The sequence below is a fragment of the Salvelinus namaycush genome, chromosome 34 (genome assembly GCF_016432855.1).
Source record: "Salvelinus namaycush isolate Seneca chromosome 34, SaNama_1.0, whole genome shotgun sequence".
Taxonomy (NCBI): domain Eukaryota; kingdom Metazoa; phylum Chordata; class Actinopteri; order Salmoniformes; family Salmonidae; genus Salvelinus; species Salvelinus namaycush.
In genome coordinates this window covers 12428007-12552046 of record NC_052340.1, presented here as the reverse complement: position 1 = coordinate 12552046, position 124040 = coordinate 12428007, and the positions used below count along the sequence as shown (strand labels likewise).

At 44.7% G+C, this 124040-nt stretch overlaps 4 protein-coding genes across 8 annotated transcripts; 3 read left to right on the top strand and 1 right to left on the bottom strand.

Moving 5' to 3' along the window:
• The first annotated feature begins 20873 nt into the window (after positions 1–20873).
• On the top strand, positions 20874–43172 carry LOC120028694 (coiled-coil domain-containing protein 9-like). The gene is made up of 15 exons (XM_038973921.1): positions 20874–20953; positions 21505–21562; positions 23502–23606; positions 26074–26235; positions 27500–27979; positions 32078–32161; positions 32281–32448; positions 32658–32842; positions 33705–33769; positions 34864–34984; positions 35065–35209; positions 35339–35876; positions 36105–36797; positions 38178–38294; positions 41271–43172. Exons 2-15 carry the CDS (start codon positions 21560–21562, stop codon positions 41273–41275), a joined length of 2871 nt encoding a protein of 956 aa, XP_038829849.1. The 5' UTR covers positions 20874–20953; positions 21505–21559; the 3' UTR covers positions 41276–43172.
• An 11010-nt stretch (positions 43173–54182) lies between these two features.
• LOC120028561 (serine/threonine-protein kinase PAK 4-like) lies at positions 54183–80987 on the top strand. Of its 2 annotated transcripts, none has more exons than XM_038973754.1 (10): positions 54183–54312; positions 73753–73974; positions 74497–74720; positions 74842–75274; positions 75411–75860; positions 76153–76286; positions 77104–77230; positions 79608–79733; positions 79821–79955; positions 80051–80987. In XM_038973754.1, the coding sequence occupies exons 2-10, from the start codon at positions 73774–73776 to the stop codon at positions 80204–80206; spliced, it is 1986 nt and encodes a 661-aa protein (XP_038829682.1). In that variant the 5' UTR covers positions 54183–54312; positions 73753–73773; the 3' UTR covers positions 80207–80987. The 2 variants fall into 2 exon arrangements, with proteins under 2 accessions (XP_038829682.1, XP_038829681.1); XM_038973753.1 differs by lacking the exon at positions 54183–54312 and adding an exon at positions 69265–69549.
• A 3707-nt stretch (positions 80988–84694) lies between these two features.
• Positions 84695–92403, top strand: LOC120028843 (sushi domain-containing protein 6-like). Its single transcript, XM_038974088.1, has 5 exons — positions 84695–84902; positions 87091–87197; positions 87599–87802; positions 89708–89849; positions 91628–92403. Exons 2-5 carry the CDS (start codon positions 87104–87106, stop codon positions 91947–91949), a joined length of 762 nt encoding a protein of 253 aa, XP_038830016.1. The 5' UTR covers positions 84695–84902; positions 87091–87103; the 3' UTR covers positions 91950–92403.
• A 2291-nt stretch (positions 92404–94694) lies between these two features.
• LOC120028243 (hypoxia-inducible factor 1-alpha-like) lies at positions 94695–117881 on the bottom strand. 4 transcript variants are annotated; one of them, XM_038973414.1, is made up of 15 exons: positions 117734–117881; positions 112797–112984; positions 112458–112615; positions 111443–111527; positions 111231–111346; positions 108702–108889; positions 106811–106917; positions 104022–104169; positions 103674–103879; positions 103247–103386; positions 103033–103125; positions 102761–102891; positions 102347–102458; positions 95957–96080; positions 94695–95766 (listed from the first exon to the last, which is right to left on the bottom strand). In XM_038973414.1, exons 1-15 carry the CDS (start codon positions 117763–117765, stop codon positions 95705–95707), a joined length of 1890 nt encoding a protein of 629 aa, XP_038829342.1. In that variant the 5' UTR covers positions 117766–117881; the 3' UTR covers positions 94695–95704. The 4 variants fall into 4 exon arrangements, with proteins under 4 accessions (XP_038829342.1, XP_038829343.1, XP_038829340.1 ...); XM_038973415.1 differs by having other exon boundaries at positions 112458–112612; positions 117734–117765; XM_038973412.1 differs by lacking the exon at positions 117734–117881 and adding an exon at positions 114704–115096.
• Positions 117882–124040: the final 6159 nt, after the last annotated feature.

The window sequence follows — 124040 nt, the reverse complement described above, 5'->3', positions numbered from 1 at the left end:
TAGTTTCCTCTTCAGTCACCAAAACAGGGGATCTCTCCCTCCATCAGCATTAGGTGGTTGGACCTGTAGAATTGGTCTGTAGGTATGTATATAGAGGGAGTGGGAACACCCTAGACTGAGTGTATGTACAGTACCAGTGAAAAGTTTGAACACACCTACTCATTCAAGGGTTTTTCTTTATTTTTACTATTTTCTACATTGTGGAATAATAGTGAAGACATCAAAACTATGAAATAACAGATATGGAATCAAATCAAATTGTATTTGTCACATGTGCTGAATGCATTACTGTGAAATGCTTACAAGCCCTTAACCAACAATGCAGTTCAAGAAATAGTTAAGAAAATATTTACTAAATAAAGTATCATGTAGTAACCAAACGTTTTAAATCAAAATATATTTGAGATTCTTCAAAGCCACCCTTTGCCTTGATGACAGCTTTGCACACTGTTGACATTCTCTCAACCAGCTTCATGAGGTAGTCACCTGAAATGGATTTCAATTAACAGGTATGCCTTGTTAAATGTTAATTTGTGGAATTTCTTTCCTTCTTACTGTGTTTGAGCCAAGCAGTTGTGTTGTGACAAGTTAGGGTTGTTATACAGAAGATAGCCCTATTTGGTAAAATACCCAAGTCCATATTATGGCAAGAACAGCTCAAATAAGCAGAGAAACAACAGTCCATTACTTTAAGACATGAAGGTCTTAAAGTGATAAAGAAAAACCCTTAAATGAGTAGGTCTGTCAACTTGTTTGACTGGTACTGTACATCAGATAAATTAGTGGTGAGCTTTTGACATTGACATGTGACTGACTTCTCATTTACTGGTGCCCCGTATGGAGTCGAACTCACAACCTCAAGCGCCATGCTCTACCAACTGAGCCACATGGGACATCTCTAGGTATGCTGAACGTGGCACTGTTTTCTTGGCTGTGTAGACTACTATTCATTGCATTTAACGACCTTGCGAGAAATGACAACCTGTATGGTGAAACGTCAATGTAAATTATGCTTCTTCCCCAAAAAGTATTTTTGTCCTTGACCATAAAACTACATGCAGAGAAGTCTTTTCAAGTCAGAGGCACAAAACAGCATGAAATTCCACATAGTTTATCATGTTTGTTTGAGTATCTGTTTGTGATGTATTGAAGAGAGAACGGGGAGGGGAAAAGCACCTTGGTGGAAAATAAATGTATTGTTTTTTGCCTACAGTGGGGATTCATGAAAAGGAAAACATCCAGAGCCTTGAAATGAAACCATGGCTGATTAAGCCCCATAAGGAGTCACTGCTCTTTTCCAGGGATTAGGAAAATGCAGGATTAATTACTGACATCGCTTTAAGCACCTCCTTTTAATTAAAGCAAATCTCTTATCTCCTCTCCCTGACCCCATCCCCCACTCTCAAAAAAAGCTACCCCCTCCAGCACTGTGGTGTGGTCATTCATTTTGTAAAGACCCCCGACTGAGCAGCAAAGATCCAAGCGGTCATCCCAGACACCAATCACAATGGGGACCTCATTCTGCCACTGACACGGAGGGATTCAATTGGTTCATATGTGGCACAAAGTGCAGGTGAGGTCCTCTGGTCCAGATGTTGTCTGTTGACTCATTCCAACACGTCTTGACTGCGTGTTCAACGGGGGGGTCTTATTCATTATAAGTAGGTGTCATTCTTCTTGTTTTGGAAACAATGTGCAATCTAGGCCGTGTTTAGAACTATGAGAACAACAAAGCCTTCCAGAATAGAGAGGACATTGCCTACAGTACAACAATCTCCAAACATTCCCACATAATATCATTAGCAGCCAACATCAGAGCATTACACAAGTACATGTTTTTAAGCTTGCCTTACTGTGTAGTTACTCAAGATGTCTCTGTGTTCATGTTATCCATGTAGTGTTTCTGTTTGTCACGCCCCTCCAGTCCAGACCACCACACTGACCATCACACGCTAGCCACAGTTGAATCACAGTCCCCCATTCATCCACCACAAGGAATCAGGTGACTGACTACAAAGACTCATTGATGTGATAAGATCTTACCAGTATAATAGAGTAGCAGAAACAGGAGACCAGTAAAAGAACATAACCTGAGATTGTTCTTTAATCCAGGGCCATGAGGATAAAGTACTTGTGAACCAACAAAAGTAATTGTATTATATTAACATTGCGCTGCAAAGGTTCACTATATTTATCACAGACAATCATATCATTCTATTAGAATCTTTATTTTAAAGGTCAAACGCAGCCCTTTTTATCTCGATATCAAATCACTTCTGGGTAACAATTAAGTACCTTACTCTAATTATTTTCAATTAAAATGGTCAGAAAGAAACAAATCACATCTTAGCAAAGAGCAATTTCTCAAGGAAATGTTTTGCTAGGACTGTCTGGGAGTGTTCTGAGTCGGGAGGGGACAACTGAAAACTAGGTGTTATTGGCAAGCAGGTTTGGAACTATTTTTCTTATTGATCTATTAACTAATTAACCGTCTGGTGATGTCACCTGGCAGGCAAAATATCCATTACACCAAAACAGGCAGACATTTCGGGCGGTCTTTTTAAACAGCTCTTAAACTAGAAGGGCATTATCATAATTTTCACAATTTCTGAGTATTATTCCAACCTCATAGTGTGGAAATATACATAAAACACAGAAAAATCACATTTTTGACTGCACTGGGCCTTTAATAAAAATCATAACCTCTGATAATCTTACTCAAAAATACATGTCAGAACAAGTGAATAGATTTCAAATCTTTATTGTAAAAAAGGAAAAAATCTGTACAAAAAATTCATGTAGAAAGTTCATAATACAAAAAAAGAGTCAAAAATAGCACATTTTCACTGCATGAAACAGATTGAGATTACAAAAAAATGCGGAGCTACTTTACAGTACCTTCAGTAGCGCCGTCCCTCTGTGAGGGAGTGCATTGGAGAACGGAACCACAAGAAGTCACATAGTCGCCACAGGAAGTGGACCACGCCACAGCACACACCACAGGATGTCATGAGCCAGTCAGGAAATTAACTACACATGCTCAGAACGCTATGGGGACGCCCAGTCACTCACAGAAAAAAAGTGGTTGGGTATTCTCACAGGTTCTTTGCGTACAAGTATAATTCCACTGCAAAAAGGGGCTCTTAAAAAAAAAAAGCCCTGAACTGAAAACAAAGTAGACTGCAGTAATGTTAAGGCCATAAGTGATACAGTATGGCAACACACAGAAAATAGGATGATCACAGTTGTATCCATCAGAACGTCTATTTCAGGTTTACATGGCAAGTTGGGACTGTGTTAACCTCTTGGGTTCAAGGTTAAACTGCTGGCTACAGTGAAGGCTCAGTTTCTCCCACTGACATGCAAACGTTCTCAACCGATTTCCATCACTACATTGCTTGTTGTTGTGACCTCTTTCTAGACATTTAGACCAACTTTGTTCCCCATTGTAATGCTTTGGAATGATAGTGAGTAAGTTGGTTTACAGAAATGGTATGTGTTTCTTAAGGCCTGCTTTCCTGGACGCTTTGAAATAAAACTTTATGTACAAACTGGTTATGAAAAAAGCCATACTACGCCACTTTTAAATGGAATGCCTTGGCAAAGACAGATATCAATGCTCTAACACAGTTGACGGTTCACCCTTCGTGTAACTGGGGATGAACTGACTTGGGTCCAGTTAGTTCAGTCTATTGTCAGATATTTATCTGTCAGCTTTTTCAATCCTCATTTTATTGGTTCTTGGCTTTTAAATACATTTTGAAATCATCTTTTATTAGGAATGAAAAGTAAAAATAACTTAATTTTATCACACATTTTTTCAAAACAAAACGCTACAAAACGTGGCTACCGTCACGATAAATGAAGGTCTTCAGTTTCTTCTCCCAAACTACAATACATGTATCATACAATTAAGGGCAATTTGATCATCATTTGATCACCTTTAGTAATCATGAAAAGATACAGATCCAAATCATGTTTTAACCAGAAATACCATCTCAAATCCACTGGATTTAAATACACTAACTGCTTCCAACTGTCGGTCCAAAGACAAAAACAACTGCACACGTGGCAGATTTCAAACACAAACAGAGAACATACAATTTAAGTACTTTTAAAGCTCATTGACTCTCATCCAATAATAACAGGTCTTCAGACAGCGAAATAACCATGATGGCTTGTTACTGGCTCCTACTATCAACCTCCAAACCATGCCATCATCTCCCAAAACAAATATATACAAAAAATTTAACACTGGTAATAATAGTGGGATTGTCCGACAGTGCTACTGCTCAACTCAGAGCCTCCAATAGAGGTGATGGTCTGGTAACTGACGCATACAGTGTTCAGTTCCAGTGTGGGTGTGTGTGCGTAAGGAATGTGTGTGTGAGGGTGTCAACCACTGCTCTATCCAGGGTCCCACACACCAACCGCTGATTGTCCCGGTGATAGAGTAGGCCATTCTGGAGGGAGTGATAGAAAAGTCATTGAAATGTATTCAGGTTTGAACGGAAGAGTAGCAAACATATCAATTTATATACACCACTACACTTTAAAAAAACAAAGTGCGATCTAGAAACTAAAAGGGTTCTTCGGCTGTCCCTTAGGAGAACCTTTTGAAGAACCCTTCTTGGTTCCAGGTAGAACCCTCCGTGGAAAGGGTTCTACATGGAACCAAAAAGGGTTCAACCTTGAACCAAAAATGGTTCTCCTATGGGGACAACTGAAGAACCCTTTTGAAACCCTTTTTTTCTAAGAGTGTACTGGCATTTTTTACCAAGTCAAGTTGGTCTTGTCTGAAACTATAGGCCGAGCTCTTGGAGTGAGGAAATCCTAGTGCTAGACAGTAATGATTGTATAGCGCAAGTGTGTCTCTACAGCAGATCCCATATACTATATCGCTATAACTTATCACAGAAGTAAGCTTATTATTCAGGCCATAGTGTGACTTACAGGGGATTCTACACGGGCCCCTCAGTAGCCGCATCAAGCCACACTGTCAAGGGCAGTTGAATTGCTCATTCTAGCATAGCCTCAGTTGGAAGAAGTTGTACACACACATACAGGAGCCATAGCCTCTTCACAAAGTAAAGCCCTCGCGTCGCCACCACACCCAGCACTGTGCTTCACAGTTTACAAGGAAGGATAGGAACACACACACACAAGCCCACACGGTCTGGGAGACCCACCTGGGTCAGAATGCTACATCAATAGCTGTCCCAACGAGAGATTGAAAAAAAAAAAAAAATATATATATATATACACACAAGATGTACAAAAGAAACAAAAGAAAAGGGGTCCGTCCGTTCCAGCGGACTGAGTCCATTCTGAAGCAGTCTGTGATTCGTCCAGTAGGGAGCTCCGGCGCATCCAATCCCGATCCAGAGTCAGTTTATCTCAGTCGGTGCAGAGTGCTGAGGGTATCCGAGAGGAAACGGAGGACTCCTAGACACAGGCCTCTCCAGCCATGCCGTTGGGGGATGCCACCCTGAGAGAGAGAGAGACAGAGAGAGAGAAATAGGGAGAGAAGGAGAGAGAGGGAAAATTTGTGGTCAGCCCCAAAACAATTGTGTCTTTTACTGTTGCACTTTCAGTCTTGATGCTCGTTCAAATTAATGTTTGTTGACAGTCTGCAGCAGTAAATAAGGGACAGAGGTCACATTGTTGATGATTGCAGTGTAATACCACACGGACGTAAGTGACCTAATTCTGGACAACACTGAACTGACTTAGCTCTTAAGATCTATTTAGAATAGCTTGGGTCTTTACAAACATCCACAATTTCACCAAGAGATTCATTTAGAAATGCCATAGGATAGCATCCACTGTTCCCTGCGTTAAGAGAAATTCACAACATCCTATCATTATGATATAGGCTCTGTGCAACAACTACTACACAGTCTCGTACTTTCTAGATTCTATACTTTTTAACGGACTTTAATATCCCCTTACTGGAACAGGTGAGCTTTCACCGCAAGTGAGTCTGTGTGTGTGTGTGTGTGTGCGTGTGTATGCCGTGCAACTGGGTGGAGTTAGGAAGTCCCAGACAGACACTGGCTGCAAAACAGAGCCAGGAGAGGCGGCACATCGCCTGTCAACAGCTGCTTTGAGTCACTCACTAAAAATAACCCTGCTCCTTAGTGAGAGAGAGAGAAGTGAAAAAGAGAGTGAGAGAGAGAGTGAGAGAATGTGGGAAAGAGACAGAGAGAAGTAGTCAAAACCAGACACTGACAGACAGAGCGATGCTAGCAGAAAGCTTATAATACACAACGAAAGAGAGTGAGAGAGTTACCGCTCAGACTCAGAGAGAGAGGGAGGGAGAAAGAGAGGAGAGATTGAGAGGTGGGGAGAGAGAAAAATAGAGTAGGGGAGGATACAGGGTAAGAGAAGATAGAAAACCACTGACCATGCAGAGAAAGAGGGGCACAGTTGGGGAGGTCACAAGACAAGATACAGACAAATAACTCTGAACAAGAGTGTGTGTGTGTGTGTGTGTGTGTGTGTGTGTGTGTGTGTGTGTGTGTGTGTGTGTGTGTGTGTGTGTGTGTGTGTGTGTGTGTGTGTGTGTGTGTGTGTGTGTGTGTGTGTGTGTGTGTGTGTGTGTGTGCCCTTTTGTTGTTACTCGTGCTCAGGAAGCCCCTGTTCTTTTTGCTATCCTCACTGTAAACCACGTTTCTGAAAATCCCCTGTCCTTCCACTGATACCAGACAGTAGGGCAAGAGCCAGTTTAACAAGGGAACACAATACATCGCCAACCTGCTCCACAGACCAAGGGCTTTATTATACTGTAATAAACTTGACAGTTTATTATGTGTGTGTGGGTGTGCGAGCATTTGTGTCTATGTCTGCGAGTGCGCGTAGTAAATGTCGGCTCGGCAGTGGCATCCGTGTGAGTGATTGAGGGCTGGAGTAGGGTGACGTCAGCTGTGTTTGTCTGCAGAGGGGGAGGCAGGTTGCCGGGGGGGGGGGGGGGGGGATTAGCCTGTGTTTACCCCTGCGGCTGCCTCACTGACTGGCTCCTCACGCGATACAGCCCAGCAGAGCCCCCAGGGGGAGGGAGGGAGGTGAAGAGACAACGGCGGGAGGGAGGTAAAGAGACAACAGAGGGAGGGAGGGTGGTAAAGAGACAACGGAGGGAGGGAGGGAGGTAAAGAGACAACGGAGGAAGGGAGGGAGGTAAAGAGACAACGGAGGGAGGGAGGGAGGTAAAGAGACAACGGAGGGAGGGAGGTAAAGAGACAACGGAGGGAGGGAGGGAGGTAAAGAGACAACGGAGGAAGGAAGGGAGGGAGGTAAAGAGACAACGGAGGGAAGGAGGGAGGTAAAGAGACAACGGAGGGAGGGAGGTAAAGAGACAACGGAGGGAAGGAGAGAGGTAAAGAAACAACGGAGGGAAGGAGTGAGGTAAAGAGACAAAGGAGGGAGGGAGGTAAAGAGACAACAGAGGGAGGGGGAGGTAAAGAGACAACGGAGGGAGGGAGGGAGGTAAAGAGACAACGGAGGGAGGGGGAAGGGCATCAAGTTCCAACAACTGGAAACTCAACTAAAGTCACAACACTCCCAGCTCATGGATATCAGATTGATCCATTCACACCACTGGCACATGCACACATGCTCAATCATGCACACACGCGCACACACTCACATACACACACTCACATATACACACACACTCACACATACTCACACTGACTTACACATGCACATTTAAATTGATAACACCTCTACACATTTATCAGAACAGACCAAACAATACACCATCTCATAAACGGATCATTCGTCCTTACCATTCTCTGGAGGATCGTAGCGTTCAAATCGTCGCCGATTCTCTTGAGCTGGTTGGCCACTAATTCCACCACCTCGTCGTCCAACCACGGGTCCGCTACTCCAGGGGCTCTGTGCTGGGGAGAAGCCTGGGGAGAGCGCTCTCTCTGGGGCAGCAGGTCAGGGAGGGGATCCCTGGCTGTGGTGTCCTGGAGCTCTCTGTCTGGGTCTGGGGAGAAAAAACAACACGTGCCATTACTGCCTCAGGCAGACAGCTGGACCTCCATAGCCCACCACGACCATCTCTGAAACACAACATCAACTAGCCTATATCAACGGCAGCACAGACCAGGCGGAATCAGGTCAAGTTTCGGTAGGAGGCAGATTGTGGATAGCATGCCGGCACATAAAACATGTCTCCTGTATTTTTTTTATTTAACCTTTACTTAACTAGGCAAGTCAGTTAAGAACAAATTCTTATTTACAATGACAGCCTACTACAGTGGGTTAACTACCTTGTTCAGGGGCAGAACGACAGATTCTGCCCCTGTATTTTCCCCTTCAAAGTTAGAATGTAATCTCTTAATCTGCTTAATAAATCTAGAATACGTGTGTCTGTGTACTACAGTGTTTGTTGAAAGGGGGAACTCCTGTCTACTCTGTACAGCTTCAGAAGAGGATAAGAAAGCCTATTTGTTATTAGTTATTACCCTCTGATACTGCAAAGCAAACCGACGACACTGAAATGACTGTGCGCATCACTGTCACTGCCGACAGTGGTCGAGAAAATACGTTTTAAATTAAATCACGTCAACTTTATTTGTCATATGCACAGGCTACACGGGGTGTGCACAGTACAATGAAATGCTTTAGTGACCGTTTATAAACTGCTGCGCTGTGTCAAGATTCGTAGACACTTCAAATGAAGTGAAAGAAAAAAGCTCTGTGCATTCTATGGATGGTTTCCGTCCAATTTCCTCCCGAACCCCACTGTGTTTGTTCACAACCCTGACAGAACGCTCCACAGGAAGCACGGCTCCTGGCAACCGCGGGATTTGTGTCGCTGTCCTGAGTATTTTCTGATCCTTAAGATGCAGGTGACTAGACAGCGAGAGGAGAGAGAGAGAGAGAGAGAGAGAGAGGAGCGAGAGAGGAGAGAGAGAGAATGGAGAGGAACTCTGGCTTGTTGCCAGGGTAACTATAAACTGGAATCAAGCCATTGGCGGACGGATTCAGGGGCTAGGCTGGGATAGGGTGGACAGGCTGAGGGGCGGGGAAGGACCAGTCTGCCCGGGGACTGGGGAAGAGGCAGTGAGAGCCAGAGAGCGCAAAAGTAGGAAACACAAGGGAGGGGAGCGGTTAAAAGAGGGATTAGAAACAGAAATGGTCAAGTAGTACCAGCGGCGGTCCCTGCGGAAGGTAACAGGGGGAGAGAGAGGGTAGGCTATGCCTCTAACCAGGGAGGGCATTGACAGGATTGATGGTTGACTGGCTTGTTGAGCTGACATCCCGCTGAAGGAAGTCGAGCAGACTTCTCTCTATGGGAAGCCATGAGCAGGGGACAAGTCTCGACATGCCCCAGCCACAGTGTTTGACTTACAGCCAGAAAGAGAGAGAGCGCCAGAGAGAGATACTATTCCAAACTATTCCTTTCAGTTAGATAGCCACATGCTCAAAATGCTTCCCTCACCTCCTAAGAAACTCCATAGCCCCAAGACCAAAGCCGGCAGCCCTAAAATCCTCACATGCACACCAATACCCCACCACATCAGTACAACCCTGAGCTCTTCTCTGACAAGATTCAGAGAAATAGCCTAATCCACACTTACCATTGCAGTAAATGACAGTGACAATAACCCACATGCTGTAGCTTGTGTCCGTCAAAACACAGGCTAAACTTTTCACACCTGTCAATGACTGTGAAGCTCCTATTCGAGATGCAATACTCTGACTGCCTTCTTCCAGGCCCCTCCCCTCATTGGTTCCCATCTCAATTGTTTAGCGGTTTGTTTACTCTTTCCACAAGCATGGACACACCAGATCAAACTGAGTGAATAAAACAGTAGCAAATGTGTAACATTCGGTTGAGAGCTTTCTATCTGGGGTCCATGCCATTGCCAGGAGCCAACTTCTTAGTTAGCAAGTTCATACTAAAGGCAATCTAGGTAAAGCATCATCAGGTTTAGGCTATATAAGGGAGGATGCTTAAAGGGCACATTTTCTGCACTGCTTGTATTTACATCCTACACGTGATGACAACGGTTTTATGACTACTAGCCAACCCATTTCTACTTGGTGGAAAATTAGCAGATGAGGAACTTCACTTAGATGTACAAACATCAACGAGTCTTACAAGTATAATAACAATCACATTGAATTATATTGCTTCATAGTCAATGCATCTCTATTTCATCAACTTTCCTTTTCGATCGACTCACACATTCCATCATACAGTTGAGGGGGAACTTTCCCATCCAATGCCACTGCACTAGCATGTGAGCATGATGTCCTTTGATGCTAGTATTTCCTCATAGCAGTAAGCTATTCACAGCTACCACTTGTAATCCTATTCTAACATGACCATGGTTTCTGCCTCAGTGGCTTACCATTTAGGCCTATGCGTAAGAACTCTGTATTAGCAGCAACATAGACTATATGAAACATCACAGTATCCAGCAACTAGTAGTAATAACCTACCTGTGCTTGCTCTTCTGGGGGTGTCCAGTGGATGGGCACTGGGTGGTGGGGAGGCTTCTCTCTGGGGCTGGGGGGGTGGAGAGCCCTGCCTGGGCTGGGTGTCCATGTTGGAGGGCAGTTGGCAGGACTGGTGGTATGCAGCCTGGAGAGGGTTGTTGCTGCCACCAGGCCAGGTGTCTGGCCGCTGGACCTCCATGCGGCAGCTGTGTTGTCTGCCACGGCCATGGTGGTCCACTCCACTCTCCGTCTGGGGGCGGGCCATACCAGGTGTAGTCTGTTGATGTTTACAAATGCATAACAAAATTGTAATAGGCCATGACTGATCGCCCCTTTTACAAACTGTTGTCACCTGGTGGATATTGGGGAACTTTTTACTATGAGCAGTGTGTGTTTGTGTGTAAAGGTATGCAAACAATTAAGCTGTAAGATAAGCCAACTTTCCGACTTGAGGTAACTCTCTCTGGTTCTAAATCAATAGTCTGAAAATGTTGGCAACATTAACTTGCTTGACCATGCTGTAGGTCATGTAACTGTTTGTTACATGCAATATGCTTTGTGGACTTCACCGGACAGAGGTTGCTCTCCGGTTTTATAATTAAACAAAGGTGCAGTTGAAATTATTCTGCCACTGTGTCTTCTTATTGTCTCGGCCTTAGACCTATATATCACGGTAGCAAGGCATATGAACTACCATGTTATAGAGCAAACAACACAATTATCACAACACATAGGTTGTAATAAATTATGTTTTTTTTCCTGGCTTCACCACTGATTTTACCCATGCACCGCTACTGATGGAGGACAGCTCCTACTGGGAGAGCCAATATTGCCGACCGGTGGCTTCAAAGCCTCTCAATGGCCAATACAAAGCATCAGCAATCCAGGGTTTATATACATCATTGGGTAATACACCATGTCAGGAAGAACTATGTCCTAGGGGTCTCAGTGCTGTGGTCGTTCATAATGAAGAGTTAGAAATTCCTCAGAACCAAATATCAAGCAAAATTGTACATTAAATTGGGTTTAAAGGTACAAGCTTAAAATACCTTGTTCCACGGGAAATACAGGTTGTCTTAGCACATGTATGTTTTCAAACAGTGACTTTTCGACAGACAGTTTGACCTACCAACCCATATGTTATGTGGCCGCTAGATGGCAGCAACTACGCCCTCGTGTGTGCGATCATTATTTATAAACAAATCCACAGCCAAGACAGCGGCGAGTCGACACGCGCTCATTCACATCACTGAGCGCGCCAAACTCTGTCAGTAGTAAAATTGTATTTTTTTGTCAAACTCCTGTCATCCCATTAACTATTGCAAAGCTTGATATTATTTTTACGTTGTAACACACAGGTCGTATCATTCCTATCCGACTCAAAATACATAAAACGTTTCACACGGAAATGATGAAGTATGGAAAATAAACATTGACGGTGGATTGTGATTGCGCAGGATAAACCGTTCCACGCGATAGGGGTCTGCCTCTGTCCCAACTGTTGAAATACTGTCTGTGACTGTCATGTAATTGAAGATGAAAAAAAAACGCTTAACATGGAATAAAAACGTGAATTCCATATCTCGAAAATGAACGTGGAAATGCATCACTGGGCTGCTGTCATATGTTATCTTATCTGTTCCTCTCCACACAACCACCAAAGTTCCCACATCAAACTCATGACAGCCAAGTGTGTAAAACAAGAGACTACAAACGCTTTCGAAAGCAGCAACCAACAAGATGATGCCACTTGAATTTCACACAAACACACTTTCTACATTACAGGAAAACCCATCCATGCCGCTGACTCCTACCACGTGAATCCTTTATTTTCATAATACTAAATAGTTAACTTACATCATTGATTGCCTCGAAAACTATCTTCTGAAACTACTACAATACGATTACAATGTATCATGCTAGCTATAATAGCCTAATTTGACGTGTCAAGTTATTTTGACAGCTAGCTAAATCCACAGCCGAAAAACCCTCTGAGGTTTTAGATAGCACCTTTTTTATTGTAGCTAGCTATATCTAACAACTCGACCTTGAAAGCTAACGTTAGCAGCCTGTCAAACTCAGCTGTACAGTATAGCTGTAGCCAAGTCTACCAGCATCATCAAAATATTTGCTAACTTTTAAGACTTACTTGATTTATCTGATGATTCGTGACTGTAAATCTGTCTGTAGTTGAGGCACTGTCGATGGCTTGTTGACATCAGAATATGTGTCCAACAAGCTGTTTGACTCGCGGCTTGTCCTTGCGTTGATGTTGAAGAAAGTCCACTTGCAGTTTGTGACATTCCACGTTTCCCGCTGCGATTCTCAAAACAGTCAGCCAATTCAAACCGTATAGTCTTATTTTATTCCATGGAAAACGATGCTTATCAAACACGTTATCACCGAGCTATGGTCCAAATGTTGATAACTGGGGAGAGACTGTTTCATAGTGGTATTACTCTGCTTTCACTCCCGCGGTTGGCTGTTTCGCCACGCCCTCTCCTCCGTGCATTACAACAAGTCCTGACATGCACATCGACAAGATACATGCTGCTACTCAGTTTAAATACCCCGGACAAGACTTTCAAGGAAGAAACAAAACACCTTTTTGCCCAACCCTGCCCCCTTCCCGCCCCTTTTGCTTTCCTGTGAGTTTACCACGTCTGTTGCACCTTTTATGTTAACGGTCAACAAAGCCTGGTTGGATAGTAGCTGGTGCCTCGAGCCTATGGGTGCAAAAATCTGTAATATATTTAAGCCAGTCCTATGTATACATTGAATGGTCAACAGCATAGTAAATCATCAGCAGCAGCGTCATTATCAATGCATGCATTTGTCAGACCATATAAATCATGTTTGTCTCTTTTGGTGTGTTGTGAAGTTGAGATGGGGTATAAGGACAATTGACTGCCTATGACACGGGTTCAAAGTGCCTCTGCATTGCATATTATAACACGTAATATATGACGTCATTGGTTATAACCTTATTATAACCATGGGCTGTAGGATACAATAACACAGACACATACATGAACAATTGTAGAGTAGGCCTGTTGCACATTGCTTGAATGACACTCATAACCTGTCACATTGTTAGGGGTGGTCACCCATTGGCTTATTGCACCCCTTTTCTTTATCAATTGCATGCTTGTTATTCGAGATCAGATTTTTTTATGATCACACATAGGGGAAAAATATACTTGCAAAAAAATCATGTTTATTTCTCATTTAAACGTGTTGCCCTTTTGTGCAGGGGAAAAAAAACCTTTTAGGGTAAGATTTACCCCTAAAATGTATATTTTTCCATTTCTCATTTGGATAATTGCAATGATGCAATTGAAAATGGTATTTGTAATCCCTTACATTAATAAAGACACCAAAGGCAAAATGATGACTAGGCCTATGCAGCTAATACTTTTAATAAGTTTGAAATCAAATCCTTAAATGACCTTCCACGTAAACGAAAACATGTCCAAATTATGATATGGGATTAGGACATGTTTTGTGAAACACTGAAATCCAGTTATGACAAATTGCCTAATCCGGGGATATTCAACCTGCTTGCTGATATTGGATTAGAGATATTAAATAGTAGTCTTTATGTGCTTTTCAAATGACACCCCCCCCAAGGCCTTGCTTTTTTTTGTGTGGTTGTTTGCAAACATTTAGCAGATTTAGGATCTAGGGGTTTGTAGCCTAGGTTACATTGCAGGCTCAATTTTATAGCCTATGTCTCTATAGTCTATATATGCTTCATTTATATATGCTTCATTTAACACGTTTAATTATGATAATGTAGCCTATACACGCAGTCAAAAGAAACACAAACTGAGCATTGGAAATCCCCTTGTCTTGTCCTTTAACCTCAGATGTGAAACATGTGACTGTGCGACCATTGACCCCAACCATTCAGCTGCGGAGTGCTCGCGGTGCGGGTTTTGTTGCGGTGCCTAATCGGCTGGAAATGACAGATTGTCCTCGCTAAAAAAGGGGAATCCCCTCGCAGGTACATGTCCGGGCGAACATCCCATCATGGGCAAATTTGCTTGGCATCTTGTCAATTTACACGACTCGCGAGAGACCAGAACAAAAGGTCTATACAATATTCATGAATCTCGACCAACTCCCCCCACCTTGCCACACAGCTCGTTAAATTAATTTAGACATTATCTGTATGCATATCTATGAATGAATTACATACATATTTTATTTCATCTCTAGTAATTAAACGTCTTTGGTGTGCTATTTAGATAAGAAACAGCCAAATGGCCTAGCATTTAATTTCATGCTGAATGATTTATTAATTTTGTCACTCACTTGGTCAGTCAAAATCATTAATGTATTCACACATCAGTGAATCCTGCTCTAGGGCTCTATTGCTCTGATACAGAACACGAAGTGAACATTTCGACTGTGATGCACAGCGAATGCTTTTCGGGAACTGAGCCCTCATAATCAAATGTGACAACAAGCTGTCAACAACTTCATTGTTGGAATATATAATGCTGCTGCTGTATGCTGTGCGGTGCCACACTGACGATGCCGTTAATGGTGGATGATGAAGTTACGCCCTTGGTCATGTGATTGGTGTTCTATTCTTGGCTGCATCATGCGTTAAACGAGGGCACATCATTTGAGGGAGGCCATGCAACTCAAATAAGGGCATGATAGCGCCACAACAACATGCACTAATTTTTTTGCCCCGTCTGTTTACCTGCACATACACACTCCCTAATAGGTAATTTACTAATTTTGTGATAGTGACAAGCATGCAAATGAGATAATTTGCTTTGTACTGAGTTATCTCCCTGTTGTTTTCCCATGCCCTCTGTTCTGTGCATCATCATCAGGTCCCCCCTGTAGGAGGGTCATGTCTAGACATGATACAGTTTATGTCAAATTTACTTCAAAAGTTGTAATTTTTGGGACGCATGGCTTTTGACCTTCGTCTCTCCCGAGCCCGTACGGGAGTTGTAGCGATGAGACAAGATAGTAATTACTAGCGATTGGATACCACGAAAATTGGGGAGAAAAGGGGGTAAAAATTAAACAAAATAAAAAATAAAAAAAGTTGTAATTTTTTGCACTTGAGCTAACCCTAATCCTAACCCTTTTCCTAACCTTAAAACAAATTATCCTAACCTGCAACTTTAATTATCCTAACCTGCTGCACAAATTCTGCAACGAAATGTCAATTCTGACATAAACTGTATACCATCTAGTCAAAACTCTGTAGGAGGGCCAGAGGTTAAAGGTGTCTTTATGCGTCTTTGGGTCTCCGAAAAGCGCTATTTAAATCCAATGTAATATTGTGTATTGTGTGTGTGTGTGTGTGTGTATTTGTATCAGTCTGGTAGTAGTAACCAAAACAGAAGGCCACAGCACGTCTCCTAACACATTGTAAGACGAGCCAATGTTTGGGTTGCCACAATGACATCATCCATTATCCCCCCCAAACCCCCCCCCCCCCCCCCCCCCCCCCACCCACACACACACCCTCTCCTATTTTTTTCAACTCAGATGGGAGACTGCAGAACCCCCCCACCTCAATTTCACAAATTACTTTTCATTGTTGCTGCCTTAATTGGCTGCTAAACAGGCGTAGTTGGGCCCACTGAGGTGGCACTGGGCAAACAGCTGCCTCCACAAACAAGGTAATGGCAAGGTGCTGAGAGACAGACCTGAGACCTGAGCAAACCATCAGCAGGTAGCACCTTTACCATGGGGTACTGTAGCAACCATGGTATACACTATTGTGTAAGAGACAGGGCGTGATAAACAGGCTTTCCCGAGAGTTCTGTCTACAGTCATTGGTCTCCATAGAGTGGAGGCTAAGACTGTACATACTGTATATCTATAACAGAGTCTGACACTATACATGACAACCATATATAAACATTATATGGCTGTAGTTATTACTGTATACGACCCAGATAACTATTTATCTTAGTGTTCCATAAATCAAACAACGTGCAAAACACCAGTCTCAAAGTCAACAGTGAAGAGGCAACTCCGGGATGCTGGCCTTTTAGGCAGAGTTCCTCTGTCCAGTGTCTGTGTTCTTTTGCCCATCTTAATCTTTTCTTTTTATTGGCCAGTCTGAGATATGGCTTTTTCTTTGCAACTCTGCCTAGAAGGCCAGCATCCCGAAGTCGCCTCTTCACTGTTGATGTTGAGACTGGTGTTTTGCGGGTACTATTTAATGAAGCTGCCAGTTGAGGACTTGTGAGGCGTCTGTTTCTCAAACTAGACACTCTAATGTACTTGTCCTCTTGCTCAGTTGTGCACCGGGGCCTCCCACTCCTCTTTCTATTCTGGTTAGAGCCAGCTTGCGCTGTTTTGTGAATAGAGTAGTATATAGCGTTGTACGAGACCTTCAGTTTCTTGGCAATTTCTTGGATGGAATAGCCTTCATTTCTCAGAACAAGAATAGACTGACGAGTTTCAGAAGAAATGTATTTGTTTCTGGACATTTTGAGCCTGTAATCGAACCCACAAATGCTGATGCTCCAGATACTCAACTGGTCTAATCAGCACAACAGTTTTCAGCTGTGCTAACATAATTGCAAAAGGGCTTTCTAATGATCAATTAGCCTTTTAAAATGATAAACATTTGGATTAGCTAACACAACGTGCCATTGGAACACAGGAGGGATGGTTGCTGACAATGGGCCTCTGTACGCCTATGTAGATATTCCATAAAAAATCTGCCGTTTCCAGCTACAATAGTCATTTACAACATTACAATGTCTACACTGTATTTCTGATCAATTTGATGTTATTTTAATGGACTAAAATGTGCTTTTCTTTCAAAAACAAGAACATTTCTAAGTGACCCCAAACTTTGAATGGTAGTGTATATATATTGGAAACTCCATGGAAGGTTAGTTCCACTCCGGAACACACCTTCCATGTCGTTCATTATTTTCCAAAGAACTCATAGCCCCTCGTTGATTATCCCTTGCATGTTGTGTGTACAAAATGTATAGCCTATGTTTTGGTTTTACAGATGCATAAACCACCTTAACAAATGAAACATGTAGGCTAACAGAAAGATCGACAGGACCAATGACATCCTCTCTCATCCCAAATTAATGGTGCATATATATGTCAGTCTCTGCAGTAAATTCAGCAAAGTCTTATCATATTGGATAAGGTTGAAGAAACCTTGGCCCCCTTGACAGCAAACACCAAATTCAGTTAGGCCCTATCAGAAACAAAACAGCTAAATGGATTCTGAAATTCTGTGTGAATTCAGTATAGCTCATGATTATCAAATATGCAAATATGCAAATATATACTGTATATATTCATATATAGATATACATATTTTCTTTCTTTAAAATGTGATATACCACTGCAAAATTACCAGGTGCTCTTCTAGTGTTGCACCCCTCCTTTATACTGTATCTCTGAATCCATCTCATGCATGTCACAAAAAGCATTGACTGTGACTTTTTTATGACTGTTCATGAAGGCTAACCCAGACATGACTTTACGTTGAGGTCACAGGGCCTGTTGCATTGTAGAATAATTCATGAAATATGTGAAGAGATGCTCCTGTTTGAACAGGGCTTTAGTGATAAAGAGGTGTGATGCTTCAGGAACAACCATTACCTCATCATCATCACCCAGGACCCTGGACAGATGGCTCGTGGCTGAGGGGTGTCAGCTGTTCCCATCGTACCCTCATCTGACTGCTTTTAGTCCTACAATGCCTTGTTATCATAAGGCTGAACACAATGTGAAGGAATGTGCATTTTCAGCAATCCACATGAGATCCACACACTGCTTTCCCATGCGCTAGCGAGGCTGAAACCCAGGATTAGCAATAGAAACTAAATTAAAATGGCATCTTGGATACTCCTCATCAGCAGCCCAGCAATGCAAACCAGTGCACTTTTTCCTCCCTCTGTAGACTCATGGATTCCCATATGGGCTCTCAGGGGTCCGTTGTTTGCCTGTCAAAACAATTAGGTCATCACCAGGTCTCTGTTGGGTTGCTCTGTTTACAGATCTCAGAGAGGTGGTAGCCATTGCACAGCAGTAATAGGACACCTTTTCGCTCAGTGACAGGTCCAGGGTCTTGGACCGTGGGTGGACAAACAATAGTACGGTCTGTAACAGAATTCGACCACACGTCATTGTCTGTGTCAACAGATCGGTCAATACAAACCTGTAACTGATTCCTCTCCTCTTCACTCTCTTGAAGTGTTGACACAGTGATAACAGGATCAAGTTTCATGGTGGCCTTGTAAAATGATTGATACACAAATCTTGCATGCATTGTTTGTTTTGCTTAACAATGGGATTTTGTGTATGTGCCATGCAGGGCTCACAAAACTCAAATTCATAGTGGATTAAATGACCAACTCACTTTTGTTTTGCACTGACTTTGCTGATAGCTACTTTATTGAGGAAAAATGTACTTACTATGACTGAGATATGTGGTTGTCCCATCTAGCTGTTTTAAGATGAATGCACTTACTGTAAATAACTCTGGATAAGAGCATCTGCTAAATGACTCAAATGTAAATGCAATATAGGCCTACATCCTGGTGTTCAGTACATCAGTGCATGAGCCATGGAGAGTAAGATGGTGGATTTATTGTTATTTAGAGTTTTACCTCATCGGTTTCTTTGTAGGCTACACTTTCTTGTCAATTTCTTGTAGGCTACACTTTCTTGACACAACTCTAACTAACCTGTTGCACCTTTATCATAATTTCTGCCATAGAAAATACCAGAGGCGTCAGAGGTGCCCAAACAGATTTGTCCTGTAATACTACTAGCCACATAGCAATTTTATGAAGTTGGCTTTAGCTAGCCCAGATAGGTTCCCAATGTCACAACCTTCATAACTAGCTACCAAGAAGGCATTCCAGGCTATCAATCAAGTTAGAGTAGCTAGTTTGTCTATCTTAGCTGGCATGCCTGCTGACAAGGTTGATAGATTTTAGAAAAGCAAGCAATAACTAAATGTACTGAATAATACTCACATTCCTTTCAATCTTTTACACAGATTTTAGCAGAAATGCAGAGAAGCATATGTAGTTTCTTTAAAAAAAAGAACCCTTTAAAGAACCTTTTGGGTTCCATGTAGAACCCTTTCTACAGACGGTTCTACTTGGAGCTCAAAACGGTTCTACCTGGAAGGAACCAAAAAGGGTTCTAGCTGGAGCCGAACAAAAAAGGGTTCTCCTATGGGGACAGCCGAATAACCCTTTTGGAACCGTTGCAGGAGAAAGCTGTTTCGGGTGTTTGGAAAAGTCTCCAATTTATGGACTGGGCATAGCACCCCTCCGGACCAGCCACCAGCCATCTTCCTGTACTTTGTGCCCCCTCAAATTTTGTTTCAGGTGTTTGAAAAATACAACAGTCTCCAATTTATGGGCATAGCACCTTTCCGGACCAGCCTCCAGGCATCCTCACATACTTTGTGCCCCCTCAGATTTAAGGGGTGCATGACACCCCTGGAAAAAACTTCATAAAGAATCTGCTGAATGCACCACGTGATGATTGGTAATCTCGAATTATGCGTCCCTACAACAGAGCGTGCGTGTGAGAGAGCGATACCATATCTGTCACGGATTGTTTTCCTTTTATAAATCTCTTCTGCCCGGAAACAGCGTAGGGGCAGCAGTGGCAGGGAATGAGCGATTGGTTGGAACTGTGCGTGGCATGGAAGCCGTTGAGAGGATGTCAGTAACTAAATGAAGTGCTTGTGTCACTCGGTTTTAACATCATCCGTTTTCCATTTGTCTGCCTGCCTATTCAGGGGATAGTGACACATGCACCTATTTTTAAACTGTATAAGGAAGGACCAATTGTTTTAATTGTCCAAATTGTTTCAGTTGTTATAGACCTAAACATTATTGTTATTTTAAAATGTTATATTCCCATTTCACCACAATTACACTTTTTGTTTCCATAATTAATATTTGGCAACATGTGGCCAGAAGATCTCATATGTTCATAGAATCTATTTGAATGCATTGAAATGTGAAGGGGGTGTTATATTGCCCTGTCCCTGATCCAGTTAAGTATCTTAATTATAAGGCCACTGACTCTAATAACCCGAACCCTTATAATAACCATAATAACTGATAGATGTAGACTACCAGACTAGACAACGCAGGATTATTGATGTATTTCTTTTTTGGTAGACATTGTCGCCCCCTTGTGGATTTGGCAGATGTAGGCAAACTATATGCATTTTCACTCATGTAAATCATTATCAAACATAAACTGCTATCCGTTCATTTATTTCCAAGATATATAGGCTATTTATCTGTTAACATAGCCCACATTGTGGAGGCAGGTTTGAAATAGCACGCTATGCTTACTGTCTCTTTAAAAACTGTGAAGGTTCCAAATTTGGCAGGAAGTTGAATTTGCATTACAGGAAATTAGTATGGGGACACATTGTCGTGGAGCTGGATCTGATACATTGTATTGATCACACTGTCGGTAAACACAACTCGCTTTGATAAAGGTAATCTAGTTCGACTGTGTTGTGATACTTTGTATCTTTACGCCAACCTCATAAACAATGTTGCATATTTTTAATGCAGTTACTTCCAACAGGGGGCTTCAACTCCTTATTGATAGCGTAGACATGGCCCGGTGTGGTGTGCATAGCTCACATGTGTCTAAAGAAAACTATTAAAACCAAGGTTACTTACTTGTTTAATTTGTAAAGAGATGCTAATGTGTAAGGTATTTGCTATAACATGTGGTTTGCGTGTCATTTTAAGCTCCTTTCTAGGTTATGTACACTCACTAATACGCTTAAGAAGGCTTTCTCACAGAACGCAGCTTGGACTCATGAAGGATTTATGGATTCACGTAGGCTACAACACCTTCGCTTTATGCAATTATTGGCTACCAATAGTCTTTAAGTGGCCAATTCCATTCTGGTACTCCGTTCATGCGGTACACACGGCTGTTTCACAGTTGCACCCCCCTTCTATGCACCGCAGTGGTTATTGTGTAAACAACCCTTCAGACTGAATTTCTCACAGACCTTTTTTAAACCCACATCAGCTGGAAGAGGCAGGATTTCAGCCCACCACCTGCGCATCAGGACGGGCTAGAGGCCATGGTGAGCTTCTGAAATGCAATTATATATTATGTGTTGTAATTTTGCAGATTTACTAGTTTAGGATGATGTATTATTTTAGTCTTAATTCAAATATTGCATAATCATACATAATAGCTTCTCTGAGAATATGTGATAATGCAAACCATAATGGGAATCAAATGTGCTGATACTAGTATCAGTTGGTTAACTATGACATGCAATACTAAAGCAATTGTACAGTGGGAAACAACTGTTTTAGCACGGCTGTGCTGCGGCCATAGGTACGAGGCGGAGCCGAGTACCGTAGATCAGCACCAATCATAGTGCTTGTTTTGACCAACCCGTTGTAGAATCTTATTCTAAATGTACACTGCTCAAAAAAATAAAGGGAACACTTAAACAACACAATGTAACTCCAAGTCAATCACACTTCTGTGAAATCAAACTGTCCACTTAGGAAGCAACACTGATTGACAATAAATTTCACATGCTGTTGTGCAAATGGAATAGACAAAAGGTGGAAATTATAGGCAATTAGCAAGACACCCCCAATAAAGGAGTGATTCTGCAGGTGGTGACCACAGACCACTTCTCAGTTCCTATGCTTCCTGGCTGATGTTTTGGTCATTATTGAATGCTGGCGGTGCTCTCACTCTAGTGGTAGCATGAGACGGAGTCTACAACCCACACAAGTGGCTCAGGTAGTGCAGCTCATCCAGGATGGCACATCAATGCGAGCTGTGGCAAGAACGTTTGCTGTGTCTGTCAGCGTAGTGTCCAGAGCATGGAGGCGCTACCAGGAGACAGGCCAGTACATCAGGAGACGTGGAGGAGGCCGTAGGAGGGCAACAACCCAGCAGCAGGACCGCTACCTCCACCTTTGTGCAAGGAGGAGCACTGCCAGAGCCCTGCAAAATGACCTCCAGCAGGCCACAAATGTGCATGTGTCTGCTCAAACGGTCAGAAACAGACTCCATGAGGATGGTATGAGGGCCCGACGTCCACAGGTGGGGGTTGTGCTTACAGCCCAACACCGTGCAGGACGTTTGGCATTTGCCAGAGAACACCAAGATTGGCAAATTCGCCACTGGCGCCCTGTGCTCTTCACAGATGAAAGCAGGTTCACACTGAGCACATGAGCACATGTGACAGACGTGACAGAGTCTGGAGACGCCGTGGAGAACGTTCTGCTGCCTGCACATCCTCCAGCATGACCGGTTTGGCGGTGGGTCAGTCATGGTGTGAGGTGGCATTTCTTTGTGGGGCCGCACAGCCCTCCATGTGCTCACCAGAGGTAGCCTGACTGCCATTAGGTACCGAGATGAGATCCTCAGAGCCCTTGTGAGACCATATGCTGACACATGCACATTTGTGGCCTGCTGGAGGTCATTTTGCAGGGCCCTGGCAGTGCTCCTCCTTGCACAAAGGTGGAGGTAGCGGTCCTGCTGCTGGGTTGTTGCCCTCCCACGGCCTCCTCCACGTCTCCTGATGTACTGGCCTGTCTCCTGGTAGCGCCTCCATGCTCTGGACACTACGCTGACAGACACAGCAAACCTTCTTGCCACAGCTCGCATTGATGTGCCATCCTGGATGAGCTGCACTACCTGAGCCACTTGTGTGGGTTGTAGACTCCGTCTCATGCTACCACTAGAGTGAGAGCACCGCCAACATTCAATAATGACCAAAACATCAGCCAGGAAGCATAGGAACTGAGAAGTGGTCTGTGGTCACCACCTGCAGAATCACTCCTTTATTGGGGGTGTCTTGCTAATTGCCTATAATTTCCACCTTTTGTCTATTCCATTTGCACAACAGCATGTGAAATTTATTGTCAATCAGTGTTGCTTCCTAAGTGGACAGTTTGATTTCACAGAAGTGTGATTGACTTGGAGTTACATTGTGTTGTTTAAGTGTTCCCTTAATTTTTTTGAGCAGTGTATATACACCTTACATTTCTCAGTCTACAGTGGTGGATCTCAAGACAAAGGAGGAGAAGGATGCAGAGCTTGACAGACGGATCGAGGCTCTGCGCAAGAAGAATGAAGCTCTGGTCCGGAGGTACCAGGTGAGCTCCCACAGGATCAGAGATATAGTCCTGTTGTAGCAGCAGCATTATCTATGTGGCACAGTTGGTAGAGCATGGCACTTGCGATGTCAGGATTGTGGGTACGATTCCCATTGTGGCCACCCATTCGAAAATGTATGTACACACAATAACTTGCTTCAGATAGTGTCTGCTAAATAATATACCCTATTATATTATTAGCTTATATCAAACAGCTACAGTACCACTCAAAAGTTTGGACACACCTACTCATTCAAAGGTTTTTCTTAATTTTTTTTACTGTCTTCTACATTGTAGAATAATAGTGAAGACATTAAAACTATGAAGCAACACATATGGAATCATGTAGTAACCAAAAAAGTGTTAAACATAAACAATTCTTCAAAGTAGCCACACTTTGCCTTGATGACAGCTTTGCACACTCTTGGCATTCTCTCAACCAGCTTCATGAGGTGGTCACCTGGAATGTATTTCAATTAACAGGTGTGCCTTGTTAAAAGTTCATTTGTGTAATTTCTTTCCTTAATGCGTTTGAGCCAATCAGTTGTGTTGTGACAAGGTAGGGACAGTATACAGAAGATAGACCTGTTTGGTAAAAGACCAAGTCCATATTATGACAAGAAGAGCTCAAATAAGCAAAGAGAAATGATAGTCCATCATTACTTTAAGACATGAAGGTCAGTCAATCTGGAAAATTTCAAGAACTTTGAAAGATTCTTCAAGTGCAGTCGCAAAAATCATCAAGCGCTATGATGAAACTGGCTCTCATGAGGACTGCCACAGGAAAGAAAGACCCAGAGTTACCTCTGCTGTAGAGGATATGTTCATTAGAGTTACCAGCCTCAGAAATTGCAGCCCAAATAAATGCTTCACCGAGTTCAAGTAACAGACACAACTCAACATCAACTGTTCAGAGGAGATCGAATTGCTGCAAAGAAACCACTACTAAAGGACACCAATAAGAAGAAGAGATATGCCTCTGGCCAAGAAACATGAGCAATGAACATTAGATAGGTGGAAATCTGTCCTTTGGTCTGATGAGTCCAAATTTGAGATTTTTGGTTCCAACCGCTGTGTCTTTGTGAGACGCAGAGTAGGTAAACGGATGATCTCCGCATGTGTGGTTCCCACCGTGAAGCATGGAGGAGGATGTGTGATGGTGTAGGAGTGCTTTGCTGGTGACACTGTCTGTGATTTATTTAGAATTCAAGGCACACTTAACCAGCATGGCTACCACAGCATTCTGCAGTGATACACCATCCCATCTGGTTTGCGCTTAGTGGGTCTATCATTTGTTTTTCAACAGGACAATGACTCAACACCTCCATGCTGTGTAAGGGCTATTTGACCAAGAAGGAAAGTGATGGAGTGCTGCATCAGATGACTTGGCCTCCACAATCACCTGACCTCAACCCAATTGAGATGGTTTAGAATGAGTTGGACCACCGAGTGAAGGAAAAGCAGCCAACAAGTGCTCAGCATATGTGGGAACTCCTTCAAGACAGTTGGAATAGCATTCCAGGTGAAACTGAGAGAATGCCAAGAGTGTGCAAAGCTGTCATCAAGGCAAAGGGCAGTGGTGTAAAAATACTTTAAAGTACTACTTAAGTAGTTTTTTGGGGTATCTGTACTTTACTTTACTATTTATATTTTTGACAATGTTTACTTCACTACATTCCTAAAGAAAATATTGTACTTTTTACTCCATACATTTTCCCTGACAATCAAAGTGCTCATTACATTTTGAATGCTTAGCAGGACAAGAAAATTGTTAAATTGACGCACTTATCAAGAGAACACGTGGTCATCCCTACTGCCTCTGGCGGACTCACTAAACACAAATGCATCTTTTGTAAATAATGTCTCAGTGTTGGAGTCTGCCCCTGGCAGTCCATACATTTTAAAAACAAGAAAATGGTGCTGTCTGCTTTTATTAATATAAGGAATTTTAAATTACTTTTGATACTTAAGTATATTTAAAACCAAATGCTTTTAGACTTTTACTCAAGTAGTATTTTACTGGCTGACTTTCACTTGTACTTTCTATTAAGGTATCTATACCTTTGCTCAAGCATGACAATTGTGTACTTTTTTCCACCACTGGCAAAGGGTGGCTACTTTGAATAATATAAAATATATTTTGACTTTAGTTTTTTGGGTTACTTTATGATTCCATATGTGTTCTTTCATAGCTTTGTCGTCTTCACTATTATTCTGCAATGTAGAAAATAGTCAAAATAAAGAGAAACCCTTGAATGTGTCCAAACTTTTGACTGGTACTGTAAATTGCACAGCCACATCGCAAAATAGCTTTCTGACTGTCAGGATATTCATATTATGGTCATTTGTCACTTTTCTGTTGAATCTCCCTGTATTCATGCTTGATTTATCAGGTTAGGGAGAGACACTGATGCGCCTTTGTGAGTCTATCTAATCAGCCAACCTTTGTTTTGTTATCTTTCTGCAGGAAATAGAAGAGGACAAAAAGAAGGCGGAGCAAGAGGGGATTGCCGTGAAGACGCACCCACCCAGGAAGGGCCGCCCTCACGATGGCCCGCCAGAGGGAGACAGATGGAGGACAGAGAAAGAGAACTTCACTGTCACCGTAGACCTCTCCAAACCTGCAGGGGTGAGGCCAGAATGAGGGCTCTGTCTCAGCACATACTGTAGTACCAGGCTATATTAGACCAAGCTAACTAATGACCAAATCAGTCATGTTCATTAGGCACAAAAATGAGATATGGACTAGTTACTACCTGAACCTGTCCAATAAGAACACACATTTTCCATTTGAAAAATATTTATTCAGTTTGTGCCAACTGAACAAACATGATTTAAGAAGACCAAAACCATGACAATGTCCACTCTCAAACACTTTGCTTGGAGAGAACCCCCTGAGCTCTGAAAGATAGACTCTACCAGAACAAGTCTCATAGACTTTAACAGGTGCCCATCTATTTGCCCGCTCACATCCAATTTCCGGTCAGTCAAACTATTCATATTCCCCTGCTGTGGCAGCTGGATGAGATTAGTGATACCTAATGGTATCAGGATGTTGAAATGAGGTGGACTTGAGAGGGACATTTATCTTACAGCAGCTGGGTGAAATGATGCTAGCTGAGTGGTACACCTGACACAGACAGGAAAGTGATGACGTACACCATGAACAGAGAGATGGAAATGGAAAACCACTCATGGAAATTGTGTCTGGTTCCAACTTTATACCCCTGCTTCAGCTTGATGATTATACATCTACTGTATATTCAGATGGCTAAGTTATATAATTCCATTCTACATAGGTAGAGGTGAATGCAAATCCCTGGCTATGGTTGTCCCAAATGGCAGCCTATATTCTACATAATGCACTACTTTTGACCAGAGCCTATGGGGGAATAGGGTGCCATTTGGGTAGCACCCTGTATTTTTACCTGAAGGAGATGCTCTCAAGCCATTGCTGTTCTTGAATGTAATTCCAGTACATACCACCTCCTGTCAGACAGTATGTTTTTTAATCAGCCTCCTGTGGACTGGAGAGACAGGCTGGAGTGCATTTTAATCAAAGCCTGTTGAGGTTTTGGTCTCAGATGGCCCCTACAGCTGTGATCCACCCCACTCTTCACACTAAAGGTCACTCATTCAGACAAGAAGGGACTTGTTGAGGGTGCTGTGGTATTGCCCTAAATGGGTTATGATATGGATACGTTTTAGAGTTAAAAGTTCGCACACCTAAGTCTTCTGACACCTTATATTATATCTTTGACCTTTGTTTTCAGAGACATCTGTTGTGTGTCTGAGAATTTGGAGTGACAACATAGCACTGTATGTATGCAAGGGTTATTCCGGTCTTTTAGTGGGTCAAGCGGGTCTAATCAAAACATGTGTTCTCCCTGCAGGAGAAACGGGTGATCAATGACTGGAAACAAGGGCCACCTCGAGGCAGGCGGGACTCTGAAGAGGGAGACGGCCCCAGAGCCCAAGGTGAAAGCCCTCCGCGGAGGGCCGCGTCCGGGCGGCTCAGCAGGGGTGGACAGAGAGGGGGAGGACCACGGCAGGAGAGGAGAGAGCAACGCCCTGACAGACCCCTAGCAGACCCACGCCAGGCCCATGACAGAACACCACGAGAGGACAGGGGTCCACCACGAGAGGACAGGGGTCCACCACGAGAGGACAGGGGTCCACCACGAGAGGACAGGGGTCCACCACGAGAGGACAGGGGTCCACCACGAGAGGAGAGGGGGCATGTCATGGAGGGGCCAGGAGAGGGGCCCGGCCGCAGTGAACGTGCTCCACGCGGAGGACGGAGAGGAAGAGGAGGCCGAGGAGGACGAGAAAGAGAAGGAGGAGGACCACAGGGTGGTGACAGGAAGTCTAAGGTCTGTGAGCAAAATCATATCAGCTAATAATTAGCGAGGCAATGTTGCTATATATGTGCCAGGTTGAGGTTTACCAGGGGTATAGTCTCCATAATTTTTTATTTGTATTTTTTATTTCACCTTTATTTAACCAGGTAGGCTAGTTGAGAACAAGTTCTCATTTGCAACTGCGACCTGGCCAAGATAAAGCAAAGCAGTGTGACACAGACAACAACACACAGTTACACATGGAGTAAACAATAAACAAGCCAATAACACAATAAACAAGTCAATGACACAGTAGATAAAAGAAAGTCTATATACAGTGTGTACAAAAGGCATGAGGAGGTAGGCAATAAATAGGCCATAGGAGCGAATAATTACAATTAAGCAGATTAACACTGGAGTGATAAATGAGCAGATGATGATGTGCAAGTAGAGATACTGGTGTGCAAAAGAGCAGAAAAGTAAATAAAATGAAAACAGTATGGGGATGAGGTAGGGATATTGGGTGGGCTATTTACAGATGGACTATGTACAGCTGCAGCGATCGGTTAGCTGCTCAGATAGTTGATGTTTAAAGTTGGTGAGGGAAATAAAAGTCTCCAACTTCAGCGATTTTTGCAATTCGTTCCAGTCACTGGCAGCAGAGGAAAGGCGGCCAAATGGGGTGTTGGCTTTGGGGATGATCAGTGAGACATACCTGCTGGAACGTGTACTACGGTTGGGTGTTGTTATCGTGACCAGTGAACTGAGATAAGGCGGAGTTTTACCTAGCATAGACTTATAGATGACCTGGAGCCAGTGGGTCTGGCGACGAATATGTAGCGAGGGCCAGCCGACTAGAGCATACAGGTCGCAGTGGTGGGTGGTATAAGGTGATTTGGTAACAAAATGGATGGCACTGTGATAGACTGCATTCAGTTTGCTGAGTAGGGTATTGGAAGCTATTTTGTAGATGACATCGCCAAAGTCGAGGATCGGTAGGATAGTCAGTTTTACTAGGGTAAGTTTGGCGGCGTGAGTGAAGGAGGCTTTGTTGTGAAATAGAAAGCCGATTCTAGATTTGATTTTGGATTGGAGATGTTTAATATGAGTCTGGAAGGAGAGTTTACAGTCTAGCCAGACACCTAGGTATTTATAGTTGTCCACATATTCTAGGTCGGAACCGTCCAGGGTGGTGATGCTAGTCGGGCGGGCAGCGAACGGTTGAAAAGCATGCATTTGGTTTTACTAGCGTTTAAGAGCAGTTGGAGGCCACGGAAGGAGTGTTGTATGGCATTGAAGCTCGTTTGGAGGTTAGTAAGTACAGTGTCCAAGGAAGTGCCAGAAGTATACAGAATGGTGTCGTCTGCGTAGAGGTGGATCAGGGAATCGGCCGCAGCAAGAGCGACATCATTGATATTTACAGAGAAAAGAGTCGGCCCGAGAATTGAACCCTGTGGTTCCCCCATAGAGACTGCCAGAGGTCTGGACAACATGCCCTCCGATTTGACACACTGAACTCTGTCTGCAAAGTATTTGGTGAACCAGGCGAGGCAGTCATTAGAAAAACCAAGGCTATTGAGTCTGCCGATAAGAATACGGTGATTGACAGAGTCGAAAGCCTTGGCCAGGTCGATGAAGACGGCTGCACAGTACTGTCTTTTATCGATGGCGGTTATGATATCGTTTAGTACCTTGAGCGTGGCTGAGGTGCACCCGTGACCGGCTCGGAAGCCGGATTGCACAGCGGAGAAGGTACGGTGGGATTCGAAATGGTCAGTGATCTGTTTATAGACTTGGCTTTCGAAGACTTTAGATAGGCAGGGCAGGATGGATATAGGTCTGTAACAGTTTGGGTCTAGGGTGTCACCCCCTTTGAAAAGGGGGATGACCGCGGCAGCTTTCCAATCTTTAGGGATCTCGGACGATACGAAAGAGAGGTTGAACAGGCTGGTAATAGGGGTTGCAACAATGGCGGCGGATAGTTTTAGAAAGAGAGGGTCCAGATTGTCTAGCCCAGCTGATTTGTACGGGTCCAGGTTTTGCAGCTCTTTCAGAACATCTGTTGTCTGGATTTGGGTGAAGGAGAAGCTGGGGAGGCTTGGGCGAGTAGCTGCGGGGGGGGCGGAGCTGTTGGCCGGGGTTGGAGTAGCCAGGAGGAAGGCATGGCCAGCCGTTGAGAAATGCTTATTGAAATTTTCGATTATCATGGAATTATCAGTGGTGACCGTGTTACCTAGCCTCAGTGCAGTGGGCAGCTGGGAGGAGGTGCTCTTGTTCTCCATGGACTTTACAGTGTCCCAAAGCTTTTTGGAGTTAGAGCTACAGGATGTGAATTTCTGCTTGAAAAAGCTAGCCTTTGCTTTCCTGACTGACTGCGTGTATTGGTTCCTGACTTCCCTGAACAGTTGCATATCGCGGGGACTATTCAATGCTATTGCAGTCCGCCACAGGATGTTTTTGTGCTGGTCAGGGGCAGTCAGGTCTGGAGTGAACCAAGGGCTATATCTGTTCTTAGTTCTGCATTTTTTTGAACGGGGCATGCTTATCTAAGATGGTGAGGAAATTACTTTTAAAGAATGACCAGGCATCCTTGACTGACGGGATGAGGTCAATATCCTTCCAGGATACCCGGGCCAGGTTGATTAGAAAGGCCTGCTCGCAGAAATGTTTTAGGGAGCGTTTGACAGTGATGAGGGGGGGTCGTTTGACCGCGGACCCATAGCGGATACAGGCAATGAGGCAGTGATCGCTGAGATCCTGATTGAAAACAGCGGAGGTGTATTTGGAGGGCAAGTTGGTCAGGATAATGTCTATGAGGGTGCCCATGTTTACGGATTTAGGGTTGTATCTGGTGGGTTCCTTGATGATTTGTGTGAGATTGAGGGCATCTAGCTTAGATTGTAGGACTGCCGGGGTGTTAAGCATATCCCAGTTTAGGTCACCTAACAGAACGAACTCTGAAGCTAGATGGGGGGCGATCAATTCACAAATGGTGTCCAGGGCACAGCTGGGAGCGGAGGTGGGTCGATAGCAGACGGCAACAGTGAGATACTTATTTCTGGAGAGGTTCATTTTTAAAATTAGAAGTTCAAACTGTTTGGGTATAGACCTGGAAAGTATGACAGAACTTTGCAGGCTATCTCTGCAGTAGATTGCAACTCCTCCCCCTTTGGCAGTTTTATCTTGACGGAAAATGTTGTAGTTGGAAATCTCAGAATTGTTGGTGGCCTTCCTAAGCCAGGATTCAGACACGGCAAGGACATCAGGGTTGGCAGAGTGTCCTAAAGCAGTGAGTAAAACAAACTTAGGGAGGAGGCTTCTGATGTTGACATGCATGAAACGAAGGCTTTTTCGATCACAGAAGTCAACAAATGAGGGTGCCTGGGGACACGCAGGGCCTGGGTTTACCTCCACATCACCCGAGGAACAGAGGAGGAGTAGGATGAGGGTATGGCTAAAGGCTATCAAAACTGGTCGCCTAGAGCGTTGGGGACAAAGAATAAAAGGAGCAGATTTCTGGGCGTGGTAGAATAGATTCAGGGCATAATGTGCAGACAGGGGTATGGCGGGGTGCGGGTACAGCGGAGGTAAGCCCAGGCACTGAGTGATGCCAAGAGAGGTTGTATCTCTGGATAAGCTGGTTATAATGGGTGAGGTCACCGCATGTGTGGGAGGTGGGACAAAGGAGGTTTCAGAGGTATAATGAGTAGAACTAGGGGCTCCATTGTAAACTAAAACAATGATAACTAACCTAAACAGTATACAAGGCATATTGACATATGAGAGAGACATACATCGAGGCATAAAGTAATCACAGGTGTTGATTTGGAGAGCTAGCTAAGACAACAACGGGTGAGACAACAACAGCTAATCAGCTAAAACAACAACAGGTAAAATGGTGATGAATGGGCAGAGAGGGTCGGTTAACTACACATAACCATAATGATGGTTGTACTGTTTATCTTGGTGATGATGATGTTGGTTACTTTGCAATGACATGAGTAATGGGAAGATGAGTACATACTATAGTAATTGAAGAAAAAGACTGAACAAGATTTAGAATATATGGGTGTGAAATGGCATACTCCTCTATTCTCTTTATTCTTTCTAAAATATTGTGCCTCTCTGTAGGAGTGGGAGGAGAAAAGGAGGCAGAACATTGAGAAGATGAACGAGGAGATGGAGAAGATTGCAGAGTTTGAAAGAGGACAAAGGGTATGTACAGGAAGCCATTTTGTAAAAATCGGATTACAATCAGATTATTTGATGACAGTTTAGCGTTGAAGACCTGAAATAGATAATGTAAGGGTGCTGTCTTTGGAATCCTTCTGCAGCCTGTCGAGGGAGACAAGCCCATCCGTAACTTCCTGGATGACCCACGGCGCTCCGGCCCAGTCCCGGACATGGACCGCAAGGAAGGCAGCCGCCGACATGTCCGAAACTGGGGCGGAGTAGACTTTGACAATGTGAAGACGGGATCTGAGCTGGAGAAGGAGTGGACAGTGAGTGCTCTGTTCTGTTTTGTAGAAGACATGATCGGTCAAATGTTCTGTGTTTGTCTTCTTCTTTTTGTTGAAACGATTCCTTTATTCAAAATTAGAACAAAGTTTGATTTATCCGTCTATAATGTCTTTCCTTTTTCTCTGCATCGTGCTATTAATTTCCTTCTCTCTTACATCCTGCTACTTTACACTTTCTCTCTCTCCAACAGAGTCGGAGACCAGGAGGCCCTAAGGGCTCCATGGATATGACCATGTCTATGACGGGCCGGGAGCGTGCCGAGTACCTCCGCTGGAAGAAGGAGCGTGAGGAGATTGACGAGGAGCGTCTGGCCAGGCACAGGAACGCCACAGGCCAGTGGAGACGGGAATGGGACGCCCAGAAGACTGACGGCTTGTGAGTGACTGACTGGAGGAGGACCGCTAACACCACTGACACGCTCTGATCACGGAGACAGCCAGGGCTTTATTCACAAAAACACCACAACAGCAGGCATTCAGTGAACCAAACCAGACAGGGCATACTGAAGCCCAAGAATGACAACACCGCTCCTAAGTATCTCATTATTACCGGATGCCACACTTGATGTTTTAGATGTTGTGTTCAATTTACTGTACATCCTGAGATGCAGCCCAGAAAGGGAGAACCACAGGAGCAAGATGTCTGGATTAGCACATATCTAAATAATAGTGGATAAATGTGAATCACATTCAACACATCCTCTCTTTAGCTCTTTCTTTAGCCATGAGAGCATGAGGCCATGTGAGATTAGGAGGTCCGTACAGGTGCATGTTGGGGAGGCTGGTCAGAGGCTTGGCCGTGAGAAGGGGTTGCGTTTGAGTTTATTTTTTATTTTTACAGGGACAGTGCACATTCATCAACGTTTCAGTAAAAGTGCCAAGTCCCTCGGCAGGTTATTAAGAATACAGATAAACGATGAGCTGCGAGCACATGCAGAGCAGCATAGGACAAACTACACGTATCAGACAGATAGACAGCGCAATAGCACAAAAAGCAAGAAAACAAAATGCATAACAGCAACAGTGTTTCCACACCTCACAAGCTACAGACAGATAACATGGAAAGCGGCATTACCCAGCTAGGGAATATGTTCACAAGTCTGATTGTCCTTTAGGCATGTCTCTGTTTCTTGTGAAGGTGCGATAGGTGTGGGGGTGGTGGCAGGTAGGGATTGACAGGTCCAGTGGTGATGCAGTGTGACAGGGTGAGAAGGTCTGACCCTGTGGCGCTTTCACAGGTTTAAGGAGGACCCAGCTGTGGCTGCAGAGGCCATGCTGCCAGACCAGGGAGGCAGAAGGAGAGGCAAGTCACACCCCCGACCCCCAGACTCCGATGACAAGGCGTTGTTAGTTACCACTGTTCCACAATCACTGACGGACAAGGACGGCGGACTTTACTCAACCCTTTCTCCCTCTCTGTCCCAAACAAACACGTTCACCCATTCACGTATAAGTGCATGCACACAAACAACACTTCAAACCTTTCCCTTAGACACGTTGATGCTTTGTCGGAGCAACACTCTCATTTGAAGAACACTTTTATCCAGGCCCCATTAACATAGTGTATTATCTGTGTATATGGTAGATAGTGTTGTTGTGGTGGCCCTGTGTGTAGTGATGTGAGTGATGTCACTCTGTGTGTCCTCCACACAGCCAGGGGGCGTGGCTCCCGCACGCAGCCTCACGGCGGGGCCTCAGGTTAGCCAATGGCATGGGACTGAGTTGGTGTGTGGTCCGTGTGTCCCCCCCCGCATTCTGGTGTGTGTTAGGTTGTGTCCCGAACGGCATCCGATTCCCAAGTAGTGAACTACATAGGTAATAGAGGTGCTATTTGGGACTGAGCCCTATTCTAGACATCACGTCTGACTTCTAGACAACCATGGAATGCCGCCACTGGGGTTGATCAAGCACAACCTAGCCTGGAATACTAGTGTGTCTGTAGTCTGAATATATGCCTTGCCCCTCAGATGCTCTCCCGAGGATGGAACTAGCCTCCCTCATTGAATGCACTTGCTTTGGCTGTGTGTCCGTGTGTGTTTGTCTCACAGTTGTCGCTCTGTGGCGTCTCTGAGCTGCTATGTGTTGCAGTCTTTCTCCATCCCTTCCTCGAAACCCAGCAGCTCTTTACAACCCATCCAACAAAGTGACGAATAGACAAATGTGTGTCCCCCAAATGGCACCCTATTCCCTTATTAGTGCACTACTCTTAACTAGAGCCCTATGGGTCCTGGTCAAAAGTAGTTAACTATAAAGGGAATATGATGCCATTTCAGAGCAGCGCTGCTGTGTCTGTACTGGGGCTGCCATTAATTTGTTTTCAAGGTCTTGAAACCTAGTCTTCCACCCCAACCCCTCTAAACTGAACTCTCTTCCTCCCTCATCCTTTACTTCCCGCAGACGAGGTGAAGGCGCCTCCCAAGGCTCCCACGTTCGGAGACTTCCTGGGGCAGGGTAGAGGACCCAGGGAGGGGGGCCGTGGAGAGCGGGGGAGGGGACGAGGACAGAGACAGAGCTACAGGTATAGCTTCTCTTCTAAGGCTCTGACTGCATCTGTTGTTTTGGTTCCTCTCCATTCCAATGACTGGATCTCTTTGACAGCATGCACGATAACCGCTGGGAGGCGGAGAAGGAGGAGGACGGGGAGAAGGAGAAGGACGAGGAGAAAGAGAAGGAAGACAAACCCAAGAAGGAGGAGAAGACTCAGAAGGAGGAAGCGAAGCCCAAAGCTCCCTCATCAAAAAAGGTATGTCGTCTCCCACTACCCTACACTGGGGTCTGTGTTAAAGCACATGTATACCTGTGTTGTTTTTGAACATGATCTCTTTCCATGATCCACATTAAGAGGTGACTTGTCTGTTTCTTTCCCTCTTAGATGGAGGAGAAGAGTGGTGACGCAGAAGAGGATGAGGATGAGTGGGAGGATGCCAGCGACGAAGAGGACGATGATATGGACGGGGTTGATGACTCGGAGGGAGACGATGAGGGGGATGAGGAAGACGGACAGTCCCCGACGAAGGGTCCTCGCCCAGAAACTACAGCAGGGAAGTCCGCCGCCACCTCATCTCCTCCCTCCACTCCCCCCTCCGCAGCCAGTCCTAAAGAGCACCGCACCCCGAGGCCCAAGGTCTATATCCCCTCCCAACAGGAGGCTCAGGACTCCCCCGCTGGCCCCAAGCCCCTCAGCCCCTTCTCTCCCCTGGACGGCCACCAGCCGGTCACAGACTGGGGGGAGGAGATGGAGATGCAGTCCCCCCGGATCAGTATGGGGGAGAACCACCTGAAACCGCCTAGCACTGAGGGAAGCCCTGCCCAGGTTAAGGTCCAAGAAGACAACCGCAACTCCAGCCCCAGCCCAACCCCCAGTCCCAGCAAGCCAGCAGAGCCAGAGAAGGAGAGGGACACACGGACAGGTACAGATATTTATATACTGGTTTGACGGTTGTATTATATTGCAAGAGCATAACGTACATTTGGCATGCTGTTGAATGTGCTACCATTTTAATTCAGGATAAACCAGCAAAGTTGATCAGAAGAATATGTGTATTTTGATGCTCAGCATTCTGTCAGTTGTCTGTTCTGGGTTTTCTTTATCCACACTCATACCCCCCACCCCCCCTATTGTTCTCTATAACTCACAGTTGTGGTCACTGCTGCTCCACCGGAGGAGACTCTGATCCAGGAAAAAACTCCTGTATCATCATCATCATCATTAGAACTTGTCTCTACCCCCACTGACCTCCCAGAGAAAGAGGAGACCACCACCACTCCACCAGCCCAGGAGACACCTGCTACCCCCACTGACCTCCCAGAGAAAGAGGAGACCACCACCACTCCACCAGCCCAGGAGACACCTGCTACCCCCACAGACCTCCCAGAGAAAGAGGAGACCACCACCACTCCACCAGCCCAGGAGACACCTGCTACCCCCACAGACCTCCCAGAGAAAGAGGAGACCACCACCACTCCACCAGCCCAGGAGACACCTGCTACCCCCACAGACCTCCCAGAGAAAGAGGAGACCACCACCACTCCACCAGCCCAGGAGACACCTGCTACCCCCACTGACCTCCCAGAGAAAGAGGAGACCACCACCACTCCACCAGCCCAGGAGACACCTGCTACCCCCACTGACCTCCCAGAGAAAGAGGAGACCACCACCACTCCACCAGCCCAGGAGACACCTGCTACCCCCACAGACCTCCCAGAGAAAGAGGAGACCACCACCACTCCACCAGCCCAGGAGACACCTGCTACCCCCACAGACCTCCCAGAGAAAGAGGAGACCACCACCACTCCACCAGCCCAGGAGACACCTGCTACCCCCACAGAGGGTAGTTATCACACTGCAAACCAGCTGTTTTTATCTCAATATCAAATCATTTCTGGGTAACAATGAAGTACCTTACTAATTGTTTTCAATTAAAGTGGTCAAAAAGAAACAAAAATAGCTTCTTAGCAAAGAAGAAAGAATTTTCCTAGGACCGTCTGTGAGTGGTCTGAGTGGGGAGGGAAAAACTGAAAACTAGCTGTTATTAGTAGAAAGGTTTAGAACTTTCTTTCTTATTGGTCTATTAACTAATTGGCTTGATGTCACCAGGCAAGCCAGAACTCCATCCCACCTAAACAGGCAGAATTGCAGGTGGTCTTTTCAAACAGCTCTTACACTAAAAGGGCATTATCATAATTTTCACTATTTCACAATATTATTCCAGCCTCCAGAAATATATATAAAACACATGAATATCATGTTTTCGACTGCACTCTGCCTTTCTTGTTAAAATGGAGACTAGAAGATCCCATAGGGCTGAATTACACACAGAATATAAATGCAGGCAAAGCAGCATTGACTTTTTATACACTGCTCAAAAAAATAAAGGGAACACTTAAACAACATAATGTAACTCCAAGTCAATCACACTTCTGTGAAATCAAACTGTCCACTTAGGAAGCAACACTGATTGACAATAAATTTCACATGCTGTTGTGCAAATGGAATAGACAAAAGGTGGAAATTATAGGCAATTAGCAAGACACCCCCAATAAAGGAATGGTTCTGCACATTTGTGGCCTGCTGGAGGTCATTTTGCAGGGCTCTGGCAGTGCACCTCCTTGCACAAAGGCGGAGGTAGCGGTCCTGCTGCTGGGTTGTTGCCCTCCTACGGCCTCCTCCATGTCTCCTGATGTACTGGCCTGTCTCCTGGTAGCGCCTCCATGCTCTGGACACTACGCTGACAGACACAGCAAACCTTTTTGCCACAGCTCGCATTGATGTGCCATCCTGGATGAGCTGCACTACCTGAGCCACTTGTGTGGGTTGTAGACTCCGTCTCATGCTACCACTAGAGTGAAAGCACCGCCAGCATTCAAAAGTGACCAAAACATCAGCCAGGAAGCATAGGAACTGAGAAGTGGTCTGTGGTCACAACCTGCAGAACCATTCCTTTATTGGGGGTGTCTTGCTAATTGCCTATAATTTCCACCTTTTGTCTATTCCATTTGCACAACAGCATGTGAAATTTATTGTCAATCAGTGTTGCTTCCTAAGTGGACAGTTTGATTTCACAGAAGTGTGATTGACTTGGAGTTACATTATGTTGTTTAAGTGTTCCCTTTATTTTTTTGAGCAGTGTATTTATGACCACTTGAAGGCTGTGGTAAAAATCAAATAATGTGTCTGACTCGTTCTTCCTTCCCTGTACCATCTGACCCAGATGAGGAGGAGACCCCTGCCGCCACTCTTGCCCCTGTCCTGGAGAATGACCAGAGCCTGTCTGAGCTGGCCACTGCCCCAGAGATGGCCCCAGACACCTCGGAACAGTCATCTTCAGGTGCGGTTCATATCACTGACTTTGAGACGGTGGCTTTCTGTAAGAAGTCTCTGACTCCCGCCGAGCACTAACCACAAAACACAAACCAACGTACCTCCCTGCTTCCCTCTATCTTTCCCTCTTATTTATTTTTCTTTGTTCGCCACTCGCCTCTCTCTGTCCTCTCCATCTGTCTGTCGGAAGTTGGCTGACTGGCATGACCCCACAAACAACGTCTGTCACTCACTGCATCACTTGGCATTCTTTGGCCAATTGAAGCCCTCTCTTTTCTCCAAATCCTCTGTGAAACTCCTCCGCCTTGCTGTTTCCTCCTGGGGAACTGAATGTACTAACCTCCGTCCCCTTCACTATGGCTACCACACTTCACTGTGTGAACCCCTGTCTTTTTACCCCTTAAGCACTTTTCCTTTTGGTTCTCCTTCTCATTTCCTTGTTTTGTGGGTTAATGCATTTACTACGCATGCTGCCAACCCTGTCCCCAACCTCGAATGAGCAGAATCATATATATTTTCTGTTTTTCATGGGTTTGTTAATCGCATGACTGACATATGGATGAAGAGTGGCTTGAGAAGGATGATAATCAAATTTGCTCTTCCGTTAATTTCTCCTCGTCATGCTGTCTGCTTCTTAAATTGACCTCTGTTTGGCTTAGACTTCACTACGCCTGAAATGGAATGATGCAAATGATGCTAACCAGAACCAGACACTCATTGGATGGTAACAGAACATGTTTAAACAGTGCATTACTCAATTGAAACCACCAAACAAATGTGTGTTTGAAAAAAAAAAAATGTTGCGCTGTTTATGTATTTTGTCTCATGTCATCAAAATGCATAATTTAGCCTTTCCCAGAGTCTCCACTTTGACATTCCTAGGAAAGTGAATACCGCATCTCTTTAAAGCTATTCAATGACAAACATAACGATTCCTTTGTTTCTCACTTAAAGCTAGAGTACTTAGTTGCCACATCCATTGTTGGACGTATAAGTTAATGACGTATGCCCATTTGATTCTTGAAGAGTATAACTTAGAGATGCCGTTAGGCACACATTCTCGACCTTCACCTCTCCCAAGTCTGTACGGGAGCAGCGATGGGACAAGGCTGTAACTACCAATTTGGATATCACGAAATTGGGGAGAAAAATTGTGTAAAAAGTACACACACAAAAAAAAAATGCCTCATGAACTTAGTTCAACTGTCATACTCTGAGAGAACCCAAAATATAAGCTTGTTTTACTCCAATGTTTGTAAACAAACACTATAGCCTCAAAAGATGGTTAAAACGATCATCTCGATATCATGGATGGTCAGTGTCTGTATCCATAGCTCTGTCTATGAATTTGAGAGCAGTTACATTTCTCCAGGCCCATCCCTTAGCGTGATACCAAAACAGAAGTGGTGTGACCACTTTGTTATTGTTTCAATTAAATATTCTAGCTTTAATGTTTTCAGAAACCATTTATTGCTTTCTCATGAGCTTTGTTAAAAATAAAAATAAATTAATAGTTACATGATAAAATGTGGCCCATTAGCACAGTATAAAATGCACTCTATAAATCATTTTTTAACGATGTGTAGGATAATGTGCATTCATTGCGCACTCCCTTTGTCTCTGAGGGCAGAGTGCTAAGAATTAGCAATGACATGCCTTTTTAGAAGTGGATAATTTATTAATGACTGAAGTTTTTATACTCTTTAAAACATCAGTAGAGTTCATCTGTAACAGCCCAGATGGCATATTTACTGATACACAGAACAAATAAATGTAGCATTTCCCTGTGGAGCTACAATGCACTACACTTTGACAACGCAGCTTAAATGCCCCAAAAAATTGCCATTTTGAAGGTGGGATTCTATGACTAGATTTTTGTAGATGTTTAGTCGTGAGTACTAGAATGTAGAATCCGTCCCCCAACCCTTATGAGTGTTCTGTTGTAGACCGATAGCTTCAACGCGGATTGTTTTTTTCCCCTTGGTTTTGGTTTTTGTAGGTTATTGCACCCATCTGACGCCATGACTTCACATATGAGGTGATTGACAGCAGTACCTCTGTATCACAACATGATACCGTTATGACTGTTTTTGTTATTGAAGCTAATGTAGTGAAAACTCCCATAGTCTGTAAACGGCTCTTCTGAGTAGATAAATGTTTCCTTGTTGTCTGGTCCTTGTCATCATTGTTAGGCTTCTCCTTACAGCCTTTTAAGTGTTTCTCCGGTGGTAATCACCACAGCTAATGGCTGGGTATGCATCCCAAACAGCACCCCATTCCCTTGATAGTGCACTACTTTTATAGGGCTCTGGTCAAAAGTAGTGCACTATAAAGGGAATAGGGTGCCATTTTGGACTAAACCTGGGTGTCTATGCTTTGGCTGAATGAAGACGCTCACTGCGCCAAATCCGATTAGTCTAATGAGGGTGGAGATTGGTGAAGTACAGGAAGAGGCACAATTAACGTTGAAAGGCTTTTATGAGGAGATTAGCCGCAGTCTGACCGACATGATGGTGTGGATGTAATGGAAACCCTTTTGAACTCTGAGCCTGATTGATTAAAACCGCCTCTCCGAGTTCTTTTGATGTTTTTGAGGGAGACTAATATTGGTCCATGAGAGGGACTGTTACCCAATTCTGCGTTGAATAGGCAATCAAATGAGCATTGCAGAAAAGGCCTGTTTGGTTGTTGGACACATACTATCAATGTTGAGTAGCTTGGGTTATGTTAATCTATGCATATTATATATATCGTAGTACTATAATATCATGAATGAGTTTTACATACATTTTTGGACAATTATTGGTACTTATTTGTCTGCTGAGAGCTAATACCAGACCAGACCAGGACCATGCCCTACCATACCATGCCATGCTGTTCCATGCATGTGGTGCTGCGTTAGCAGTGTTGCAGACAGCCAGACAGCAGATTAAGCCAGCTTGCAGCCAGTGACCCCCACACTCCCTCTGTTCTCTATCGACAGGCTGAGAGCTGCTCTGGGAAACTGACTTTTCAGTGCTAGTGGTTCACAGATGATGGTAGGATGAGGAAAGAGGAGGGGAGAAAATAATTACAAGAAGAAAGGAAACCGGGCCTCGCGCACCATGACTGGAGCTGCCATCACAGACATCCTGGAGGGACGTGGCCAGGCACCTGGCCTCCAAACATCTCCCTCTCCTCAATAACCAGACCACGTATGTTCTGTACTGTTTGACTAGGAGCTGCAAATTGCATAGAATAGTGATACTGCCATTCATCTGAGCCACTATGGTAAATGGCTTAGGTTTTATAGCAGCCAATTAGGATGTTACTGTGATGTCAAGTCAACAAAGCCCCAACTTGTTTTTACCTTTTGATATATGTGTATGATTTAACAAATCAAACTATTACAATTAGCGAAGACTCACAAATATGAAATTCTCTCACCTCAATTGTTCAACCTTAGCATTTTTTTTTTTTAACTCCACCTCTTTTGGAAGGTCAAAGAGACTGTTATGCCTCTTCAACATGGCAAAAAAATTACATATTTGGAATGCTAACAGTTGAAAGAGCATTCTCCTCCCTGAATATAGACAGCTTATTGACTACAGTTTATCCACACTTGTTTTAATAGCCCTTACTTTAAAGATTCCCAAGACCTCCCCCCAACCCACCCAATAATGTCCTCACCTGTTTGCCTGTTAAAGCTGAATTAATGTTTGAATGTTATTGGACACTAAGTTTGTGTCCCAAATATCACTTTATTTCTATATAGTGCCCTACCTTTGAGTCCTATGGGCCATGGTCAATAGTAGTGCGTTATAGAGGCAATAGGGTGCCATTTGCGACACAAACCCTCTCTTTGTGGAGTTTGTATGGGTAGGGTTTGGTCCCCTTTATCCTTAACTCAATACTTTTTAGTTGTATTTTGTCATGAAACAAATCACGTGAACAAATTTAAGCCATGGCATTGAAAAATGTACATTCTGTTTCCTAATAATCATGTAACAAAGTTGGTTTAGATTTGGGACCCCAAGAGGAGTATAGTTAAAATGATATTAGTTTATTTCTAAGTGAGATACACTGTACTTAACCAAGCACAGGCATAAAGTGACCCTGACAATGTTTGTTAATAACCATCCAAAGCTTTCCTTTCGTTTCTCATTTGCGATAGATCGCTAGTGGCCTTTCTAGTTTTAATCAAGGGGCATCAGAACATGTACCTCAACAGACCAAGATTTTATTTAGATTTTTAAGTCTCGTTGGCTTTTTTAGCCTACTCTTGGTCATGAACTCAATCTGGCTCACCTATAATGAACACGAGCACAGATATTAAACTATGCTTTAATTGTATTTCTTAAAAAGGAATGAAGAGTTGAAATGAATTGAATGGATCAAGAACTCAAGGAAATGCAATATGTAGTTTAGTATTTTCAATTCCAACTAAACATTCCAATGTTTTGTGTGGGAAAAAAGGCATCTATTTTTGTTCTTTGTGATTTTCATTTGGATATCCTCATTCTTTTCCGTTTCTGATGACTTAGTGATTGTATTATAAGCATCAAATTTTCCTGCACTTCTATAATATCTGTGTTTGAATATAAAACTGCATTATTTGGGTTTGTTTTTGGAGTGGAGTGTAACTGGCCTATCTAAACTAGCATGATCTGAAATTCAAGACTTGTTTATCTGTTGATTACCATGAATTAGTTTTTATCCCAAGATATTGACACTTTAATCAATCAAGCAGAAGATTACATTTGATAGCTTTTTCTTTAAGTATTAATTTGTGATTTGTCAGGAAACTCATTGGTTCATGCGCAACTGTCAAATGTACAACATGAAATGTATTCTGTTTATTTTGCTTCTTAGTTTTCATATCAAATAAATGTATGGTGGTCAGGTCTCTATGTTTCTTGTGATTTACAATAGTCTTGGGGAGGCAGAGAGAGACGGCTGCATGTGAGCTCTCACATTTTCAACATGTTTTTTACAAACAGATAGATTTGGAGTAATGAGTTTTTCGTCAGGGACATATGCAGGATGCTACCCTCCACAGCGTGGCCTTTGCTCCAGATCAAAACTCCAAACCTACAACCTAATTTTGACCAAAATTAACCAGATAGATTACTGCTGCCAAGGTTTCCTGATTCCAAGCTATACAGAGGGTGCTCTAGCAAACAAACAGCAGAGACCTGAGGACACCATCCAACCTGGAACTGAGTGAGTAGTGTTTGGTCTGATGCTATTTTGAAAGCCAAGAATAAAAATAAAGTACATTACAATGATATATTTTAATTTATGGAGACTGAATGCTGAGTTAAGGCTGCCAGGCTTGCTAGGACAGACCAGATATAACTTCAATTAGCACTGAGGTGTGAAGTGAAAGGTGTTGAAGCCTTTGGGACCAACACGTGGCAGGAGTATTTGAAGCCCCATCCTGCTGTTCAAAGATCATCCACTGGCATTTTCTACAAGAAATCTGCCTCCAGAAATAAACGTTTTTCCCAAGTGACACCTAATCCTGTTGCCTGCTGCACTGCTGCTTGGATTCCACCTGGCTATCTGTTCACCGTCTGCCCTGGCCTGTCTCACCCTGTCTGGTACAGGTACCCCCACCACACTCCCCCCTCCCTGCCGAGCTGTCGCTCACCTCCATCACACGCATTGTTGGAGCGAGTGACTGAACTTAATGGATGGCCCCAAGTCTTGTTTTTTGTTTTTGTGCATTTTTCTATTTGCCTCATGACTCCTGCATGCTTTGTTGACTACGAACTTTCTTTACCCAACCGTGGGACAGACTGTTTGTTCCCACACTCGGGACTCTGACTCTATTGGTTACGCAGAGCTCTCCCTGTCCTATGCCGTGCCTTGATTGTATTACTGTTGATGATATCTGGAAATGTGCATGTACACCCTGGCCCATCTACTGTTGCTAGCCCCAATTCTGACTTGTGCTCCGATATCTGCTTCACTGATTTCTGCTCTCGTAAAAGCCTGGGTTTTCTGCACGTTAACACTAGAAGCGTATTACCTAAAATGGATCAATTGAAAGTGTGGGTTCACAGCTCCAATCCAGATGTGTTGGTCATTACTGAGACGGGGTTAAGGAAGAGTGTTTTGAATACTGATGTTAACCTTTCTGGTTATAACCTTTTTCGGCTAGACAGATCTTCCAAAGGTGGGGGAGTGGCGATCTTTACCAAGGATTACCTTCAGTGCTCGGTTGTCTCCACCAAGTCTGTCCCCAAACAATTTGATTTGCTGGTTTTAAGCATTAAACTTCAAATAGTACTTTGTTGACTGTTGCTGGGTGCTATTGTCCTCCATCAGCACCGGCCTGTACCCTATCTAAACTAAGCTCTATCGTGGCCCCTTACACTAAGTCTGAATTTGTTCTGCTAGGTGACCTAAACAGGGACATGGTTATTAAACCACTTGACCAAGTCCTGAAACAATGGGACTCCCTAAATCTTTCTCAGATTATTACCAATCCCACAAGGTATGATTCCAAACATCCAGAAAAAGCTAGTCTCCTCGATGTTAACCTCACACATAATCCTGATAGGTATCAGTCTGGTGTTTTCTGTAAAGACCTTAGTGATCACTGTTTTGCAGCCTGTGTTTGTAATGGCTGCTCAGTGAAACGACCTGTCCTGATTTGTCATAGATGCTTGCTAGAAAACTTTAATTAGCAAGCCTTCCTTCATGAACTGGCCTCTGTAAAATGGTATAGAATCAGCTTGATCCCCTCTGTCCAAGACGCTTGGACCTTCTTTTTTTCATATTTTTTTCATACTTTCAGTGGTATTGTTAACAGACACGTCCCCATAAATAAAATGAGAATTTAAAAACAGGTTCAGCTCCTGGTTCTAGAGTGATCTTGCAGAGTTACTCCACCTCAGGAATTGCATTTGGCTAAAGGCTCGGCACACGCATACTCAGGCTGACTGGCTCTCGTCCGGAAGGCCAAAGTTAGTTACTTTAAGGAGCAGTGTTCTCTCTGTGGGTCTAACCCCAAGAAGTTCTGGAAAACTGTTAAAGACCTGGAGAATAAACCCTCCTCCTCACAGCTGCCCATGTCCCTTAATGTTGATGATGTGGTTGTTACTGACAAGAAGCACATGGCTGAGCTCTTTAATCACCACTTCATTAAGTCAGGATTCCTATTTGACTCAGTCATGCCTCCTTGCCCATCCAACATTTCCTCATCTCCCACCCCTTCTAATGCGACTATCCCTGATGCTTCTCTTCTCCCTCTTTTTCCCCTGCCCCGCCACATAGTTTCTCCCTGCAGGCAGTCACTGAGTCTGAGGTGCTAAAGGAGCTCCTGAAACTTGACCCTCAGATGGTTTAGACCCTTTCTTCTTTAAGGTTGCTGCCCCTATCATTGCCAAGCCTATCTCTGACCTTTTTAACATGTCTCTACTTCTGGGGAGGTTCCCATTGCTTGGAAGGCAGCCACAGTTCATCCTTTATTTAAAGGGGAGATCAAGCTGATCCTAGCTGTTATAGGCCTATTTCTATTTTGCCCTGTTTATCAAAGGTGTTGGAAAAACTTGTCAATAATCAACTGACTGGCTTTCTTGATGTCTGTAGTATTCTCTCTGGTATGCAATCTAGTTTCCGCTCAGGTTATGGATGTGTCACTGCAAACTTAAAGGTCCCCAATGATGTCACCATTGCCCTTGATTCTAAGCAATGTTGTGCTGCAATTTTTATTGACTTTGCCAAAGCTTTTGATACGGTAGACCATTCCATTCTTGTGGGCCAGCTAAAGAGTATTGGTGTCCCTGAGGGGTCTCTGGCCTGGTTTGCTAACTACCTCAGAGTGCAGTGTACAAAGTCAGAAAATCTGCTGTCTCAGCCACTGCCTGTCACCAAGGGAGTACCCCAAGGCTTGATCCTAGGCCCCACGCTCTTCTCAATTTACATCAACAACATAGCTCAGGCAGTAGGAAGGTCTCTCATCCATTTATATGCAAATGACAGTCTTATACTCAGCTGGCCTCTCTCCAGATGTTGTGTTAAATACTCTACAACAAAGCTTTCTTAGTGTCCAACAAGCTTTCCCTACCCTTAACCTTGTTTGGAACACCTCCAAAACAAAGGTAATGTGGTTTGGTAAGAAGAATGCCCCTCTCCCCACAGGTGTGATTACTACCTCTGAGGGTTTAGAGGTAGTCGCCTCATACAAGTACTTGGGAGTATGGCTAGATGGTACACTGTCCTTCTCTCAGTACATATCAAACCCGCAGGCTAAAGTTAAATCTAGACTTGGTTTCCTCTATCGTAATCGCTCCTGTTTCACCCCAGCTGCCAAACTAACCCTGATTCAGATGGATGACCATGCTAGATTATGGAGACATAATTTATAGATTGGCAGGTAAGGGTGCTCTCGAGCAGCTAGATGTTCTTTACCATTCGGCCATCCGATTTGCCACAAATGCTCCTTATAGGACACATCACTGCACTCTATGCTCCTCTGTAAACTGGTCAGCTCTGTATACCTGTCGGAAGACCAACTGGTTGATGCTTATTTATAAAACCCTGATAGGCCTCACTCCCCCATATGAGATATCTACTGCAGCCCTCATCCTCTACATACAACACCCGTTCTGCCAGTCACATTCTGTTAAAGGTCCCCAAAGCGCACACATCCCAGGGTCGCTCGTCTTTTCAGTTCGCTGCCGCTAGTGACTGGAACGAGCTGCAACAAACACTCAAACTGGACAGTTTTATCCCAATCTCTTCATTCAAAGATTCAATCATGGACACTTTTACTGACAGTTGTGGCTGCTTTGCATGATGTATTGTTGTCTCTACCTTCTTGCCCTTTGTGCTGTTGTCTGTGCCCAATAATGTTTGTACCATGTTGTGATGCTACCATGGTGTGTGGCTGCCTTGCTATGTTGTTGTCTTTAGCCTCTCTTTATGTAATGTTGTGGTGTCTCTCTTGTCATGATGTGTGTTTTGTCCTATATATATTTATTTTTAATCCCAGCCCCCCTCCCCTCAGGAGGCCTTTTGCCTTTTGGTAGGCAATCATTGTAAATAAGAATGTATTCTTGGTAGGCCGTCATTGTAAATAAGAATGTATTCTTGGTAGGCCGTCATTGTAAATAAGAATGTATTCTTGGTAGGCCGTCATTGTAAATAAGAATGTATTCTTGGTAGGCCGTCATTGTAAATAAGAATGTATTCTTGGTAGGCCGTCATTGTAAATAAGAATGTATTCTTGGTAGGCCGTCATTGTAAATAAGAATGTATTCTTGGTAGGCCGTCATTGTAAATAAGAATGTATTCTTGGTAGGCCGTCATTGTAAATAAGAATGTATTCTTAACTGACTTGCCTAGTGAAATAAAGGTTCAATAAAATAATAAGTGCAACCTCAAACGGCTGCCTGACGTATTGTGCGCCTCTTGTGAGTGTAGGGATTATAATGTGAACGCTCCAGGGAGAATATTGTTTGATGCTTTTAAAGCTATTTCACCATCCACGAGACCAGAAATATGAAAATAAAATAAATGAATCCCCTTTAGAATTTTATGTTTATATTTTGGTAAATAAATCTAACTTGATTTTTAGATCTACAACCCTCATGGACAACATTTTGATAGGGGTCTGTGCGATAAACATAGGCAAATGCACCTATCATATTTCTGGGACGTAGGCTAACTGCTAACTGTGAAACTATAATCCAATCAATGTGCTTTTATAGTTTTTGACCCGCCCCATTTGAACCTTTTAAATTGTGAGCTTTTCTGGTGCGCCGCTCCAGTCGCCCTGTCCAGTTTATAGAGAGGGTTAATTAAAGCATCATCCCACGAGGAGCAGTGACAGCGGTTTCCACAATGCCTACCTGACTTGAAAGGGGAAGATATCATTTGGAGGCTTTGGACACTACCACATGAACAGACTACATTCATTGCCAGAACAAGGATATAACAATTGCAAGATGAAAGCCAACACACATGTTACCACGGTGAAGCAGAACGGGGATATGAACAGGAGGCCGAGCTATACCGGCGACCAGCGGGTGAAACATGCCAACACAACCACAAAGATTTGGGTGAAAGTGGCGATGGCGATTGCTTATTTCCTATGCGTGTCAATATCTGCCTTTATTCTGGCAATCTACTATGTTTTCTTTTGGAGTCCGGATCCTGTCAATAGCCCGGCATCGGACAATGTCACCATCCCGGCAGTAACCAATACCACAATGTGCCAGCCAAGGTTATGACTGCGTTAGGTCCGTAGACTATCCTCCGCGGTGATATCCCGCGCAATGCTTGACACTTTTTAGATGCGCTTTAGGACACCTGGAGACAACCCAGGCACACGCAGCAATGGTGTACCGCGACAGAGGGGACAGCAAGACGTTATTTGAAGAAGGATATTGGGATTTTTGCAGCAGTCTGCTGAACTATACAGGTTAGCCTACAGAGGAATCAAATTAGAGGTTGACAGCCTAAAGACTTGTTTGCCTGTAGCTTTTCGGATGCAGAGGGAGGGACATTTATTCAATTAACCCATCCACTCAGATTATCTCTTACTATAGAAATGTAGAGACAGTTTAGCGCGTAACTCCAGAGCATAGACAAATAATTCACCTTCAGTGAAACTGTTGTAGCCTGTGACACACCCCTATGGACTATCTGTTATCTATTGTGTTGCACTGTACCCCCCCCCCCCCCCCCCCCCCCCCCCCCTGTACAATTTAAATAGGTGGTATAACAAAAATGTGACAGTTGTTTTACTTTTTCATTATAGACAACATTTAGTTTCTAAGTACATAAACATTCACAATGTATGTTTTGAATTCCATTATTCTCTGTGTGTAATATGATATTCTCAAAAGCCAATCAATTAGAATCAAGCAGATGTTTCTTTTGTTACTGCTCCATGGAGGACAGGAATTGGGCACACTACATCTGCCTCTGTATTTTAATGAGGCAAGCGTCTCCTATGATCCTACATGGTTCACAATAGTGATGAAAGAGTGCGGTTTGTCCTCTATGAACCCCAGGTGTTTATGTAAACTCCTCTTGATCGGCACCTCTTTTTTGTCAATTTTTGTCATTGCCTGTCTATCTTTCTTTGTTTTATCAAACTTCAGGTGGTCTATTGCTAAGAGAAGTAAACACAGCCTAACATTAGCCCACTGCTTTCAAACATCATGACAGTAGCTATGATTGACAATTATTGTTACCACTGAACAGTCAGTCGGTGTAACCCACTACTCTCTCCCTATGTCTCGAAGGCATATGGGGAAAGCGGGAGAGAGTTGCAACACTTCCTTCAATCAATAATTAAATTGCACTGAAAGTTGTCAGGACCCATTCCTTCTCCCTGGCTGCCTTTGCCTCCATATCCTCGCTCTGAGGCGACACCCATGTATGACTCAGCATGATGGATCAAAAGCCCCAAGGAGGTCACACTTTTTCAACAGCTGTGATGTGATGGCTCCTGAAGAAGCCTGTTAGTTGACACTTAAAAAAAAAAAATTTACACCCAACTTTTGATTAAGCAATGTGGGAACTGGGAAGGTGGATTAGGGTGGACACTCCTGACAGAAGTTGACAAAGGTAAGTGTCGTTAAGAAGGGAACTGAGGGACCTGTCTAAGCTGGATCAGACTGGATCTGACCTCTACAAGTCTGCCACCAGACATTCCCCTCATGTTCCTGCTGTCAGGATCAGCTCTATGAGAGTTCTGCCTTCTGTGTAGGGAAAGAAGTATTAACTACGCTGCTGTACTTGATATTAAACAGTACACTGAACAACACTGATTAGAAAATGACACTGGTGCTCTACGATGCCATGGGATCCTGCAATGGGAGCACTGTGCCCTAATGTTCTCTCATTACATTCACTAGAAACAAGATAGGATATTTTCCCTAACCGTCTCACTAACTGCTATAGTTTAATTTCCACAAGAAATCGTGTCATTTCCTCAATGTTCTTAGTTTGGTTGTGTGGAATTCTCTTGATAACAATATCCACTCCGGGTTCAAGACCATTGGACCAATGGAAATTCAATAAGTTCAAGTCATTAGAAAGGTAGAATTGTCTTTATTATCTATTATTATTGTCAATTAATAAAAGAATAGCATAAAAATAGCAATACACTGAATTGCAATTGTTGTGCTCTAATAGAACACTAAAAGATATTAATATATAGGTAATAATACGAATATTTCATTACAGTTTAGAAAATGTGTAAAAGATGTGGTCATTATCGAACATTTCCCCTTCAACACAATACTAATAAAGGAGAAGATACCTGTTTCACCACTAGGGGTCATTGTTATATAAATTATGAGAATGTGGACTATTACATCATGCCAGTTTTCTATTCCAATCTGTAACAGCTGTATCTGCTGTCCTTGGTGACTCAAGAAAGCACCAGTTTTGGAGCATGGTGACTTAAGATGTGTAGTGGGACTCCAATGCTGAGGTGGTGGAGGAAGACTCATCTTGTAGGGGATTGTTGTTTTCTGAGTGTGACTCTGGAGAGGTGTCAGTCAGAGGGATGTGAGGTCCAGGCCCAGCAGTGCTCAGCAGCACTCGTCTGGGTGTCATCCATTTCCAGAAGCTACTAGAGGGTTTGGTGGAGTTGACCTCTGTGGGAGGCTGGTCAATACTATAGGAGTGTCCTCTTTTCAGCCAGCTAGAGATTAACCTACTCCTGGGCGTTTCCCCTGAGCCCTGTGGTGATTGGTAGGGTTGGGAGTGGCAGACATACTCCTCTCTGGCTCCTGACTGGCAGAGCAGAGGGTTCTGGATGACCTGGTCAGTCAGTGACTGGAGGAGGAGTGGGGACATTGCTGAACAAGTGGAGCAGTGGCCACGGCTCATTCCACTAACACACTCACCCCCAGGCTCCTCGTCCAGGGCATAAGGGTTGCAAATCACATGGTCAACCAGGAGCAGGTCACCCACGGTGTTCTCACAGAGAAAGTAGCCCATGTCTTTTGGGGGAGCACTCAGTCTGAGATAGAAATAGCCACTATCTGACCCTTCAACATCTGCAGTCTCCAAAGACTTTCTCTGCCCACCCTGTGCTTCAACTGCTGAGGGTCCATCCTCTGAGGGGTTCTCTTGGGTCTTCTTGACCCCCTCTACCCCTCCATGGAGATCCTCCAGTGAGTGATCATCATGTTCCTCTTCCTCTCCCAGAAGCCATGTCTCTTCCCCCACAGCCTCCTCCCCCATCCCCTCCTCCCCCCTGCTCTTCAGATCCTTCACTAGGAACTTGACCACGGCACTGTGGCGACAGCGGGCGGCATAAGCGAGAGGCGTCCTCCCCTGGCTGTCTGAGCTGCCTGGGTGTGCACCATTCTGGACTAGGAGGCGGACGGCATCCAAATGGCCGCATTCGCTGGCCAGGCTGAGGGCGGTGCGACCTTCGCTGTCTCTACGGTCCACCTCCGCCCCCCTAGCCAGGAGCAGCCTCAGGAAATGGGTGCGATCTGCGGTCCGTGGGAGTTTTGCGGCACACATCAGTGGGGTGCGGCCTGTCGCCAGCCCCTGCTGCTCCTCTATTGTGGCATTTACCGCAGCCTCACCCAGTGCAGCTAGGATGAAGTGGGCTAGCTGGACCTTCCCTTCCTCCATGGCCTGGAGGAAGATTTCCACACCAGATCGCTTGATCAGACCACCTGGTTCATCCATCATGTCAGCAGGGGTGCCAAGGTGTGAAGAAGAGCTCGACACATTCGCTCTCTATCAACACTCACTATAACATCCCAGAATGTGGATTGAGTGTGCAGGGTCAGTCTGTATTGCAATGTGCCCAATAACATATTGATTAGATGGAAAGGCCCCCCAGGCTGTCAGCACTCTCCATTACTGTCCCTCCCTCCCTTCCTTTGTTCTCTCACATATCTGATGAGCCAATGAGCCTTTAACCTTTTTTTTCCAAAACATGTTGATATATTCTACTACCATCATCATGCTCTTTCAGCTTATTGGAGGAGATATGTTGCTATAGTGACACTAAAAGCACATGACAGGTAGGCTCTTTGTATTTTGGTAAGGGGACCATGAGGGGGAGTTACAGGGCTTACCTTCCATTATATTGAGGTGTAGCATACCCATGGCATTATGTTGAGGTGTGTAGCATACCCTGAACTTAAAAGCATATTCAGTGGTGATTCTCGATTGAACATGGTTTGCCCATAAACATACATATACGTAGCTGTATATTTAGATAAACAGTACCATTCAAAAGTTTGGACACAGCTACTCATTCAAGGGGTTTTCTTTATTTTACTATTTTCTACATTGTAGAATAATAGTGAAGACATCAACACTATGAAATAACACATATGGAATCATGTAGTAACCAAAAAAGTGTTAAATAAATCAAAATATATTTTATATTTGAGATTCTTCAAAGCGGTCACCCTTTGCCTTGATGACAGCTTTGCACACTCTTGGCTTTCTCTCATCCAGCTTTATGAGGTAGTCACCTGGAATACATTTCAATTAACAGGTGTGCCTTGTTAAAAGTTCATTTGTGGAATTTCTTTCCTTGTTAATGCGTTTGTGCCTATCAGTTGTGTTGTGACAAGGTAGGGTTGGTATACAGAAGATAGCCCTATTTGGTAAAAGACCAAGTCCATATTATGGCAAGAAGAGCTCAAATAAGCAAATAGAAATGACAGTCCATCATTACTTTAAGACATGAAGGTCAGTCAATCTGGAAAATTTCAAGAACTTTGAAAGATTCTTCAAGTGCAGTCGCAAAAACCATCAAGAGCTATTCTGAAGCTGGCTCTCATGAGGACTGCCACAGGAAAGGAAAACTCAGAGTTACCTCTGCTGCAGAGGATAAGTTCATTAGAGTTACCAATCTCAGAAATTGCAGCCCAAATAAATTCTTCAAGGAGTTCAAGTAAAAGACACAGCTCAACATCAACTGTTACACAGGATACTGTGTGAACCAGACCTTCATGGTCAAATTGCTGCAAAGAAACCACTACTAAAGGAAACCAACAAGAAGAAGATATTTGCTTGGGCCAAGAAACACGAGCAATATACATTAGACAGGAGGAATGGATGACCTTCGCATGTGTGGTTCCCACCGTGAAGCACGGAGGAGGAGGTGTGATGGCTTTGCTGGTGACACTGTGATTTATTTAGAATTCAAGGCACACTTAACCAACATGGCTACCACAGAGTTCTGCAGTGATACGCCATCCCATCTCGTTTGGGCTTAGTGGGACTATCATTTGTTATTCAACAGCACAATGACCCAACACCTCCAGGCTGTGAAAGGGCTATTTGACCAAGAAGGAAAGTGATGGAGTGCTGCATCAGATAACCTGGCCTCCACAATCATCCGACATCAACCCAATTGAGATGATTTGGGATGTGTTGGACCACAGAGTGAAGGAAAAGCAGCCAACAAGTGCTCAGCATATGTGGGAACTCCTTCAAGACAGTTGGAAAAGCATTCCAGGTGAAGCTGGTTGAGAGAATGCCAAGAGTCATCAAGGCAAAGGTTGGCCACTTTGAAGAATCTCAAATATAAAATATATTTTGATTTGTTTAACACTTTTTTGGTTACATAATTCCATAGGTGTTATTTTATAGTTTTTATGTATTCACTATTATTCTACAATGTAGAAAATAGTAAAATAAAATAAAAACCTTGAATGAGTAGGTGTGTCCAAACTTTTGACTGGTACTGTATAAATGTACGGCTTTGGGGCAACCATGCTGAACTCCCTAGTCATTACCCTTCTTTTTGTGTTAAACCAACTGTGATTTTGACAAGGTTAATAGTTCCTGATGTCATATCAATGAAACAATACAATCATTCAGTGAATCAATCAAGCATGGTAGTATTGGTTGCTACGGAGCTCGCACGTAGCAGCTCCCCGGATGTAGTGTTACCACCAGCAGCCTCAATATGACGACGGGAAAGTGAGACTTCGGCTAATATTACAGAGTTTTGGGCAGCTTCTTTTATTAAGCGAATCAATAAACTATTTATCCACTTTATCAATTTTAGCGGTGCACGAAGGAAATTTAAGGTAATTATGACACGAATCATTTGTCTTTCATTCATCCAGCTATGCCTACTGACTTAACGTTAGCTATCTAAACTAAGTTTAGCTAGCTACGTTAGCAACTTGCTACCATTAATACTAGCTAGCTAGTTGCTAGCTAGAATGAGTTTGTTTGGCTAGTGAACCAAAAACGAACTTGTCTAGAATAAGAGTAACTTTATGCAATATAAAGTCATTCATAATGGGTCTTGAAACTCAGTGAAATGAGTCACGAGCTAACGTTAGTCTACTCTTTCATTGTAAAAATATAGCAGCTAGCTAACGTTATCGGCCAATAAGAACCTGTAAATTAGCTTAGTGAGTTGACAAATCCAACTGGTAAACTAACAAACATTACATTGGTTAAAGTATGCTAGTAATCCACTGCTATAGGTAGAAACCGTATACCTCAAAGTAGCTGTTATGCTGAGAAACAATGATTTTGCTAGCTTGATCTAACTATTCAAACGCCCTAGGGGAGCTAAGTGATGTGTGTAGTCTGTGCTGTAGTTTATTTATTTCACATTTATTTTACCAGGTAGGCCAGTTGAGAACAAGTTCTCATTTACAACTGCGACCTGGCCAAGATAAAGCAAAGCAGTACGACAAAAAAACACAAAGTTACACGTGGGATAAACTAAAGTACAGTCAATAACACAAAATTGGACTCGGGAGGAGCAATTACTTTGTTTGGAAAGTCAAAATTGAGGTTCTATCCAGAGACCTTTGATGTTAGCTGCAGTCTAATCTAGCTTTCTGCTCTACTGAAGAATTCAGGCCTTGTATTATGGCCTTATTTACTCTTTCTTGTAAGCAGAACCAGGCAGCAGGTAACCGTTCGCTGGTTTGAATCCCCGAGCCGACTAGGTGAAAAATCTCTGTGCCCTTGAGTAAGGCACTTAACCCTAATTGCTCCAGGGTCGCCATCAATAATGACTGATCCCTGGCCGTGACCCCACTCTCGGCCAGGGATCTGTGTAAAATAGTACACATGTAAGCACCCACCAAATTATTATTATTTATCTCATCTATGAAATCCTGAACTCTAGCCCTGTAATGTAAACTCGTACATCGCCTTGGTCCGTACAATTGCCCTTATTTTAGCACCCCAAAAACGTAATACTTCCAGATCAACTGTAATGTCAATACCATTGTAAAGCGCAATTTCTCCCCTTTCCAACAGAATCAATTACATGACCTAAACGCTGCCCGTTTCTGCATAATTCAAGCAGGCAATGAGCCCCGTCGGGTCTTTAAAAAAATGGCGGGTGGGGAAGCAAAACTAATGCGTGATAGTGAGAAGGAGAGATGTTGTGTGGGAAAATTGCTTTTTTTCACTCGATCTGTCCAACTTATCACCTTATTGCCTCTAAAATGTAAATAAAACACTATAAAGAGTTTATATAATGTGTCATTACATACCTATTTGAAGGTTTGTGTCGAATTTGAGTCGGTTTTTAGGGCGGTGCTAAAGTGATTTATGAAGTAAACAACGGCTTTGAGAATGATGATCGCATGCAATGATGACGCAAAAAATGACTAGGTATCCCCCTTACCCCCATCACTGTCCATTTCTTGTTTTTAAACAATGAGAGAAGTGCTACACCTGGTGGAGAGAGATTGTAAGACAGAAATAGTTGCTTTATGCGTGCTGTACGTTACGACATGACATGTAACGGAGGGTCCGTTTTTTTCAACTTTTCTTTCATACTATAGAGCCATTACCATGTCGATCAACGCTTGAATAGAAACCTAGTTCACACCCCCGATTTTGAAGTCAACACATTCGCTACAGTCCCATTAGTTTTCTTTGTAGCCTCGTTTGAATGTTGCGGTTGCGCACATTTGTACGGAATGGGGTGAGTTTACGTTACAACTCTAATCCTGAACACACACTCCTCTCCTCTCCTCTCTCTCGACTTGACAGTTCATGAAGCTTTTGTATTCTGATCATAGAGTTCTGATCATGGAATTCTGAACGTCTCATGCTGCTACATTTAAATATGTCTACCGTGTCCTTATTCCCTTTTCCTGTGCTATATACAGATGTCAGTATGAATTCCACAAATGGTGGAATAGGCAACATATGATAACACAACAACTGATGGCATTAGCTAACTACTCTAGCTAACTAGCCAGCTACTCTAGCTAACTAGCCATCTTTGTAGCTAGCCAGCAAACTAGCAAATAACACTAAAGGGATTGCAAACTGGTTAGCGTAACTCTAGCCAAACAAAAAGTATTTATTCAAAGTATTAGCTAGCTGGCTAGCATTTGAGGCCAGCAAACATGTTCCTCACACGCTAGGTATGTATTTCCTATAACGTTATAGTGAGAAGGTGTCTCTTGGTCCCAAAACATGAGTTTATTTTGGATACTTGTGGGAGGAGTGCTGATGATGTCGCCCACTGTATGCGCTTTCGGTAGCCGGATTGCGTCTAGACTGAGGAGAAATCCGCACACAATGCATCCCTGACCACGTCCTGAGATGGTCAGCCGGCTCTGAACACCCATCACACCCCAAAGCGACATTTCAATGCTATCTTCGTATTCTGATAGCAGAAGTTGCATGTAAGTGTCAAGTGTAGACAACCACTCTCTCTTTCCATCCTTACTTTTGGAGACTTGGCAGCTGATAAATGTTTAGTGCTGGTGTGACAGGGTGCAAGTAAGCAGGGTTGTGCGATCAGTGCCGGGCACTCCACACATTCCTGGCATGTCTGAGTGCTGCTGAGGGTCACACAGACGGAACCCCTGCACTCTACCCAAACAAATACCTACACTACACCCAGTCACCCCAACAGCTCTGTACCACCACTGTTTGTTAGGGATGGATGTTAGAGATCAACAGACGCAGTGATAAGCTGTAAGGGGTTTTGGAATAGTCATGACTAGTGTGTTCCCCCACCTAGTCTGTGTCAAGTTATTAAGCTCTTCCCAGTTTTGTGTTAGGAGATTGACAGGGTATCTACACGCTGTCCAGAAACAGTGTTTTTAGTTTGTTTACCCAAAACCACTGGGATATGTGGCTATTTATCAGAACCAACACATTTCTGATAAGCATTTTTGTGTGTCATAGGCTAATTTTCCCCCATGAATTCTGAGAGTTGTGGAATGGAAGCAAATAAAATAGGAAACAAATTCTTTAAATCACATAGAGACTAGAGGTCGACCGATTATGATTTTTCTACACCGATACCGATTATTGGAGGACCAAATAAAGCCAATACCGATTTAATCGGCCGATTTATTTATTTTTATATATAATATATATGTGTGTGTAATAATGACAATTACAGCAATACTGAATGAACACTTATTTTAACTTAATATAATACGTAAAATCTATTTAGTCTCAAATAAATAATATAACATGCTCAATTTGGTTTAAATAATGCAAAAACACAGTGTTGGAGAAAAAAGTAGAAGTGCAATATGTGCCATGTAAAAAGCTAACGTTTAAGTTCCTTGCTCAGAACATATGAATGCTGGTGGTTCAATATTCCCAGTTAAGTTTTAGGTTGTAGTTAATATAGGAATTATGACGCGTCGACTATTTATCTCTATATCATATGTATTTCATATACCTTGACTAGTGGATGTTCTTATAGGCACTATAGTATTGCCAGCCTAATCTCGGTAGTTGATAGGCTTGAAGTCATACAGTGCTGTGCTTCAAGCATTGCTAAGAGCTGCTGGCAAACGCAGTAAAGTTTGAATGAATGCTTATAAGCCTGCTGCTGCCTACCACCGCTCAGTCAGACTGCTCTATCAAATATCAAATCATAGATTTAATTATAATATAATGAACACAGAAATACGAGCCTTTGGTCATTTAATATGGTAAAATCCGGAAACTCTCATTTTGAAAACAAAACGTTTATTCTTTCAGTGAAATAGGGAACCGTTCCGTATTTCATCTAACGGGTGGCAAATCTAAGTCTAAATATTGCTGTTACATTGCACAACCTTCAATGTTATGTCATAATTATGTAAAATTCTGGCAAATTAGTTTGCAACGAGCCAGGCGGCCCAAACTGTTGCATATACCCTGTCTCTGCATGCAATGAACGCAAGAGAAGTGACACAATATTCCTAGTTAATATTGCCTGCTAACATGAATTTCTTTTAACTAAATATGCAGGTTTAAAAAAATATATATATATACTTCTGTGTATTGATTTTAAGAAAGGCATTGATGTTTATGGCTAGGTACATTTGTGCAACGATTGTGCTTTTGTTAAATCATCACCCGTTTTGCGAAGTAGGTTGTGATTCGATGATAAATTAACAGGCACCGCATTGATTATATGGAATGCAGGACAAGCTAGTTAACCTAGTAATATCATCAACCATGTGTAGTTAACTAGTGATTATGTGAAGATTGATTGTTTTTTATAAGATACGTTTTTAATGCTAGCTAGCAACTAACCTTGGCTCCTTGCTGCACTCACGTAACAAGGTGGTCAGCCTGCCACGCAGTTTCCTTGTGGAATGCAATGTAATCGGCCGTAATCGTCTATAATTGGCGTCCAAAAATGCCGATTACCGATTGTTATGAAAACTTGAAATATTAATCGGTCAACCTCTAATTGAGACCAAAGGACGCCTGGCCTATGCTTCCGCTGGTAGTTAGTAGAAAAGCCATTTTATTACTGCTCTGTGCTCTCACATTTATTTTTGGGGGGTGGTTATGTCTAGACCATTCAGTTCACCGATAGTTAGGCTTACAATTGTAACTCTTTCTACCAGGAGGATTCAATTAACTCCATTTCTCATTTTCCTTTTTTCCTGCCTGCATAAATCCCCTTTTTAGTAGAGAACAGAGAGTGGAGTGGGGCGGCAGTGTGAAGTTGTAGTTGAGAGACCCTAGATCAGAGGCCACACTGGGTTCACATGATCACGGACGGCATGTTGTCGTTCTTTTGATCTGAGCCCTAAGGCTGCCTCCATATGGGAGAAAAACACAGCTGTATAAATCGTTTCCAGTAGAGGATTCGGGGGAAAAATGGAAGGCATCAAGTAGCCTCTAGTGCTGATTTTATAGAGGACGGCCTACGTGCATTCATTGGTCATGTTCGTAGACCACTTAGGAACATGTTCAGGTTTAACTCATCCACACAACATGTAGGGCCTAGACTAGTCCTAAAACCAGACTTCCAGTGTATGTACAGATGTTCAGGGCCATTATGTGTGACATCTTCTCATTTCAACTACCAAAGTAATGTAGGCTAGCCTATAATGATGTGCTTTGCTTTTTTTCCTCCCACTACTATTCCACACCCTCTAGGCCTACATATTATATATTTTTTTAGGAGCCCTCTCTCTCCCCTCCGCCCCAGGCGAAAGGTGGAGTCAGCTTTTCATTTGAAGGGCTTTAGCACAGCTACTGCTGTGTTTTCACATCATGCCTCACTATTTGGCTATTAAAGTGCTTTCATCTGACCCAGGGAGGCGTCTCACTTTCCAACTTTCAACTAGACAGTCAATCCCTCGTTGAGTCTTTAACTCACTTTCTCTCTCAGATTATAGTTATATAAGACACAGAATCTAATGGACTCACTTTCTCATCAGTGGCGCTTCGCTCTCTCGCTCGCACATTCCTGTCTCGCTTTCTGAGTTCTACCTCACTCTCTTCGGATCAACTTAGTCTCACTGAGGGGGAGAGTGATCAGAGGATATTATGCTGTAGTCCTGAATGTGTGGTGTGGACTGGTCATCTCTTCAGCCCTGGCTTCACATTATCATACTCTGCATTTCAGTTTCATATTTCCTTTAAGCAGCGATTGCAGCTGGCTGGCATTGTTTTCAGATAAGGCTGATATGTCACTGTGTGGGTAAGAGTGATGGCATCAAGAAACTCTTGTCATCTATTTCTCTTAAACAAAGCCCTGTCTGTGTAGGTCATGCTGACTGTAATATAGGCTCAGTGTAGTAGACTATAGGCTACACACAGTACAGTGAATTGTTTTCCATGTTTGCAATGTGTAATCGCTTCAATCAGCGAGGTCCACAATCAAGCTAGGACCTGCTTGCCTGGTAATAGAAAGTTCTTGTGTACACAGCTTGGCGGGGGATTGTGGGTAATGGGCTGGCCACATTTCCCCTCTGCTTTAACTGTTGCACAATGAGAGAATATAATAATGAATTGTGGTTGCAAAACAAGAAAAAAGGTGCTGTTGCATTATGCAGGCATATTTATTTTATTTAACCTTTATTTAACTAGGCAAGTCAGAACACATACTTATTTACAATGACGGCCTACCGGGGAACAGTGGCTTAACTGCCTTATTCAGGGGCAGAATTACAGATTTTTACCTTGTCAGCTCGGGGATTAGATCCAGCAACTTTTCGGTTACTGGCCCAACGCTCCAACCACTAGGCTACCTGCCGCATAACCCTGGAATATTCTAAGTGAATGAGGCAGTGTTTTTGTTCCTGCCGGTGAATAGGCCCTGCCACTGTACGCATGAAAAATACTACACTGAATGTGCAGACTGAGCAAAGACGGCGTTGACTGCCATTTTGATACTAATGTCATCCATTTATTTTTCTATTTCACACCAAACTTTCCAAGCTGCTCTGCACAAGATAGATATTAGCCTAGGGGGCCCACTTTTACCTCTATTTACATGTGATCATACAAGTGCTTGACAGTATGACTTCATAATTGTTTTGATGATGGTAACATACCATAGGCTAATTACAGGGCTAAGCACGGAAACATTACCTTGCCAATTACAGTGTGTAAGATTCATACATCTATGTTCACCCCCCCAAACGGAGCTTCTTTGAAATTGGAGGCTGTTGGTTGAAGAGTTTGGTTTATTTTTTAATCTCTACTGTTTGCTGTGATTTCTCCCAGGTCCTTTTTGATGTGTGGACGTTGAGGTGCAGCCCTCCATGGGCTGCTAGGCTTTGTGTGGTTTGTTGTTTGAGCTGAAGAGATGGAGGGTTAGAGTAGGAATGGATAACTCCAGTCCTCGAGGGGCCGGAGTGGTGTCACTTTTTCCCCATCTGTAGCAAACACGGCTGATTTAAACTAATTGCATTCTAAACTGAAGGTCATGATTATTATTAGGTGTGTTAGCTGGGACAAAAGTGACACAAATCAGGACACCGAGGACTCTAGTCAAGCCAACTAGTTCCTGGGCCCAGCAGCACAATTACATACTGTGACATATCTCTCGCAACACAACTCTCATAGCAGTTGCATAATTCATTACTTCCTCTTCCTTGTCACCTGGCAAGTTTGTCATCACATTGTATGAGTCAACCTTTTGGGCTTGTTTAAGGTTGGCTCGGCATCAACTGCAGACAGACTGGGTGGAAGGGACAGTTTTGTTACGATCACATGTTAAAATTGAGACTCCGTGGTGTGACGTTACCACAAGCTGCAGATATTGTAAATGAATGCAATGCGAGATTATGCACACTCAGAGTAGCTGAGCATGTGCATGGGTCCGCTTCACTAAGCTACAACGTGACCGCAGCTGGACAAAGACAGCAGAGGAGTTTAGCCCCACTCTTGTTCCTCTTAGTTGTTGTGGAGGTCAGCCCGATACTGTTGTTTTGTTAATGAATCGCTGACTCTACCTTTAACTTGATTGACCGATTCAGTTAACATGAACTCTCCTAATTTGAAATGTCATTGTTTTGTTTCTCAACTGAATTAGCATAGCTTGATATGTCAAACATGCTTGTTAGCGTAGTTTGACAAGATGTTTGAATAGCACCCGAGTCGTTATGCAATGAAAGCCTGGCTTGTCAACCTCTGCAGTGTGCTTTAGGCTCAACTAAAGAGAACAATTATTATGACTATTGAGTTGCAAGCTGGAAGCTTAGGAAATTAATCTCATAGTTCTCTCTTTTTCTTGACCTATGTGACAGCTTGTATTTATGAGAATTTTAGGGAGGCCCTTCTCTCTGACTGTCAAAGTCCAGACAGACAGATTATTTCAAATGTAGTGTTGGCTATCAAAGCACTTTGAACCGACTGACCCGTATCCCAGTGGAAGCTCACATTCCCTCTTATCATTGACCTTTCCACATTCCTCAGCCAGACCTGAAAGTCTGCATGGATTGGCTAAGGCAGCAAGGGCTTTGTTTGAACCCAGCTTCTGGATTGGTTAGTATCTGACATGTCAAGCCCCATTCACATTGCATTGTTGTTGTTTTTTTCCATATAGAGAACTGTTCTCTTTGTATCCACACTACCCCATGCCATTTATTTATTTAACTAGGCAAGTCAGTTAAGAACCAATTCTTATTTACAATGACAGTCTACCAAAAGGCCTCCTGCGGGGATGGGAGCTGGGATTAAAAATAAAATATGACAAAACACACATCACGACAAGAAACAACACAACATAAAGAGACCTAAGACAACATAGCAAGGCAGCAACACATGACAACACAGCATGGTAGCAACAAAACATTGTACAAACATTATTGGGCAAAGACAACAGCACAAAGGGCAAGATGGTAGAGACAACAATATATTAAATCAAATCAAATTTTATTTGTCACATACACATGGTTAGCAGATGTTAATGCGAGTGTAGCGAAATGCTTGTGCTTCTAGTTCCAACCATGCAGTAATATCTAACAAGTAATCTAACCTAACAATTTCACAACAACTACCTTATACACACAAGTGTAAAGGAATGAATAAGAATATGTACATAAAAATATATGAATGAGTGATGGCCGAACGGCATAGGCAAGATGCAGTAGATGGTATAGAGTACAGTATATACATATGAGATGAGTAATGTAGGGTATGTAAACATATAAAGTGGCATTGTTTAAAGTGGCTAGTGTTACATTTATTACATCAATTTTTCCATTATTAAAAGTGGCTAGAGTTGAGTCAGTATGTTGGCAGCCACTCAATGTTAGTGATGGCTGTTTAACAGTCTGATGACCTTGAGATAGAAGCTGTTTTTCAGTCTCTCGGTCCCCGCTTTGATGCACCTGTACTGACCTCGCCTTCTGGATGATAGCGAGGTGAACAGGCAGTGGCTCGGGTGGTTGTTGTCCTTGATGATCATTTTGGCCTTCCTGTGACATCGGGTGGTGTAGGTGTCCTGGGGGGCAGTTAGTTTGCCCCCGGTGATGCGTTGTGCAGACCTCACTACCCTCTGGAGAGCCTTACGGTTGTGGGCGGAGCAGTTGCCGTACCATGCGATGATGCAGCCCGACAGGATGCTCTCGATTGTGCATCTGTAAAAGTTTGTGATTGTTTTTGGTGACAAGCTGAATTTCTTCAGCCTCCTGCTGCGCCTTCTTCACCACGCTGTCTGTGTGGGTGGACCATTTCAGTTTGTCCGTGATGTGTACTCCGAGGAACCTAAAACTTTCCACCTTCTCCACTACTGTCCCCTCGATGTGGATAGGGAGCTGCTCCCTCTGCTGTTTCATGAAGTCCACGATCATCTCCTTAGTTTTGTTGACATTGAGTGTGAGGTTATTTTCCTGACCCCACACTCCGAGGGCCCTCACCTCCTCCCTATAGGCCGTCTCGTCGTTGTTGGTAATCAAGCCGACCACTGTAGTGTCGTCTGCAAACTTGATGATTGAGTTGGAGGCGTGCATGACCACGCAATCATGGGTGTACAGGAGAGGGCTGAGAACGCACCCTTGCGGGGCCCCAGTGTTGAGGATCAGCGGGGTGGAGATGTTACCTATCCTCACCACCTGGGGGCGGCCCGTCAGGAAGTCCAGGACCCAGTTGCACAGGGCGGGGTCGAGACCCAGGGTCTCAAGCTTAATGACGAGTTTGGAGGGTACTATGGTGTTAAATGCTGAGCTGTAGTCAATGAACAGCATTCTTACATAGGTATTCCTCTTGTCCAGATGTGTTAGGGCAGTGTGAAATGCGGATTCAACTCTTTTGACAGTTCACTTAGCATATTTTTTGGCCTGAGTCCTCTGCATTCACATTGCTAGGTTTAGAAAGAAACCAAGATCTATTTCCAACATTTACTCAATGCAATCTGGGTTTTTACAAAGTGCAGAATGTGTTATCGGACAGCTAGATATACCTACATACATTTTGGAATCTAATAGATTGCATTTAGTTAAGAGGAGACACAATAATTGTAATCAGAAGATACTTTAAACATGTAAATGTTATTGGTAACAATAGATAGCAGAAGAATAACTGCAGATTAAATAATAGAAAATTGTACACCCAATGTAGACGATTGCCCCTTCAAAATGATAATGTTTTTTCTGGTGTTATACTTTGTATTCCATGTTATAGAGCAGCTTATCAGGAACACAGAACACTTTAGTTTATGAGGTTATGATTTACCATTGCTGAGATCTTATTTTCACATGATCAGAAAAGGTCAAAAAGGTCACGGACAGGTAAATGGTAATCCCTTGTCAAAAAGGCACCAAATCACCTGTCTGAATTCTTAATTTCAGCACATTTAGTCCAATATCTTAAGATAGTGGTCATATTGTTATGACATTTTCAGGGTTGCTGTAGAACACAGAAGTTACATTTTCAAATCAAAGTTGTCACGTGCGCCGAATACAACAGGTGTAGACTTTACAGTGAAATGCTTACTTACTAACCAATAGTGCAAAAAAGGTATTAGGTGAACAATAGGTAGGTAAAGAAATAAAACGACAGTAAAAAGACAGGCTATAAAAGTAGCGAGGCTACATACAGACACCGGTTAGTCAGGCTGATTGAGGTAGTATGTACATGTAGATATGGTTAAAGTGACTATGCATATATGATGAACAGAGAGTAGCAGTAGCGTAAAAGGGGGGGTGGCGGGACACAATGCAGATAGCCCGGTTAGCCAATGTGCGGGAGCACTGGTTGGTCGGCCCAATTGAGGTAGTATGTACATGAATGTATAGTTAAAGTGACTATGCATATGATAAACAGAGAGTAGCAGCAGCGTAAAAGAGGGGTTGGGGGGGGCACACAATGCAAATAGTCCGAGTAGCCATTTGATTACCTGTTCAGGAGTCTTATGGCTTGGGGGTAAAAACTGTTGAGAAGTCTTTTTGTCCTAGACTTGGCACTCTGGTACCGCTTGCTATGCGGTAGTAGAGAGAACAGTCTGACTGGGGTGGCCGGGGTCTTTGACAATTTTTAGGGCCTTTCTCTGACACCGCCTGGTGTAGAGGTCCTGGATGTACTGGGCCGTACGCACTACCCTCTGTAGTGCCTTGCGGTCAGAGGCCGAGCAATTGCCGTACCAGGCAGTGATGCAACCAGTCAGGATGCTCTCGATGTTGCAGCTGTAGAACCTTTTGAGGATCTCAGGACCCATGCCAAATCTTTTTCGTGCCCTCTTTTGTCGTGCCCTCTTCACGACTGTCTTGGTGTGTTTGGACCATTCTAGTTTGTTGTTGATGTGGACACCAAGGAACTTGAAGCTCTCAACCTGCTCCACTACAGCCCCATCGATGAGAATGGGGGCATGCTCGGTCCTCCTTTTCCTGTAGTCCACAATCATCTCCTTAGTCTTGGTTACGTTGAGGGATAGGTTGTTATTCTGGCACCACCCGGCCAGGTCTCTGACCTCCTTATAGACTGTCTCGTTGTTGTCGGTGATCAGGCCTACCACTGTTGTGTCGTCTGCAAACTTAATGATGGTGTTGGAGTCGTGCCTGGCCATGCAGTCGTGGGTGAACAGGGAGTACAGGAGGGGACTGAGCACGCACCCCTGGGGAGCTCCAGTGTTGAGGATCAGCGTGGCAGATGTTGCTACCTACCTTCACCACCAGGGGGCGGCCCGTCAGGAAGTTCAGAATCCAGTTGCAGAGGGAGGTGTTTAGTCCCAGGATCCTTAGTTTAGTGATGAGATTTGAGGGTACTATGGTGTTGAATGCTGAGCTGTAGTCAATGAATAGCAAACAGGAAACCACTCACCCAGAGTGAAATTTTACAAATAAGTATTCAGACCCTTTGCTATGAGACTCGAAATTGAGCTCAGGTGCATCCTGTTTCCATTGATCATCCTTGAAGTGTTTCTACAGCTTGATTGGAGTCCACCTGTGGTAAATTCAATTGACTGGACATGATTTGGAAAGGCACACACCTGCCTATATAAAAAGGTCCCACAGTTGACAGTGCATGTCAGAGCAAAAAGCATGCCATCGAAGGAATTGTCCGTAGAGCTCAGAGACAGGATTGTGTCGAGGTACAGATCTGGGGAAGGGTACCAAAAACATTTCTACAGCATTGAAGGTCCCCAAGAACAGTGGCCTCCACTCGTAAATGGAAGAAGTTTGGAACCACCAAGACTAACTAGAGCTGGCCCCCCTGGCCCAAAACTGAGCAATCGGGGGATAAGGGCCTTGGTCAGGAAGGTAACCAAGAACCCGATGGTCACTCTGACAGAACTCCAGAGTTGCTCTGTGGAAATGGGAGAACCCTCTAGAAGGACAACCATCTCTGCAGCACTCCACCAATCAGGCCTGTATGGGAGAGTGGCCAGACAGAAGCCACATGACAGCCCACTTGGAATTTGCCAAAAGGCACCAAGATTGAGCTCTTTGGCCTAAATGCCAAGCGTCACGTCTGGAGGAAACCTGGCACCATCCCTACGGTGAAGCATGGTGGCAGCATCATGCTGTGGCAATGTTTTTCAGCGGCAGGGACCGGGAGACTAGTCAGAATCGAGGGAAAGATGAACGGAGCAAAGTACAGAGAGATCCTTAATGAAAACCTGCTCCAGGACCTTGGACTGGGGCGAAGGTTCACCTTCCAACAGAAGAACGACCCTAAGCACACAGCCAAGACAACGCAGGAGTGGCTTCGGAACAAGTCTCAATGTCCATTAGTGGCCCAGCTAGAGCCTGGACTTAAACCCGATCGAACATCTCTGGAGAGTCCTGAAAATACCTGTGCAGCAATGCTACCCACCTAACCTGACAGAGCTTGAGAGGATATGCAGAGAAAAATGGGAGAAACTCCCCAAATACAGGTGTGCCATGCTTGTAGCATCATACCAAAGAAGACTCGAGGCTGTAATAGCTGCCAAAGGTGCTTCAACAAAGTACTGTGTAAAACATATTAATACTTAAGTAAATGTGATCAGTTATTTATTTTTAATAAATTTGCAAAAAATTCTAAACCTGGATTTGCTTTGTCATTGTGGGGTATTGTGTGTAGATTGATGAAGAAAACAATTTAATCAATTTTAGAATAAGGCTGTAACGTAACAAATTGTGGAAAAAGTCAAGGGGTCGGAATACTTTCAGAATGCATTGCATATTTGCATAAAGTAACATTTTCTAAGTTCATAAATTGTTTCAAATTGTTAAACTCTTCAGTTTTGCATAAGGCATGAAGATCTGTTAATAATGACCACCCTACCTTAAATTGGGTTAAATTACTGTAATTATGTATTCCGTACTGCCTCATTTGCAAATTAAGTTCCTAATTTCAGTAAGGTATCTGTTTTTATATTTGAAAATTTGCCAAAATCTCTAAATGTGTTTTTGCTTTGTCATTATGGGGTTTTGTGTGAAGATTGAGGGTAAAAAACGAATTCATACATTTTTAGCATAAGGCTGTAATGTAACAAACTCAAGTCAAGGGGTCTGAATACACTATATACAAAAGTGTGTGGACACCCCTTCAAATTAGTGGCTTCACTACAGAGTTCCAAACTGCATTATGATTTCCCTTCACTGGAACTAAGGGACCTAGCCCGGACCATGAAAAACAGCCCCAGAACATTATTCCTCCTCCACCAAACTTTACAGTTGGCACTATGCACTCGGGCAGGTAGCGTTCTCCTGGCATCCATCTGCCAGATGGTGAAGCGTGATTCATCATGCCAGAGAACGCGTTTACACTGCTCCAGAGTCCAATGGTGGCGAGCTTTACATCACTCCAGCCGACCCTTGGCATTGCGCATGGTGATCTTAGGCTTGTATATTTCATAAAGCTCCAGACTAACAGTTATTGTGCTGACGTTGTGTCCAGAGGCAGTTGGGAACTCAGTAGTGAGAGTTGCAACTGAGGACAGATGTTTTTTATGCGCTTCAGCACTCGGCAGTCCCGTTCAGAGCTTGTGGCCTAACACTTCGCAGTTAAGCCGTTGTTGCTCCTAGATGTTTCCATTCACAATAACAGCACTTAGTTGATTGGGGCACCTCTAGCAGGGCAGAAATGTGATTAACTGACTTGTTGGAAAGGTGGCATCCTATGACTGTTTCACGTTGAAAGTCATTAAGCTCTTCAGAAAGGCCATTCTACTGCCCATGTTTGTCTATGGAGATTGCATGGCTGTGTGCTCGATTTTTATACACCTGTCAGCAATGGGTGTGGCTGAAATAGCCTAATCCACTCATTTGAAGGGGTGTCCACATACTTTTGTATATGTGTATGTGACAATAATATTTTATATATATATATATATATGTGTGTGTGTGTTCCCCAGCACATTAGCAGCAACTCATTATGATGACAGTCATGGGATCTTGTCAAAAAGATTAGTAATTTGCTTCAACATTATAATTTGACAACATTTGCTTACACTATGAACAGTTTTGATGGAGGAAGCTACAGTGCATGTTTTTGTTCCGAGGCCTTTCTCTTCGCTGGTTGCTTGTGTTCATCCGCAGACAATCCTGTTCAAATTAGCAGTCACTCTGGGTATTTCACAAGATGCCGTTAAAGTATTGATAAGACAGTGCTATAACAAATAAGCGAGTACATTAGTATTTACCAGTAGTTGAACATTCCTGTTTCCCCCTGATGTGCCTAGGTCAAGCTTTCAGCTTGGTCGTGTCATATAATAGATTACATAACAATCATAATGACTAGGAAGAAGACCAAGACTGATCATTGAACAGACACCGCAGGCAGTGGGCGTTCCGGGATTTGAATGAGTCAGACGTGACTCTCATTTTACCCCTGTTTCCCGGTGACGTCATGATACTGGCCCGCGTTAGTGAAACCATCGGAATGCGACAACATTGATTTTAGAGGTTTACAGTTCTATTTCGGAAGTTATTCATAAGTCGTTTTATCATAAACGTACATTTTGTATAAATACGGCGTGTGCACTAACAGCAGCTCTTTACCTATTTGAAACGCTGCGGAAATAACTAATTGATCTCACTTTGGAGAGTCTTTCCTCACAGAGCGAGGCTGCCTGGGTTAATTTTCTTCCTTGTTCTCATGCGTGATCGTGAAATGGTATCAGGTGTATTGTATCGCGTTGGATAGACATTCTGGTGAGTAAATCAAAGGCAGTTTTACTGTCGTTAATCATTGTTTTCATAGTCATTCTTACGTCAAAATATCGAATATAATTTAAGATAATATGCTTCTCGACCGTGAGAAGTTTATCTCCACTGCAGAATGTATATTTGTATTTCTGAGGTCAAATCTCACTCATAAGATTAGCCTCAAATCAACTTGAAACACGTTATTATAGCGGTCAAATCCAACAAATGCTCTATGTACAGCCATTACATGAGTAATAAACGCAGTGATTTCTCACTACACATTAAGCTACACATAATCTTTACCACCAGCATGTGGAATTCTGGTATTTATTTTCTCCCATCTGACGTTTGGTTCGTAAACCTGCTCATCATGTCTGTTGTTTTAGTTTTATTTTGCTATACGATCATGAGACTACTTCCCTAGTGCTGTTTCACATGTAAACAACTGTCAAAGTGATAAGAAACAACGGGATTACGCTCATGAAATTGAGGGAGGTAGGCTACACCGTGAAGTAACGATATTTTTCAGACCATGGTTTCTCTTTTGGTAGTGTTTTTGCAAGCTATAGCCTAACGTAATGTTTGACACTAAAGAAAGCATAACAAGGTAATGAAACCAATGGTGTAGTAGTTATTTAGTTGGATCTGACACTGTCAGTATAGTCACTGCTTGTAGCCCACGTGCTTGTGGATGGGAAACTGGTACTCTTTTCTTAATTCCTACATTTACCGTAATTGCTCACAGACCTATCCTCGTTTGTTTTGCTGCAAATTGCACCCTAACACCAGGCTTGTTAAACAACAACAGATAGGCAAGTCTTGATAAGAAGCACTCTGGCTGGAATCTGGGTCGGCTCCAAGGTCACACTGTTTCCACTGCACTTCCTAAATCAGGGAACCTCAGTTAGAGGGTAGAATTCTGTTAGTTAGCATTTCTGACTCATCACGGGGCAGTAGGCTAAACTTCAAATGAAAGGGTGCGACAGTGGAGCATGCCCACAAACATCTAGGCTAAGCTACATCATGATAAGTTGACAGAATGATGATTGCTACAGGCAGAGGGATGCAGGACAAGGTGAGACAAATCCCTGAAGATGTGACCTCATTTTGTCACCTCTGAACCCTGCATAGTGTCCGCGATGACACAACCTACTGCATTTGCAATCAGGAGGGAATGCAACACACTGAACATTGCCGATAGAAATGCAATGAAAATAGTTAACCTGATTCATTTTCATGTCAAAGGCATGCATGTGTTGTACTATACAATATAGGTGTGTGTTCTTACTATATTTGACATGCGTGCATTTGGAATAGTGATTAGCTATGACTCATACAGGTTCTCTTTAAAAAGCCTTCCTGGAAATAAGTCATCACCTAAATCTATTTTTGGTTTTGAGATGTTTACATATCCTTTAACCTTCAAGTGTAGTCCTTGTAAAATGGTATGCGTAAATGGGACAGAGGAAAACCATTTGAGTTAACAGAATAAGGCAATTGACGACTAGAGGTGCCGTTGTCTGGATCTGTGTGGTGACAGTGCAGTCTGAATGATGAGGGGCTTACCTTTTGAATGGCCGCCTCGTCAGTCATGCCTTACGGTTTATCCTCCAGTGGGCCTGCCCTGAGCACAATTGTTTTGATGTTAACTACTTTGACTGAGAGCCCCGCATTAACCCATCACAGAGCTCAAATGAAGTGTTTTGCGTTGCTACAGCACAAAGTTGACACCCATGGCTGTGCCTGGAGTCTGGTGGACCACCCCTTGTGCTTGGACAGACAGTAGCTCTTTGGCCATGACCCATCTGGGTCTACGCTGCCACTGAAGTGCCTTTCTTACTGCTCACCGGTGCATAATAGTATGCTAATGTGAGAGACTCCATAAACGGGATAGTGTGTCGTGAACGGCACCGTTTTTTCCTTCACTGCGTGGGTGGTTGCAGCTCTACTCTCTTCATACACAGAGGGAAATTATCAATGAATGGTAGTTATACAAGCTAGGCTTTATGACCGCTTTCCTGACAGACTGGAAGAAGAAAATGGAAATGATAAATTGGCACAGTTATAGTTGAAAATGTGTGCATCTGTTGGTCTCCCAGGGGCATCTTATTTTCTGTCTTGTAACTGTCTGTCTAGTCAGTGCATGGACACTTGAATCTCTCTTCCCCTGCTACCTGCTTTGTAGGGGGAAGTGTACAACACGGAAGAGAGAGGTCTGTGTTCTGGGGGAGGTGCTACTACACCTGCTGCTGCGTCACTCACAGCTGGGCCTCACCTGTTCAAACCTGTCTCACCGGTGCACTGCCTGCAGGCTGCAGCCTGAGCTCCACCATGTGGTTTGTGGTGCTTTCCGCTTTCATTCAGTCACTTATCCTAAGCCTATGCCATGTTATTGCTGTTTTCATGACACCCAAGTTGTCAACCAGATCATAATGCAACTCAATTCTGTCAGTCTCTCTGACTCAGAATTATTGAATATCAGTTTGGACATGTTTTTGTCATCTCAGCAGTTGCTGTTGGCCCAAAAAACCGTCTGACATTGAATAATCATTTTTCCTTGGCTGTGTTAAACTATTTCCCCCTTTGTTGCTTGGCTCCACTAAGGCAGGGTTTCAGAGGAGCAACCGAATACTTCAGCAAACCACTTTACAAGTCTGTCAGCAAGATTCAGTTATGTGGGGCTCTGTGGTTGCTGCTCCGTATGTTTCCCATTCAGTCAGTTTTTGTAAACTCAACTAACCTTTTTTATTTTTTCATCGCTGCAACTCCCCAATGGGCTCGGGAGGCGAAGGTCGAGTCATGGGTCCTCCGAAACATTACCAGCCAAACCGCGCTCCTTAACACCCGCCCGCTTAATTCGGAAGCCAGCCGCACCAATGTGTTGGAGGAAACACCGTTCAACTGACCACAGAAGTCAGCCTGCCGGCGCCCGGCCCGCCACAAGGACTCGCTAGAGCGCGAAGAGCCAAGTAAAGCCCCCCCCCCCCCCCCGGCCAAACCCTCCCCTAACCCGGACAGCGCTGGGCCAATTGTGCGCCTCCCTATGGGACCCCCGATCACGGCCGGTTGTGCTACAGCCTGGGATCAAACCCGGATCTGTGATACAGTACCTTAGATCGCTGCGTCACTCGGGAGGCCCCTCTAGCAGTTTTTCGACGCAAATAAATCATCTACCGGTACTGTCAGTAGCAGCCGCCTTATTTGTTACATTTGATTTAGTCATCATGCTGACTTAGTCGTTCAACTCTGACCAGCAATGGTGGCTTTTAAATAGTTAATGGAAGGCCCGTGTTGACCTCCTCTCTGGCCCTTTGTACAGGTTTGTGCAGATGGGTGGATGATCCCATTACACTTCAAACACTCACTGAGTCAGTTCTGCTTTTTGGGCCAGTCAGGTGGTATCCCTCATCCCCTCGCCAAGCACCCCTTCCCTGCAGCTTGGGTGGGTCTTGGACCGTGGACACGAACGGGCAGCATATCGCAGGCAGGCAGCACAGTGTTTGGATTCAGGGAGAGCTGCCTCTATCTAAAGCAAGAGAAGGAATCCAGAATGTTTGAGCGTAGAGAAATAAGATAGTGGGAAAATGTGCTTGTGAAGGAAAGGGGAAGTCATTTTTCTGGGGGCCTTGTGCTCACCTCGGAGTAATACTTACCTGACTAATAAATGTTTTGGCTCTGAAGAAAGTGGCTGCTACTTGTATAAGGTATTTGTCTTTATGGGAGATGTCCCTATAAATTATACTGTCATATTCTAATGTCAACTTGTCGAAGTTACATACACGGTTGTGTACTCTGATTGTATCTCTCTCTCTCTGTGCATTTGCCAAAGGATATTCACTGTGTGATTATGTCAGTCTACACGAAAAGGTTTTCAGCTCTATAGTCTGAAGTGTGTCAGTGGCCACATGACAGATCAAGTTTTCATGCGTTAGCCTCTCAGCTCTATTGAAAAGAAACAGGACTTCCTTGGTATTATCAATGATGAACTGCTGATGTGTTTAACGCTGTTCCCAAGTCATTCCTGGCGTGTATTATTTTGGAAACAAACGGAAGCAAACAGACCGTAGAGGGAAGGGAGCCACCTGGAATTGTCACATAAGAAACTTGTTTTTTTTAGTTGCAAACTGTTTTTCCTTGCAAAATGTTTTGCTACAGTTTACCCCGCTGTGCACTATTGAATACATCCCTGTTCTCCTCTCTGTGTTCCAGGTCTGATGCCCAGCTGCCGCCATGTTCACTAAGAAGAAGAAGCCCCGTGTCCAGATCTCGGCACCCTCCAACTTCGAGCACCGCGTGCACACAGACTTTGACGAGCAGGAACAGAAGTTTGTGGGGCTGCCGCGGCAATGGCAGTCTCTGATCGAGGACACGGCCAAGAGGCCCAAGCCCTTCATCGACGTCACCGTCATCACCACGGTGGAGCCCCGCAAGGTCAGGGGTCATCAAAATGGGATGTGGGAGGAAAGGGGCGTGTCACAAACATGAAGTGATATTTTCACTGTAGTGGCATTCTCTGTTGTAATTTGAGAGAATGCCATGGTAAAAAGCTGTAATGAGTCATGCACTCGAAGATGTCACATGACTCTTACTTAATTTTCAATGTTTTTTAAAGTTATTTTCACTTGATCAGGGATAGCGTACACAGACGTTTCGGCTTTGTTGCCTTAAGTGTGTAGGCCATGGGAAAGGGCACAGAACTGTAGCTGTCTCAGCTTACTGTACGTCAGATTTGGATCACAGTCTGAATCTACAGAACCTAAACAGTAAACATGATTGTCTTCTTTCCTGAACAATAAACGCAGTGAAGGCGAAAGACATCACTGAAAATAGAATCTGCCGGTCATCATATCTCTTTTCAGAATGAAGCTGTGACAGTCCAGGAAGTCTCTCTTGTCCTGACTGGTCTGATCTCAAACCATACTTACTTGGTGTCTCTGCCTCTCCCTCCTGTAGACCATAGTGCGGGGTAGTAAGATCGCTGTGGACGGCTCGCTGACATGGCTGCTGGATGAGTTTGACACCATGTCGGTGACCCGCTCCAACTCCCTGAGGCGAGGCAGCCCCCCTATCCAGCCCCGCAGAGACTCCGGGTCCTCGGGGGGAGGAGGCCATGAGAACGGGGACCTGGCACACCGGCCACACCACCACCCAGATCACTATGGAGACATCAGAGACAGGTACAGTGTCGGCAGTAGGGGCCCACGGGGTATTCAGATCTCAGCTGTAAAATGGCTCTGAAGAAATGTTTCCACCACTCCAGAGAGATGTAACCTGTTTACCGTTTCTCTGTTGCACTAGGGAGCGGCCCAGGCCGGACCAGTTAGCTGGTGGAGACCCCCGGCAGCCCCAGCGGGTACCCCGCTCTCAGCGAGAGGACGGCAGGCCACAGCAGCAGCCCCGGGGCCAGGAACCAAGCAGCAGGCACCGAGAGAGGGAGCGTCCCGGCCCACCCCCTCCCCCGCCAAAGCCCAGTGACATGGACCCACTGGACCACCACGACCAGGTAGTCCGCAGGGACGGGCCCAGCGACAAGAGGCCTAAGTCCAGCTACACGGGCAGGGACGGCAGCCCCCAGTCGCCCCGGGATAAGAGGCCTCTCTCGGGGCCCAACATCCGTATGCCTAACCTGCCTGTCACAGAGGGGGTGATAAAAACAGCACAGCAGAGCAGCAGGCCGTTCAACACCTACCCCCGCGCTGACAGTGAAGGAGGAAGGAGCCCCACCAGCCAGGTACTGACAGGCTGCTAGGAGAACACCAGGACATTGGGAGATATGGAAACCAGTGCCGCTAATGTTCTATCGCATGTCTTTAACAGACCTCTGACATAAGTGTTGTTCATACAGTGTCATTTTCTCTCCCTTCTAGGAGCTGAAGCCAGCCAGACCACACGAAGCACCGCCACACAACGGTCCTTCTAGTGCCTCCAGCCGAGACGGGGGAAAAGCACCACAGAAGGGCCAGCTACGAGGAGACCCCCACCACACCTCCCACCCTGTCCTGGGCCCTGAGCCCCCCCACGGCCACCAGCAGCAGAAGGCTCCCGTTCCCCGCCCCCCGGCCCCTGCCTTACCACCACAGCAGGCCCTATCGCCCCAGAGGGAGCCCCAGCGGGTGTCCCATGAACAGTTCCGTGCCGCGCTGCAGATGGTGGTGGACCCGGGTGACCCGCGCACCTACCTGGACCACTACATCAAGATCGGAGAGGGCTCCACCGGCATTGTGTGCATTGCCACCGTCAAGAGCACCGGCAAACTGGTGGCTGTCAAGAAGATGGACCTGCGCAAGCAGCAGCGCCGGGAGCTGCTATTCAATGAGGTGGGGTTTTACGGCCTGTATTGACTTGAACAGAATGCAATTGAGATGATGAAGGTCTTTAAGATTTTTGATGTTCAGGGAATACAGTATAATGAATTTATAAGCTATTAGTTTTGTGATCCATAATCTTTTATAGTGGCTATTACAGAGCTGATTTGCTAACGTTTGAAAGATTTGTCCTGCATGGGGGGGTGCGGTTCATGCATATCTTTGCAGTGGTGTAATGAGTGATGTCATGTGCCGTGTAATTGCCCACGGTCTCCTTAGTAACGCTGGTTCCTGTGCTCTTCAGGTGGTGATCATGCGGGACTATCACCATGACAACGTGGTGGAGATGTACAACAGCTACCTGGTGGGAGATGAACTCTGGGTCGTCATGGAGTTCCTGGAGGGAGGGGCTCTGACTGACATTGTCACACACACCAGGTGCTTATCTGTTGATCTGCGGTTTAGTGCTATCTGGCATCCTTGGGATTTCCATAGCCTAAACCCCAACTATTTTAAATTTCAACTTCAATGGGGTGATGTCAGAGTTGGATGTACCAAGGATCCCGGATAGCAATGACCGTTGATCTGCTGCTCTGACAACTGACCAGCAGGACTATAGACTATGGTAGGGCTGCCCACCCTTTTCCTGGAACTATACCGTCCTGCAGGTTTTCAGTCCAACCCTAACATAACATACCTGATTCAGCTAGTTAAGGTCTTGGTGAGCAGAATCAGGTGTGTTAAATAGATTTGGACTGAACCTACAGGACGGTAGATCTCAAGGAAGGGCCATGGGCAGCCCTGGGCTATGGTGATTAGATTTAAGATGTCTGTGTTTCATACTAGTCATATAGTGTTCAACTGCTCATATCGTAGCTGTTTTTACAGTACAAGCAATGGTAAGGGCTCCCAAGTGGCGCAGCGGTCTAAGGCACTGCATCACAGCCGGCCGTATCGGCTGTATCACAACTGGCTGTGATTGGGTGTCCCATAGGACGGCGCACAATTGGCCCTGCTTCGTCCGGGTTTGGCCGGTGTAGGCCCTCATTGTAAATAAGAATTTGTTCTTAACTGACTTGCCTAGTTAAATAAAAAATAACCACTCTTAAGTTTTTTGTTTAGTTATGTTTCACCACTAGGTGGTAGTGTCGAATGGCTACACCCTCATGTCACTGCAATGCAACCTGTAGTGTGAGATGTTATTTCTCTGTCAGCTCTGAGTGCTAATGACCTGTGTGTGTGTGTGTGTGTCCAGGATGAATGAGGAGCAGATAGCCACAGTGTGCCTGTCTGTGCTGAAGGCTCTGTCAGTGCTGCACACCCAGGGTGTCATCCACAGGGACATCAAGAGTGACTCCATCTTGCTCACCCACGACGGCAGAGTACGTATACCTGAATTCAGAGGTTAAAGTTCTGTGACTGCATTGGATTTCCTTCATATATGGGGGGTGGGCCGGGCCGGGCCATGTCTGTTCTGTTAAATATATTCCCAAATAAGTTTCTTCTCAAATATTTAATTTTCTCTGTTAAGCTGTGTGCACTGAACTGACATTCTTTAATGCGCACCGCAGCAGCGCTCAGCTCCGACGGCGCTGTGTAGCCTATTGTAGCGGCTGGCAAAGTCATTCAAAACCTCTACTTTATCACTCAGGATGGAACTTTCCACTGCTACTATTTTCCCATGTAGAATTGTAATTAAAACAAAATACAACAACCCCATAGTAGAATAGTTACCTAGTCGTCTTGATCTTATGTGTTCTATGCTAGATACTATATTCCTCTCGAGGCACATTCAAGTTGCGAGAGCCGTAGGAGGGAAACGTATTCTGACAAGCAGTCAATGCACAGCAATTCTTAATGCAATAGCGGGAAACACTTTTGAAATCAGTTTTGGGAAATGTATTTTGAAAGCAGTACTGGCCTTTTTTTATTTTATACTTTATTTTTTAAGACTAATATCCCGGTTTTACATTGCTCCCACTTTTATTTCTCTACTCCTTTAATCGCGCGTGGCATAGTTTTACAAATGCAGTTTTACACTTAGTTTCAAGCATGGTTTAGGGGCAGCTGTGCAACAGACCACTTAAATGGGCATAGTCATCTTACAAGGGCAATGACACTAATGGTGAATTTTAATTTATATGTATTTCTAATAAAATAATAATAATTAATAACAATCAGGATGTTGTGTCCAATAGGGTGAATGCAGAAGGACAAACCCAATGCTTCAGCCTATGTACATTTTATAGCCACTATGCTTTATCAGTTGGGCTACAGGTGATAATGCTTCTTGCTAATAGCACATCTGATAATATAGACCATGCATAGGTTATATGGACATGGTCCAATATGTTAAAATAACTAACATTTTTCCAATATGTTATTTGGCCCATTTTAGGCGATAGAAATTATATTTCAGCTGGTGTCTGCATCATGTTTTCATTAATTTTGGAGTAGAATGTCCTTTCAAAAAGTCACCATAACTGAGCTTCTCAGTACTTCTACATAAAAATGATCCCAGGTAGGAACCTAAGCAAGGGGACTAGAATTGGTCAAACATGATGGTCATGACTTTCTTACATGAAAGGGAGGTTAACTTGTCCCCAGACAATTGATCTGAGATCGACGTAAGTTTCAGTCGTGGGTTGTTTTTTTTGCTATTTGACCCCAACCCTACATCACCACCTCCCTCATAGACAATTATAAGACTGGCGTATGTACACCTCACTCACCCCAACCCTGCTTCATACACAATGATATGATAATTTTCCATGGCAAAAGAAGAAAACACGAAATAGACTGACCTCTATGGTCCTTGAAAAACCTGCTGTATGATATAAAATATTGTGTGATATAGGCCTAGCTTTGGAAAATAACTCATGTGACTCTGAGTGACAAAAGAAGGCTCTGTGTATCCAACAGAATGTCTGATTCATGTTTTGTTTCTTTGCCATGATATACTTCCGAGTATTGGGGTTACTGGTATCGTGACAACCCTCCCCATACCACCCAGTCATAACAGGCTATCTCATTTACATATCGAAACGATATGAAACCAGCTGTGAAAATTAGGATATGGGAAAAGAGGAACTTGCTGCAGTCATGTTTGTTCCCAAAGTATTGTAATATACAGTATGAGAGGTAATGGAGGGCTTGAAGCTCACGCTGTTAATTTAGATCTTACGTTACCCGACAACAGTTTGTAGATACAACCGTTTGATCTTTTATTGAGCCCAAGTGTCAACCTGAAGCCCCCTGAAGTCACTTGTAGCTGTCATGGTTGGCATGCTAAGGGCTGTGCTTAGCTCTTATTGTGGTTGACCCAAGGGGAAGTGTAGACAGTTACCCTCAGCTGATTCTCGGCAGAAGAGTGTGTGTGTGTGCTTGCGCGAGTTTGTGTGTATTCACATTTCCCCTTACCAATTCAAAGCATGCTGTAGTCAGTGAGCCCTGTTCTTCAGAGGTCACCATTGGCAGACAGGATATTTATCCACCCAGGCATTGCAAAGGTTTTCTCAGAAAACTGGGAGGTGTTCTACTGTGATGTGTAATACTGTAAAGCAGCACATTGCTAGATAGAGGAATGTTTGTGGTACGCTAAGAGTTAAGCCTGTCAATCTATAACACACAACGTCCGTGTCAGCTGAAAAGTCTGTCATTTAGTCGTTTGTAAAGATGGCAGTATTTTTAGAATGCCTGTTTTCCCCCCCGTAAATAATTCATTAAAAACTCTGACCCTTTCCTCTATGCCCATCCCAGGTGAAGCTGTCAGACTTTGGCTTCTGCGCCCAGGTGTCGAAAGAGGTCCAGCGGCGCAAGTCCCTGGTGGGCACACCGTACTGGATGGCCCCAGAGCTCATCTCACGACTGCCCTATGGGCCTGAGGTAATGTCCAGTTAGTTGTGTCTGTGTGCATGCATTATAATTCGAAACTATCGCTGATCACTGTGTGATCAATATTCTACCCCGTAGGTGGACATCTGGTCCTTGGGGGTGATGGTGATCGAGATGGTGGACGGAGAGCCCCCCTATTTCAATGAGCCCCCCCTCAAAGCTATGAAGATGATCCGTGACAACCTACCACCCAAACTCAAGAACTTACACAAGGTACTAGGCACACTACAAAGAGCCTCTCTCTCACACAAGGCCCTGTTATTCAACATTTTGAAATTGATAGTCATCCTTTGGTGTTATTTTCCCAGGTTTCTCCTCTCCTCAAGGGCTTCCTGGACAAATTGTTGGTGCGAGACCCCACCCAGAGGGCCTCAGCCAATGAGCTACTCAAGCACCCCTTCCTGAGCAAGGCTGGCCCGCCCTCCTGCATTGTGCCTCTCATGAGGCAGAACCGCATGAGATGAGAGCGAGCGGAGACCTCTCGCCCACTAAGGAGTAGTCACATGGACCCTCAACTCCCCAAGCTCACACCTCGGACTCACACTGTTCTGGAGCGAGGAGGTTGGTGGGGGGCAGCGGAGAAACACTGCCCAGCTCATATTAGCATTTTTACTGGTCAATATTTTTTTTTAAATAACCTTTTGAAATGAAAAGGAGCGCTGTCCCTTTTCCTGTGGGAGAAAAGATTTTGACACTACAAGGATGTATAGCTTGAGCGGTTTGGTGCAGAATGAGGCTTGGAAAGTGCTGCTGGGGTGACTCACAAAAAACACTGTTAGCATCCTAGCTGAAGGGATGAACCATGCTTCCACACTACAGGACTTCCTCACTACATGGCCCAGACTCAACTCTATTCCAATAGACAGGACATCAGAAAAGACTACTGAAGGAGGACCATGCTTTTCTCTTACCACATGATGCATCGAAGTATTTTTTTAATGAAAGTAAACACTTGGTTCCTGTTACAAACACTAAGCAAAAGTAGACACTGGAGTTGTGTTTTAGATTATTTTCTTTATTTTTCTTGTAACATAGATATATCCGCTTTGTTTTCTCTATTTTGTGATTATTTTTGGGGGGGTTACAGTGAGATTTGAAGCACTGTTCTGAGATAGAAGCTGCACTCCTGGTTGATTCCAATATATCATATAGTTTTTTTTAAATTATTTTTTATTACAAGATAATTTGTTTCTTTTAATATACCTGTGTTTAATAGAATATCATGATAAATTGAACATCAAGGCAGTTTCAGCAGTTTTTTTCTAAAGGCGTATTTATACTTCAGGAATTTAGCAATGTAGATTGTGCTCCCTGTAACCCCTCGATCTGCTGCTGTAGACCTCAGCTGTTAGTTTATAGTAGTGACAACCCTTATGAAAGCCCCCCCCCCCCCCACACACACACACACCTGTATATACAGAAAGTATATTTTTTGTCATTTTTCTAATGATTCATTTCTTAAATGCCTGACCTGGCCAGTCTGGACAATGGTTCTGGACTATGTGAATGTAGTGCTGAGCCACAAACTGGCTCTGTGTTTAAAGATGGAATCTGCAGTAGGGGGAAACAGTGCCACCGGCTGCCCCACCACCGTTATTTTTTTGATGCCGAGCTGAGGAGGCATCGCGCAGCATGGTAAAAAAAACAAAGCAGAAAATATTGTCCTCTTCTATCGTGTGTGCAATGAGGTGGGGGGTGTTTGCAGTTACTACTTTGTTGTAATATCGCAAATGGACGTGACTTTCACCATTTTGGATAAGGATCCCAGCTTTAAGGGCTTATTAGAACAGGAAACGGACACACAAGGTGAAAATCCGCGCTTAGCTAAATGAAGTGTGCAACAGATGCTAGAACTGAACTCTTATCCACAATGTAGCAATGACAGGAACTGTATGGCAGAAAACAGACCCACAGATGCAAACTCAAATAGTAAACACTCACCACAATCACCCACACACACTTCATGCAGGGCCCTACAAAAGTCTATGCGGGTGGAATCACAAATCCAGATATTAAAACGGAATTCAATAATATTAAAACATTTATTGAACTTTGGTAGGAAATCAACTAAATGTATTTGAAAATGTAGTTTTTAGCCAAGATTATTATAAGACATTAACAAATTGCATCAGTGATTTGGATTTTCCTTAAACTTTCAGAAGCAAAGGCATGGTAATGCCCCTGTCTGAGTGCACGTTTGTCTACCACTTTGTGTAGCCGTTAGCAATGATGCTAATAATCACCGTCTTCTAAAAAAATAAAATAATAATAATTGTTCAGCAGACTGCAATCACACGCTACAGAAACACAGATAACCAAACAAGTCTATTGGCTGGTGTACACTACAGCCAAAAATATAAATGTCTTTGATTTTTCACAGACCTCGAAAGTGATCTCCTGATGTGGTTTAAGCATTGTGGTGGACTTAGAACATCAAATGCTGCTGTTTTTCTATTTATAACGTGATTTTTTGTTGTTGAGAGCGAACACATGAAAAACGGAGGGAAACTTGGAAAAACAGAATTTGGGCAAAAAATCTAACAGATATTATAGGGCCCTATTCATCGTTAGTCCTCATTTTTCTCTGCGCTTCCCCCTCCAATTCTAGAGTAGCAAGACGAAGTCGCATATGTACATTCACCATAGAGAGCATCCAAAGACCACGAGGCCTTAGTGCACAGCAGAGTAGCCAATGTGTCTGTTCTGAGTTTCAGTGAGGAAATCGGAACAGACTCCATAAGTAGACACTAACACTACATTGTGAAGTACTGTTGTTAATTAGATGTGTCAGAGGTTACTGTACGGTTTTAACATTCTGTCAATATTCCATATTTCCGAAAGACAAGTGGACGTCTGTTAAAAGTGACATGATGACAAGCCTGAGTAAGATGTGATCCGTCTGTGTTCCATGTGTAAAAAAATAAATGTTCTTCCAGTTTAGTTTTGCAAAACTGAGTGAAAAGATGGGCTGAAAGAATGACAATCAAAGTTAGTAATTCACTGTCTGCTTTTTCAACAATATTCTAAACTGATCACTTTTCATTGCTCACAAAGTTTTGTAACTATAATTGTGCAGCATTTTGATAAACTAATTTTCTAAACAAATACTATTTTGATACTCATTAAATCCATCTTTGCATACTGTATATTTCTAAATCGCTTAACTAATCATTACCGTGAAGTGATGGCACACTGGTATTTTGTGTTTTATCAAATACTGTAACGTTGAATGCAACAACAACAAAAAACAGACGTATCATTCCTCAAACTACAGAATTGAATCGTCTCATTGGTTTCACTCACGTCAACTACAGTTTTCAGTGGCTGGTATGAAACCAATCACATACATTCCGCAGTTGGTATTTGACATTCCTGTAGCTTCTACATAATGGAATGCCTGTCAAGGTTAGAACGGCTTAACATAGTTTTCCCCCGGTTATTTTGTGTGTTAACGCCTTAACGTTCAGAAAGTAACATGATCAATATGATTCCCTTTCTTTGTAATTGCTGTTAATTGCAAATGTACATGATTTTACAAATCTCCAGGAATCTGTAGTGCCTCAGAGTAAACTCATTGTTATCGTTGGTTTGTGTTTGTTGAGAGGATGCTCAAATTCCAATTAGGAGCTGTGACACCTACTGACTGGCCTACTTGGAAATATATTTGTGTGAATTTCTCCTACTTGTTTGTATGATCCTTTTTCACACTTTTTTGTATGCTAAATCATTTAGGCGTCAGTATTGTCAAGTTTGTGATGGTTGACCGTTTTTCTTGAGTCCCAACCTCCCCTGGATTTTTGCATTTCTGCTGGTAATTATTATTTTTTACTGCAATTTTAAATATTTTTGGCAAATACAGTTCTTCTAAAAATGTATTTTTTTTGTCATGCACTATCATTGTGTATCGTGTGACCATTTGAGGATGTCAACCATTTCAAAGTTGTGTTATAGCAATAGCCTTTGTCTCAGATGGTACTAATCATCTTGGGCTCCCGAGTGGTGCAGCGGTCAGGCACTGCATCTCGGTGCAAGAGGCGTCACTACAGTCCCTGGTTCAAATCCAGGCTGAATCACATCCGGCTGTGATTGGGAGTCCCATAGGGCGGCGCACAATTGGCCCTGCGTCGTCCAGGTTTGGCCGGGGTAGGCCGTCATTGTAAATAAGAATGTGTTCTTAAATGACTTGCCTAGTTAAATAAAGGTTAAATAAAAAGACTTGGACTGTGGTTATGTGAGGATGATTATGATGGTGTTGATGATTGATAACATTTGGCTATGATTTATCGTTTTAAATCGACATACATTTGAAGGTATGGGCTGGAGCCCATGTCCTATAGGTGGTTGATAGCTAATACGTTCGTTAGTTATATTGTGTCTTTAGGTACGGCCAGACGTTTGTCTATTTTCATATTTCTCAACCTGATACATTGGAGAAATATGTTAAGGTCAAATATTACATAATACAATATTAATGTATCTCGAAGGAACTAAATTCTGTTGCATTGGCGCACTATATGTTTAGCACTTCCGTCTAGTCATTCTGTCAGATGTGATTCTGTATCATCTGGCCTTGCATTGTGTACTTTTTTTGTTCACTTCACTCATCTTAGCAGGCGACCACGGTGGGGACAGTGTTGTAAACAGAGGATTTGTGAAAAGCGTGGTCCAAAACAATGACCCCTCATTATACTGCGGTGAACTGAACGTTCAATTTCCACAGTTCTGCGAAATATAGCTCGAATTTACTGAATATGACAAGGTCCAGCGGACGCGTGCTCAGGGCGGGGTTTGTGTGAAGACGCACTGTATACAGTGGTTGAGTTCGTTTTGCATGGCCCGGTGGAGAGTTCGCTTAAAGACCAATGGAATGGCCTAAAATGAGGCAACTCCACCCACCCTGCAAAACTAACTCGATCAATGTCACCAGCGCGCGTAGTCGGGACTGGAGCCTGTGATAAGTCTCTCTGTTCCTGTCAAAAACACAGCTGAGAAATAGATCCAGTTGTTGCTATATGCCCCATTCATCTGGAGGAGGTTTGTCGAATAAAACAAATTAGATTTTGATCTCGAGCGGATCGTTTATCAAACAGACGGGGAAGTTTTGATTTATACCATCTTGGACTAGTCCTTGGACGGAATATTCCTATCTAGATTATACAGGTGAGTAGCCTTATTGGTGAGAGGTTATCTTTAGCCAAGTCTTTTTTTAAACTTGCCTAAAGATAAGTTTAACCCCAATAAAAGAGCATGTGATATGTAGGATATAGCGAGCCTGTAGGACAGAGTGTTGATGTAGGCTGTAGGAATATTTTTTTGAATTATTGGGAGTTGAGTTTAGTCGGCTAAAGAAAATTGGGATTTTTAATGTTAATATTAGTATTCTGGATATGTTATAAATGCGTCAGCTTTGGCATTTGTATTTATTTGGGGATATCTGGTGATTTATGCACCTGTGCATTCTGCTCCGTTTTTGTCATTTATGTTCAGCGAGCGCTGGTAGGCTATTTAGTCGGGTTGTCATGAACGTACCACAAACACTAGCCTTATTTCTATGAGCCTACCTGGTTTTGATTAACACAATAGCCTTTGCTTACCATATTCTGCCGTAGTCTACAAGGTCCTTCCTTATAATTTGTGCCTGGATGTGTTTTGATAGGACGCATAAAATGACCATTGCTAATATTTCCTCACTTTACATAACAACACAAAGACATAGGTAGTGTGAGTCATATTATAATTGATCACTTGCCTATACCTCTTGGATGAGTGGGATGGCATGAAAAGTGTTACTGTGTGTCAATGTCATACATGTATGACACTTGCAGAACCATCTCACAGGGATGCAGCTGAGTAGTTTGCCAATCAGAGCAGATCTGCAACGTGGAGTGCCTGGACACAGCCCTTAGCTATGCCTTATTGCTATTATAAACTGGTTACCAACGTAATTAGAGCAGTACAAATAAATGTTTTGTCATACCCCTGGTATACGGTCTCATATACCACAGCTCTCAGCTAATCAGCATTCAGGGCTCGAACCACCCAGTTTATAATCAGTATTATAAACTGGGTGGTTCGAGCCCCGAATGCTGATTGGCTGAAAGCCGTGGGTATATCGGACGGTATACCATGGTTATGACAAAACATTTATTTTTACTCTGCCTTGCGTCGTGCTTAAGAACAGCCCTTAGCCGTGGTATATTGGCCATATACTACACCCCCCCTGGCCTTGTTGCTTAACTAACTAACCTATCAAACATGGGAATCATTACAGGCACACAGAAGACAAACAGTTACCAAATCCATACAGAGGAGAAAAACATGTTTATTTTTTACTAGATTTGTTGATGACAACTTATTGTGTCTACATTAGTAAATGTATTGATAGATGTTTATTACATTTCATTTTATAGTGTTGCGTTTTAAAGTAGTGCTTTATAATGGAACTGGAGCAATTTCTAATGGCATACTTCACAGCTTGTTCATGAACAGAAGGCATGTTTTAATAAGATGGTGAGTAAGATGCCACCCACCTACATTGTGGTCACAGCTCACTGCCTGATAGATACAGGTGTAGGATAGTAATGTGTTCACTCTGTTGCAGGAGAACCTTCCAGCAATGCAGGAAATATAACATTTGTAGTGTGTTTGAGGTTTAAAAAGGCTTCGGAAATTTGTAATGTTTAGAAATTTCAGACTGGATTTTCCCTTATGAAAATTGTATCAACCCCTACAAAAATGTCAATTAATTATAATCCACATAATAATTCACATTTCCTGTTGCTGCAGGGTTATTTTCCTGCTGTAGCAAACTGGCTCAATTTAAGATCCTACACCTGTAGGCTATGTGAGAACGGCACACATGGTGTTGGCAGGGACCTCCCCTGCTGTTCCAGAGATGACTTGCACCCCCAATATGAAAGCGCTCCGAAACCCACCATGGGATTTGTGTTTGTGCCATACCTGTGTGTGAAGTTCAGTGCTAAGAGAGGAAATATGGGCCAGGTGAAGAAAAAAAAAACACGACCAGTCATATAAGTAATGTAGATAAATGTCCGGTGTTAAACAATAACCCAAGTTTAGTTCCAGTTTCTGGAAATTAAAGGGTACAGGGTTGGGGAATGATTCACTCATTCAGAGTCAGGCTGTGGGTGTTTATGGTAGCTGCAGCTGTGAACCACTGTCCCCTGATTTTGTTAGGGCAAAAGGGGAGGCTTTCCAAGTGCATGATTAGATATTTGTCGATATTTTGCAACTGTGTGTGTGCACATGCGTGCATGCTTGTTTGTATGCATATGTATGTGCGTGACTATCTGCAGGGCACTGAGTCCTCTGTTTATTGCACCTGCAGGAAGACTGTTTTGATGTCTGCGCGGCGGGAGTCTCTATGGCTGTGTGGACACGTCACTCTGGGCTACGGGCTCTTTCTCCTGGTCGCCCTTCCAGACCTCGCCACAGGTACCCGTCTCCCTCCCCAACCACCCACCCTAACCACCCACAACTGCCCACCCCGGTCATCACCTCTGCTAGGCATCCAAGTTGCACCACCATGCACTTGTTGAAACAGTCACCACTGCACCCAAAAGCTGTAATCCATCTGTAAGAGCTAATTATATAGCTATCTGGACATACAACCTGCATCATGCTGCAATGATACTTAGCCCTCTCCCCAGACCTGCAAGACTCCTCCTCCCAGACTCCACCTGTCTTACCCCATCCATACGACCGTATCTATTAAAAAACTCTCTACCAAAAGCTTTTTTCCTCTTCAACCTGAATCACAGATCTTTGAGATACAATAACTGCCGGTTAGATTTAACAACAAGGTCTGACAACTAAACTGTATGCCTCATCCGCAGGCAGGCTAGGGAACTGCAGCCACCCTCTGGTGCCAGAACACGGGGGCTTCCACTGCGAGCCCTCCCCCTGCCGAGGCTTCCCACAGAAGAGCTTGATCTACTACTTCTGTGAGCCCGGCTACACCATCCCAAAAGAGGTGCACAGCTCGCGCTGCCGCCACGGCAAATGGATCCCCAGCGTGCCCACCTGTCTGTCCACACCAGGTGAGTCACTACGGCCGTGTGGGAGGAGGGGTAAACCTTTGCTCCTAGTGTAATGGACTAGAGCAGGGATGGGCAACTTTGATGGGGGTGGGGGCAACAATAAATCTGAACTCATCATGAGGGGCTGCGGTGGCTCACGGGTCTGCGTACCCACATCCATACCCACATATGCAGTCAGAGCCCCACTTTGCGAGCAAAACATTTTAGTGGCAGCAGAGAGAAAACATTGATGTTTTATTGTTCATTTCTTGCAATTTTGCCATGGGGCGTAGATAAAATGTTGCAGTTTTAAAGACAATTTGCTGCAATTCTACATGTTTTGCCATGGGGCGGAGGGAAGATTTTAAAATTTTTGGGAAAAAATGACAAGTTAATTTCCTGCAATTCTACAAATTTTTCCGTGGGACGGAGAGAGAAACAGTTTTTAATATGATATCTGAGTGAGAGTGACTAACAAAATCAATGGGGGTCCCCTGGTCAGTATTAGACCATGATTACTATACGTTTAGCTAGCTGGCTGCTATACTAATTTACCAATCTAAAAAATGTCACTCAATGGGCTAATTGAGTGACTGTCAGTGACTGACATAACAAGAGAAAAACTGCTGATGCACACAACCAAATGTTGAAATTGCAGCTTATTTATTTTTGGAAATGGATCCGCGGGCCTACAAAAGGAGGTCGCCAGTTGCCCATCCCTGGTCTAGCGCATGTGTGTGTGGAGTATGTCCATGAGTGACTGATATGAGATAAGTGTTAGGTTAACTACAGTCAGGTCAAAGGTTGCAGTGTGATTTAAGGTAGGTTCTGTACTCAATCACTCACCGCCTTTGTAAATGCATTAACTCAGACACCTAACAATTACTTTGGCTGATTCCGGGTTGGCTATATGCATGCATGGAGGTTATGAGTTGATGATTTAAATGTTACATGGCTTTCTTCCACATAGTCATCTCATAAGCTGATTAATAGCAATGCTATGACCACCCTCCTTCATTCGTCCTCTTATTGCAGGGATGGATAACTCCAGTCCTCAAGGGCCTGATTGGCGTCACACTTTTTCTCCATCCCTAGCAAACACAGCTGATTAATCTAATTCTAAACTGAAGATCATGATTAGGTGATTATTGGAGTCAGGTGTGTTAGCTGGGACTGGGGCAAAACTGTGACACCAATCAGGCCCTCGAGGACTGGAATTGCCCACCCATGTCTTATTGAATGTGGAAGAGGCAAGTGGAAGCATGCACTCTATACCACTCCATGACTGTTGTGCTATAGTTTCAATGACCTTGAGTATAGCCTACATGAGCATTGAGTGGCACTAGAGCTGAGCAGTGTGTTAGGGTGGTTAACAGGATGGTGTGTGGCCTGTTAAGTGCTAAGATTTGATTGTCGTAACTTTCTGGTACCAACCCCGTAGTTCCACACGAGGTCAATGACCCCTGAGATGCAAAAGCCGACATAGCAGATTCTTAACATGCTACTTTAGAGCCTCTTGCTTCCTCTTTCGGCCTGTGATGCATCGAGGCAGGAAACCAGCATCAAGAAACGGGAAGTGAGCAAAGTCACCAAACTAACCAGTCTCTTTCCTCTGCCATATTAAACCTCACGGAAATGTAGTGCGTCATGGATATAGGAAACCACACCTGCAGATGCATGACTGACTCCCTTTTGAGAGACCCTGTTTTATACTGTCCATATGTGTATCAGTAGTATGTTTCACCTAAATGACGTGTGTACTTCCTGAATGTATTTGTTGAGTGTGTTGTAGCTCTGGTCCAGGGTGACAGTGTGCGTTCGGGGGCGTTAGTGAGTACACACACTAACGCACTGGACCACAGCTAAGTGTGTTGTAGGTAGTTGATGGGTGTGTGTGTTGATTATTTGTGTTGTGTTTTCTCTCAGACAGACATGTTAACTATGAGGACCAGGTGGCACACTCACTCCCCAGCGTTGCCACGACGGCGGTGGGAGTGTCCATATTCCTTCTCACCACCACGGCCTGCTTGGTGATCAAGTCCCGCCTTTTTCCCTGTCACTCACACAGGTAGGCACATATGACTGGCTCTTATCCCTGTCACTCACACAGCTATATTCATATGACTGGATCCTCTATAGCGGTGTTGTCACTACTAACCCTGGTCCTGGAGCATGTGTAAGTAGGTTTTGTTCCAGCCCAGGACTAACACACCTGATTCAGCTAACCAAGGTCTTGATTTTTTTCATTTCTTTTTTATTTTACCTTTATTTATACAGGTTTTTTCTCATTGAGATAACATCTCTTTTCCAAGAGAGACCTGGTCCAATAGCAGCAGAGGGAACAACGTTTCAGACAAAACAACTTACCTAAACTAACACAACATTAAACAAAACTATAAACACAACAAAAACATTGTACATTAAAAACACAAACGTCTTGACTAAAAACAGCTGGCCTTACACTCTTCTATGATATATACATCGATCAAGTGTTTAAACTCCACCAACGAAACTAGATCATCACATTTTAAAATGTTCATGACAGAATTCCAGGACCACGGAGCTTAGTAACTAAAACTATTTCTACCATGTCCTGTTCTAATTTTTGGTACTGTTAGAAGCAAATCAGAATGGGACCGTAATTGATATTTATTTACTGACCTGACTAAAAAAGAACAGAGATAAAATGGCATTTTACCCAATATGGCCTTATAAATCAGTGTATACCAATGTTTAAGCCTACGCAAGGTCAATGACGACCAGCCAACAGCGCTGTAGAGATCACAATGATGTGTTAGACGTTTCTGATTTGAAATGAACCTGAGGGCTGCATGATACACTGAATCAAGTGCTCTCAGGGTAGTGGCTGAGGCCTGCATATAGATATATATATATATATATAGATATATATATATACTGTCGGTTTTAGATTTTAGTGATGTTATATATATATATATGTTATATATATATATATATATATATAACATCACTAAAATCTAAAACCGACAGTAATGTATATCGTACCAGCTCCTTCCTGGCCTCAAAAGAAAAACAAGCCTTATATTGGTAATAAAATCCTATTTTCAGCTTGAGCTTCCTTATCAAGTTCTCTACATGCACAGTGAAGCTCAGCTTATCATCAACCCACACACCCAAATATTTGTACACTTTAACTTGCTCTATAGTATGTCCAGCCAATGTAGCAATGACATGATTTGTAACAAGCCTGGCATTTGAAAATACCATGCATTTTGTTTTACCTGAATTTAGAATCAGCTTTAAATCATACAGATTCTGTTGTATGATGTTAAATGCTCTTTGGGCATTTTCAAAAGCTAAAGATAAAGTACTACCACTTGAATAAAGAACAGTATCATCTGCATAAAAATTAACATCCGCTGTTTCAATAAGATCCCCAATGTTGTTGATATACAAAATGAACAACAGTGGGCCCAAAATAGAACTTTGCTGAACACCTGAGCGCACCTCTATGGACTCAGATTTACAACCATCCGCCATTACACATTGTGTACGATTGATGATTGGTTGAATCAGGTGTGTTGATCTGTTGGGTGGTTACAGCGCTGTAGTGGCTTTGTACAGTAGAGGCTTGGAAATGCATCACATCCTGTAATGAAAGCATCTTTATAATCTGATGAGTGAAAGTTGAAAGACTGTGGAGGAGGAGGAGGAGGATGAAGGAAATTCAGTGGTTTGATAGTCATCTTATCATCAATGCTGGGTGTTTCATAGCTGTAGTGTCAAGTTAGATTGTAGGTAAATCCACCCACTGTGTGAGTGCTGTCTGTGAAGTGATCTGATCATCTCTCTACTGTTGTTCAGCAGGCGCTCCTCTGACCAGATGGATCTGATGGTGGATGGCCTGCCTGTGTCTCTGCCCACCTATGAGGAGGCTGTCTACGGGAGCTGGGGGCAACACCTGCCCCCCTGCAGAGGGCCCACCCAGCTCCTATTGGCCCAGGAGGCTCCAGGTCCATCATTAGCTCACAACCAATCAGATTCCAGTCACCTTATCCATCAATCCAATCAAAGCCCCGAGATCCTTCCGCCCCCTTACGAGGAGATCCAATCCCGTCCCAGAGAGAGTCAGAGTGAGGTGGACGTGCGGGCCATACAAGTTGCACTTCCCGATGACAAGGACATTTGAGTGGCTGGCGTATTTGTGTTACCCACCAATGATGTACTGACTTGTAAAATCATGTGCTCAGGCACTTATATGGATTCAAGCCTACCAGCATGGATCGACTTTCTTTTCAGGTTTTAACCTTATACATAGCACACCAGTTCTGATTGGCTATTTGTAATGTTATGAGACGTATCCTGCCATGGAGACATGGTTTATATCCCATCAGTGATGGGACCTGAGCCTCATTTGTTGAGGTGACTTTGGTAATGCCATTACTGTTACATCACAGGGACCTGCACGTCCTTCTTGTTGGTTTATGATTTGCGATGATGGCAGAGTTGTAGCGTCGATATAGAAACCAGCAGACCGACCCTGTTCCCACCTTGCACCTCTCCCCTATCTGCTTAGAATTATTGACCAGTTTGGGGAGACTTGGGGGTAGAAACCCCCAGAATGTACTTATTTGTTATAGACATTGAATGTAGTTGTTTCTCTTTTTCTTTTCAATAGAAAAAAATGTAATGTATGTAATGTAACATTTACATAATATTGCAATTGTTGCATTGCACAGAAGACTAAAAGTCAACATTGTTTCTAATTGTAAAACCTCTTGGCCTTACTCAGTTATGGTGCTCTCTGGGAAGAATTAGTCAAAGGAAAGTAGATCGCATGGTTGATCTGAGACAGTCTGCACCCAAATGGCACTCGATTACCTATAAAGTGCCCTACTTTTTACCAGAGCCCTATAGGCCCTAGTCAAAAGTAGGGCACTATAGGCCTCCCGGGTGGCGCAGTGGGTGCCACCAGAGATTCTAGGTTCGAGCCCAGGCTCTGTCGCAGCCGGCCGCGACCGGGAGGCCCTTGCGTCGTCCGAATTAGGGAGGGTTTGGCCGGAAGGGATATCCTTGTCTCATCGCGCACTAGCGACTCATGTGGCGGGCCGGGCGCAGTGCACGCTGACCAGGTCGCTTGGTGTACGGTGTTTCCTCCGACACATGGTGCGGCTGGCTTCCGGGTTGGATGTGCGTTGTGTCAAGAAGCAGTGCGGTTGGGTTGTGTTTCGGAGGGCGCATGGCTCTCGACCTTCGCCTCTCCCGAGTCCGTACGGGAGTTGCAGCGATGAGACAAGACAGTAACTACTACCAATTGGATACCACGAAAAAGGGGGTAAAAAAATAAGTAGGGAATAGGGCACCATTTGGGACACCAAATGACTGTGTAATAACCAGCTCATGTTAAATAATTAAGTTAAAGTTCTATGTGGGAATTTCAGCTTAAAGCGGCAATCAGCAGTTGAAACAATAAGCCACCCCGTTTCAGTAAAAAGCTGAAGGATGGGCCTGAGAAATTTAACCACTCTCAAATTCATAGGCAGGACTGACCATCCATGATATAAAAAGTATAGTTTTAGCCAAGTTGTAACATGGGATCTGACATTCTGACCAACTCATTCTTCTGTTATGTTACTCAGAACTTTGTACAAGCAGGATGGCCAGGGCAAGGCACTGTGAGGGAAGTGGAGTAGACTCACTTTAACTTGTCAAGCCTGCTAACTGTGTCCAAATGGAGAAGTACAACATCCGCTTATGAGGAATGCAGAACTACTATACTGACCTATTTACTGGAATCAGTTGAGAAATTACTGTGTGTTTAGCCCTGATTTTGAGGTTGTAGTTAGTGAATGGAAAGACCCATTGACAAAACAGAGTTGGTGCATTATGGTTTTCCCATCAAACAGTTTCAAGCAGGAAGTGATATGTAATAGAACATAGTTCCACAGGTTTTAGTCAGCATCAGTGTGGGTTTCCACAAATGGATCATGCACAGCATTCTTTACCTTCCCTCTAAAGCAGGGGTGTCAAACTCATTTAGCGGGGGGGGGGGGGCACATTCGGTCTTCAACGCTGTCCGGAAAGTCGTGAACATTTTTTCTATTTCCTCGCCACGTTAAAATTTGCAAAAAAAAAATGGTGCAAAAAAGAAGCTCCCTGACTGTCTAGCTTTCATTTCTGTGATTGTTAGTGAGCTGGACACAGTCAAGAAACTATGAATGTAGGTCCATTATCATTTTACACAGTTTAGATTTGGTTTTAGTCATTTTAAAGTATATGGAGTTTGTTTCCCCCACCCCCCAAAAAATATATACTGTATATTATTTTTTTAGTTTTACTCAAACCACCCGCGGGCTGGATTGGACCCCTCGTGGGCCGGATCTGGCCCGCGGGCCGTATGTTTGACACCTCTGCTCTAAAGTGCCAGTTAATTTGTAACTATTGTGGCCATTATACATATGGGTGTTATGTTCATGACATGTTCAACTTATTTGGCACCGCCAAACTTAAAGGTGATGCCATTTACACATGGTGTGCTGTGTTTAGAGCGACTAATGTGTAGACTACACCGTTACACAATTTATAACTAGTCTGGGGGTACTGCATAAACTTTACATTAACTGAATAAAACTAGGTCAGAAGTAACCTAATCTCTCGTGGACAGACGCATGTAACATAACTGAGATTTTTTAGTTCTGGGTTTCCGAGATTAGCTTGGGTTTTTGGGGGGAAACAAAGGAGCATTATTAAATATCAAGTAAAGAAACATGCTGCAATCCGAAGTCAGGCAGCAACCTGCACTACGAAAATATGAATCTACCATAAACACCACAAGATGGCAGTATTTCTTTACATTAAAGACAACAACGGGGGAGTAATTGATAAGATGTTAAGTAATCATTTCTACAGTACGTGAAATGAATGCGCAAAAGGCGTATATCAGATATTTTATCCACTGAATTTGCAAAACAGCAACCATATTCCGAAAAGAAATAATTACTGCTTGAATATGACAAGATCTTGCACCACCTAGAAATACATGATAAAAGCAACGAAAACACTGCGGTTTATACAATAATAGTCCATAAGCGAGCATACAAAACATTCATTTAATACATGTTTTTTTTCTTTCTAAAGTCTAGCATGTAAAGTATATAAAATACTAAGTAAAAAGATGCCACTGAAATAATTTGCCTGTTTGGTTGGAAAGAGATGGCAGTCGAGTACTTGACATACAGCTCATCTGTTGAGGCAACAACTGCCTGAGTACTGCATCCAACTGGTCAATAGCAATGGCTTAGGATGTTAGTAATTCATTTGATCCTTCCTTATAAAAATGACCCATAGACGATCGTTCTGAGGTAATATTGGAATATCTTACAACCGTTGTGCGTTTGTTACAAAATAATATCATAATAATAAACCCAAAGGTCCACATACCGTACTGAAGAACAGTAGACCAACTGAAGGGTCGTCGCTGTGTCCTAAAACACCACTCTCAGATTTACTGGACGTGTGTGTCTTAAGCTTGATTTGTGCGTGTGTTTTTTGAGTCTGTTCTGACCTCGGAAGCACCATTGGGTCAAGTGTAGTGTTTAGACTAAAGTCTACAAGTGTTCGCAAGAACTGAGGAGAACACTTTTATCAACCCTGAATGAGAGGGGAGGGGGGGCTAAACCTAGTACTGCCACCTGCCCCCTAGAACATGAGAAATACAAAGTGGGGAGAAGAGGAGGAACAAGGTTTCTTAAGCTACAGGCATCCTTGCAGAAAACCATAGTAGGCTGTTGTTGTTGTGGACATAGCTGGCCAGCGTGACGAAGTCTGAGTTGGAGGCGCTGGCAGAGAGAATGCGCGCGTCTGGTTGGGGAGTGTGTGAATCCTGTTGAGGCGCCATGATCTCAGAACTCCGCAGCTGGCAGGGGATGATTGGCAGCTGCTTCCTCAAGTCAGAGAGGAGGTCAGGGGGTCAGGTGGGCGGCACAAGAAGAGGTCCCTCATCAAGGCTGGGGGAGAACATGAGAGAAGGGGAAGAGGAGGAGAACTGAGTTGGATTGGTCATCACCTATTTCAGTAGATATTAGCAAGAGTGCATTTGGTAGGTACAGTATGACATAGCATGCAAATGCCACACATGAAGCCTAAATATTTGCCTAAGATACAGTAGTACCATGACGCATGTCCGTGTGTTTGTACCTGCAGTGTCACATTGTCCCTGGGCTTCCCCGAGGATGGGGTCCCTGTCCGTCAGCAGTTGACTCCGCCTGCGGGTGTGTGGCCCCAGCTCCAACTCTGGGCTGTCTATATCCTCCAGGCAGTCCTGAAACACACACACACACAGTTTCAACTTTAATAGCACATCATTGTTCATTAAGTAATTTCATACACCCTCCCCAACTCTCACCCTAAGCCCCCTCCCCTCCCCTCCTCACCCAACCCTAACCCCCTTCCTCACCCAACCCTAAACCCCCTTCCTCACCCAACCCTAAACCCCCCTCCTCACCCAACCCTAAACCCCTTCCTCACCCAACCCTAAACCCCTTCCTCACCCAACCCTAAACCCCTTCCTCACCCAACCCTAAACCCCTTCCTCACCCAACCCTAAACCCCTTCCTCACCCAACCCTAAAACCCCCTCCTCACCCAACCCTAAACCCCTTCCTCACCCAACCCTAAACCCCCCTCCTCACCCAACCCTAAACCCCCCTCCTCACCCAACCCTAAACCCCCCTCCTCACCCAACCCTAAACCCCCCTCCTCACCCAACCCTAAACCCCTTCCTCACCCAACCCTAAACCCCCCTCCTCACCCAACCCTAACCCCCTTCCTCACCCCACCCTAAACCCCCTTCCTCACCCAACCCTAAACCCCCCTCCTCACCCAACCCTAACCCCCTTCCTCACCCAACCCTAACCCCCTTCCTCACCCAACCCTAACCCCCTTCCTCACCCAACCCTAACCCCCTTCCTCACCCAACCCTAACCCCCTTCCTCACCCAACCCTAACCCCCTTCCTCACCCAACCCTAAACCCCCCTCCTCACCCAACCCTAAACCCCCTTCCTCACCCAACCCTAAACCCCCTTCCTCACCCAACCCTAACCCCCTTCCTCACCCAACCCTAAACCCCCCTTCCTCACCCCACCCTAAACCCCCTTCCTCACCCCACCCTAAACCCCCTTCCTCACCCAACCCTAAACCCCCTTCCTCACCCAACCCTAAACCCCCTTCCTCACCCAACCCTAACCCCCTTCCTCACCCAACCCTAACCCCCTTCCTCACCCAACCCTAACCCCCTTCCTCACCCAACCCTAAACCCCCCTCCTCACCCAACCCTAAACCCCCTTCCTCACCCAACCCTAAACCCCCCTCCTCACCCAACCCTAAACCCCCCTCCTCACCCAACCCTAAACCCCCTTCCTCACCCAACCCTAAACCCCCTTCCTCACCCAACCCTAAACCCCCTTCCTCACCCAACCCTAACCCCCTTCCTCACCCAACCCTAACCCCCTTCCTCACCCAACCCTAAACCCCCCTCCTCACCCAACCCTAAACCCCTTCCTCACCCAACCCTAAACCCCTTCCTCACCCAACCCTAAACCCCCCTCCTCACCCAACCCTAAACCCCCTTCCTCACCCAACCCTAAACCCCCCTCCTCACCCAACCCTAAACCCCCTTCCTCACCCAACCCTAAACCCCCCTCCTCACCCAACCCTAAACCCCTTCCTCACCCAACCCTAAACCCCCCTCCTCACCCAACCCTAAACCCCCTTCCTCACCCAACCCTAAACCCCCTTCCTCACCCAACCCTAAACCCCCTTCCTCACCCAACCCTAAACCCCCTTCCTCACCCAACCCTAAACCCCCCTCACCCAACCCTAAACCCCCTTCCTCACCTGAAACCCCTTCCTCACCCAACCCTAAACCCCCTTCCTCACCCAACCCTAAACCCCCTTCCTCACCCCACCCTAAACCCCCCTCCCCTCCTCACCCCACCCTAAACCCCCCTCCCCTCCCCTCCTCACCCAACCCTAAAACCCCCTCCTCACCCAACCCTAAACCCCTTCCTCACCCAACCCTAAACCCCCCTCCTCACCCAACCCTAAACCCCTTCCTCACCCAACCCTAAACCCCCCTCCCCACCCAACCCTAAACCCCCCTCCTCACCCAACCCTAACCCCCCTCCTCACCCAACCCTAACCCCCTTCCTCACCCCACCCTAAACCCCCTTCCTCACCCCACCCTAAACCCCCCTCCTCACCCAACCCTAAACCCCTTCCTCACCCAACCCTAAACCCCCTTCCTCACCCAACCCTAAACCCCCTTCCTCACCCAACCCTAAACCCCTTCCTCACCCAACCCTAAACCCCCTTCCTCACCCAACCCTAAACCCCCTTCCTCACCCAACCCTAAACCCCCTTCCTCACCCAACCCTAAACCCCCCTCACCCAACCCTAACCCCCTTCCTCACCCAACCCTAACCCCCTTCCTCACCCAACCCTAACCCCCTTCCTCACCCAACCCTAAACCCCCTTCCTCACCCAACCCTAAAACCCCCTCCTCACCCAACCCTAAACCCCTTCCTCACCCAACCCTAAACCCCCCTCCTCACCCAACCCTAAACCCCCCTCCTCACCCAACCCTAAACCCCTTCCTCACCCAACCCTAAACCCCCCTCCTCACCCAACCCTAAACCCCCCTCCTCACCCAACCCTAAACCCCTTCCTCACCCAACCCTAAACCCCCTTCCTCACCCCACCCTAAACCCCCTTCCTCACCCAACCCTAAACCCCCCTCCTCACCCAACCCTAACCCCCTTCCTCACCCAACCCTAACCCCCTTCCTCACCCAACCCTAACCCCCTTCCTCACCCAACCCTAACCCCCTTCCTCACCCAACCCTAACCCCCTTCCTCACCCAACCCTAAACCCCTTCCTCACCCAACCCTAAACCCCCTTCCTCACCCAACCCTAAACCCCCTTCCTCACCCAACCCTAACCCCCTTCCTCACCCAACCCTAAACCCCCCTTCCTCACCCCACCCTAAACCCCCTTCCTCACCCCACCCTAAACCCCCTTCCTCACCCCACCCTAAACCCCCTTCCTCACCCAACCCTAAACCCCCTTCCTCACCCAACCCTAAACCCCCTTCCTCACCCAACCCTAACCCCCTTCCTCACCCAACCCTAACCCCCTTCCTCACCCAACCCTAACCCCCTTCCTCACCCAACCCTAACCCCCTTCCTCACCCAACCCTAAACCCCCTTCCTCACCCAACCCTAAACCCCCCTCCTCACCCAACCCTAAACCCCCCTCCTCACCCAACCCTAAACCCCCTTCCTCACCCAACCCTAAACCCCCTTCCTCACCCAACCCTAAACCCCCTTCCTCACCCAACCCTAACCCCCTTCCTCACCCAACCCTAACCCCCTTCCTCACCCAACCCTAAACCCCCTTCCTCACCCAACCCTAAACCCCCCTCCTCACCCAACCCTAAACCCCCCTCCTCACCCAACCCTAAACCCCCTTCCTCACCCAACCCTAAACCCCCCTCCTCACCCAACCCTAAACCCCCTTCCTCACCCAACCCTAAACCCCCCTCCTCACCCAACCCTAAACCCCTTCCTCACCCAACCCTAAACCCCCCTCCTCACCCAACCCTAAACCCCCTTCCTCACCCAACCCTAAACCCCCTTCCTCACCCAACCCTAAACCCCCTTCCTCACCCAACCCTAAACCCCCTTCCTCACCCAACCCTAAACCCCCCTCACCCAACCCTAAACCCCCTTCCTCACCTGAAACCCCTTCCTCACCCAACCCTAAACCCCCTTCCTCACCCAACCCTAAACCCCCTTCCTCACCCCACCCTAAACCCCCCTCCCCTCCTCACCCCACCCTAAACCCCCCTCCCCTCCCCTCCTCACCCAACCCTAAAACCCCCTCCTCACCCAACCCTAAACCCCTTCCTCACCCAACCCTAAACCCCCCTCCTCACCCAACCCTAAACCCCCCTCCTCACCCAACCCTAAACCCCCCTCCTCACCCAACCCTAACCCCCTTCCTCACCCCACCCTAAACCCCCTTCCTCACCCCACCCTAAACCCCCCTCCTCACCCAACCCTAAACCCCTTCCTCACCCAACCCTAAACCCCCTCCTCACCCAACCCTAAACCCCCTTCCTCACCCAACCCTAAACCCCCTTCCTCACCCAACCCTAAACCCCTTCCTCACCCAACCCTAAACCCCCCTCCTCACCCAACCCTAAACCCCCTTCCTCACCCAACCCTAAACCCCCTTCCTCACCCAACCCTAACCCCCTTCCTCACCCAACCCTAAACCCCCTTCCTCACCCAACCCTAACCCCCTTCCTCACCCAACCCTAACCCCCTTCCTCACCCAACCCTAAACCCCCCTCCTCACCCAACCCTAAACCCCCCTCCTCACCCAACCCTAAACCCCTTCCTCACCCAACCCTAAACCCCCCTCCTCACCCAACCCTAAACCCCCCTCCTCACCCAACCCTAAACCCCTTCCTCACCCAACCCTAAACCCCCCTCCTCACCCAACCCTAAACCCCTTCCTCACCCAACCCTAAACCCCCTTCCTCACCCAACCCTAAACCCCCCTCCTCACCCAACCCTAAACCCCCTTCCTCACCCAACCCTAAACCCCCCTCCTCACCCAACCCTAAACCCCCCTCCTCACCCAACCCTAAACCCCCCTCCTCACCCAACCCTAAACCCCTTCCTCCTCACCCAACCCTAAACCCCTTCCTCACCCAACCCTAAACCCCCCTCCTCACCCAACCCTAAACCCCCTTCCTCACCCAACCCTAAACCCCCCTCACCCAACCCTAAACCCCCCTCACCCAACCCTAAACCCCCCTCCTCACCCAACCCTAAACCCCCCTCCTCACCCAACCCTAAACCCCCCTCACCCAACCCTAAACCCCCCTCACCCAACCCTAAACCCCCCTCACCCAACCCTAAACCCCCCTCCTCACCCAACCCTAAACCCCCTTCCTCACCCAACCCTAAACCCCCTTCCTCACCTGAAACCCCTTCCTCACCCAACCCTAAACCCCCTTCCTCACCCCACCCTAAACCCCCCTCCCCTCCTCACCCCACCCTAAACCCCCCTCCCCTCCTCACCCCACCCTAAACCCCCCTCCCCTCCCCTCCTCACCCCACCCTAAACCCCCCTCCCCTCCCCTCCTCACCCAACCCTAAACCCCTTCCTCACCCAACCCTAAACCCCTTCCTCACCCAACCCTAAAACCCCTTCCTCACCCAACCCTAAACCCCCCTCCTCACCCAACCCTAAACCCCCTTCCTCACCCCACCCTAAACCCCTTCCTCACCCAACCCTAAACCCCTTCCTCACCCAACCCTAAACCCCCTCCTCACCCAACCCTAAACCCCTTCCTCACCCAACCCTAAACCCCCTTCCTCACCCAACCCTAACCCCCTTCCTCACCCAACCCTAAACCCCCTTCCTCACCCAACCCTAAACCCCCTTCCTCACCCAACCCTAAACCCCCTTCCTCACCCAACCCTAAACCCCCTTCCTCACCCAACCCTAAACCCCCTTCCTCACCCAACCCTAAACCCCCTTCCTCACCCAACCCTAACCCCCTTCCTCACCCAACCCTAACCCCCTTCCTCACCCAACCCTAACCCCCTTCCTCACCCAACCCTAACCCCCTTCCTCACCCAACCCTAAACCCCCTTCCTCACCCAACCCTAAACCCCCTTCCTCACCCAACCCTAACCCCCTTCCTCACCCAACCCTAAACCCCCTTCCTCACCCAACCCTAAACCCCCCTCCTCACCCAACCCTAAACCCCCCTCCTCACCCAACCCTAAACCCCTTCCTCACCCAACCCTAAACCCCCCTCCTCACCCAACCCTAAACCCCCTTCCTCACCCAACCCTAAACCCCCTTCCTCACCCAACCCTAAACCCCCTTCCTCACCCAACCCTAAACCCCCTTCCTCACCCAACCCTAAACCCCCCTCCTCACCCAACCCTAAACCCCCCTCCTCACCCAACCCTAAACCCCCCTCCTCACCCAACCCTAAACCCCTTCCTCACCCAACCCTAAACCCCTTCCTCACCCAACCCTAAACCCCCTTCCTCACCCAACCCTAAACCCCCCTCCTCACCCAACCCTAAACCCCCCTCCTCACCCAACCCTAAACCCCCCTCCTCACCCAACCCTAAACCCCCCTCCTCACCCAACCCTAAACCCCCCTCCTCACCCAACCCTAAACCCCCTTCCTCACCCAACCCTAAAACCCCTTCCTCACCCAACCCTAAACCCCCTTCCTCACCTGAAACCCCTTCCTCACCCAACCCTAAACCCCCTTCCTCACCCCACCCTAAACCCCCCTCCCCTCCCCTCCTCACCCCACCCCCCTCCCCTCCTCACCCCACCCTAAACCCCCCTCCCCTCCCCTCCTCACCCCACCCTAAACCCCCCTCCCCTCCCCTCCTCACCCCACCCTAAACCCCCCTCCCCTCCCCTCCTCACCCCACCCTAAACCCCCCTCCCCTCCCCTCCTCACCCCACCCTAAACCCCATCCTCACCAGTAGGGTGTAGCTGAGAAGCAGTTCCTGCTCGATGGGAGACACCGAGTGTCTCAGTCTCTTGTCCTGACTCATCAGCTGGGAGGGCATGTCTTCATCCTGCTCATGGCTCCTGTGGAAGTTACAGTTAGGAACGTTAACATTCAGCAACACTTTCACTCCAAAACACCCAACACCACTGTCTGTCACTCCAAAACACCCAACACCACTGTCACTCCAAAACACCCAACACCACTGTCTGTCACTCCAAAACACCCAACACCACTGTCTGTCACTCCAAAACACCCAACACCACTGTCTGTCACTCCAAAACTACTGTCTGTCACTCAAACACTCAATCCAACCGGGCGTCTCGTCTCTCTCACTGGTGTGACCCAGACAGCAGTGGTTCAGTAGAGTAGAATAGATTTTTACCGTTTCCTGGTAGCAGTGGGGGGCTCTGGGGAGGGGCTGTCAGGGGGCTCAGGGAGCTGGACGCTGAGCAGGAAATCATCATCCATGGAGATATACGGAGCCAGCATGTCCAGATCAACCACTTCCATGTCCTGCCAGCACAGGAGACAGACTGCTCAATCACAGGTATAGGCTCCCTCTTCCTAATTTCCCTCTCAAAATAGTTTGACTTATTGAAGAAATAGGAAAGAACTATGCTCATCATTAAGTGTTCGGCTGTGTTCTGCATGTACCTCAGGCTGGTCTTCCTTCTGCACGACCTCTTCTGGACAGACGGCAAACAACTTCTCCACCTCATCCTCTATTGGCAGCTCCTCAATGGGGATCTGACGAGGACAGATATATAGTGGACTTCTCATCAGTGAGAACACACCGGGTTCATATGTTATAGACTCTAAGGAGATACTGTATCCTCACTGACATTTAAGAATCAACTAAAGTTCTTACCAGTGCTGGTGTTGGTGATGAGGTGGACTTGTCGAATATGGGTGACAGGAGCGTCCACAGCTCGGGGGTGCACAGGTCCTGTGGGAAAACTGGGGCGGAGTCAGGGCTTGATGGAAGGCTGAACGACAGCTCCGCAAAGTCTGCAGAAACACAGACACACAAGTCGCAAACATAAACAGTCTTTTGAGCACTTATGACAGTGAATGAATATGTAGTAAGCCAGCCCTGTCTGAGCCAGAATGGCCCATAGGGCAGGAGGCTGCCACGTGAGGCAGCTTGATCTACTAGTACACTAGTCTGTCGCAGGTCCGCCTCAGGCCCTAGAATCTTTTGGTACTCGACCCGGGGATCAAACTCCCAACCTCAGGGGAGACACTAACCACAAGATGGTACAGTACTAAGGTGTGAATTAAAGTGTGAGGATGACCTGTGACGGGTACGATGGGGTCTCCTGAGACAGGGGCCAGTTGGAGGAGGTCCTCTGGGTTCTCCTTCAGCTGTTGGAAGAGCTCTCCACTGCTGCTGTTGTCACTGTCACACAAGGTCTCCTCTGAGGCCTCAGAGACAGGATCACTCTTCAGCCCACAGCCAGTCTGCTCTACTGAGAACACCACATCTGCCTGCTCCACCACACTGAGAGAGAGAGAGAGAGAAAGAGCGATAGATAGGCAGAGAGAGACAGACAGAAAGAGATTATGTAGGGTAGGGAGAATGGAAAGGGGTGAACGTATGTGTCATGAAAAAGGAGATGAGAGTAGAGGTGGTGGGGCATTACCTGAGGATAAAGTTAAGACAGACCACAGCCTCTGGTTGAGAGGTCTTGTTGTTGTAGATGACTGTAGCCTGGGTCTCTGCCCACACAAAGCCCCCACTCTTAGCCAGGAAACGGTATTGGCTGGTGCACACCTGGCCTTTAGACAGAACTGGGATGGGTGGGGAGAGTGGACATATCAATGTACACAGACAAACACGCGCACACACCCACAGGCACACTTCAAGTTGACCACTTCACTATAGCACTCTTAAAAGGCCGAGCACGGCTCATAAATCAATGTCCTTTCCCGGAGGTGGAGTAAATGACATTACTAAGCTGCTCCCGAATGTCCTACGTCAGGTGTCCATGTGGGTTTTAATGACATTATGAAGGGCAGCTCTGAACAGTTGAAACTGGATTTTAAAAGAGCTGACTGACTCTCTGCTAGACACTAATAGAAGACCCATCATATCTGGCCCTGTGGCCTCTCTGATCATATCTGGCCCTGTGGCCTCTCTGATCATATCTGGCCCTGTGGCCTCTCTGATCATATCTGGCCCTGTGGCCTCTCTGATCATATCTGGCCCTGTGGCCTCTCTGATCATATCTGGCCCTGTGGCCTCTCTGATCATATCTGGCCCTGTGGCCTCTCTGATCATATCTGGCCCTGTGGCCTCTCTGATCATATCTGGCCCTGTGGCCTCTCTGATCATATCTGGCCCTGTGGCCTCTCTGATCATATCTGGCCCTGTGGCCTCTCTGATCATATCTGGCCCTGTGGCCTCTCTGATCATATCTGGCCCTGTGGCCTCTCTGATCATATCTGGCCCTGTGGCCTCTCTGATCATATCTGGCCCTGTGGCCTCTCTGATCATATCTGGTTCTGAATCGCGGTATTGAACGCTTTAGCAGGATTCTTTCTCTTCACAACTGGCTACGTGATTATTGCAGCTCAATGTGTGTAACTTTTGTTGACAATTCCGATACCTTTCGGAAACCAAACACATTTTATAAGGAGGATGGGATCCACCCAAATCGTTTGGGTTCCTGGATCCTTTCACAGCATTATAAGGCTGTGTTGAGACAATGACTTATCAATGACCCAAGCCCAGCTCAGTTAATCCCTACCATTGTGTCGCAGAGTTGTCATAATGCTTCAGCAAATGGACATTACACCAGCGGCGTTGGTAGACACAATGTAAGTAACCTAATCTGTCCCTCTTACTGCCCTGAATGCCTCTGTTGATCCTACAGCTATTGTATGCAGTAATCATGTGCCTATGAACCAGATTTATACTGTTACCACTGAGACGGTGTGCCCTAGGAGGAAGTCCACTGTGTGCAGCTCACCCTGCACTAACATAAATAACATGAGCATATCTACTTCTGCTGAGCTTCCCTGTAAACAAATGAAAACAAGGAAGCATCCCAAAAGAAAAGTTCTCAAAATAGCCCACGTTAACATACATAGCTTAAGAAACAAGGTTTATGAAATCAATAATTTGCTAGTAACAGATGACATTCATATTCTGACTATCTCTGAAACTCACTTCGATAATACCTTTGACGATAGTGGTAGCAATACAAGGTTATAACTTTTATAGAAAATATAGAAATGCCAATGGTGGAGGTGTTTCTGTTTATATTCAGAACCACATTCCTGTAAAGATTAGAGAGGATCTCATGTTAAATACTGTTAATATAAATACTAGTAATATGGCTACAGGTTCATCTGCCTCACCTAAAGCCCCTTCTGCTGGGAAGTTGCTATAGACCACCAAGTGCTAACAGTCAGTATCTGGATAATATGTGTAAAATGCTTGATAATGTGTGCGATATCAACAGAGAGGTATATTTTCTGGGTGATTTAAATATGGACTGGCTTTCATCAAGCTGCCCACTCAAGAAAAAGCTTCAAACTGTAACCAGTGCCTGCAACCTGGTTCAGGTTGTCAGTCAACCTACCAGGGTAGTTACAAACAGCACAGGAATTAAATTATCAACATGTATTGATCACATCTTTACTAATGCTGCAGAAATGTGCTTGAAAGCAGTATCCAGATCCATCAGATGTAGGGATCACAATATAGTAGCCATTTCTAGGAAAACCAAAGTTCCAATGGCTGGGCCTAATATAGTGTATAAGAGGTCATACAATAAGTTTTGTAGTGATTCCTATGTTGTTGATGTAAAGAATATTTGTTGGTCCGTGGTGTGTAATGAGGAGCAAACAGACGCTGCACTTGACACTACTGTTAGCTAGCCCGATAGTCACGAACAATTGTTAGCTAGCTACCCACAAAGAATTGACATCTACCTTGCACAACAATACTTTTAGGTCATTTTTGCCTGTGTGGTCTCGTCTCTATTTTTGCTGGCTGAAAGAAGGTTTCAGTGAATGGGAGGTGCAGCGTGAGGCAATACAGTAGGGGGAGTGTAAGCGCTTCTCACAGTAGTACGCAAATTGAGAAACACCCCATGTATTCACGCAGTCTAGCAGTAGTGGTATTTGTCCAATCCTCTGTCCTTACTGTTCAGTCTGCTTCCCAGACACTCAGGAGGAAAGGCTGAGCAGTAGCAAGTCCGCCTGACAACAGCTGTCACAACAACACGTCGTCCCCAGTACTCACACAGAGTTATTTTACTTAAGTGTCACTCACCGGCATAACGCCTTACAGTGTTACACTGACTCTCACGGAACTGTTATATGTCACATGATAATGTTACAAAGGAGACTAGCTCGGTGAAACCAATGTTTTAGCATGGGCCCTTCCACCTACAATACACACACACCCTGCTCAGAGACTCACGGATGTGCAGGCTCTTGGTCACATGATCCGAGTCCAGGGCATGATGGAATTCGTAGGCAGATTTGCCAATCAGATCTTCTGGCTCATATCCCACTAGCTCTGCCACCCTGGCAACACAGTGGATACAGAAGGAGGGGGTCAGAGGTCAGCTTGTAGTCAACAACCCATCGATGATGCAGTATGGTAGTTTTGCAAGAGGGAATGGTATAAAATGATTCATTTACCCCAGCAGATTAAGTTATGAGTTATTGTAATGAGCCCCACAGAGTAGGCAACAAACAATGGTTATAAACTTTCCCATGGTATGGGGATGGCCATCTCCAGCGGTCTGTTTGTTTGTGTGTAGTGGGAAAATATTTCATTCACGATTTTCTGTACTTGATTTGTTAATGATATGTTCTAAATATAATTGTATAAGCGGAGAGACGTGGACCGAGGCATTCCCCTGGGAGGTGAAGCCGGAATTAGCCATGTACCCCCATGTTAACTCCATGTTTGGTTAAGTAGTTTTCTTCTGTTAGTCTATAATTATGTTGTAACTGACTACTGATATCCTTTTACTTCTTAGACCTTTGACCTGTTTAAGTGCTGATGGTATACTTTCTGGTAATCTGTGTCGACAGTGGCTAAGGCTACGGTCTTAGTTGGAGTCAGAAGATTTAGTGACCTTGAAGACAGAACAGTTGTCTGCTGATAGTGGATATAAGGGCCTTCTCCGAGGAGGCCAGGCAGACTTTTTCTATGCTGGAGGCTGTCTCCCGTTGAAACTTGTATGAAACCGAATTGATTTATGATTGACTATAACCGCGACTACTCTTCTCTTTTATTCAGGGGTTGGAACCAAAATATAACGGGTAGGGAGAGATCGAGACAGAGGGGTGAACTTTTAGGTGGCTTGATGTCCTGAACATCATGGCATGACTTGGAATGTGTTTAGGCTATTACTAGCATCAGAACTTCACTGAATAACAGAATTATATAATAGATATTGTGATTATTTTTGAAAAAAATAAAAAAATCAATAAATTCATATTATTACCCGTTTCTCATGATTTTAAAATAACTTTTCTCTTTCGAAACCCTAGAGATCACTTTCGTTTCCGGTTCTGTTTCCTTCCCTCTAATTAGTTCACTCTTTTCCCTGAACCGTTTCCAACCCCTGCTTTTATTCATTTCACAATCCCCTTTACAGAGTGTGTATGTGGGTGTGTGTTTGTGTGCGAGGTTTCTGTTGCTATGCATGTGTGTATTAGCCTAAAAGTGAGTGTAGCGTTCAGTCTCGTTTAATCATGGGTGTATCCATTACGGCCAATTCTATTGCAAAACGTTTTGCAACCGAAACTGTTTACTTCAAATGCTGTTGAGTTACGTTTTGTTCTCAAATGAAAATTGTTGTTCAGTCGTGTCTCTTTCTGGAAAGATTTGGATGGAGCCCCAGGGTTTCCCCAAACTTGGTCCTGGGCCCCCCTCCCCCCTGGGTGCACGTTTTAGTGTTTTGCCCCTAACACTACACAGCTGATTCAAATAATCAAAGCTTGATGATGACTTGGTTATTTGTATCAGCTGTGTAGTGCTAGGGCAAAAACCAAAAGGTGCCCCCAGGAGGGTGGTTGGGAAACCCTGCTTTAGAGCATGGAAGAATTGATCATTTATAGATGTGCAGCTTGTGCCCAATACTTCAGACTTGTCATATTGGAACGGCAACTTGTGGAAACTAGCACATTTAAATGAACTACTTCCATTTAAGAATGAAACAGCTTATACGTCACGTTGAAGAGTGTTTGGATTAAATGGTTTCTGTCGCAAAAGGTTTTTCAACAGACTAAACGTTTTGCAACAGAATTGGCGTAATGAATTCACCCCGTGTGTGTGTGTGTCTGCTCAGCCTCACCTGCCCTCGCAGTGTGTGAAGCGCAGGTCCATGCTGTGTCGAGTGAGGAAGGTACTGCGGTCCAGAGGGAACTCCACACTGGACGGGTGGGGGATGGGCTCACACAGCACCGTCATGAAGCTGCCTGCAGGAGGTGACGAGTCCTCGTCACTGCAGCACACACGCATGTGGCCTGTACAGTGCAGCACCTGGGGGCCACAGAGTGCAGGAAGGTTAGTTTGATAACCATGACTATCCATATTTACATAACAGGGCACATGCATGAGCAACAGAACCAATAAGTCCCAATGTGAATGTTGTCGAGCAGGGATGGGCAACTTTGATGGGGGTGGGGGGCACCAAAAAAATCACAACTCATCATGAGGGGCCGCATTGGCTCGCTTTTTTGTTGTATGGAAATTGATACGAGGGCCTTTAAAAAATGGGGGCTGTGCCACGGGCTGCCCGCTAGTTGCCCATTCCTGTTGCAGAGACAATTCAGGGCAGACATAACTATGTTAAGCAACATTCACAGTGGGACTTGACATGGCGTGTTAGAAGAAAATAAAGGAATGTAAGGATTATTCTATACAAGAGGAACGCTCCGTCCCAAATGGCAGCCTATCCCTATATATAGTGCACTACTTCAGACCAGATCCCTATTCCCTATACACTGGACTACTTCAGACCAGATCCCTATTCCCTATACACTGGACTACTTCAGACCAGATCCCTATTCCCTATACACTGGACTACTTCAGACCAGAGCTCTGGAGCAGACCAAATAACCAGAGATGGAGAGGAACAGCAGTATACTGGAACAGCAGTATACAAATGGGATGTGATGCCCTTGTAACACGGCCAAGAGTGAGAACACAGACTCACCTCAATAACACAAATGCTGAGTCAACACTGTTCACACACACCTCTACTGGAATCCAGAGTATAACTGGGCCAAGGCTTTCTGACAGTCATGGTCACTGATGGACCCCTGCCCTGTGTGTGTGTGTGCACTTGTTTTACGACCTTATCAGGACCGCAATGTTCTAACAATTCACCTAAACGCCCTGACAAGGTAGGAAAACACTTTTTTCTTGTCCGGAATTTGTTAAAATTATATTTAAAGTTTAAGGGTTAGGTTTTAGAGTTTTAAGTTAAGGTTAGGTTTAGGGGTTAAGGTTAGGGAAAATAGTATTTTTAAAAGGTCAAAAAAATGTACTCCCCAAAAACGGCATAAATTTCACAAAAATAAAGCTGTAATCCCCTGGATCAACCTCTCGATGCTGGACACTGAGCCAAGCAGAAATGAGAGAAATGAAGGTGAGGGGACACCATATATGCTACCAATGATAGTCGCTCCAATAGGAAAGAAAGTAAGGCAGGGTGGCAGGCTGGATTAAGTAAAGAACCAGACTCATAAACCAGAGAGATATGGTTAATCCCCACGTCTCATCATTAGAATGGAGACAGATCCCTGATATCTAGGCCAGCCAGACTGTCCTACCTAACCTTTCAGCTGGATTAAGTGTCCTGGCCTTCTGAATCCAAAACACATCTCATGTTTATAGCTCGGATGTTTCGCTAATGTCTTAGCAACGCCACTGGTAACAGCAACATATGAATCTCACTGAATGGTGAAAGACGGCCCGAATAGGGTTGGCCAATATCCAGACCTTCTGATTCAGAGGGGTTGGGTTAAATGCGGAAGACGCATTTCAGTTGGGGATACCTAGTCAGTTGTACCTTTCCCTTCATACCAATCCTGTACCATAGCGGGGTACATGGTATTACCGTTATAGCAGCCCCTTGTATGCGCTCTCTCTCCATAGCGGACACTAGCTAAATGCTAACAAGCGCAATCGGACATAAACGAATCGCAAGAACAGACAGCCCAGCTCATAGAGTTATACTCAAAAGGCTACTATTTTTCTGCATGCACAAAATAAATATTAGACAACGGGGATCTTGATCAAGGAGAGGATTGATCGTCTCTGCTGTAAATCTTGAAAGCTAGCAACTTAGCTAGAGAGGAAGTTAGCAAACCAAATGCAGAGCTGAAGAGAATTGATATGGCACATCTTAGATAGTCAAATGTATAGTTATAAGATATTTTGCTAGCAAGCATTAGTTGTGCATTTCAAGTGTGAAAATCGATATTCACGTCATGTCACAAAGCTTCCATTTGCTCAGTGTGCTCTTTGTAAACCAACATAACATTTGACTGGCTCAATCAACTGCTTTGGGGAACGCTTCTTAATGAAAAAAATAATGAAACGGGCAAAATGAAGGACGCGATCTGCTTTATCTATTAACTTAGTGCACAAGTTGACTGCAGGTATTTATTTAAAAACAAATATTCACATTTATGAAAAAACAAGCTACAAATAGTTAACGGTATTGATGATATAGAATATTTCAAAATACCCCGGTATACAGCCCAAGCCTAACGCCCTATGTAGGTGTGGAATACGCAGGTGTACGGGGCTTGGGGTGTTGGTGGCTCATTAGGGCTCAGCTGTGTGTGTGTGTGTGGGGGGGGGGGGGGCGTACCTTCCAGGTGGCAGACTTTATGTTGACAGTGCGCCCTCTAACAGTCAGAGTGCTCTTCATCCTGAGAAAGAAGGTCATCTCTGTGTGTTGCTGCACTGGTTTCTTCTTGAATACACCTGGGATGGAGAGAATAGGTCCCAGGCTTTAGGCCTATAGCTCTGTGTGAGCATGCATGATGAACACACACACACACAAAGGGTAGTTTGTCTCACCTGGCCTAGGCACCAGGAGATCCCGTAGCTCCTCTTGGTCACATGGGTGGACAAAGTCATACACACTCTGGCCCAGCAGCTCCAGCTGGACAACAACAATAATACAACCATGTCAATACAACGCCACAAGGCGCCTTTTCCATGAACTGCAGATTAGAAAAAGCTGCACTGCAAATCCGAGAATATCACACCTGGTGCTTCGTAGCTTGCATCTATTTGCTAACTTCTACAAACATGATGATGTCTGCATTTTCTTGGTAATCCAACCAACCAGACTTTTAAATTTGTTCCGCAGGGTAATCTAGGGGACCATAAACTTTTAGCTCCCATTTCACTATTGTGGGATGATTATTTGTAATGGCTATGATTGTACTACAAGCCTGCATGTCAAATAATAAAAAGAAAGATAAGCTAAGAAAGGGGGGGGGGGAGATGACTTGTTTTTTTCTGTAGAACTTGAGGGCTCTCAGAGACCACAGCCTGTTTTGAAGGAAGAAAAGGAAGCATGTATAAAGAACACATATCACGTGTGGTTTAACTCACGTCAGACACTGAAAAACCAAAAAGCCTCATGATTTCAAACCGTTAAATCAATTATGCAACATAAAACTAACCAATTGGACAACCAAATTGTTCATCAAAGGCCATGAACAAAAACGTTGTAAAACATGCATTAATAACTGAATATTATTAACATTACTCGTTGCCATGCGTTAAGTGGGAGAATCCACTTTTTGTATCGAGTCTGCAGTCGACATTCTAGTAAGTCTATAACGGATTCATTCTACTTGACTATACTCAATTAGAGCTTCGTGGATACAGACTGACTGTAAACAAAATCACACAACAGCAGTGGAACTGTATATTACTATAGTACTACTATATGCCATTAAGCAGATGCTTTTTATCCAAGGAGACTTACAACAGCGAGTGCATCCATTTTCATATGGATCGCCCCAGTGGGAATCAAACCCATGACCCTGATGTTACCAAGACCATGTGCGGCTGTATGTACCTGTTGGATGCCCAGGTGTTTGTCGACGCTGTCACCCAGGTAAATCATATCCCCCTCCTCTGTCATCACCATGATGAAGCCTGCCAACGCCCGGGGGTAGAACCCATCCATCGTGTCCTCGTCCCCATCTGTGACGCGCTCCTCACTCGTATCCCCTGCTACGACATAAAACCCACGTCATTAGAAAATACACGCGTCCTACGTCATTTCACCACCATTTCAACTCAAGGGTCTAGACTACCACCATCTTGGGAGTTGGTTATTACTTGGAAAGTAGTACAGAAAGTAGGCTCTCAACCATTCACAGGACACGGACATGACTGGCCAATGGGAGCCCACCTGAGCGGAGGTGGTGCATGCGAAGGAAGCTGAGCGTCACCCTCATGATGGCGGCCTTGTCCAGGTCGGCGGAGACTCTGCGGGGGAGGGGCAGGGTGTGGGCCAGCTCGTAGAACAGCTCCGTCTCCAGACTCCGCCTGCAGCGCGCCGCATCCCGGGAACGCACCTTCCGCTGAGCCGTACTCGACCTGGACAGAGGGAAGAGGGAGAGAGAGAGAGTGGTGAGGAAGTGATGAATCAGGAAGAGAAGTAGAACAGACCAAGGCGGTGTAGGAGCAAGGCATACTGAGGAGGTGTTCGTTCATGAAGATAAATCCTTTGTGATTTCTTGCGTTCACAAATGTAATCCAATTTTCCGATGTGCGAAATTCTAACAAATCACAAAACGCCCAAAACCCTTTCAACACACATTTCAATATACTTTTTCTGTGTAGTCAGTCATTGTGTATACAAAGTCAAACCAGATAATTAACATCCACTTACTATCTACAGTGTAATATTCACTTACTATCTACAGTGTAATATTCACTTCCTTCTCAGACAAACAAAATTCAAACATCGTTTATTACTCTTCTTCATCAAACGTCTCTGATCCTCTCTTTACTCTATCACACCTCCATAACCGAACAAGCAAATAGGCAAATATTCAAACTCACACATACAAACAGATGGAACAAAAATGTATTTCCTAAATTGTTTTCTCTTTGTGTAGTTGAAGTGCTCACCGAGTCTCACACTGTGTCTGTGAGGGGGCAGGGAAACGATCCTCCCTGAACCACAGCCCTTAATCTCCTCTTACCTCCCTCCCCTTAGCTTCCTCCTTCGCACATACAGGCAGGCTCTGTTAACCCGTTTATGGCATCTGACCCCAATCAACAGACCCCCCCCCCCCTCGTGTCCTCCATTGTCCCTCTGTCCTCTATAGTCTCAGAGAGCTTCTGAGATTGTGCCCTCACTTCTTTCCCCCTGGCTTTTCACAGGAAGTTTAAACAGAAGCAATGTGTATCTCCATGTATGACTGCAGGCTGGGTGAAACGGTTCAGGAGTTCTCCCAGTCCCTTAGCATCTCACAATCTGTGTTTATCCAAAGAAAATGTAATTGATTATTTAATAACTGTAATTGATCCTTACCAGCTGTGGTAATATGAAGTGAGAGTAATGAGTTTCGTCATTGGCCAGGGTGTGACAGAACGTGCTCGGTTTGATTTTAATATGGTCAGATATGTGATCTCAAAGTATTAGCCTAAGTAACAGGCAACATAAGGGCACTTCCATGGTAACAGAATTTTGATTTTTCACTTAAAATGTATGCCAAAAAAACATTGATTTCAAAGTTTAACAAACCATACAACTCTACGCACAAGGACTACCTTTAACAATTTACATTGAAAATGTTACAACAACAAAAAACATTACTGGAACAACTGTGCAGATACAAAGTTTGGTAACAGAATTTTGATAAAATCTCCCTCCGTTTTTTTATGTGACCACGTTTTTCAAAAAGATTCAAAAGGTATGTGCAGAACTACAGTAAGTAACGTGGATTTACACCTGGTAACAGAAATACGGTAATGTAATTTCATCATGGGTCCCTGATCTGTACAACACAGAAATGCATAATTATGTATATGAATGTCATTCTCTTCATGATGTATCCTAAATAGGTACACAAAACGATAGAAATATGCAATATCCTCCTTTGCATATTTGGGTATTATTCTACATACTGGCTATTATTTTAATGAGCTCTGTTACCAAGCAAGACCAAATTTGGTTGGTCCAGACAAAATCTGAACCAATCATAGAAGTCTATGTTTCACAAGTTTGGACATCAAAGTACACCACAGTAGATAATACAGTACAGTACGGGACTGATTTCTATATCCCGCTCAGGCTGCTTTTCATACCGCGTCCACCCGCTCCCGCTGACTTCTTGTCCGACTCCCACCTGCTCCCGCAAGAACTGGTCCTGAACCCAACCCCAGTCCCGCAAAGTTATTTTAGGTGTATGTGAAGCAGCTTGATTTACAGCCCCGGTCTTTAGTTTTGAACGGTTTGGGCTACAGATGAGCGGTTTTCTGCATTTCTCCAACACTGGCCGCGCATTGTGCATGATTGATTGTTATTCAATTATTCAAACAATTTAAAAGTAAATGCTACAGCCCACACTATGCAAAATAATATTTTGTTTGTCAATAGAGGATTGTGCTTCTATCTCCTGTCTTGTATAGACTCTGAGATTAAATAGGCAAAGACGTCACACTCCTATCTCACAGCAATACTGCAGCTTACCCATACGGTCCCATAATACACTAGTTGCTTTTGAAGTAACAGTTGTTGTGTTTAAGGGGTTAGAGTGCACTGCCTGCCAAGCCCCCTGACTGCTGATTGGTCAGTTCAATGGAGTCAGCTCCTTTTCTGCTCCTGGGATCTTCATAGCTCAGTGGCTGGTATGCTAGAGTGGGGGAGGGGTATTTGAGTGAGCTGGAGCCTCTCAGCCAGACTGTTGGCTTTTGAAATTATGAAGGAAAAAGGAAACCACACACTGCTCTTGATAGTATCACCGATTTTACAAAAGAGAGTGCAAGATATTTTGTGAATATGTCTAAAAACATAATTGTATTTGGAGAGGTTTTTGACCATATATTGACCTAAACTCAAACACTCAAGACAACATGAAAAAATGATTGTATATATCAAGGAATGCCATTTTGGCCATACAAATACTGTCATAAATTACAGGAATTAATGGAAATATTTTACACAAGTTGACATTTGAGAGATTTTTGACACCTAAAGGACACCTGTGCCTTGTTAAGGATAAACATGTATACAGACAGATTGGTATGAGATATCTGCTACATTTTTTGGTGCACATGTTGACAAGATGTTGGGGAATCACTGAAATGAAATGTTGACCCACTGAGCTTGCCTGACGACTTCAACACTGTGGGGAAAAAAGTGTGTGTGACTGTTTTAGCCCTCCACAGGAACAGGATAGAGCCCTATAAAATGTGTTGTTCAGGCATAGTTTAGTCAAAATCTATATTTGGGTCTAATTACCCTGAACTTGAGTTGTGTCTCAAGGTCCCTGGTGACAGAATCCACAACAATCTATTTATTACTTCTGCCACAGTCCGCATCGTCAAATGTCATGAATGTAAACAGCCAACCCGATGTTAGCAATGCTGCACTGCAAGCTGAAATTTCCTAAAAATATATTGTCACCGTGGGTCTTCAGTTTAGACATCTCAAGGTTAAGGTAAATCGACCCAAATATAGATTGACTGAACTAGGCCTCTCTTTAACCTTTTACTTTTTGAAAATCGTTTATCGTCGATATAAAATGTAGGCTCCAAAGGGTTCCAAAACCGTAGATCGAAAGCGAGGCGTATCAATATTTAGATAGAGCATTTGGGCAGCGTCAGAGCATTTACCCAGCATATTGGTAGGCTACGTGAAGTGACCCATGGCAATTGGAGTCCTAACAGCAAGACTGACTGTAGGCAGTGTCAATTTGACCTGGGAAACATGAATGAAAACCAATGGAAAATGTCCTCTCGGGTGGGTATAATTTGTGGAACGGTCCAACAGGAATCTGTTCCAAAAACGTAAATAACAAGGTTGCCAACAAACAACACATACAAAGTTGTATAGCGGCAGAATAAGATACCGGGTAGGGAGTAGGCTATTTCATTAAGTTTTTCACTCACCACGTTTATTCCGAAAAATGTCTGTCTTCACTCTGGAGCCTATGGACAAACATTAAGAATAAGCTACGTGGTGGGTTGATGCCTATTCGGCAGCTAGTTATCTAGGTGAATTGATCATGCTACTTTGTATGCGTTGTTTGTTGGAAACCTTGTACTTTACAAAGTTTTTTAAACAAATTCCTTTTGGAACGTTCCACAAATTATACCCACCCTGTCCTCTCTACCCCCCTGGAATAAGGTCAATGACGTCTTCAACCCCACACTTTACAGGTTTACTAGGCTCTTCATTTAATCCTGCCTCAAAATGAGTTGATATTGAGATGTGTGAATTGGATAGGCTCAATCCTATCCTAAACTATATAGAATCTCTCAACCAAAACTATGTAGTAAAATATATACTTAAATAAGGTTGTCTAATAGTTGTTGCACAATTTCCACTGCCAAGATCTAAATGCAGAGACACAGAGGTGTCATGCCCATAGGGGGCACAGGGGTAAGGGCCCCCTCAGATTTGTCCTGTAAAAAATATATATATATATTTCTCTGTAATACTACTAGCCACAATTTGATCAAGTTGGGTTAAGCTAGCCCAGCTAGGTTTCCAATATCCCAACCTCATAACTTGGTACCAAGAAGCCATTTCTGGCTATCAATCAAGTTAGAGTAGCTAGCTTGTCCAATTATCTTAGCTGGCATGTGTAAAGGATGTCACGTTGCTTGCTTAACTAGTACCACTTCATCCCGATTTGGACCATACCTGGCTCAAACTCTGGACCTCTGCCTTGCTAGCACACATGACCGCCACCCTAAAACATCTTACCAGTCAGCGCCACTTGAAAAACTAGCTAAAGTCTGAAGTGGCTGAGGAATACGTTTCACACATCCCCATGTGCTACACATGCCTGCTGGCAAGGTTCGTAGACTTCAGAAAGGCAAGCAAGATTTTGGGCCCTAGATTGCAGGAAAAAGCCGTTTCAGGTGTTTGAAAATGCACATACTTTGTGCCCCCTCGGATTTGGGTGCATGACGCCCCTGGGAGAAGACTTGGGGAAAAATTGAAAAAAATTTGATTTTACTTTTTGATATCTCGTATCTGTACATTCGTGCGCATGTCCAAGTTATTTGAGTCGGCAGACAATAGGCTATAAGAACAGTTGTAATATGTCGACGATGTTTAATTGAAACCGAAAACGCACATGTATAACTAATTTATAAATGTCTTACCGTTGTCCAACAGGCTCTTCCTTCGTATCCATATTAAACACTTAAACTTCAAGGATCAGACTTCTGATTTGTTTTATTATTGTTAAATTCTATGCTGAGACTGTTTGACTCGAGAAAGCTCTAACAACAACGCCTCATCCCGACTGGCTTCCGCCTTGGCAGACATTCTAGCCAATGAGAGGGAAGATTCGCATGAACAACAGGGATGCGTTCAGTTAGAAAAAACGTACTGCAACGCTCAATTAAAGGGACAAGGTGCGGTTCTGAACGACCAGTTCAAAAACGGAGAGATGGTGGGTTGGGGACCGGCACTTTAAATACGTCACTCACTGCTTTAAAACTATACCCACCAAACGTACCTCAAAGTCTGTTCAAGAACGTTGAAGGACGTTCTGAGGAAACGTGCCGTTCAGTACAAACCATGACGTAACGTAGCAGACATTCAATCGAACTGAACGAACCCCTGGCACAACTTTGTCTATTGTGCTCGTTTGAGTGAAGCCACGACAGTAGAATAAATTGGAGTAAAGTCGGGGGGAGGTGCATTTGGTGTCAGCCGAATGGCCGGACACTAATGTGGTTTTCCAACAGCAAGACTCAGATCGACATGGCGGGGTCATTGTTTATCAAAGTTTTTCTTTATAATGTTAAAATAAACATGCCTCCAACCTCCATATCACGCAAGCACAAACTGAAATCAAATGTGTGTACATTGTTCAATCAATTAGTGACAGTCCCAAATATCACATGAATTTGTACATATCCACTGTATACATGAATTGCAGCAAAGTTGGTTCCTGTTTCAGTAACGTCTTTGTAGGTCAAACAAAAAGACAATAGTGATTGGTTGACAATTAGAGCCTCCCACAATGCAGTTGGTGGCTGCAGGATGAAGTTGGTGAAGAGCAACTGCAGAAACTAACAGTCGACTGCAGTCAAAATGTCATGACCTTTGATCACATGATTTATGTTCATGCAGTGGACATGAAGGTGCAAGTCCGACAATTTTTTCCCCAATAATGTAATACACTTTGAAAGCCGGTGACCGACATGACAAAAGTGATCAGCTCGAACGGCCCCATTATTCTTTATATGGAGGAGTTTGAGCTGATCAATTCTGTCTGTGGTCATGCCTTTCAAAGTGTGTTGCAAACCTGCCTTGCATCAACATGTCAACTGCATGAACTTTGCAAAACCCATGTGATCAAAGGTCATGCAGTTTTTTATGCAAGCGCCTCCAAGTCCCTGTAGCTGCTTATTCCATGTTTATTTTTGACATTACAAACAATGAAACATTTTTATAAACAATGGCAACACTGTCATGTTGCTAGGAGCCTTGTTGTAGGGAAAAGGCTATATGGACACTCCTGACCTGCAAATCTACATTTCATTTCTGAATTGGTAAAAATGAGGTTAGGGTTCGGGTCTGGGTCTCAACTTGGCCCTAATTTTAAAGCTTTTGGAAGTGCAATCCAAGTGGGAAGATAAACACACTAGTACACCACAGAGGACATATAATATCTACATAAATACAATGTAATTACTAGGTGTTACACAGGATTTAGCCAGTTAAAATAATCCCTGGGACCAAAGTAGTTAAGGATTTAGTGTAGGTTAAAGTTAAGGGTCAGTTTTAGATTTTGGATAGTCATTTTGCAGGTCAGCAGTGTCCTTATAGTCGCTCTCTTGCTGTAGGCAAACCGTGCCCCTCCTCCGACTTCACTCGTTGACTTTCGTCTACAGTCGGCTGCGTTAAAGCCTTACTGCTCGAACACACCCGATGGGTTTATTGATCCCCTCACCACTCTCTGGAAGTCACCCTCAGAGTTTCGTCAGCAACACGTGACGACCTGGAGCCCTGCTAGTTGGCAGGGGTGAGGGGCGGGTTTGGGATTCACCATTTAAAAACACCCTAATGATTGGTTGACAAATAGTGCCTCCCACTTGCCAGGCTGATGGCTGCATGGTGCAGCCAGTGAGAAGCAACTGCAGCAACTTGAAGGTGACTTCATAAAAAAACTGCAGTACCTTTGATTACATGTTTTTTTGTAAAGTTCATGCAGTCGACATGTAGCCATGCAGTCGACATGCAGTCGACATTTTGAAAGGCAATGACCAACAATGTTCACCGACTTAGGGAAATTGATCCACTTGAGCGGTCCAATTTCTTCTTCTACTTCTATGGATGGATCAGTGGTATTTTGCTATCATTGTCTGACTACCACCACATATTGGCTTAGAGAGTTGGGTGGCGAAAAGCAGAATGCATTGGTGAACATTGATCAAATCAAATCTTATTTGTCACATGTGCTGAATACAACAGGTGTAGTAGACCTTACCTTGAAATGCTTACTTACAAGCCAACAATGCAGTTCAAGAAATAGAGTTAAGAAAATATTTACTAAATAAACTAAAGTAAAAAAGAAAAGAAAAAGAAAAAGTAACAAGAAAATTACATAACAATAACAAGGCTATATACAGGGGGTACTGGTACCAAGTCAATGTGTGCGGGTACAGGTTAGTCGAGGTAATTTGAAAAATGACTTTTCATAGATAATTAACAATGTAAATAGTCTGGGTGGCCATAGTATTAATTGTTCAGCAGTCTTATGGCTTGGGGGTAGAAGCTGTTAAGGAGCCTTTTGGTCCTAGACTTGGCACTCCGGTACCGCTTGCCGTGCGGTAGCAGAGAAAACAGTCTATGACTTGGGTGTCCCTTTTGGGCCTTCATTTTTGTGCCTTCCTCTGACACCGCCTAGTATATAGGTCCTGGATGTCAGGAAGCTTGGCCCCAGTGATGTACTGGGCTGTACGCATTACCCTCTGTGGCACCTTACGATCAGATGCCGAGCAGTTGCCATACCAGGCGGTGGTTCAACTGGTCAGGGTGCTCTCAATGGTGCAGCTGTAAAACCTTTTGAGAATCTAAGGGTCCATGCCAAATCTTTTCAGTCTCCTGAGGGGGAAACGGTGTTGTCGTGCCCTCTTCACAACTGTCTTGGTGTGTTTGCACCATGATAGTTTGTTGGTGATGTGGACACCAAGGAACTTGAAACTATCGACCCGCTCCACTTCAACCCCGTCGATGTTAATGGGGGCCTGTTCGGCCCTCCTTTTCCCATAGTCCACGATCAACTCCTTTGTCTTGCTCACATTTCGGGAGAGGTTGTTGTCCTGGCACCACACTGCCAGGTCTCTGACCTCCTCCTATAGGCTGTCTCCTCGTTGTCTGTGATCAGGCCTACCACTGTTGTGTCGTTAGCAAACTTAATGATGATGTTGGAGTCATGCTTAACCACGCAGTCGTGGGTGAACAGGTAGTACAAGAGGGGACTAAGCACGCACCCTTAAGGGGCCCCAGTGTTGAGGATCAGCGTGGCAGATGTGTTGTTGCTTACCCTTACCACCTGGCGGCTGCCCATTAGGAAGTCCAGGATCCAGTTGCAGAGGGAGGTGTTTAGTCCCAAGGGCCTTAGCTTAGTGATGAGCTCTGTGGGTACTATGGTGTTGAACACTGAGCTGTAGTCAATGAACAGCATTCTCACATAGGTGATCCTTTTGTCCAGGTGGGAAAGGGCAGTGTGGATTACGATTGAGTTTGTGTCATCTGTGTATCTGTTGGAGCGGTATGCGAATTGGAGCAGGTCTAGGGTTTCCGGCACGATGGTGTTGATGTGAGTCATGACCAGCCTTTCACAGCACTTCATGGCTACCAACGTGTGTGCTAAGGGGAGGTAATCATTTGGGCAGGTTACCTTCGCTTTCTTGGGCACAGGGACTACAGTGGTATGTTTGAAACATGAAAACTCAGCAAAAAAAGAAACCTACCTTTTTCAGGACCCTGTCTTTCAAAGATAATTCATAAAAATCCAAATAACTTCACAGATCTTTATTGTAAAGGGTTTAAAAACACTGTTTCCCATGCTTGTTCAATAAACCATAAACAATTAATGAATATGCACCTGTGGAACGGTCGTTAAGACACTAACAGCTTACGGACAGTAGGCAATTAGGGTCACAGTTATGAAAACTTAGGACACTAAAGAGGCCTTTCTACTGACTCTGAAAAACACCAAAAGAAAGATGCTCAGGGTCCCTGCTCATCTGCGTGAATGTGCCTTAGGCATGCTGCAAGGAGGCATGAGGACTGCAGATGTGGCCAGGGCAATACATTGCAATGTCCGTACTGTGAGACGCTTAAGACAGCGCTACAGGGAGACAGGACGGACAGCTGACCGAGCTGACTCGGTACATCCGAACATCACACCTGCGGGACAGGAACAAGATAGCCACAACAACTGCCCGAGTTACACCAGGAACACACAATCCCTCCATCAATGCTCAGACTGTCCGCAATAGGCTGAGAGAGGCTGGACTGAGGGCTTGTAGGCCTGTTGTAAGGCCTCACCAGACATCATCGGCAACAACGTCACCGATGGGCACAAACCCACCGTCGCTGGACCAGACAGGACTAGCAAAAAGTGCTCTTCACTGACAGGTTTTGTCTCACCAGAGGTGATGGTCGGATTTGCGTTTATCGTCGAAGGAATGAGCGTTACACCGAGGCCTGTACTCTGGAGTGGGATTGATTTGGAGGTGGAGGGTCCATCATGGTCTGGGGCAGTGTGTCACAGCATCATCGGACTGAACTTGTTGTCATTGCAGGCAATCTCAACGCTGTGCGTTACAGGGAAGACATCCTCCTTCGGTACCCTTCCTGCAGGCTCATCCTGACATGACCATCCAGCATGACAAGTCCACCAGCCATACTGCTCGTTCTGTGTGTGATTTCCTGCAAGACAGGAATGTCAGTGTTCTGCCATTGCCAGCGAAGAGCCCGGATCTCAATCCCATTGAGCACGTTTAGGACCTGTTGGATCGGCGGGTGAGGGCTAGGGTCATTCCCCCCAGAAATGTCCAGGAACTTGCAGGTGCCTTGGTGGAAGAGTGGAGTAACATCTCACAACAAGAACTGGCAAATCTGGTACAGTCCATGAGGAGGAGATGCACTGCAGTACTTAATGCAGCTGGTGGCCACACCAGATACTGACTTACTTTTGATTTTTATCCCCCTTTGTTCAGGGACACATTATTCCACTTCTGTTAGTCACATGTCTGTGGAACTTGTTCAGTTTATGTCTCTGTTGTTGAATCTTGTTATGTTCATACAAATATTTACACATGTTAAGTTTGCTGAAAATAAACGGTTGACAGTGAGAGGACGTATCATTTTTTGCTGAGTTTAATTATGGTCAGATTCGCCAAATGGAGGCGAGGGAGAGCTTTGCATGTGTCTCTGTGTGTGGAGTAAAGGTGGTCTAGAGTTTTTTTCACTCTGGTTGCAGATGTGACATGCTGGCAGAAATGAGGTAAAAAAGATTTGTTTGCCTGCCACTAGGAGCGCCGCTTCTAGATGAGCATTTTCTTGTTTGCTTAGGGCTTTATACAGCTCGTTGAGTGCAGTCTTAGTGCCAGCATCGGTTTGTGGTGGTAAAAAGACGGCTATGAATAATATAGATGAGAACTCTCTCTGTAGATAGTGTGGTCTACAGCTTATCATGAGGTACTCTACCTCAGGCGAGCAATACCTTGAGACTTCTTTAATATTAGACATTGCGCACCAGCAGTTATTGACAAATCGACACACACCCCTGCCCCTTCTCTTACCAGAGGTAACTGCTCTGTCCTACAGAATCAAGGAAAAGCCAGCCAGCTCTATATTATCTGTGTTGGCGTTTAGCCACGTCTCGTGAAACATTAGATATTACAGTTTTTAATGTCCCGTTTGTAGGATAGTCTTAATCTTAGATCATCCAGTTTGTTTTCCAATGATTGCACGTTGGCCAATAATACAGAGGGTAGTGTCTCAAATATTGGCCACAGCTAAATTTCACAAATAGTTAATTCACCCTTTTGAAAATGTATCTACAAGGAACAAATGTGGTGTTTGATTGTTTTGACTCCTTTAAAATAAAGAAAAGTACTTTGAGCTTGTGTGAGACTCACCTTGCCCAGGGGAAGGTTAGTAGAGTGCCCCCTGTAGGGCTGTGAATAACATGACAGTCCTCAGTCTCCCAATCCCTAAAGGGGCCAGTATCCAGTCCAGAGCATCACAAATGCCCACAGCGTGGTGCACACAAGCAACAAATATAACAGACAGATTGACACACCAAATTTGTTTGGACATGTGTCCATGGTGGAGGGGAGAGTGGTGTAAGTTGGGCTAAAAGGGTAAGTTGAGCCACCCTTGATTCTAGGAAACCATACACAAAATTAATAAGTTGACAACTTTCCATGACATAGACTG

Bases quoted from the DNA above. Each gene is read 5' to 3' on its own strand.
- LOC120028694 (XM_038973921.1), top strand. The intron at 23,607-26,073 runs GTGAGCTCCCAC...ATCTTTCTGCAG, and splicing joins CTCTGGTCCGGAGGTACCAG to GAAATAGAAGAGGACAAAAA. The intron at 32,162-32,280 runs GTATGTACAGGA...ATCCTTCTGCAG, and splicing joins AGTTTGAAAGAGGACAAAGG to CCTGTCGAGGGAGACAAGCC.
- LOC120028561 (XM_038973754.1), top strand. From the start codon at position 73,774: ATGTTCACTAAGAAGAAGAAGCCCCGTGTCCAGATCTCGGCACCCTCC. The intron at 75,861-76,152 runs GTGGGGTTTTAC...TGTGCTCTTCAG, and splicing joins GGGAGCTGCTATTCAATGAG to GTGGTGATCATGCGGGACTA. The intron at 79,956-80,050 runs GTACTAGGCACA...TTATTTTCCCAG, and splicing joins AACTCAAGAACTTACACAAG to GTTTCTCCTCTCCTCAAGGG.
- LOC120028843 (XM_038974088.1), top strand. From the start codon at position 87,104: ATGTCTGCGCGGCGGGAGTCTCTATGGCTGTGTGGACACGTCACTCTG. The intron at 87,198-87,598 runs GTACCCGTCTCC...CCTCATCCGCAG, and splicing joins CCTTCCAGACCTCGCCACAG to GCAGGCTAGGGAACTGCAGC. The intron at 89,850-91,627 runs GTAGGCACATAT...GTTGTTCAGCAG, and splicing joins TTTCCCTGTCACTCACACAG to GCGCTCCTCTGACCAGATGG.
- LOC120028243 (XM_038973412.1), bottom strand. From the start codon at position 114,909: ATGCACAATGCGCGGCCAGTGTTGGAGAAATGCAGAAAACCGCTCATC. The intron at 111,528-112,457 runs GTACATACAGCC...GTTGTTGTCCAG, and splicing joins AACACCTGGGCATCCAACAG to CTGGAGCTGCTGGGCCAGAG. The intron at 95,767-95,956 runs GTACAAACACAC...GTTCTCCCCCAG, and splicing joins GGGACAATGTGACACTGCAG to CCTTGATGAGGGACCTCTTC.